This window comes from Silurus aristotelis (assembly GCF_946808225.1).
Source record: "Silurus aristotelis genome assembly, chromosome: 12".
Lineage (NCBI taxonomy): Eukaryota > Metazoa > Chordata > Actinopteri > Siluriformes > Siluridae > Silurus > Silurus aristotelis.
This window is the reverse complement of record NC_139585.1, coordinates 18,254,827-18,399,005: the sequence shown is the minus strand read 5'-3', so window position 1 is coordinate 18,399,005 and position 144,179 is coordinate 18,254,827. Positions and strand designations below refer to the sequence as shown.

The window sequence follows — 144,179 nt, the reverse complement described above, 5'->3', positions numbered from 1 at the left end:
ATTACAATGTTTAGGAGCTAAATGTGGGAATGCATTAGAGTGGCTTTATGGTCATATATTCTCGACCTTGTAAGAACTCCGCTGCATTCTGGACTAACTGTAGCTTGTTTATTAATGGTGCAGGACAACTACCTAGTAATGGATTACAATAGTCCAGTCTGGAGGTCATGAATGCATGGACAAGCTTCTCTGCATTAAATATAGACGTTTCTTAGCTTAGTAATATTTCTAAGGTGGAAGATAGCTGTTTTTGTAATGTAGGTGATGTGATTTTCAAAAGACAAGTTGCTGTCTAATTTAAATTGTTGCAGCTTCTGTGTACTGGTTTTTGGGCAGATGAGAAATATCTCTGTTTTATTGGAATTTAACAATAGAAAGTTATGTCATCCAATCTTTAAATTCTTTAACACTCAGGTCAATTGAGATTCATCTGGTTTTGATGAGATTATATAGTTGGGTATCATCGGCATAACAGTGGAAGCTAATCCTATACCTTTTAATACATTTTCCAAAGGAAGCATGTAAATTGTGAAAAGCAGGAGTCCTAAAACTGAACCTTGTGACACCCCATATTTAACTTGTATTAACCTGGATAGTTCTCCTTTTAAATCTACAAAATAGTAACGATCAGACAGGAAGGATTTAAATCAGCTTAATGCCTGTCCATGAATGCCGATGTAATTCTGTAAGCAATCCAAGGGAAAGTCATGATTTATAGTGTTGAATGCAGCATTAAAATCTAGTAAACCCAACAGAGAGATGTAGCCTTGTTCTGAAGCTAAAAACAGGTCATTTGTGATTTTAACAAGAGCAGTTTCTGTGCTAATTTAGTTTTTCTCCATTTTCTTTTTAAATGATTGGGTTAATCAATTAATTTAAATTATCCTTTTTATGCTAATTAAATATAAACAAACAAATAATTAATTATGAATTATTAAATTTTTATTAATAATTATTGATTGTTAATTATTAGTTTCTTTTTTTTTATTTCAGATGATGAAAAACCACAGCAGTTCAAGTAAAAAAAAACACCTTGATATTTAGGTGTATTTTTGAAACAACAGAGCATTCTTTGCCAAATAGGGGGCATATGAGTTCATATAAGTATGAGATCACTCATATAAGCATGCATGCTTTATTTCATTATATATCCATTTTGCTGACATTTCAATAGTACATTTACACAGAAACCTATGAACATAAAGGTATATACAGAAAAATTTTCTCCCTTGTCCAAATAGCACACCAACACCTAATATCTGCTCTCAGATGAATGCTGCATTGTATTATCACTGTATATAAGTGGCAGACACTAATCAGTTGGTACATTTGTTTAGAGCAGACTATATTTTGTTCAGCAAGATATAGTCACTCTTCCTACTCTCCATCATCTTTATATCTGTATGCTTCTGTACAAAAATTTTGTGCGTTTGTGGTTCATTCATTTAAATAAGAAAGCTTCTGTAAAACATCCTGTTATTGCTAAGTTGTCAGGACGGGGCCTTTCCATCAAGATGGCTTTATCACAGTCTGCATAGTGAGTCTCTTTGTGGTTTAAGCGTGCATAATAATAACCAAAAAAAATGTGTGATTTTTTTTTTATTATTACACATTAGCTACAGAAAGGAATGTGTTGGCAATTTGTCACCTTTATGTATCTTGAAAGACATCGGACATTAGGCAAATGTATGATGGGAGGAGGTTTTAGTATTTAGTCAATATATCTTCCATATACCTTCATCCAAGACCATTTTATGTCTCTTCTCTTCTCCTCTGAGCCTTGAGCAAACTAAATGATAGTCCCTTTGGACTCATAATGTTTGTGTGTTTGGACCGCTTCTCTCTGTTTATGTGTATACAGTGTGAGTGTGTGTGTGTATGTTTGCATGTGCAACAGGTTAAGAGACTTCTCTTGTACTCAGCTGTGACGTGAGGTCCATTTCCTCCGCAGGCTCTTTTCCTCAGGATGGACGCTTGTTCTGCATACTGGTGTGTGCTGCCAGCCCGCAATGACAAAAACATCCTCCCAGCCTGCTACCTGCCCCTGTGGCCTTGTTCCTCTACATACACATTCTCTTGTTTGCAGGAAAGCCAGGTTTCCTGTGTGACAGGGATCGGTGGGGGCCGGAGTCCATTTTCTGTCTTACACACTTAGTTTTGCATTTTTTTATCTCTATTTCAGTGCTTATATACTCAGGTGGGTTTTGATGATCAATTCCTAGTGAATGTTTACTAGGTTCATTCAGCAAAGCTTTTCCTTATGGTGAGTGAACAGAGACTCTGTTATAACTGTTTACTGCAGGTGCCTTATCCACAAAAATTTCTGACGGTCAGTCATAGGCAAGATTTATTAAGGTTTATTTTTGTAGTGATATGACATTGCTTTCTGATTGAATATACTAACCTATAATGTGTTTATTTTAGCATAACGTATTAAGGCTATCTTTTATATCTTTATCATGTTAGTAAAGTTGTTAGTTTTTTATATTTACATCTGATTTTTGAAAGCCTATGATTCAACAGTGTGTGTCTGATTCATGAATGGATCATGATGATACTAACTCTCTAAAAGGGTTTGTAATATTCTCTTGCTTATAACTGGCATGAAGCTAGTGTGTAGTTCAGTTTTGAGTTTACACTTGATATACATGAAGTTCTGAAAACTTTGGCTGAATGCATACCTTTGTATTTAGTTTGTCAACATGATTACATTTATTATGTCTTGCAAGTCAGAAAATTGTACAGTCCTAAATACTGCTTAAGCCATGGGGTTGAACTTAAATCTATCTATCTATCTATCTATCTATCTATCTATCTATCTATCTATCTATCTATCTATCTATCTATCTATCTATCTATCTGTCTGTCTGTCTGTCTGTCTGTCTGTCTGTCTGTCTGTCTGTCTGTCTGTCTGTCTGTCTGTCTGTCTCACTTTCTGTCCGGTTTATTTTTATTTTTTTTAATTTTTTTTATGCTTTAATAATGGCATGGTACAAGTAATGAAATGATGATTAATGCACTGATGTGTGAGTGTTGTGTTAAAATTACTGTATCCACTAATTCCCACACATGCTCATGATATCTCTAGAGGCTTCTGTGTAATCCAACCAATAATCTTCTCTTGATGGATCTATTACATTAACACTGTACAGAACCTTTGCTTGCCCTTAATGCTTTAATGGCATTGTCATCAGGCAGTTTGACCAAAGAAGTCCTGCCTTTGTATATCTAACTAATTTTATTCAAAAAGCTTTACACATTAGCAAAGAGTTTTTTTTTACTATTACAGTGCTGTAAGACTGTGGTCTCAGCTCTTCTGGGCTCAGTTACAACTTTGGCTATTTCTAGCTAACCAGCTGCGATGGAAGTATGCCAGCCGGACTCTTGGGTTTAGCCACGACATGGTCCTCAGTTTTATTTGTTCCTCAACTCAGACATCTATCATTCAGCACTCGGTGTGTACACACCCTCTTGAATTTGTAAGTATAGATTAGAACCCTTAAGATCACTAAATGCAAATCTCAAAGTACATATAAAAATTGTACTGAGTTTATTTAATTTTTCTCTCCTGATATCCCATAGAGATGAAATAAAATTGTTCATCGAAGCCCATATGCAAAATACAGTCACTTCTGCTATTATTTATCTTATTTATATTTCCAAGAACAGGTAGCCTGGAGCAGTACACAAAGGCACTGTAGCTCATTCTAATAGCATGTTTAAATCTTTAACATGCCACATGCCATTCAACAGTTGCAAGGGGCCAAAACACCACAATCCATTATATGATAGACTCAGACGAGGGCTGAAGCTGTTGTGTAATATGCAGTCACTCGCACTCCCCAGCACATGCTTTGCCAGAGATGGTCAACCTTAGCTCGTAGATCAGGTATCCTCTACCTCAGCAACAAGTCTTTTGGCACTTTTACCCAAGCAGAAAATAGAGAAGTGAGCACGGGGGCAATTTCCTGTCTTTCCTGTCTCCTTCATTTTGCCATCTAAAATAGATATAAAAGTGAATTGGCATCAGACAAGCATGATAAGAAAACTTCTGCAATGTGTATGTGGAGTATCAATACCATTTATCTATCATCTAAGATATCTGAAAATATAAAGTTGAAACATATAAGATAAAATTGTGATCTAATTTGTTAAACCTTTAAAAGGTTCTCTCATTAAATGTAATAGACAAGACAATCCGAGGTATTAAATAAGATTACAAATGTACTCAAGAAACTGAAACTCTACATAGCTTCGAGTTGTGACAGTTATAAAGGTTTTTTCTCATTTTGAATCAATGTGGTTATAATGTCTTTGAGAGTTTGACTACTACTAAATTTTTAAAGCTGGAATGCTTGACTAAAATTTGACTCTGGTTTAATATAATCCTCACTCTGATGCCTGATATGGCATATAACACATAAAAATGCTAATGAGTTAGGAGACAAAGCCAGCAGCAGTATACCTGACTCGCTCAGTGTGTTTTGGATTGAAATATAGTGTGCAACTGGAGTAGGGTGTGACCCAGTGTGCCAGTTGGGGTTTCCCTGAGCAGCCACTGGCCTGTCTATGGTCTTAAGGCATGTGCTGGACAGACTAGATCCTAACACCTGATCCTTCCTGCTTGACTATCAAACCTCATTTTTACAGTTCAGCTAATTAACATTCGTCATCTCATTTATCATAGATGAAAACTGCTGGTTGTGAGGGGTGGTGAAAAGGGAAATAGGGGAACTGAAGTTGAAACAGCTCTTTGTTGGCGCTGTCTCTGCCCATGTGAGTAAGATGTCTGCCAGACTTGCCTGGTCTTTTTAATGACCATGGTAACTCATCCTATCTGTAAACACAGCAGAGAAAAGGAAACACATAAAATTCCTCACAGCTGTCCAGCTCCCGTGGGGTCACAAAAAACAGGGCAAGCGCTGTGCTGGCCATCACTGACACTCCTTTACACTTCCAGTTATTCTGATGATTAATTATTGCAAAATATTTCACTAAATAGTTATGTTAAAATAAATAAAAAAACAATACAATACCTAAAAATGTAATTAATTTCTTTATATATATATATATATATATATATATATATATATATATATATATATATATATATATATATATATATATATATATATATATACACACATTTTATTTGTTTTGTATGGTATTTAGCATGTGTTTATTTTTTAGGTCTTTTTGAGACAGGATGTGGTGAAAGAAATTTTGTGCCCTGGACTGAGCTCTGAACTTAAACCAACAGAATTTATTTGGGATTAACCAAAACACAAAATAAGCACCAGTCCTTTTTGCCCAACAACACTAATGCTCTTGATGTTAAACTAAATCTGGAATAGAATGTTAAAAAGGTAATATGCATGCAATGGTTAGGTGTAAACAAAGTTCAGACCACATGACCACCTGATTACTTTATGGCCAAAAGTTTGTGGACACTTGACCATTAGATGTGTGTGTGTTTTGAACATCCTATTCAACATTTAGTCACCATTTGCTGTTATAATAACTTCCACTACTCTTTAAAGGTGTTTCTCTGGATTTTGAAGCTTAGTTATGGAGATTTCTGCTGATTTAGCCTCAAGGGTGTGGGTAAAGTCAGGTACTGATGTAGCTTGATGAGGCCTGGGGTGCAATCAGTGTTCCGATTTTCAGTAAGGTTTAAGTCAGAGCGCTATACCAGGCCACTCAAGCTCTTCAACCCAAGTTATACCATGTCCACAGCTCACTTTGTTCACACGGACAGTGTCATGCTGAAACAGGTTTGGGTGTCCTAGTTAGGAATTGTAGGGAAAATGTAATGCTAATGAATTCAGAGACATGTATACAATTCTGTGCCTTCAACTTTTTGGTAACAGTACACACACACACACATATATATATATATATATATATATATATATATATATATATATATATATATATATATATATATATATATATATATATATATAGTTGCTGAAGATATGATGTATTTGTATTGGAGAGTTAAATTGTGTTAAATGTTTAACATAATCAAAGACATCCTGCCAATGATGACATTGAAAGAACCATCTCCATAAGTATGTAAATTTGTTGATAAATAATCTAGTTTTATCAGGGCAAGTGCTTAGACATGTAAGCCATAGTACTGGGAAAAGCAGAAACGTATAGAGTGGAAGGAGCCTTGCTTGGATTCATTCTCAGAGGACAGTCATCCCCTTATTTAGACTGTTCAGACGTTCATTGGCAGAGTCTGTGCCAACTCAGCCTGATCTCATTTCTGAGTCCTAAGCCTGGGTGGCTTAGGGCTGAACATCAAAAGTACATAAACAGTTCACATTTGATGCTCTCTGCTTGCTCAGATTTACTGCTGGCATTTTTGAGTTTTTTTTATTTATTTATTTATTTTTTATGAAATGTAATAAATCAAAATATAAATCAAATTATTTATTTAAATAACCTCAAAGGTAAATGTACAATGTGTATTAAATGTGCAGTCAATGTTGGATATACTTTTAACTGTCCATACAGCTCTGACGTATAGGGTACCCTCTTGACGTTTCCAAAAAAGGTGTCAGTGGTTGAAGGGGATATCTTCGTTCTTGTCCCTATTCAGAATGCAGAGGGGCACCAGACGAGCAGAGCTGAGGTAGTGGTACACAGCTCTCAGCACCACTGGCTCTATTTTGCATGCTCAGAATAAGCCCAATAGCATCCAATTACACAGCTCTCATGGATTGTTTGGTGTCAACTGTTGGAGGGATATGATGATTCTGCTCGTCTAGTGTAAAAAGATATATCAAGGTTCCTGTCCACTTTTTGTGAGCATATTTTGTCTGTGTGCTCAATTTGTTGTGACAGCAGCTAAAACAGAATTAAAATAGCCAGGCTTTCCTTTTTTCGCTGCAAGTGTAAGAAGTTTGCTTTCAATGCTTCTAGCTTGCCTATGACATCCTCACATGATCCTGTGTCACTTATCTTGCGAATCCTTCTGGGATTGGTGCACTTGGAAACAGTATGCTGGTTTTTAACCTTATGCCACTGATGAGTTTAAATTAAAGCAAAGGAAGGATAGTGCACAGGATGGGAATCTTTGACATGTAAAAACAATCCATGAGAGTGGTGTAATTGGATAAGTTATGAAAGTGAGAATAGCATGTGTATGTTAGTGGAGAAGGCAGTACTATCTGAATCGTCACATTAAAGATTTGGCTTTGGTTTCATTCTCCTAAAAAGCCTAGTGAGGGAAGTGGGTAATGGAGAGACTAATATAGGTGTGTGTGCGTGTGTGTGCGTGTGTGTGCGTGTGTGTGCGTGTGTGTGCGTGTGTGTGTGTGTGTGTGTGTGTGTGTGTGTGTGTGTGTCTGTGTGTCTGTGTGTCTGTGTGTCTGTGTGTGTCTGTGTGTGTCTGTGTGCATTTGAGCTTTTAGTGGGATACATTCTAACCTCTAGGGGGTTAATATGCATTGGTAGGCCATGAGTATCAGGTGTAAGATGGGTTGTGAGATTCTTAGATTAAATAAAATTATGAACTAAACAGTAACAGAGTAACAGCAAGACAACATATTTACCTTTAACAAAGGTTTACCAACTTTTAACAACACATTACTTTATAATAATAATATTGTTAACAATAATAATCATTATTATTGTTATTATTGTTATTATTATGTAATTATTATTACTAATAATAATTAATAATAACAATGATTATGAATAATTATGGAATAATAATTCATGGAATAGTCATTAATGGTCAAAGCATTCACTGTTTGGACGATTGTTTATTGATTCCATATCTATGTTAAATTGAGATTGTCTTTATCTCGCTTTCTGTCTCTCTCTCTCTCTCTCTCTCTCTCTCTCTCTCTCTCTCTCTCTCTCTCTCTCTCTCTCTCTCTCAGCCCCGTTCCTTTTAGGGATAATTTGCCCGACTGTGTTTTTGCCCACTCTACAGAATATGCAGTGCTGCTAAGTCAAGTGGAAAAAGTGTCGAATGTCTGTCCATTCATCTTCATCAGGGCTCTTCTGTGAAACCAGACAGGAGCAAACCCAACTGCAAGGAAACACGAGCACCCTCTTCCTTCTCGCCATGTGCCTGAATGAGATACCATATGCATCTTTTTTCACTGTATATCTGCAAGTATTTGTGGGGTGTGTCTGTTTGAGTGTGTGCTAGCAATCAATGTATGAGCGGTCCACTGGGAACAATATCCTGGTGCTGATGAGTGTGACGAGGAAAACTCCAGCATCAGTGATTTTGTTGCCAGAGGAGCCTCCCAAACACTATGACCATCCTCTCAGTACGACTGCTGGATATTGTGCATATGAACCAAGACACGAGAGAGCGTTGTCCACTTCATCCGATATGGTCTGCATTAAACAGAGAGTGGAACAAATTTCTCAATCCGTGCTCAATCACTCCGTTTCTGATTCATTTGGCTGTAATCGGCACCCTTTTATCATGACCACTAGAGGGCACTACATATTGCTTAGGCAGTATTCTCAGTGGTGGACACAAGAGGGCATTGAAGTTCTCTACGAACCTGTACTCAGAACACTTAAAAATGTCTACTCATGTCAGTCTGGGATCCATCAAATTTGCGTCCAAAGAGTGATTTTGAATTGCAACGTGCATTGTCGATGGATTTGTCCTTGTTTACCATTTGCTTAACAATTTCTGGTGTTACCTTTTATCATTCAACCTCTATGAACATTGTCAGTAAGCCATCAGGCCATAGCTGCCCAGTGCATCTCATGGTGAGAAAGTTTCTGTGATGATTCAAGTAAACTCCAGACTCCATCAAAGTGTGCTGAGACCCAGTTTAGCCTTGAAACTGTATATTATAACTGAAACTTTGTTGATGCGAACATCCCATCTTATAGTTTAGTCCTTATAGTAATTTATCAAGTTGATTGTGTAGGACTTTGGTCTATAAACAAATATCCAACATCAGTAAATCAGTTAATCACAAAACCCAATAATTGGTAAATAGATAGCAGCAATAAAAAGTAATATATTAATAGCATTGTCTAAATGATAGAGATCAGTAAATAAATTCATTAACAAAAAAGATTAGGTATATGCATACACATAATGAAGGAGCAAATGGAGAAGCCATTGGAAAACAAATAACCAGGCAGATATTATAAGTGAAATGAAATAAATTTATTTATAATTTATTAAACATTATTTGACAGAACTTTTTTAGAGCAGTTGAAATATGAATTTGTACACAGATGCAAATTAACTGCACAACCTAATGAATCTTTAAAAGAAGTGGATATTGGACAGTGACTGACACCATAATTAAAATACTGCTAAAACAGATTTGATTCAATTTACCACTCATCCATAAAGCCCAGGTTTGTGTCCTTGGTTTTCTGTGAATAGCTTCTGCTTTCTGAGCTGTGAATCTTTCAGCTTCTTTTCTTGTTGGGAATTCATTACATATAATCCCATTTAAATACATTTTAATTGCAGGTTGGAGTTCCTGGGACCTGGTCCCATCTTTGGACTGAAATGGAACATCAGTGAAGTGACACTCAGTAATTACTGTGATTAAAATATATTATTTTATCTCTTGAAAGATCACTGGTCATTTATTTGACTAATGCTACATAGAATGATAATGAATTAATTAGAAAAATAATAAGAAATATAATGTAAATAATGTTCACCATTAGCTAGAATCTGATTTACAGCATAGACAGTTGAATTATTAACTAAAATGAATGATAATGAAAGAAAATCTACTGAGATTTGTAACTACATGTTTGAAGGTCTAAATAAAAAAGTAATGAATATATTTTTGTTTGTTTTTTAAAGTATAATTAAGTAACAAAAGTACAAATTCTTTAGTATTTTCCATGTTGTTTGTTGTGTGAGTTGCATAGTGTTGTGTGTAGCTGTTCACAGAAGGGCCTGATAAGATAAACTTAATCAGGAAGTATCAGTTATTTTGGACAGCATAAGCAAAATCACAAGTTAAGCAAGGATCCAGAGGTAGACTTAGACTTAGACTTAGCTGTGTGTAAGCAACATATCCAGTAAAACTAGTTTGTATAATAATAATTTTAGTCAACTGAGATTAACTTGTTTGTTAACTCTTGAGACTGTCACTGTTAAGAGCAGTTGTTTGGACCACTCCTTACAATTTCACTGTGTGTGTATACGTTTGCAGGGCGTGGGGAGTGAAGGGGTGGAAGCTAAAGACACCTGTTAGGCAAAGAGATGTTAATCCACAAGATAGAAGTGCCGGAGATTAGGCCTGCCCGCCCAAAAAGACACTCTGCTCACACACTGTTGAGGTGTGTGTGTGTGTGTGTGTGTGTGTGTGTGTGTGTGTGTGTGTGTGTGTGTGTGTGCACCAGACAATTGTCCACTCCTAATTTCTCAGTGAACAGGCAAAAAAAGATCTTCATTTGCTAGTACATGCTCTACTTTTATACAACCCCATACAAATGTTTAATAAAAACAGAATGCGATCATTTGCAAGTCTCATAAACCCACATTTTATTCAAAACAGAGTAGAAAACATCAAATGTGTAAACTGAGAAAATGTGCCACTTACTAACAAGCAAATTAAAGGTTTAATTTGATGCAGTCAACAAAAGCTGGAAAAGTAAGTGCTACTAAAAAGAAATGGCTGGAGGAACATTTTTCAACTAATTACGTTCATTTTCTCATTAGAGTATCTTAGAGAGGCAGACTCTTTTAGAAGTAAAGATGCAAAAATCTGTGTCTACAAATTGTGAAACAATTAAAAAAAATCATGTTCCTCAACATAAAGTTTTAAAGAATTTGAATATCTCATTGAAAGAATAATATTTAAAGATTCAGTAAATCTGGAGAAATCTGAACCCACTAGTAACAATGGCAAATAATATATTGCATGCTTGTTATCCTCTGGCCCTTAAGCAGCAGTGATTTAAAAACAGCCATGATTATTTAAAGGAAATCACTGCATGGGCTCAGAAACACCTCCAGAAATCATCGTCTGTGAACCCGTCATGGACAGAAAGTAAGCAAATGTAATTCGTTACTGTACTTAAGTATTTTTTACTTTACTTTACTGAACTATTTATATTTGGGGAGACTTCTTCTTCAACTTCACTACATTTCAAAGTTCAATATATTTTTACTCAAATACATTTTGTGAATTCAGTGGATAAAAACTTAACTGGTAAAGCACACAGAAAACCATCAATCAGGGTAAAGCTCACGCTATGATTTGAACTTTTTTTGATTGCCAGTTGTGGTACGTATCTACTTAGCACGAACATACAAGTCAGCATCAGTTCAACAGCAAGCAGAACATTTTGAGAGTAATAAATGATGGGAGAAACTCCTGACTCGAACTTGTCACAATACCCTTGGGCTTATTTGCACAATTTTTTTTTGAAGAAGTTAAAACAAAAGCTATTGGGCTCATAATAATATCATTCTATTAATAGATTAGTGATCACTGAGAGTAACATTAGAGTCTTGTGACAAAAATGATAATAGGAACATTATAGCCATTATAAATCATACTACTTTGGATACTACATTTGAAGGCAAATACTTTTGTACTTTTACTTAAGTAAAAGTTTTAAGGGAGCACTTTTACTTTTACTGGAGTAATATTTTTCCTAGTGTATCTCTACTTTTACTCAAGTACATTGTTTTTGTACTTTGTCCACCACTGCTGTAAACACAGTTTATCGTGTCATCCACAAATGCAAGTTTAAAGCTCTATTATGAAAAGAAGAAGCCATATGTGAACATGATCTAAGAAAACCACAATCTTCACTGGGCCTAAGCTCATTTGAAATGAAATGAAAACTGCTCTGTGGTCAGACAATTTAAAATTGAAATCTATGAATTAAAGACGAGAGGGACCATCCACCTTATCATCAGTGCTCAGTTCAAGAACCTGTCTCTCTGATGGTACAAGATAATACCTATAAAATGGACAGCTTTCACATCTGGAAAGGCACCATCAATGCTGAAAGGTATATATTTGTTTAAAAGCAACCCATAAAATATGGGTTTATTAGATTTGCAAATCATTGCATTCTGTTTTTATTTACATCTGACATGTACATCATAAATTTTTCCAACTTTTTGGGAAATGAGGTTGTAGACATGTGTATGTCTGTGTGTGTGTTGCTTCTCTGACTTCGTCACAGCACCAGTTGAGTCATCGTTTTGTATGCTGTCTGAGTCACGAATTTCAGGGTTGCCTAGTGACCATGGCAGGGAAAATGTTTCCTTTTGCGTAGTTGCTGATGCTTGGTACCAATATTTATTCAGGACCTGCTCTACGAGAGCAGGAGAAAATGATAAATTCTCTGTGACAGGATGAGTGTTCTTCCATTCAGAAAAATAAAAAGCTGACTGACTAGTTCTGTACTTTTCCGGCTTTTGATTCTTACTTAATCTGGTCCTTGGAGCTTAATGTAAGCAACTGTGTCCAGAAAAGCATTGCAGTCTCTCAAGAAGTCATTGTTTATTGATTAATAGTAGTTTAATAGTATTTACTTTGCTTTGATATCTTTCAGGTCTGGAAATTCGTTAAGCCTCTGCTAAGAGTCCTTAAGACAGAATGTACCTGTATTAGGCCTAATTAAACAAAAACAATGCAGGATTCATTATATGGTCATTGTTTTTGCACTAATGAGCACATCATATATTCTACATATTCAAACGTGTCCTATTTACAATTAGGTGGATTACTGTCCATGCATAAAAACCTGGGTATGACACTGGATACAATACCTCAAATATTTTTCACTTGATGTGACCCTTCATTGGTTTTGTTCAACCATATGTACATATAAATCTCAATCAACTCACTAAATGTAACCAGTTTTAGTAAAAAAATTTAAATTAAAGACAGCATATTGAACTCTATCAACCAATCTAACCAATGACCTAAAAGAAATTTTTTACATTTAATTGACACTCATTTTGCTACTTTTTAGATCTGCACCCAGCATATTAAACATGTATATATGACTATATATTTACACCTCGATTTATAAGGTCTACTGGTCACATTAAGTTTTATAATTTTTATAAGTCTTATAATTTATTTCAGCAGATGTTTCTTCTCATTTAACCATAACATATGCACAAGGTTTGTGCTGCTGTACAAAGTTTAAGATAATAATCTACAGCACATACCCACTGGGCTTCTGAATATTTTAAGTAAAAGTGGTAACTGGACGATTCATTGGTGTTCAAGATAAAAGCAGACGGACAGAGAGAAAGAGAAGAAAGAGAGAGAGAGAGAGAGAGAGAGAGAGAGAGAGAGAGAGAGAGAGAGAGAGAGAGAGAGAGAGAGAGAGAGAGAGAGAGAGAGAGAGAGAGAGAGAGAGAGAGAGATGCTTTAATGATTTTAGTTGATGCATTTCATGGTCATCCAGCTTAGGCCTGCTGACATAACAGGCCATTATTATTTTCCTCTCATTTGGGTACCTTCTAGCTCATGGAAAAAGTGACTTATCTGCCTCATCCACGATTTATGACAGTGCATGAGGCAGACGTTAATGCCTTGGTTCCTGGCTGATCTCTGGTCCACTGAGAGCACAAGAGGTGTAATGATGTCACAGGCAGTATGACATCAATAAGTGGCCAATGGAGCATCTGTTATCATCACTGGTCATAACAGTCCAGCAGATGTGAAGGGTTTGACTATATATGCACTCAGCGAAATGTTTTAAGTCAGTGGTTGTATTTTTTATTTTAGTGTTGCCCATTATGACATGTTTTAATTCAAATTGTAATAATTAGTTTTAACAGTAAAGCATAAACATGATTAAAAACCCATTTTGAACAGTCTCCGAGTTTGCCGTACACTTTTATCTGCTTGCCTACACTTCACTCTTAGGTGAAAAGTACAGGTGTAAGGCACACTTGTAGGAAGGACCAGTATTTGGTTAGCTATTTTTAGACTTGCCCTTGAAGCCAGCCAGCTGTATCCTTTTGCTCATGACAGAGGCATTTAAACTTTAATTATGTGTTGTTTTCCTAATTGAGTTATTGAATCATTGCTTGATGTGTTATCTTTGTGCTTAAGACAGAAATAGGTTTTACACAACATTTACTTTGCTTGCCAGAGACGCTGGAAAGTAACAAATGAAGCTGTGCCAATGAGTAACTTGTTTACAAGAGATTATGAGGGGTACTTGAGACTTACTCCTGCAAGCAGAGCAGGCAACTCAAAAACACTTTAGTATTCACACACAAAAGAAAATGCAGTTATGTAAAATCTTTGTTAGAGGATTGTGGAAGATTTGTGTTTGGTCTACATGTGCATGTTCTGTATGTCTATACCTGCCGAATGCATTAATTGCTGATAGAACTACTGCTTTTGAGCTGCTGCTGGAGCACTGTATCAGGACCAGTGCCACCTTGAATAAATCGTGTTCTTGCATAACACATTTCCATAGTCTCAGCAGCTAGACTAGGTTAGAATAAAACAGCAGACTAAGACTGGGAAGCCTTGGCACCCGTTTGTATGTTCAAACTGTGCACACCAAGGACATCTTTGCGTGTGTATGGTGAGTGTGTGTTCATGAGGAGGGGCAGGAGAACGCGACTGATAGCCCCTGAGAGCTCAGCAGGTGTGCACTACACATTTACCCCAGAAACATCCTTGAAAAGGTCCCTTTGCTACACCTAATGTTACACTCTTACTATTACGACCTTGTAAACACACTACAATTCAGCTACTAAGCTAAGCAAGTATAATGATCATCGTTATTTGAATTGCTTTGCTCTCGACTGAATTTCGAACGAGATTATGGTTTCTTCTAACGTTATCCAGTATCTGTGCATGTTATATTGTGTGAACTGTACCTTTCCTTTAAATATAACTTCAAACAAACTATGTTTGATTTATATCATGTTTGATTAAGCAGTTGAAGTGTATTAACTGGGTGGATCACAAACATCCAGTCTGACAGGTTTAAGAAAATAAGTTGTGCGTAAAAAGTTGTAAAAAGTAATAAGCCAAAAGACATTCACACAATGGCAATAAGCCATTCAAAAGAACTGGGCAGACTTCATAATGGGGCGGAATTGTGGTAGATAAGACTGTATATATATATATATATATATATATATATATATATATATATATATATATATATATATATATATATATATATATTTTTTTTTTTTTTTTTTTCTCCTTACAGACTTTGTCTAAACCCCCCCACCCCCCAACCAACACACACACACACACACACACACACACACACACACACACACACACACACACACACACACACCACCCGGGAAAAAATTTAATTTAATAATAAAAAATTATAATAATAACCACACACACACACACACACACACACACCCTTTATAATTTTGCCGAGTGCCGCAAAACATTCAAATTTATAACCGTTTCCTTGCGCTTTTGCGACACATGCGCGCCCCCCCATCCCCAGGGGCACTTCCCAAACCTCCCCTCGGTGAAACTAAAGTGCCAGCTGTGATACCTGTAATAATCAGGCACTGGGGACTATTTTATTACACTATTTAAGTGAATAGTGTGCGGTTTTGGAAGGTTCCGCAGATCTCTGCTCTTATTGGTGGAAGCAGTGCTACGTGGACATAAGACAGAAACAGGTATCCGCGCATGTGACCGTTATCACTTCAGTCGATTTTGGGAAAGCGGTGAGCGCGACAGGAGGCTCAGCTCCCTGTGAAACGCTGATGAGGGTCTGATGAGCTGATGAAGGGTCTCTTTATTTAATCCCTGTCTGTCATTTATCTCTCAGTGACTTTTGCATCAGTTGTAAATAATTCAGCTTTACGGTAAGATATCACTTTATTTCATCTAACTATCACTTTGTCAAATAAAATAAGAAAAAACGCTTATTCACAATGCAGTGACTGTATAACTGAATCTGTATTGCTAAAAACAAACTCCACACAGTTTTATAGTTTTTTCCACCTGACTGAGAATAAGATGCTCCACAGCTTCTTAGGTACAATGGTAGAAATTGTCTAATCATGGAGCTGAGGGAGAACTTGGCCATGACCATGTCCTTTATCACACTAAAGAAATTAAAAGCACAGTTCAAGCAAAATATCCGCCTTGAAATGTCCTACAGAATAATGTGTCCTGAATAACAAACTTTCAAAATAAGAACGAATAAACTGAAACCTTGTGAGGACTTCTCTCAGGCTGTGTGCTGCTGAAGGCAATTTCCTTGAAATGTCAACATTACCACCGAACAGTAAAACAGTCTATGTACAAATTTAACAACTTAAATTCTTTGTGCATTCATGGTTTAGTCTTCTTAACTCTGCATTTTCTTGTTTCTGAGTTGCTACATCTTTCGTACCATGATTGTTCATCCATGAGTGTTCTAGATTTAAGGATACACTTAAAGAGATGTACATCAGTGATCCATTGGCCCAGGTTGCACTTTAAATTATGCTTTAAATGTATGCTAAATTCATGTGTCCAGCTAAAAAATATATTCTAAAAGTTTGAATGATGTTATTGCGACGAAGTACACTTAGGTCCTACAAAGGTATGCTGTATCTACTAAACTGGCATCTTAGTGCAAAGCAAAAGTTTACCCTGTTTTTCTAGACAAAAATACATCACCGTTATTTAACACAACAGTTAACAGTCTTAAAATGAGAATATGACGACATCCAGGATAAGTTTAATATATATATATATATATACAGTACAGACCAAAAGTTTGGACACACCTTCTCATTCAAAGAGTTTTCTTTAATTTCATGACTATGAAAATTGTAGATTCACACTGAAGGCATCAAAACTATGAATTAACACATGTGGGATTATATACATAACAAAAAAGTGTGAAACAACTGAAAATATGTCATATTGTAGGTTCTTCAAAGTAGCCACCTTTTGCTTAGATTACTGCTTTGCACACTCTTGGCATTCTCTTGATGCCTACTTTGAAGAACCTGCAATATGACATATTTTCAGTTCACTTTTTTGTTATGTATATAATTCCACATGTGTTAATTCATAGTTTTGATGCCTTCAGTGTGACTACAATTTTCATAGTCATGAAAATAAAGAAAACTCTTTGAATGAGAAGGTGTGTCCAAACTTTTGGTCTGTACTGTATATTGTATAGTGTACTGTATAGTGTCTCATGGCTTGTAAAGCCGGTATAATTTTGTGTGTCACATTTGTATTGCTGGAATGACCCAAAAAGCATATTTTCTCTCACTCCAACATTGTTAATCACAGAGATGTGTTTTTTTTCACCTCAGGGCCTGCACGGTGGTGTGGGTGATTTAAACATGAAGTCTAAAGGAAAGAGTTCAAAGAGGAGACAGCACTCATGGGCTGAACAGGAGCATGCTGACCTGCAGCTGGATGTAGAGCCTGGCTCTAGTGAACATGAAGGATCTGAGGCCTCTCTCCCACTGGGGGCGTCGTGGCGGGAATCAGGCATCGAGGGCCGTGCCAGAACAAGGATGGCCACGCGCCGTCGCCGATGCCAACACAGCAGTGCCAAAGAGAGCAATGTGCGCAGGCTGGAGAGCAACGAAAGAGAGCGGCAGAGGATGCACAAACTGAACAATGCGTTTCAAGCCCTGCGGGAGGCCATTCCACACGTCCGAATGGACAAAAAGCTCTCCAAGATTGAGACTCTCACACTGGCCAAGAACTACATCAAAGCCTTGACTACCATCATCCTGGGCATGTCTGGGACCTGCCTGTCTGACATGGAAACTAAGCAGCTCCTGGACAGTGAGGGCCACAACGATCTGTCCAAGTACCTGGATCATATTCGTAGCCTCAGCCACAGCAGCTAACACCAGCTCTGCCCACTGTAGCATCCAGACCACTGAAAAGTGTTAGACTGTACAGTTCTCCCTGTAAGAGACACAGTGATGTTAATGAAGAACTCTCGGACTAAAGAGTTGGGCTCTGAGATGCTTACATAGTAATCAAATTCCAATTTTGGTTTGAAAGATTATTTTGTCTTCAATGCTGAGCTTTTTCCAATCACAATGTGGCATGATGAGGCAGATATACCCTAGTTCAAACATTTTACAAAGACCAAGTCATAAAAAAGAACTGTACATTAGAGAGTATATGATGACAGGCATACAGAACCTATGACCCTTTCCCACAATAATAGGGAATTACAGTGATGGAGAAGAAAACTTTAAAGAATAATTTAAAGTCACATTTATTGGAAGGGAACATGACATGCATACATTAACACGGGGGAGTGTTTTAATATACCTAACAACTTCACGTATTTTATTACACCATAATTTTAGCTTTTAACAGTTCACCGTTCCATATATTTCCAGAGTTCAAAATCTTCAAAGCCCATCACATATTTCAGTAAGGAATGTAAACAGAAATATGGTGCAAACTGTACAAACCTTTTCTATTTATCGACATTTTACCAGCGTTCACATTATTGTTTTATTTTTTGTGTCTCTATATTTAATGATTTTATTTATTCCTATCCACACATAATGCCCTAAAACCATGCTTTAAAGAGAAAGCCATATTTTACCCACACGCATAAAAGTCTCATCAAAATGACAATGATCATACTGTAGTACTAAACATAAAGAAAGAAAATAATTGATATTCTCCAAGATCTCATTTGTGCTGCCTTTAGAACAATACAGCTAGTTCAGTCCTCCGTCATTCATTGTGATAAAACATATCCTCTGAATTGTTAAAGCTTGGGTATTCCTGAGAAAAGAAAGAAAATTGTCGAAATGTTAATTATTGCACAAGTTTTGACACCACTATCGTGAGCTTACAGATAACAGCCAGCTGAATGTACAATGATTGTTTTTCATAGTAGCCAGCTCACACGTCCTCTTTAAGCTTCTCAAGAACAGGATCTTACTCCGGTTTTAATGTTAAGTGCTTAGTAGGAAAAATAATGCGTTGCCAGTAGTCAATGAACTTATGGTATACGTCTGAACTCTATCACCTTTTTTTTCTTCAAAGATTCTTTCCATGCTGGTAAAACGGCCTTGTCTGTGCTTTGCTTGTGATGTCTTTACCTTGTCTACGCCAAGCTCTGAACACACTGTATTATTTGCTAATAAAATCAAATAAAGAAACAAAACAACAACAAAAAAAGCAACATAGACTAAACACATGTAACCACAGACAAATAAATAAATAAATAAATAAAATACAATTAAGACCTACTATACAAAACAACTGTAAAAAGTCTATGGTTAAACATTTTTAGAAATATTCTAACCAATGTGATGACATGGGAACGCTTTCTTTTGGTATGAAGAAAGGATCCAATTAAGTGTGTCGATGCTGAGGGGTAAAGGCTTGAAAGACAGTCAGAAGCTTTTGAGCATAAGTGTCGATTCCACCACACATTAACTATAAGGCTAAAGGGGAAGGACGGGCTGCTACAGCAGGGCTACGGAGTACAAAAAGGGATGGAAAAGCAAATGGTTGCTAAATGGTGTTAACATCCCACGGTGTTGCCGTTCATTTCTGGCGTCTGCACGCCGCTGCTGTTCCTGCGGTCAGTCAGTGATGGCATGCGGATACGTGGTGCCTCCAAAGCATTGCCTCTCACTGTGATATAGTCCCAACCACCCTGTTGGGGACAGGAAGTTTGTAGTTTTCAGGCTTAATTTGCTAAACAATCGTACAATGAAGCACTGCACCACAGGCTTAAGATCACTTAAAGACACACCCACCCCGATTCCGTAATCCCACGACTGTCCTTTAGGTTCCAGTGGCTGAACCCCCAGCCTGCGGCAAACAGTACCACAGCTCAGACTGTGGCTGCCCTGCACCTTATCAGCAATGATCCACACCTGAAAACAGCAATGCTGGATTATGAGTGCTCAAAAAACATGATATCCAAATGGTTAAACCACTGTTATTCTATGTTTAAATTGATTGCTGCAAGTTGCAAGTCACTGCACTAGGAAGCTGCTACAGCTTTTCTACATTTACCAGTGACTGAATCTTAGATCACGTGCACTCTTGAAACTTCTCTCCCAGTGGTATTCACTACATTGTGCTTCTCTATATACTTTTGCATAGTGTCGCTGGACACATTAACATTTAATCACCAGTAGGGGTGTCCTCGACTGTCCTTTAAATCCCTGCTACTAGATGCTTCTCTGTCAGGCACGAATCATGGAAACTAAAACTTTATTCTCGCGAGTGAAAAATATTTATTTTATTATTTTATTTATTAAAAACACTATCATAATAGGCTGTTCTATGTAAAATCGTGACATTGAGCACCACCATGTAAACAAAATGGCATGATCTTTGTTTCATAACACCTCTGCAAAGATTCGACTGTGAGAGTGGTAGTCGAATCAGGCTCCTCCTATCAAAGCATCTAATCTTAAACTATTCGGGGTCACCCCTGGTCACCTGTGGTTGCTCATGTTGCCAGAAGTTGCCAGCTGTCTATAAAAATACATGATTTCGATTGCTTTGCAGCTACGGGTCACTGTATGTGTGAACGCAGCTTAAAATAGTAGTTTCTAAAGATTAGTACTATACATTTATACCACAATACGGCTGTTGAGTTCTTGATTGTGTAGGGGTGGTTCTGTAGCTGTGACAGTGGTTCTGACTAATTCAAAATAGTTTTTGAAATAAATGAAGGGAAAAGTCTCCAAGCTTGCATATCAGCATTGAACTGGTCAGCAATGTGTTACTACTGTATTATCTATGGTATAGCACATCTGTACAGCAGCAGCCAAGCAACATATGAACATGTGGCCATACTGTCCTGACATGTCAGAAATTTCCCTATTTTGATTAAACAATGATACTAGTAGCACCTGACCATAAGATTTCTTTGTATTTTGTGAACGTCCCATTCCACATTTAGTCCCCATTTACTGTTATAACTTCCACTTTTCTGAAAACATGTTTGACTAAATAAGTGTGGTTGTGGAGGTTATCTTCATTCAGCCACAAAAGCGTTAATAAAGTCAGTCGGCGTTAAAAAACATATCTTTGTGCACAGGATCGATCTCATGCTGGGAAAATTAATGCTACTGCATCCAAAGACATGCTACATACTTGTGCGCCTCCAACTTTGTAGTATCAGTCCGGGGAAGAACAACATATAGCTGGAAATATCAGCTGTCCCAATACTTTTGTCCATATAGTGTATGTGGTTTCTACATACCTGGTCGAGTGGCCCCACAGACACTTTGCGTACATTATTTGAGATGTGCTCCCATGATGAACCCTGAGGGTAGCTGGGTGTCACACCATGCCGATACCACAAGTTTCCTGCAGAGACAGAACCACACTTTATTATTACAGAAAATGACACAATATTAACCCATGGCTTGCTGTCATATCATGCATAATATGTCCAGCTTCGTAACAAATACACATGTGTGACAAATAAAAAAGATTCTGAGTCACAGCTAATGGTGATATTACCATTTTCATCCACTGCACAGACTGATGTCCTGCCCACCGACAGCTGTTTGAGTTTTTGTGTAGCTGGAGCGGGTATATGGTACCAGCAGTCTCCTGCAGAAAGAGAAAAAGTTTATACACAACAGTTTGCTGCTTACAGAACCTGGGGCATCACATTGAAGAGCCTCCTCTGAATAGATATTTTTAAATTCGACTTGCCCGAAAGTTAAAAAACGCACATCACTGAATGTTATATAAAAAATAAAGAAATGTATTTATATAATAAAGAAATGTATTATGACTTTTTTTAATTATTTTTTTTTTATTGGGTGCTGAAACCAGAACCAAATCATATTTCAGTTAAGACATACAGCCTTTCACGGATGAACTAGTTCTTTTCTATAATCTTTTGTCTGATGTCCCTTATAGAAACTGTGCAACATTTCCACATGGCTGACAGTTTCACTTTTGATCTGCTTCTCAAACCGTTTGCATGCATCTGTGCTGAGTGGAACAAACGTGCGAAGGAAGCAAAATCACTTTAATGACTATTCATATATTTCTAAAGAATTGAAGGACTATTTTCTTTCATTTTCTGTGCTTTTTCTATTTATATAAAAAAAGCATTGAAGATCAACAGTAAATCAGATTATTAATGGTCAGATCACACAATTATCTCCAGATTATTAATAGCAATTCCATTAGCTGTAATCTTTAAGGAAAGATTTTTTTAAACGCAGGTCTTTAACAGTGGCATTTGATAAGAGAAACAATGGCTTAATAGAATAAATTGTGTGACCTGCAGGGTTTTGAGAAGACACAGCTCCTCTGTAGAATGCCGAGCCATCTTTGGCAATAGCCCACACCTGATACACCCCTCCAATGGAGATGGACTTAAAAGGCTGGTCCGTTCCTACATGGAGCCATGATGTTCCCTAAAAACCCATTAAATATGACACAAAACATGTATTCATTCAGGCTGTGGACATTTTGTTACCATGATTGTATGCTATTTAAAAAATATAATTTAAAAAAAGAATATTGGATTTTAGAACAATGAAGTAAAAATGTGTGATTAAGTGTTAATAAATGATGTCATACAGCAGGTGTGAGTGAAGAGACCCCTAAACGACAAAGCACATCTCCCTTGTTGCTGATGGCCCACAAAGGCACCTGCTCCACTGCGGTTTTCGGGCCAGACGGCATAATTGTAACATCACTTAGGGGAATGGGTGGGACTTCCTGCCATGGCCCTGTTGTAGTGAGTTTACACTTCCTATACAAAAAAAACAAAACAAAAAAACACAGAAAAAGACCTGGATTGCTCAACTGATTGTCTGGTCATCACGAGGTTATCACAGCCCATGAACCAGACTCAGATGGCCACACTTTCTAGATGCCCATTGCTCCACTAATGAGAAAGACACAGTTAAGACTGTCCTCCAAGCATGTTTAGCTGCATTATGACAATGCGTGTGTAGCAGTTTTAAATATGCAGCAGATAGACATATTAATTAAGTCTCACCATCAACAAAATAATTCCTGCTGGGCACTAATGGCCAAAAATCGGTGATGAAAAAATGGTGGCATAAGTGGTTAAAAACAAATTCAGGGTCAGCATCTATTGTGTGTATTGTATACTGCTAAATACACTCCTAAATATACTCCTAAAATGAATGCATGTAATAAATGAATTGTTTTAACTTAAATAAATCATGACCTACAGTATATATTACAAAATTATATCTAGCTTAGGAATAGATGAGATAATATTTTTTAATAGTTGGGTCATGATATGAAGACTAATGAGTTTTAATTCAACACACATATATACGCATACACACACAAAAACTGGGAGGTAACAATACCTGGCCCAACGTCTGCGACGGACAAAGTCCTTCAAGGTTTTATGACTGTGGTATGACCTAACAAAACAAACAATGTTGTTAGCAAGAGCAGCGTGTGCGAATTTCGAGATCACATTACATTGCACAGATGTAATTTAATGAATATTTGCAAGCGTACGCTGGAAAATCTGCTGCATACTGCCAGCCCTCTCTGTCTGTTCCTCCAGTTACACCATAGTCGATGACCCAGTCTGACACCTGCCAAACAAACAGACATGCTACTAAGACCTTTACCTCTCATTATAATAAGACAAAGAATTACCCAAAGCTTTCTCAAACAAATACTACAAACAGATGTTATCAGAATAGGATTATAGGAAACTGATGGCTATTGAGTAGCATCCCACACCCATGTCCAATGAGGAGAGGGGGGTTTAGTGTTGGCCTTGGTACACTCTTGGAGGCCTGAAGCATCACTCCACATGTAGCGATCAGTAGGGAGCCCCCTGCAGGACATACACAAGAAGTAAAGTGAGTATATTCCAAATTTTTAAATCACCAAATGTGAGGGTTTGACATTTACTTGTTCGTGTAGCCAGTCACAGGATTCCAGCGCTGGTTCTCATAAATATACACACTCTTTACATCGGTCTGTGTGTAGATGTTGTCTGTGCTGCTAGCAAGGCCTGGACATGAAAGAAAATGTTAGTTAAATGAACAGATGATATGTCTGCAGTTTATAGATGCACCACATACATATTGTAAACAAAATAATAATTTAAAATGGTTGTTTACCCTGAAAGAAGCCTCCCCCATAGCCGCCCGTGTACACCCAAGCTGTGTGGTCATAGCCGATTCCCCACACCACTCCTAGACTGTTACACTCCACAACTCTCAGGTGTCCTCCAACTTGCCGCCAGAACCTGCCCATTAATGAAAACACTCTTAGTCCTTGAAACAATAAATACTGTAATTTTGCCAAACCATGAACAACAAAAAAAATACCTAAACCAATAATGAGTGATATATGAAGCTTAAACAATATTTTAATGTTTAAAATGCTCTCTGAAGTAACCTTGAAACTATCCAGCCAATAGGGATGCAGAAGCCAGTGCACTTAGTGCTGGTCCCAAGCCCAGATAAATGGGGAGGGTTGTGTTAGGAAGGGCATCCAGCCTAAAATTTACCAAATCAAATATGCGGATCACAAACATAAATTTCATACCAGATCGGTCGAGGCCCGGGTTACCAACGACCGCTAAAAGGTATTGATAGCCAACAGAGTACCGGTGGAAATTGGGCTACAGTTGGCTGAAGGAGGAGAAGAAAGAAAGACGTCTACAGAGACAGCAGGGAAAGGAGAAGTGGAGGAGGGTTTAAACTGTTCTATCATGGTGTGGATGAAAAGAGAAATGGTGTAGGGGTGATCCTGCAGGAACAATACATTAAGAGTGTAGTGGAGGTGAAGAGAGTTTCTGACAGGGTAATGAACATGAAGCTGGAAGTTGAAAAGGTGATCATAAATGTCATCAGTGCTTATGCTCCACAAGTTGGTTGTGAGATGGAAGAGAAGGAAAAATTCTGGAGTGAGTAGATGAAGTGGTAGATCTAGGAATGTGCCTAGGAATGAACGATTGGTGCAGACTTCAAAGGCCATGCTGGTGAAGGGAACAGAGATGATGAGGAGGTGATGGGTAGGTATGGCCTTAAGGAGAGGAATGTGGAAGGGCAGATGGTGGTAGGTTTTGCGAAAAGGATGAAAATGGCAGTTGTAAATACATATTTTAAGAAAAAGGAGGAGCTTACGGTGACGTATAAGAGTGGAGGATGGTGCACACAGGTGGATTACATTTTATGCAGGAGCATAAATCACAACATGAAGTTATGGGAAAGAGAATTGGAAGCCAGGCTGAGAGAAGAGGTGAATATCTGTGAGCAACAGTATGATTTCATGCTGCGAAAGAGCACAACAGATGAAATATTTTCTTTGAGGATGTTGATGGAGAAGTATAGGGAAGGTCAAAAAGAGTTGCATTGTGTGTTTGTGGATTTAGAGAAAGCGTACGACAGGGTGCCGAGAGAGGAGTTGTGGTATTGTAATAGGAAGTCAAGTGTGGCAGAGAAGTATGTGAGGGTGGTGCAGGACATGTTTGAGGACAGTGTGACAACAAGGAAGTGTGCAATAGGAACTACAGACTGGTTCAAAGTGGAGGTTAGATTGCATCAAGGATCAGCTCTGGGCCCTTTCCTGTTTGCAGTGGTTTAATTGAAGGTGTAATTGAAATGGTTTGGACATGTGCAGAGGAGGGACACGGAGTATGAAGAATGCTGAGGATGGAGCCATCAGGCAGGAGAAAAATGGAAAGGTCAAGGAGGTGGTTTATGAATGTGGTTAGGTAAGACATGCAGGTAGTTGGTTTGAAAGGGGCAGATGTAGAGGACAGGGTGGTATGGAGGCGGATGATCCACTGCGGCGACCCCTGATGGGAGCAGCCAAAAGAGAAGTAACATTGAAACCCTAGAACCAACTAAACTATATCATTCTGGACTGTGGATATTTGGGGTTCTTTTTCTGTCTTCCTCATATTCGACTGAGAATGATAAAATGTTCTTCCTGGAAAGAAAAAAAAAAATGCATGCCTGCACAAATCATTACTAAAGTTATAAAGTGTGGCAATCATTGAGCATTTACTTTGTGTATTACTGTGTTGTAATTAATTATAATTTGTATTCCTTATTCAAGGAATTATTCAAGAACAATTATTCAAGCCTTATTCAAGAACATTGAGCATGCAGTCCAGTGGACAGAGAATCGGCTCACATTTGGTCACAGGGTGTAGGATAAGGAGAGGCCTCCAACCCTGGTGTGGGTTCACTGACAAAAATGTCTCCTTTGCAGGTAGTAGACCAGATGGCTTGTTTGGAAGGTGGACCCTGGATGCCACGGGAATCACAGCAGGACATGTTGAGCAAGGCCAGCTAAGTGGAAACATAAATGTCACTCAAAACGCAGCCACAGATAATGCACATTAACACAATCTACTACCTATTATAGAATGCCTCCCTCAAACATCATTAAACAAGAAGCCATGTCAGGGTTAATTCAAGGTTTCACAACTCTATCTCTTTGAGAAGTGTAAAACTAAACATTTACCAACTATCGTATTCCTACCTCACTCACTCATTACACTAATAATATTGTGTTAAATTGCAATTACTGTTTTGTAAGCACAGGCTTTCCTTACCCAGTCGTACATCTCCAGCTCAGTGGCAGCTGCAAGGCGAATAGGCCACCTCTGCTTAGTCCTCTCCGGTGTGTAGATGGCAAATGTGTGCTTTGAGTCATTCAGCACGTGCACTAGGATGGTGACTTCGTTAATAAATGCATGTAGGTACTAGAAGAGGAGGTAAGAAACAGGACACTTGTTCTGAACTGCTGTTGTGCATTGCTATATTATAGAGTAGGCTACTTGTGCAGTGGATATTGGTATTGAACTAAAAAATCTCTGCCAGCCTGTGGAGATGACCATTAATGAGCCTGCATGTTCTATTTAATTTTATTATAATATTTGCGAGGAAATCACCTTCTTTTCATCATTAAAGGTGTAGTATATGAACAGGATGCCATCCTTGTTGCCCTCAGCTCCTGAGAATTGCTCCAATGCAAACTGCACATCCAGCCACTTATGAGGCTTCCAGTCCCTCCACCACTGCATGGATCCCTTTTTCACCCAAACAGACTGAAAGAAACGAAAGAGAAAGAGAAAATTGCAAAACTGAAAGAAATACAAGACACATTCAGCTTTTAGCTTCACTAATTCACATAGAGCAGCACCTGCTCAATGGCCTGTTCATAATGTCTGAAGTTTTCCATCTCTCTCTTGGACCTCTCGTTTAGCTGTTCAAAGATCTGCTTGCGCCAGGCTGCGGTCTGCGCCGGTGTGATGGAGAGGGTCATGGCCTGCACAGAGGAGGCTAGACCTGTATAGAGAGGATGTACATCTCTGGTAAACTTTCATAAACACCTACATTTAAAAAGAAATTATAAATAATGAGTGTTTTCTTTGCAGCAACTCTACATATTAAAGCCTATACAGGTATATATTTTGTGGGAAAACTTATGAATTTAGAACAAGGAAACATTGTAGTAGTTATAAATAATATGGGTTCAGAATAATAAGACAGGAATACAAAGATGTTAAGCAACTGTAACTGCGGAATAAGAGCCTCTTACTGGATGACTGATAGTTGTGTGCTATTCAGACACGTCACTTAATCTCCAAGAGGAAGGCCTTATTTGTCCCATGATACAACATTAGAAGATATCCAATGTCAAAATACAGGGTCAGAACTTATAATCACTGGGCTGTTACTGCTCCAACTGGCACTAATTTACATTAGCATGCAGTTAATGGCCTTGCCCATGTTTGAAGGACTCAACAGTGACATTTTGGTGGCCTTAGGGTTGCAATTCACAACTTACTTTATTGATCAGTAGTCTGAAGTTTGAACCGCTTACATATAAAACAAATACTGTTAAGGCTAAAAATATCTAAGACGAGAAGCTGACCTGTAGAGTTGAACCAAGGGATTTGGGTGTGGGAGTCAATAAAGCAGCCTCCACCACTAACCCAGGCCCACAGGGGGCGATCATCGGGTCCGTATGGCTCCTCAATGCCCAGATTGTAGGTGGCTACAGATGACAGGCTGCTGGTTTCAGCAGCATCCCCACCACTTCCCACGGTCAGGTGTGTCTGAGCCTCCTCCAGGTCCACGTTGCTCCATTGGGGATCCAGCTGTCCTAATTGGCTAGAAGAAAACAGCACATTCGTGGCAGCATTGTCCTTCCCATCTGTATCTCCCTCTGCACACTCCTCCTCAGGAATAGACGTAGCCTGCGTGAGTGTGCGCTGCCCAATTTGACCTTCACGATCAGACACCAGCTCTGAGATGAAACTGTCGCTGGTCACTTTGGGGATTCGTTTTTTAGTAGCCTGATCAGCCTCAGTGCAGGGCGTCACTACTTCTGCTGCTGCTGCTTTCTCTGTTTCAGAGTCCACATCACTCAGGATGGAGGCCTGAGCCTGCAGGCGCACCTCACCCCCAAAAAAACACCCAGCACTGCAAAAGACATTTGAAATTTTTTGTTTCAATATTTCCACAAGACAACTGACAATATAATCAATGCTAGACCATTACACACACACACACACACACACACACACACACACACACACACACACACACTAGCAGCACACAAAGACACTTCAAAGAGTCATTATCAGACAACACCAGCTGGTGTCCAGGGTTGTTGATTATTCATGTCGTATTTTGAAGGCCAGCCAATGAGAGCCACTACTAACACAAAGTGTGAGGACAGCTCCCCCAAGCTTTCGCCACTGGAATAACACCAGTCTGATGTCCTTCACTCACCTCTGCAGGCTGCTAGCACTAGCGCTGGAGTGAGAGCGCTCGGTGTCTCTGGGCATAGACAGAGGCTTCCAGGCTTTCCCACTCAGCTCACTGACAGTCACACCCTGGCGGAAATGCACCACCCGGTCCTCACAGCTAATACCCCAAACCTGCAACATGATCAGAAACATGTCATGGCCACCACATAAATACTGCACTGCTGCTCTTTGGTGCTTATAAGGTGATCAGAGCTTCTGATTTATATTATAACAAAAAGACAGGCACAATTAAAGTAATTACAGCCTGCAAGCTAAATGGGCCAAAAAGGAACATTACAGAAATAAATAATGCTGAAATATGCTTTTAAGTGTTTCATATACAGATGGTCCCTGAGTTACGATGGAGATCATAACTTGAAAATATGGTAAGTCGAGACCTGGCCTAACCTACTCAGGGGTCCTAAAGAATGGTGATCATTATGAGGTAGTATACTGTAATTTATTAATAATATTAAAAATTGCAGCATATAATTTAGCAAACGAGAGCAATTTATACTTCATAATGTATAAACTTTTAAACTTTATAGTATATATATATATACACATATATATACACATACACATGTGGCAAGGGGAACTTGCACAAGCGCAGGTTCCGGAGTGTAGGGCACAGCTGGACGCACTCTTTTTTAGGGTGACATGGATAAAAAGAAGAGAGACAAGCTAAACTTGGGCACTAAAACACCAAAAACACAGAAAAATAAAAAGGGGACTAAGACCAAGATAATTAAACTCTGTCGAATTTTGGTAAGAGTAATGCATCTCACAAGGCGGAAGATGAAGTATAGTCAACAAACTAATTTTGTGCAAATTGTTCATATTTTAAATTTTTTTTCGTATTGCTTTCATCATTGTAAGGTCAAAAACTTTTAAATCGAACCATCATAACTTAAGGACTTCCTGTATACAGAGCACCTAAAAAAAAATAAAACAAATAAAATGCATTTCTTTTAAATAAACAAAAGCAAATTGAATATTTTTGATTAATGTAAACTCATTTTTAATTATGATTAAAATTTTGATTAACAGATATTCACAAAACTATGCATTAAAAGTTTTCGTCTAATATCTAACCTGGTCATTGAGGCCCACATTAATCATCACCATCTCCCCAACCATCCCGATCCAGCCAGAGCCACACGGATTGTGGGAATTCACACCACGCCTAAACCAGACCTATTAGAAAATGGCAATAATCAACAATGTTACATGATGACAGCTGTAACAAGTGCAAGTTATAACAAGTGAATGAACAAAGCAGAAAGGGCTGTACAGCCAGTGACTCAGCTCCGATTCTTTACATACTTTACGATCTTTTGTCACAGCCCACACCACATTGACGCCAACTGCGACATGTATCGCTCCAAATTCCGGGCTTGGTGATTCCACTACTACCCATGTGGTGCCTAATAATGCAGAAATTATTTTTTACACAAATATGGCAAAAATACAATAAACTATACATTTATAACAGATGTCATTGTGATCAAAACAGTCCTATTAAACTGCATTAAATGTATGTTTGTACATATTAACTTGCCTGTAGGGCAGTCTCTACTAATGCCTTCTCTGACCAGGAACTGTCCCTCCCACAGCACCCCCCATAGAAGGTCAGCCGGCCCACAACTAATCTGCACCACCTCGCCTGGAGTCTGCACCTCTTCCCACACTGTGCCCTCAGGGTTAAAGTGGTTGATGCCATCCCGGAACCACACCTACACCAATACACAGTGACAGTGCACATAAGGCAAATTCATTGTATTGAATTAGTCTTATTTCATGTAATTAGAATTTTTTTTTTTTTTTTTTTACAAAAAATGCCTCATTATAAAAGTGTAAATACAGACCCTCCCCTGCAGAGAGACAGCCCAAAGAGAAATGCATCCTCTGGGCTCCTCTGTGATATCCCAACCACCGCAGCTTATATCATTGAATGGGTCTGGCAGAGATCCCATCTGCTCTGAAGGGATCTGGTGAAAAAAAAAGCAAGCCATAACGTCTGACAATCCAAATAAATGTTCAAACATTAAATCAAGGAATGAGTCTTAGTTACACACACCTTAGCCCAGGTGTCTTGTGACTTGTACCTCCTGTAACGTACCCACTGGCGGCGGCGTACGCACGAGTTCCACTTCTTGTCTTTAGTGTAAGTGGCCGGAAAATCAATAGCATATGTCCAACCCTGCAAATGTGCAATAAATAAGGCTACAGCTACAAGAGCATCAGCAGCTGATTGTGCACGTTCACTTACTTCTTTCTCCGTGGGCTCTCCTCCAAAATTCTCATCCACGTACCAGTCAGTCTCCCACTCCCAGTTCTCCGACAGAGGCTGGAAGCTGTCCAGTGGCTGATGCTGCAGCCCTGTCACATCACTCCACTGCCAGCGGTCACTCGGTAACAAGCGGTCTGAGAAACCGTCCACTGGGTTCCAGCGCTGCCACACACACCTCAAACAAATCAGATGACTTCCTGTGCACTCACTGTAAATGGTGCTTGTGCTGGTTGAGGTTTACCTGATTTTCATAGGTCTCCTCGCGGACGCGGATTGGCACCTCGCTGGCGTGAACGCACAGGTAGATGTTGTGATCACAGGCAATGCCCCAGCAACACTGGAGTGCAGCTGTGACTCGTTTGAACTCCAGCTGGGCATCGCGACACTGTTCCCACTGCTGACCTGCTGTCGAAAGGCTATAAACCCTCCCATACACATCTACAGCCCAAAGGAGGGTGCTCGGCATGGTGCACCCTGCAGCACATATACACAGCCAGCAAATTAGCACCACTTCCTGACTGGAGATGTTGGACTGTTACTGGCCTTTATGGCTCATTTGGCATCGGTTTAAATGTATGCCATTGATTTATAACGTAATTCTTCATTTTGCCTAATTAAATTTATTTAACTATTGTGTTGGTTTTAACATCAGCCTCTGTTCTGCTTTTCTCTTTCACTAACTATTAGGTTTCTATTAACAGCCAAAGAACATCTAGTCAAGTCAAGTTTATTTCTATAGCCCTTTTCACAGCATCTTTACAGAAATCAACAGTGAAGGTGAACGGTGTGCATTTATCCCTGATGAGCAGCCGTGGCGACTGTGGCAAGGAAAAACTCCTTTAGATGTTATGAGGAAGAAACCTTAAAAGGAACCAGACTCTAAAGGGGAACCCATCTGCATGGGGTGACATCAAGAGTTTGATCATAAATCTTTCAACAATACAGAACACTGGAGAGTGAGAACTAACATGAGTACTGGAGTATAAGATTATAAGTAAATGTTCTTTCTACAGTCTTTGGTATAAAACTAGGAGCTACTGAGCTCAACATTTGTGATCATCACAGATCCAGCACCAGCCTCTCCATGCCATAGCCTTTAAACACTCCAGGAGGTCCAATGTCAAAACTCCACACATGTAGTGGGATCCAATTGGCACTGGTACGTCCCTAGATGGTAGGGGATGTTTGCGAGTTCGGCATCTACTTCTTTAACAAAATCTACTTAAATGTTATTGGATGAAAGTTGCTCCTCAGACCCCCAGGTTATTAGCCTCTAAAAGTCATGACTGCCTCTGATCAAGCCACCAAAAGTCCAATCAATGAACCCTGAACAAAAAACAAGCCTCAGATCAGCTGATATGCAAATGGCATAAACAAACAAAAGATCTGATGGTCGAAATTTACATTCAGGAAAGCAATTCTAACCCTGACTTTCATTACATAAGCTCGTACGTGGTTTGTTTCTGTTTTGAAGCACTGGTAATACTGTGTATTGATCTCTGTGACAAGGGAGACCGTGATGAGGAAATGCAAGACAACAATGATCGTGAATTAATCATGAAATGTCAGTGTTTATACGGACTCAATGGCAGGACCTCATGTGAGACAATGCAACCTTCCTGGAAATCACAATGCACTAGGGAAGAGGCTAAGCAAGGATATAGCAAAACAAGATTGTAAGAAAGCGGATATTTAAAAAAAAATTCTTGTCCAGTTACAGCACTTTCAGTTGCAACACTGTTCTTATCTCACTTACCTCGATGTTATCGGACATAAGGCTTATCCGCTGGGATTATAAACAGATCACTAAACGCAACTGAATGAATGTAAACTGCTTCCAATTCACCAGCTATTTCCCACCTCTCACCACTAATCCCCAAACAGGAAGTAGTCAAATGTGTTGACATCGGCTGAATCTTAAATTGATCACTTCCCAATACATAGTGCACTAAACAGCGCGTAGAAAATATCCATTTAATGCCATAGGAAGTGCACTCATGCAGGGTTTAGGGAGCCACTTGGATCAGCTATGTTTTGAACCTGCTGTAGGCGGTAGAGGGCCGTTGCTACCAGTGAATTGCATAATTCAGCCAGCAGATGGTGGTAAAGCATTACACTGTCAAAAAACACTCGCTTGTCAGATCAGGAGATTGCACTGGTTTCAGGTAGAGACTAGAGGAGTTTCATTCAACTATTATTACTGTATTTCTAAATTCCTGGATTCTGTAACAAAATTGTATGATATATTTGAGCTTTACAGATGTTCCTGAACATTCTAGGCATTCTAAGTTTATGCTTATACTGATGTGTGATGATAGTAGTATGTGACGTCGATAAAATATCACTTTTATTTTATTTTTATATACAGTGAGGAAAATAAGTATTTGAACACCCTGCTAACAAGTTCTCCCACTTAGAAATCATGGAGAGGTCTAAAATTGTCATTGTAGGTGCATGTCCACTGTGAGAGACTTAATCTAAAAAAAAAAATCTAGAAATCACAATGTATGATTTATTTTTTACTATTTATTTGTATGATACAGCTGCAAATAAGTATTTGAACACCTGAGAAAGTCAATGTTAATATTTGGTACAGTAGCCTTTGTTTGCAATTACAGAGGTCAAACGTTTCCTGTAGTTTTTCACCAGGTTTGCACACACTGCAGGAGTGATTTTGGCCCACTCCTCCACACAGATCTTCTCTAGATCAGTCAGGTTTCTGTCGCTGAGAAACACGGAGTTTGAGCTCCCTCCAAAGATTCTCTATTGGGTTTAGGTCTGGAGACAGGCTAGGCCACGCCAGAACCTTGATATGCTTCTCACAGAGCCACTCCTTGGTTATCCTGGCTGTTATCCATCCAAATGGTCATTGGCAAACTTAAGACGTGCCTGGACATGTGCTGGTTTAAGCAGGGGAACCTTCCGTGCCATGCATGATTTTAAACCATGACGTCTTAGTGTATTACCAACAGTAACCTTGGAAACAAGGGGGTCCCAGCTCTTTTCTAGTCATTGACTAGCTCTTCCCGTCTAGTTCTGGGCTGATTTCTCACCTTCCTTAGGATCATTGAGACCCCACGAGGTGAGATCTTGCATGGAGCCCCAGTCCGAGGGAGATTGACAGTCATGTTTAGCTTCTTCCATTTTCTAATGATTGCTCCAACAGTGGACCTTTTTTCACCAAGCTGCTTGGCAATTTCCCCGTAGCCCTTTCCAGCCTTATGGAGGTGTACAATTTTGTCTCTAGTGTCTTTGGACAGCTCTTTGGTCTTGGCCATGTTAGTAGTTGGATTCTTACTGATTGTATGGGGTGGACAGGTGGTTATCCTGGCTGTGTTTTGGGTCATTGTCATGTTGGAAGACCCAGCCTCGACCCATCTTCAATGCTCTAACTGAGGGAAGGAGGTTGTTCCCCAAAATCTCGCAATACATTGCCCCGGTCATCCTCTCCTTAATACAGTGCAGTCGTCCTGTCCCATGTGCAGAAAAACACCCCCAAAGCATGATGCTACCACCCCTATGCTTCACAGTAGGGATGGTACTCATCATTCAAGCTGCTTGGCAATTTCCACGTAGCCCTTTCCAGCCTTGTGGAGGTGTACAATTTTGTCTCTAGTGTCTTTGGACAGCTCTTTGGTCTTGGCCATGTTAGTAGTTGGATTATTACTAATTGTATGGGGTGGACAGGTGACAGGTTTGAAGAATAATATTCATCCCTCCACTAAAACATAGAATCCATGCCATGTAATGAGGCTTTTCAAGAGGCCAAATACCTAACTAATAATACTTGCAGGCATGTAAATAAGTATTTAGCCAGTGACTGTATTTAGACAGTATTTGTCTCTGAATTTTCTCTGTATTTCACATTAAATTTTCTAAATGGATTAATAAAAATGTTATTGAATTGTAGACCGTCAGCTTTAATTCCTTAATTTTAAACAAAACATTGCATTTTGGTATTACAGCTTTTTTTTCTTTAAACATTTTTGACGAGCTCTAAATTTGACACATGACTCCCAAGTAGTTTATGGGCAGGTTTGGTCTGTTTCATTATGCCGTCCAAGAAGGTGTTGATGCAAGTAAAGGCGGCCATCGTTAAACTGGAAAAGCAAATCGGACGGTTTAGAGAAATAGCTGAAACTTCACAAGTGCATTCTTGAATAGAAGGAATGAACTGGTAAACTTAAGAAATACCACTGGAAAACAACTAAATGAAATGATTGTGAAATTCTTTTTTTGGTGAGAAAAACCCCATATAGCTTAGAGATATGTACATCATAGTCAAAATCTAAGATCAAGAGATGCACTCATGAATGTAAACAGAGAGGTATTATCCGAAAAAGCAAATCACTGGTAAAAGCACTTAAGAAGAGCTAGATTAAACTGCTAGAATACATTTAAAAAGCCTGATCAGTTCTGGATCTGGAAAAATCTTTGATCAAATGAAACCAATTTTAACTTGTCAGGATGAGAATATGGAGAATGTGGACACAAAACAATAGTCAGACAGGGTGGAGTCAACATAATGGGCATGAATAGACATGTATGGACAAAGACAAACCTTTAAGTAAAAGAAGGGAACTCATTCACCTGACCTCAACCCAATTGAGCATAATTTTCACATAATGAAGACAAAATTGACAATTGACAAAACATCATGAGAGAAAATATGTCGTCGTCTATGGGCCCCAGACTTCATACATTCAAGAGTATTAATAGTAGTACTGTTTGTATATAGAATAGGGTTTTTTAATTACTTTTGAGCTTGAGAAAACTGGGGAATATGTTTAAAAGAAGGCTACAGTTCCAAATGTTTAATGCAAAATCTTTGTTAAACCACTTGAACATCTGAAAATGTATACTTAACTCTCAAATATTTCATTTCAAATCCAATGTGGTGGTGCACAGAGGCAAAACTATTATTAAAAAAAAAAACAAAAAAAAAACTGCTGCTCAAAAACTTGACCAAAGAGATCTTTAGCATCATCATGATTAAGAGTTCTGTCATAAAATGGCTTTGTGCAACATGACCCCTGCACACAAATTAAAGTTGAGAAGCAGCCATATGAAAACCTATCTTTTATTTTAGTGCAGTTTGAAAGAAAATAGCACAATTAATCAACGATACAATACAGTAAAAAAGGTATCCCATTTATATTAAAACAGGAGTAAAATAAATCTAACAGCAATGATTAGACACGTCCCTAAATAAATGACATTTTGTTACATTAAGAATAAACATTAAAATAACTAGGCATCAAAGACGGAATCCATTTTTTTACAGTGTATACTGAGATATGCTGTTATTTTTCCTGGCACACAGACACCACCAGGAAAGATTTTCTTTAAAACTGGGAGAAATAAACCACCATGTTACATAAATGTGCTTTTATAGTTACCTCGTTCCAGCATGAAGACAGAACATACTACAATATATATATATATTTTATGCAACACAAATTTAAGAGGAACAGATTTTACCACCTATCATACAGAATATTGTATATTTCATCTAGCATTCTACATAAATCCTGATTTCTGCAGTTTACATATTCAAACTTGATCTTGATCAAGCAGTGGCTTCTAACAAATAAGGCTAGACAGGTAAACTAAGAACTGTCACGGTTTAACAGCTACAAAGACCAATATGGTCAAACAATGTGTTAACATGATAGAACATAAGAAAACACTTTTGGTTGTTGTATAAAGGAATTGAGTTAAACCTATATAACTGTAAAACCAACTCATCATTAATTAAAATCCATGCAGTTACACTTCAACTTGGGCTTAAACTTTAACATCAAAAACATTCATGATCAAGCCCTTTCAATTTCAAAATGAAACTCAAATCGGCATTAAGGCTCATGATGAACGGCGTTAGACGACTGGTGCCGATCTGTCGTTTGTAACTGTGGGCCGCAGCCTGACCGTGGCAAAGGGATTCCCACCTCTGAAAAGGAACAGATATCAGTCACGTAGCAAGCGGAAACTAATAGTTCAGTAGAAGCCACATTCTTAGTGCGTTACTCACCCGAGGAATGGAGGTTTTGATGTGCCGTTTGACAACGACACCTGTTAAATAAAAACATCAGAACTATTAGTGCTACTGGCAGTGTTTCAGTTGTAGTCCCTGGTTCAGTTCAGGCTAAACAAAGCTGTCCCGTTAGACTGGTTGGATTGGAATATCAGCTTATTGTTTTCTTGGTGCTGTACAAAACGACTGATGCCAGGCGGCATGACAATATTCCATGATCGCCACAAGTAAAGAATTGGAAAAATAAAACTGATTGGAATTGATGGTAAACTAATAGTTGCTTGACATTTTTTGATGGCTCAACTAGTTAAGAAGACTGACATCAGATATTAATACTAACAAATAGATGCAAGTGCTTCTACATACAAATAATACAAGTATAATGTGTTACCATCACAGAGACGTCCAGTCATGTATCTGATCTGATCTAATCAGCTCTAATGGAAGAGCTGTGCAGGCCAGCTAGCCCCCAGGACAGGTGTTGAGTAACCTTGCTTTAAAGCACACCGTGTCCATTATGTCCACTAGGGGGCACACTAATGCCATGGTTCCAGATTCTAGCCTTACCAGTTACCAAACAATCAACAATCCTGGCCAACTGGCAACATAGTGACTTTCTTAGACTTTCTTGCACCTTGCATCTCCAGCTTTATCCCGTTTCTCCCACAGCCAGGGAGTCAGGTTCTACAACTATCTTTCTGTACAGTACAGGGCCAGTCAGAAGAGTGCAACCATAGACACTTGGCAGAGTGATATAATGATGTTGATATGCTGGAATCTAACACTCAACTCTTTGTCCTTCCTCCTCCCGTTTGTGTGTGAAAACAAAACCAGGCAGGGAGCATTTTTCACATGTCTTTTTGGCAGCAATGCAAATTATTCCACATAACCGTCACGTTCCCCCCCGAATGAAGGTCATGCAAAGGTTTGTCTTTTCCTTTCCCAATTCTTTAATTTGATTACATTTAATTCTGTAATCTGGGAGCACAGGCTGACTCCTTTATGCTTGTTTTTTTAACAGCACTGTGCACCTGCAGCACAGACATCAGGTTTCAGGCTCATCCCCAGAGAGAAACTTGACCTGCTGGTGAGGGACAGTCCCCACAGTTTTTTGTTTAATATGCAGACCTCAGAGGACACTGTGCATTAAGGACTGAAAGAGCCTTGGCTTTAGACATTCCCTGCCTATTTTTTCTAAATCAGAAAAACTTAATAGAGAAAATATGGACTGGAATGTAGGTGTGGGTTATACCGTGTTCTGTGGTGAGGGGGTGGAGGGCTTCCTGGATGAGTCACCATAGTCAGGGGGAGGTAGAAACACAGGCTGCTCTTCGTCCTCGTCCTCTTCCTCTTCAGACCGCTTAGAGAGATCTACCACATTCATGCTGTGCAAGGGGGCATCCATATACATCAGACTGCATAAGAACAAAAAATCACTGATTTCTTTTAACCCAAATGTTTTGTCATACCAGTATTAAAATCATTATTTTATATATAACATATATAAAAACATCTGACTTATTTACAGAAAAAATAAAAACTTACAGGCTGGTGATTACGGGCTCACTGTATGGACGGCAATATGACGATGGAAACCAGCCTCTCCTGTAATAACAACCGCAATATCTCAAACATGATCTGACATTTATATTTGTAGACTTTTCATAAATCATGTTTGATAAATACAATTTATGGCTGCATAAAAAGAAAGCTGCAATCTTCCCATTATTATCGAGAACAAGCGAGCCACTGTAGAGGTGCGTTTCTGCCACCGGTGGGAAACATGCATTAAGACTCGGTTGCTTGGAAACTGTCTTGTGTAGAGAAAGTAAATCTTAACTTTGAACTAGACCACTTTAAACCTGCGTCATAATAGCAAGACACAGACATTTCATTTTTCCAAAAGGCAATGACAACATAATGACCTCTGGGAGAAAAAAGGTTCTCAAATTGTGACAAAGGGCAACTTTGACCATACTTGTGGTAGCCACAATGATCATTTCCACTTGTTTCTTTTTCAAAACAAGACTGGAAAATTAATTACACTCATGCCTTGATTGGGTAATGGCTTCTTCACCGGTGTCTTCCAAATAGTATTACAAAGTGGATTTTAATGTTAGAAATTAAACAAAACATTCTTAGCTTATCAGACAGAAGAAAAGCTACTGTACATGTGATTATAGTTTCTAAATGCCTTTTTTTATTCTTTCATCTCAATTCGATTTAATGTATGAAGCACTTCTAACAATGGAAATTGTCCCTAATCTCTATAGAAATAAAAACAGACTACATACATTCAGTTTTATTCCAGTGGCAATAAAAACCTCCAGAGATGGTATGAGGAAGAAACCTTGAGAGGAACCAGACTTAGATGGGAACCTTTTGCATTTCATTTTTAGTTTTCTATCACTGTTTGCTCATTTGCTTTCTTAAATACAATCTGCAGAGCCCGTATGAGTCAATAAAACTAATTGAAAATCATTGAATATCAACCAAAGTTCAAAGTGTCAAACAAAAACTTGAATAAAATGAAGTCACAAACTTATTTTTTGCAGGTCAAGCTTTTCAATTTATTCTGCCCAGGACTCCTAAATTCAATTCACACTGTCTGATTTACAAATGCAATTCACACTGCAAGTGATTTACAAATGCAATTCACAGTTCCTGTGACTCATAAATTCAACTCACTGCCAGGAATATAATTTATTTATTGTAGCCTTAAAAATCATTTCAATGCCTTCTCACTGATCAAGTAAATACATTGTACACATTAAGCAAGCCTGAATAAAGCTAATATGCTGGTTATAATGAGTCCATGAGCTTGTCTTTAAATTTGAAAATAAAAAGCTAAGATACTTAATTGTATCTTCTGTATTTTATCATTAATTTGTTTTATTGTATTTATGGCCAACACCATCTGTGCTCCATAATAAAGACATTTAGCTACTCAAACATGATTGTAAAACTAAGTCATGTATTAAAGTCAGTGGATCAACACATTCAATTTGTCTTTTGCATCTTTGGTGTCTTTGACATACCACACCAATTTCAGAAGTGCAAAATTGACAAACTGCAACCAGTCTTTCCACTTTTTTTTTTTTTTTTTGCCTTAAATGATCCTGCATAATGCATCCGAAGGGATACAACCATAAAACACTTGTTAAATATCAACTGCAGAAAAGAGAAAAAAAAAAAAAAAAAAACGCATTATACTGATCAAAAATATAATGCTGTATTTGGACTTACTGTCCATTTTTCTCCAGTTCCCCATAGAGCCAACCATCCTTCTCCTCCTGAATCAGTAAAGTGATGATTTCTCCATCGTCAAAGCTGAGTAAGGACTCATTGTTACCAGCTGTGTGTGGGAAAATGGTCTGCACTCGTGGCTTTTTCATCAAATTCATACCACTGGAAACAGATTCGGATCTGGACCTGCCGCTGCCATCAAGACTATCTTGGTCTGTTGATTTCAGATCACAAGACAGGCCTAAGTTCATTCTATTTAAAATCCTAACAACATGATCAAAGTATAACAAACCCATAACAATGCAACGGTAAGGCAAAGACAATAGGAGGGATGATGAGATCTTGCCTGAGTAAGGCTCTGGGGACACAGGGCTTCTGGGGATCTCTTGTGAGAACATATTTGCCAATGGACTAGTCTGGGCCTTCAGTGGTGGGGCTGGTGGAGGAATCATGGAGTCAGAATTCTGGAAGGAACAAAACAAATAGAAGATGAGGTTGAAGAACCTATAATTATATACATCAAATATTCCACAATATAAACTAAAGGCTCAAAAGCCTGCGACCATCACACCCATAAGTGGTTTCTCCCCACACTTTTGTCACAAAGTTATATACAATTGTATTGCGTGCACATGAAGACAAGGTTTGTGAAGTCTAGAGTGGAAGAATTAGACCTGCCTTTACAAAGCCCCCAAACAGTGAGGAAAATAAGTATTTGAACACCCTGCTATTTAACAAGTTCTCCCACTTAGAAATCATGGAGGGGTCTGAAATTGTCATCGTAGGTGCATGTCCGCTGTGAGAGACAATCTAAAGAAAAAAAATCCAGAAATCACAATATATGATTTTTTAACTATTTATTTGTATGATACAGCTGCAAATAAGTATTTGAACACCTGAGAAAGTCAATGTTAATATTTGGTACAGTAGCCTTTGTTTGCAATTACAGAGGTCAAACGTTTCCTGTAGTTTTTCACCAGGTTTACACACACTGCAGGAGGGATTTTGGCCCACTCCTCCACACAGATCTTCTCTAGATCAGTCAGGTTTCTGGCCTGTCGCTGAGAAACACGGAGTTTGAGCTCCCTCCAAAGATTCTCTATTGGGTTTAGGTCTGGAGACTGGCTAGGCCACACCAGAACCTTGATATGCTTCTTACAGAGCCACTCCTTGGTTATCCTGGCTGTGTGCTTCGGGTCATTGTCATGTTGGAAGACCCAGCCTCGACCAATCTTCAATGCTCTAACTGAGGGAAGGAGGTTGTTCCCCAAAATCTCGCAATACATGGCCCCGGTCATCCCGGGTCATCCTCTCTTAATACAGTGCAGTCGCCCTGTCCCATGTGCAGAAAAACACCCCCAAAGCATGATGCTACCACCCCCATGCTTTACAGTAGGGATGGTGTTCTTGGGATGGTACATCATTCTTTTTCCTCCAAACACGTTTAGTGAAATTATTATGACCCAAAAATTCTATTTTGGTCTCATCTGACCACATGACTTTCTCCCATGACTCCTCTGGATCATCCAAATGGTCATTGGCAAACTTAAGACATGCCTGGACATGTGCTGGTTTAAGCAGGGGAACCATTTTGTCTCTAGTGTCTTTGGACAGCTCTTTGGTCTTGGCCATGTTAGTAGTTGGATTCTTACTGATTGTATGTGGTGGACAGGTGTCTTTATGCAGCTAACGACCTCAAACAGGTGCATCTAATTTAGGATTATAAAATGTAGTGGAGGTGGACATTTTAAAGGCAGACTAACAGGTCTTTGACGGGTCAGAATTCTAGCTGATAGACAGGTGTTCAAATACTTATTTGCAGCTGTATCATACAAATAAATAGTTTAAAAATCATATATTGTGATTTCTGGATTTTTTTTTAGATTATGTCTCTCACAGTGGACATGCACCTGCGATGACAATTTCAGACCCCTCCATGATTTCTAAGTGGGAGAACTTGCAAAATAGCAGGGTGTTCAAATACTTATTTTCCTCACGGTATCTCAGCTCTGATGAAAACCTTTTGGATGAACTAGAGCATTATCATCAATGCTTTCCGAAGGTTACTGTAACAAATGGGGGACTAAATGAGGAATTAAATATTAAAAAACCGTGTTTTTCCTGGTTTCACAATCTTCAAGCCAAAAAACTGAGCCCCATAACAGACCAATTAAATTGCCGAACGGGTTTAAGGTGAACCAATGAAACTCTTTATATTAAATCAGATGCGCTCCCACTGAATCGGGCCGCACCACATCATAAATATCGATTAGGTTCCTCTGACGTTTGACCTGCCGCTCACTCGGACTGGCAACAGGAAAGGAGAATCATTCATCACGCTAAAAAAAAACAAAAAAAACCAAAAGGGCATGAAAAAAACGCACTTCACCTGTGTTCTGAGCTGCACGGCATCGGGAGAAAAGCTTCACCTATGGTGATTTTTAAACGCACGACGATGCCAAAAGATAAACTCTCGAGAGAAATTGTTGTGAAAGGAAGGAGGAAGACAGTGAACAATGACTTTCTTGGTAGGCTACTGTTTAGATACAAGCCGTGTAACAGACACTGTCTTTCGTTGAAGCCTGTGTAAAGTTCATTAGTTTCAGTGTAGACCTGCGTCTTACAGACAGGTGCAGCTTATTTATGTTAAAAATACAAATCTTTGTAAAATTCAGTGGGTGCGGCTTATATTTGGGTGCGCTTAATAGTCCAAAAATTATGGTACTTTAACAAATCAAGTATAAATCTAAAGAAGATCTGTAGTGCAGAGTGAATGGCAAAATTTTCACATACACTTTAGGACCAAAGCATGAACTTAGCAGAGTACAGTGCACAGGCTATAAGAATAAAACAACCCTAAAAAAAACAGAGCAATCAGGAAGAGCTTTTAAAAATATTATGTAATAATTATTATGTCAACAGAAGAAACAAGGAAACAAACTTTATCTAGGTTTATTGCTTGAAAGATCCACTTTACTCAGTAGGTTAGGCGGTGTTTTATTTAATAAACATAACTATCTTTATGATAAAATCCTGCTTAATTATTCTCCAACATTAAACCAGTACGCAGACTCACCCTGTCAAAATGCTCCTTAAGCGGTAAAGACTTTGGTGTGGAGATGGGAGTACGTATGCCCTCGATCATGGTTATTATAGTGTCTGGCACCTGGAGGGCATCACTGCATTTGCTTTGCCAGCTGAGCAGTTTCAAAGAGAGGATCTCCTTCGCCTGAGAATCATGACAAATGACAAAAGAACAGGTGCACAGAGGGTTTTAGTGGAAATGGGTGTATGACAACCACTTCTTCATAACTTCACATTCATCATGCTTAGATCTTTTGTCTAGTTTGCTTTGCTGTTTGTTTTTTTAAGGAACAAATAAATAAAACACTAGATAATATAAATGCTAGATCATATAAATAAATGACTGGAGGCTTTATTAATTGTGAGCATGCTGGATGTAATTGTGTATATGTGTGTGTATATATATATATATATATATATATATATATATATATATATATATATATATATATATATATATATATATATATAATATATATATATATATATATATATATAATATATATATATAAATATAAAATTATTATTATTATTACACACACACACGATTTCTTTTTTTTTGCATGTTTGTCACACTTTAATGTTTCAGATCATCAAACTAATTTAAATATTAGTAAAAGATAAGTTAACACAACATGCAGTTTTTAAATGAAGGTTTATTATTGAGGGAAAACAAAATCCAAAATTACATGGCTCTGTGTAAAAAAGTGTTTGCCCCTAAACCTAATAACTGGTTGGGCCACCCTTAGCAGCAACAACTGCAATCAAACGTTTGCGATAACTGGCTCCGAGTCTGTTACTGCGCTGTGGAGAAATTTTGGTCACTCATCTACGCATAATTGTTGTAATTCAGCCACATTGGAGGGTTTTCGAGCATGAACCGCCTTTTTAAGGTCATGCCACAGCATCTCAATAGGATTCAGGTCAGGACTTTGACTAGGCCACTCCAAAGTTTTCTTTGTCCATTTTGTTTTTCTTCAGCCATTCAGAGGTACACTTGCTGGTGTGTTTTGGATCAATGTTCTTTTTCTGAAATGCGGCGTTACTTTTTACATGAGACTTATTTGGACACACACATTCCAAAAAGTAAAACTTTTGTCTCGTCAGTCCACAGAGTATTTTCCCCAAAAGTCTTGGGGTTAATCAAGATGTTTTCTGGCAAAACTGAGACGAGCCTTTATGTTCTTTTTGCTCATCAAAGGTTTTTGACTTGGAACTCTGCCATGCAGACCATTTTTACCCAGTCTCTTTCTTACAGTGGAGTCATGAACACTGACCTTAACTGAGGCAAGTGAGACCTGCAGTTCTTTGGATGTTATTGTGGGGTCTTTTGTGACCTCTTGGATGAGTCGTCACTGTGCTCTTGGGGTAATTTTGGTCGGCCGGCCACACCTAGGAAGGTTCTCCACTGTTCCATATTTTTGCCATTTGTGAATAATGGCTCTCACTGTGGTTGGCTGGAGCCCCAAAGCTTTAGAAATGGCTTTATAACCTTTTCCAGACTGATAGATCTCAATTACTTTCTTATTTGTTTCCTAATTTCTTTGGATCTCGGCATGATGTATAGCTTTCAAGGTTATTTTGGTCTACTTCACTTTGTCAGGCAGGTCCTATTTAAGAGATTTCTTGATTGTGAACAGGTGTGGCAGTAATTAGGCCTGGGTGTGGCTACAGAAGTTAAACTCAGGTGTGATAAATTGCAGTTTTAACAGGAGGGGGGTACACTTATCTAAAATAATTTAGATATTATTAAAAGATAACACAAATTAACACAACATGCAGTTTTTAATAAAAACCTTCATTTAAAAACGGCATGTTGTGTTCATTTGTGTTATCTTTTACTAATATCTAAATTAGTTTGATGATCTGAAACATTAAAGTGTGAAACATGCAAAGATAAGAAATCAGGAAGGGGGCAAACACTTTCACACCACTGTTTGTGTGTGTGTGTGTGTGTGTGTCTCATTATATATATATATATATATATATATATATAAACTGTAATATCAGACTAGCAAAACATTAGGCTGGTGACCGTAATAAAACTACAATAATTTTCATAAAACATCACAGCTGTGGTTTGAGAAAGTGACAAAGTCAATATGAATCTTTCACATGCATAATTTGGTTACTTTGTCATGAAACTCTGCCATTTGATAGGAGAAGATACAGTGTTTTTCCACCAAGAAGCAGAACCTCCTCTTCTCCTCCAGCAAGGCCTCCCTGCATCCATCTGCTATAAACTGCTGCATGTCTGTCTGCCGTGAAGAAATCGTCTCCATGTACTAAACAACAAAATCAGTTTGACAAATTATTAAGAAACATTGCAAATATTTTGTTAGTCATACACTATTAGAATGTGGGGAAAGGAGTTTGTTTATGCAAACAAACAAGATAACCTATAATAGTGCCATTAACTTGGATAAGCATCAATATGTTTAACAAGTTGCATCTCTCAACCCCCCTACACCAACACAGTCATTATTCAGTAATGATGCATGCAGACAGAAGACATCCCACCACCCACTATGACTAACAGTAAACTTAGTAAAGATAAGTAGCAGATAAGAAGCAGAGCTCCACTGTTCACAGGATTTCCCTTCCTATTATCTCTCTGTGGCCGAGTTGTCATAGAGACTATGTGGGTGACTAGGTGTTGAATTCAGCCTCTTGTCACAACCTTTTACCTAATCTCTACATGAGGGAAACACATACTATTGACCTCTACTGATTCTTTGCGCTGATCAGCCAGAAATACATCTAACAGTCTGCTAATTATAATGGGGTGTGGGTTGCTTATGTCTAAACACTATTAATAATCCATCAGTCAAACCCAAAATAAACTTTTTCAGCCTTTTAGAACAGATGCCCTGAAGGTTGAAAGATTGTTATATACAATGAACCAACAAACTTTACTTGAATCTCCAGAGTTATATCTACTAAATATAGAAACAGTTTCTGCACTTCATACATTAAAAGTAAAAGCATTTTCCACAGTAGTCGAATCTCGTCAGCTGCTTCATTGACGTCATTTATGTTGCCTGAGGGCAGTCAGTGCTTCTTTACAGAACAAAACCACCCATGCCAGAGTTCCTGATGCAACATTGAAAGTCAAGAAAGAGTTGGGATTTTAAACATAACTAAAATGTTTTACATGGAGACACACCTCATCCAGATCTGAGTTCAGTGTCAAATTACTACATTCAATGAACACAATGACTTAAGCTCCATGCCATTCAACAGTATGACAAGTCCTGTACTATGAGTGGAGAACAAATTACGTAATAATATAATTATAATTAAAAGGAATAATAAGTAAAACATATCCAGACATATTCTGAATATAACTAATGTAAAAAAAAACCATGGCATTATAATTTGAATAAGAAATATATATCAAAGTGTTCACAAGAATAAAAGTTTGTCAGCTGCATAAGACATCAATAATTCCTTCTAGAAGATATAATGAAGATAAATTGACTGCCCAGGATCAAGAGAAAATAAATTCTGTGCTGATTAAAATCCAAACATAAAACATAAAAAAAAAAAAAAACAACAAAAAAAAAAAAACCCCAAAGAGAAGAAAGCTGACCTCATTTTCCTTGATGTCATACTTGCTGGAATGCTTTGCCTGGCTTTTTCGGCGGAGTTTCTTTAGATCTGCATGTGATTTGTCCAGAGTCTCTTGCCTGATTTTGTGTTCTGTCTGGTATCTTTTGAATGTGGCCTGAGATCAAATAAAAACACAGTATCAGCAAGGATGGTAATTGCTGGTACATTACTCAGAATTCAGCCACAGTATTTGTTTCATAATAAGATCTGAAACAGCATGTTGGAGCTCACGTCTGTTCCCATTAGACTGAATGAAACTTAATCACTGATTGTTGAGATGAATGACGGGATAAGTGTGTACTGGAATAAACCAGCTGCCTGAAATCAATCTTGTACGACGTCTTTCCACAAACGCCTTTTCAAAAGGTATTCTATATAGGCTAGAATTCAATAAAATTTTGTGTATATCTGTTAATGGATATTGATTCAAGGCAGCTTCACATCAAACTTTAACAACAACGATTTGTCCTTATAAAGTATCCCTAATGAGCAAGCCAGTGGCAACTGAGGCAAAACAAAAAAACCTCCGTGATTGTATGAGGAAGTAACCTGGAGAGCAACCAGTGACAATATCCATTCATTATAACTATTATGCCTTTATGGCAAACTGTTTAAATTAACAAAAGTTCAATTCCATCCTCATGGTTTAATGAGTTTAACCCTCTACAGAAACCTTGTGCATCTTTAGGCTGTTCACATGAAGCCTCCATCAGCAGCATAAACTGGTGTCCAGTTGAAGAGAACTTTATCCAGAAGTCGGGCATCAGGGTGGATCAGATAGGAAGTACAGGATCACTGGCATGCATGTTCGCTGATTTTCACTTTTAGGAAAGTATCTATTTTTTCCTATTATCTAGGTAACATTTAGTCAATCACCTTTAGGAGGGATTAATGAGATCTTGGGAAACACCATGCATGAGGTAGGAGCCAATCCACTTAATGACTGGTTTTCCAGTTTTCATGTACTTTCCAAAACATATGTAAAGGAAACCCACATAAGACACCAGGAGAGAAAGAAGGTCACACACACAATAAGTACCCCTAACTCTGTGCCACTGCTCTGCTCAGCAACATGACAAAACAATTCAGCTGTTTAATTACAGCTTCACTGAAGAATATACTTACATTCATGTATTTGACATCCATATCTGTTTTCTTCTCCAGTTCAGCAATGAGCTCTCTATGGAACCTTTTGAACTGATAAGATTAAAAGAAGCTGTCATGTGAAATTGCTGAACAGACACAACACTAACACAATAACTGTGCTGCATTCCACACAAATATATGTAACAAAAGGCATATCTGATCTGTGGTTAAATATTCGCAATGCATTGGAAAATATGTGTAGCCAAGATAATCTGATAACGTCTGCCTCTAAAAACCACTGAAAGTTTGTGGAATGTGGAATTATTTAAAAGCCCACAAATGAATCAAAGCCAATCAAAAAATAAATAAATAACTACAGTGACAAGGATCATTTGCAACAGTGGATGAATTCTAACTTTAAAAAATTTAGAATGATTGTATTTTGTGCAGTTTACAGAATGGCATGACCTTAAAAAAGATGAATAGTCTGTGACAAAAACTGGTTTCATAATGACTAGAGGATTGTGAAAAATCTGTGCACAGACCTTGACGTACACCATGTTATAGGTAACAGCAAAAACTTTCACAGAAACCCATTCAGTTATTGCTCACACAGTACTTTCTCTATTGAAGGAGAGAAATGAGTGAGGAAAAAGAGAAAAGACTGTTTCTAAAGAAAAAAAACCATGCTATTTTAAGTAAAATGTGATTTTCAGTGTTGTGTAAGTATGTAGGGGTCTGGGTGGCACAGCAGGCACCAAAGTCAATGGCACAGCAGGAGGGTAAAATTGAAAGAAGGCAAAAAAAAAAAAAAAAAAAAAAAAGAGAAGTAGATGTGTGTCAGTCATGCTTTCTTACAAACTCCTCCATCTCCATCTGAACCTTCTTGTGCGTTTCGGAAATCTCCACCAGGACCACCCCTGCAGACAACAATGTCAACTTAGTAGTGCAAATTAAGCTACATAAAATATTTGTATGTTACATCACTGTACTGAATCACTTTATTTTTAACTCATGATAATATTTTGCATCTACTGTTTCTTAAAAAATTACTTTTGTAGGGTTCAGTGAGGGTAATTTCAGCTTGTAAGCACTCTGGCATTACTCGTAATCTAAACCCCAAAGCAAACAAACAGAAGTAAAGGGGCTACATCATAGCATGCATTAGTGGATCTGTGCATAAACAGTGATGCTCTAAAACCAGCTATAACACTACCATGTAAAGGTCAGCACATTAACCTGTTAAAATGGGAAATTTTTTGTTTTCACTGCACAAACAGGCAAATCACAGATACAATTATCTTACAAAGCAACAAGCTCAGGTGCAGCTTTCTAGCATAAAATTCATACGGGAAATGGCAGATCTCAGAGCAAAAAGAAATAAGGGTGAAGACAAAAAGTTTAGAAAGTCAAACTATGAATTATTTCAAAGACTATTTTTCCACAGACCCTCAATCACCTATTAGATTGAGTCAAGAACACCTGCCTTTCCTTCAACACCTTGACTTGACTTGCTTTCATCTATTAATTATTGGATTTCAGGGAACTAGGCCTATGCCCAGTGACTAATAACCAAGTTAAAGCACTAGCAGCCTCCACTGCTGGAAAAAAAAATTGCCATGTACCAGAAAAAAAAAAAAAATTCTTCACAGTAAATAAGCTATGCTAGTTAAAAATGTTTGACAGAGAGGGAACATTGTATGGCATTATGGTACACTGATGATATGTCAGGATTGTACAAAATGCCTTTGTTATGTGAATATAAACATTATTTTACTTTTTGCACCAGTGTGTTTAAACAGTATAATAAAGCATGCCATGAAATTGTGTGCACATCAAGTTAAATAAGGTTTGCATTTATTAATCAATATTAACAAGTTTGTGAAAATAAGTAATATAGTTACTGCCACTGGTCCATCTTGTTTTTTTAGGTTAAATTATCAGCTCTATGGCATCATGTTGTCAGTAGATAAATACAGAAAAAAAATTACTATTTCTCTGAACCGCCTTTTAAAAAGATGGAATACATGCATAATGGTTCTTGTCAAAATAAGATGAAAAGCATCTCCTGCTCTCTGCTGTGTAATGTGTGTGCACTCCACTGTCGTGTGCCTGATTAGCATTCTCTCACTCCTGTCACTCACTGCCAGAAAGATAATGCAGCTCTACACTGGGCTAATCCAACACCCAGACTATTATTTCTGCCAGCCATGCACATCTATCCTCGAGGATGAGAGTACATCACAAGCTGGCATGCTCAAACACCCAATTTGCCTCTTCAGTTGATAAGAGTGTTTACTAGATGTTTTGAGGCAGGCAAGTAAAGAATGTCTGCATTTCACTACTGCAGCTGGACAACTCCCTCTCACTCGCTCGCTCTCTCTCTCTCTTTTTTATACATTCAAAAAAAACCATCAAGCAAATGCTCATTTCAAAAGAGGATCAATACAACAAAAAAAAAACCCAAAAACATACTGGTTTAGACCAGCCACGTGAGTAAACACTGTAATACCTCTGCATTGATGGCAGCAGGTGTTACTACTCGGAGCTCTGTCTATGTAAACACCATACAAATATCACGGTCAATATCTCTGTCTTCTGACGTTGACTAGTCTTAAACAGCAATCTATTCATTTAACAAAGAGAGACGTCTATTTAAAAACTATTTAATGCAGTATGTAATTGTACCGTATCATGTTTTCACTCTCTACTCCAGAACAGAACTTCAGAACTTCAAACAATGCGAAGAATTTCAGTGTAGCATATTTGCCACGTTTCTACCAGGAACTAGCAAAAGGGCTGATTGGGCACACATAAAGCTCTCCAACACTTATTTGTGCTAGATAAAAACCTGTTGAGCAACCATGGCCTTGAAAGAGCTAGAAAGTTCCAAGCAGTTGCTGTTCTTGTATTGTATATGTTCAAGGTTTTCAAACTGGCAGTTTAAAAAGTCTGCCAAAAATGTTTTTACCAGAACCTTCTTGCCCTTGTATTGATGAAGCTACAATAGCAGTGACACCATTCTGCTCGGTCAGCAAAAATTGCAAAAGTACAGGCTGAGAATCGAGCCAAAATTTTAACTCACATAATTCCTCCATCCACCCAAATGATCATGTTTATTTTTATCTTGGTCAGGATGGCTCCCGAAGACAATGCCAAGGTCTTTCTAGTTTAACGCTCAGTGAAGTCTCTGGACCCAAGGGCTCTAAGGTAAAGAAGCCCAGCTGAAAGGCAGCTGGACTTTCCGTGGGCAAGAGGATAGCTGTTTGTGATCCAAATCTACCCCAAAGGAAATTTGCTGTATTTCCATACCTTTGCACAATATGGAATGGGAGAGGGAAGTTCTGTGGTCTTTGAAAAGAAACAGGCTCACAGCAAAGCCGGCAAAGTGTAACTGAAAGGGTGGAGGTACAGTATCTGTTCTAGTTGGGCTTTGTCAATTTAGAAATCTTGTCAAGTTGGCATGTGTTTAACTTGACATTATAAGTAAAATAATGACATTATTATAACCTGCCTATGCCTGCAATACAAGACCCAGATGAGAGATTATTTTGGGCCTGGTGGAATATTATGAATGCAGGTGCAGCACAACTGAGAAGGAGTGCTTGGCTATTCATGTGGGTGGCTCTTACTCTGATACTACATTTAAACCATCCTCTCACTCTCAGTTCAGAGATTTTGGGATAAGTGGGAGGGCGAAGGGATGATGTCACACACCTGAACCTCATTACCTAACCAGTACTTATGTGTTTTTTTTTTTTTTTTTACCCTCTATCTTTTGAGTGCACTTAGCTGTGTGTAGAGGAGGGAATCTTCACAACCCACAGAGTAACTGTAACTATGTGCAAGTTGGGAAGTTTTCTTTAAACTGCCACCCCAACTGGCCTGACAAGAAATGAAGGCACTAGATTAATAAAGAAATAAAATATAGATATAAACAGCAATAAAATATTAAGCTGAGTCTGCCTATTTACTGTAAATATAGTATATCCTGGAATTCCCTTTATTGTCTAAACCATGCAGAAACCACTATTTATTATAGTACATGGCCTTTACTATCTGGATACAATAAGTGAAATCATGAAACTAACATTTCAGCATTAAATCACCTACTGAAATGTGTTCTCCAGTCTTTATGTGCACATTGCAACATGTACGTTCAATCTGCCGATATGTTTGGCTGAATGGGTGAGGGTTCAAAATCCTCTATTCTAAAACTGGCATCAGTCACCACTGTCATGAACTTCCACGTGGGTCTCTGACTGAATCGCCAAATTATAAACTAATGTAGTACAATCTAAATCCAGCATGATTGTAAGGAATATATATTTTCTTAAGGCTGATTGAATAAGTTATATAAGCCTCATTAGTCAGACCTCATCTAAACTCACTAAATAAGAAGCAGCAGATTATCAGTAAAAACTGGTGGAGTTTAGGTGCAGCACCACTGAGCAAAAGGGCTGTCAAGTGGGTAATGAAGTCGAGACGTGCTTTCACTCTCTGTTTCGGGGGATTTGGGGATAAGTGGAAAGGATAAGGACTGATGTGGCACACCTGAACCTTGTTATCCATGTGCTCCTTTTCTCCTAGTCTGTTGAGTGTAGTATGCGAGCCTCTACACCCCACTGAGCAACTGAGGCTTTGAGCAAACTGGAATGACAATTTGTTTCGCTTTTTAAATGCTGATGTCTTAGTCTTGGGGCATGGAAAAGGAAAATATTTTAAATTCATTTATTTTGGGTCTGAACATGCTCTGTTTTCCACACTTGATTAAATTAAATTTATTTGATGTACTCTGTACTCAGTGTATAGTGATTAATTTCCTCAACATGCTCTCTGAGTTATATAATATAATTTAACTTTTATACACAGGCTTCAATCTCTGGATAAATTACATAATAAAATTCATATTTAAAATTTTATAAGTACTCCTACTCTCTGCAGTTAAAACAATTATACAAAAAGCCAAATATGGTATATGCACATAAGCTGAAATATTTCATAATTGTCATCCGTTTTTAGACACAAAGCTGGTAAAAATCAAAGGAAAATATTTTCCACTTATAATGAATATGATAAGTCTGCAATAAAATTTTTTTTATAGATATATTCTTAGTTAACTTTCTTGTGCACAATTATACAATCAGAGAAAATAATGACTATTCAAGAAAAGAACATTTCTGGGAATCAAAATAAACTCTGACATTAGGGCTGCAACAACTATTCAATAAGATCTATAATAATCGCTAATTTAATTCATTGCCAACGAATGCAGTTATCGATTAGGTGGGCTACTCAAGTTACCGTTAGCGTGGCAGCAAGATAACACAGCCGATTGTAAAATGGCAGAAAGTACAGGGTCAGCCGACAGCAGGAAAAAGTCATGTCATGGTAGCATTTTATATTAAACGCAACAAAAATGATTGTAAAGTACCTGCAAGTAATGCAAAGTGGAGTTTGTGTGAAACTCATGACACATGAAAAAATAAAGCACACTAGTGTCATGGATGAAGGTGAAACATCAACATGGGAAGCAAAAACAGTATAATCCTCATCATGTTAAAATAGTATTGGTCAAATAATTGCTACTATAAACTGTGTTTGCTTACTTCAGGACAGTCGCTCGTGACATGGTGATGGATTCAATTAAAATGGTACGAACAAACAATCTAAAAGCAGCAAATAACAGCAGCAATAAACGATTAAATTTTTAGTGACTGCTAATGCATTTGTACAAAAATGCATATCTTTCTTTTTTTTCTACATTTCATTCTCTTTTATCTACTACAATTATCTTGTTTTCAAACGGGATTTACTGCAACTTTACTACGTTCAAATGCTTGTTTTCAATGTTTGTATATTTAATTTATGCATATATCATTTAATTATTATTCAAAATAAATGTTATATATTCTAGATGCTTATATCTTCACAACTAAACAAAATATATTTTTTTTTTAAACAAGAATTGTCAAAACCATGTTGTATTATATTTTATATAGATTTAAGCACATGTCAACTTGCCATCTGCAAATATCATTAAAAACAATAAAATGCTGATTTACACAAATTGCTTCACCTTACATACTCAAATTCTGTTTTGTTTTTTTGTTTTGTTTTTTTACCGAAAGAAACAACCCAGCATGAGTGTATTTGTTCAAGAAGAAATCCCCCATGCATTCCTCAATAAGAAGCCACTATAGGCTTTATTAAGTATCAAAATTAAAGATAGTTGAACTTAATGTGGCTTTTGCATTTCTTTATTTTTTAAATAACAAATTAGGGTTTTATATAGTTTTAATAAGCAAAAGATAAAAAAAAAAAAAAAAAAGTGAATTATTGAATCCAATTATTCAAAAAAATAATACCATAATTTCTGGACTATAAAGCACACCCATATATAAGAATTTGACAAATATTTATATTCTAAACATAAATAAGCTGCACCTGTCTATAAGCCGCATATATGCCTACACTGAAACTAATGAACTTTACACAGGCTTTAACAAAAGACTGTCTGTTACACGGTGTAACGGGTGAAATATGTTGTGGCTCCTTTAAGAGCAGAGCGGCATTTAGAGAATAGGCTGCCGCCGCATTTTTCTGGTATTACTGCATGTGTGCAGGACCGAGGAATATGTCCTTATTATTTTCTGATGCTCATTTCTAAGTTTCTTTGACTAAACCGTAACGCTGTTGCCAAGAAAAATAATAAAGCACGAGTTTTGGAAACCTGTCTGTGCTTATATGATTTCTGTTGTAACTGGAGTTAGTGAGCTCTCCCTTCACCCAGACTCAACGCGTTACAACGGCTTGTACCTAAACAGTAGCCTACCAAGAAAGTAATTGTTCACTGTCTTCCTCCTTCCTTTCACAACAATTTCTCTCGGGAGTTTTTCTTTTGGAATCGTCATCCATTTAAAAAAAAAAAGTTTTTCTCCCGATGCCGTGCAGCTCAGAACACAGAGGAGGTGCGTTTTTTCATTTCCGTTCGGGAATTTCATTGGTCTAATGTTATGGGGCTCAGTTTTTTTGGCTTAAAGTTTGTGAAACCAGGAAAAACCCAGGAAAAATTCATAAATAAGCTGCTTCGTTGTTTAAGCCTCGGGGTTCAAAACGTCGGAAAAAAGTAGCGGCTTATTGTCAGAAAAATACGGTATTCATCCGATTAAGCGATTATTAAAATAAATCACTAGTTGCAGTCCTACATGACATATTTAGAGTGAAAGAGAGAGAGAAAACGAGAGAGAGTGTGAGAGAGAGAGAGAGAGAGAGTGAAATCCATGATTACTTCTACTAAAGACTGTCCTTTAATGTTAACAACACTGACATTAAAAAGTTGTTAAAAGGTTTCGATTGTACCTGAAAGTAAATTTGCATGCACAGATACCCATTAAGAGATTTGAGTAATGGTCTGTTAAAATCATGTATTAATACCTACACAAAATTGATAAACTAACTCTCTTTAGAGACAGAGGGATGAGTCATAAGGTAGATCAGAGCCCCCCCAGAGTCTCATGCATTGTATCTAATCCTTTATACAGCACTCTGGTAAGTTTTATACACAAAACTACCAAATCTCAAGGGAAACATTTTGCACTCAAATTAATTATATAGTAACAGTCTTTAATTGAAATTTTTAGGATATATACTTTGTTAACTTTCTTGTGCACAAATTATATTATACAATAAGAGAAAATTACATGAATGGGTGAGTAACACTGTAGATGCAATTGCTTTTCATGCTTTTTCCCCCTCAAACCAAAGGTAAACTTTCCTGAAATACAGCAGTAAGTCTTTTAATTTAATCATTGATAAACCAGAATCATGTATAGAACCAAAAAAGTTGCTCCTGTCTAAAATAAATCTACACAGAAGAGGTTTTTTTTTCCCACAATTGCTTTGAAATATGATCAGGATGAACCACTTGGCAAAACTAAAACATTTTCTACCACAGTGAGACTTAAAATAAATAACCCACTCAACAGTGTCTGCAGTTTCCTGATATCAATTTTATTTATCCCAGTACTAAAGGCAACGTGTTGACAAACTGAGAAGTTGCTTTGTTATGGCAGATTCTTTGGGGATAATCCTGTTTGGGCAACTGTGTGAAATCAAGACATTTTATGTCAAATTTCCAGAATCAGAAACACCACCACTTAGCAAGCAAATATTCTCAACAAGAACTTATGAAACAAAAGTAGAGCAATACAGACCTGTTAAATCCCACAATAAAAATAATAAAACCTTAAATGAATAAATAAATAAAAAAATATTAATGATTGTTTTATGAACAGCAGCACTCACCAATCAGTTGTGTTGTCTTGTCCGTTAACAGAGGCTGTGTCTAAGATCTTAGCAATTACTTTTTACCCAAAATAACAAGCTGCTTCCGGATAAAAGGCTTAAAACTGACTGCAATTTGATACCTTCAAGAAAATGTGCTGTTCAGAGACAGCATTTGCAAATGACCAATAAAGACAAGTTTGCTTTGTAGAATTGAAGCGTTATATTTATATTAAGTTTGTAATCTTGAGTACCAGTGTAGATTTATTCATTGCTAGAGACTCAAAGCACTTTTGTACGTCGCTCTGGATAAGGGCATCTGCTAAATGCCGCAAATGTAAATGTAAAGAACTGTGTGAATACGGAGAAACCATTAGAGCCATGAACGTTTGGGCAGCGAAAGTGGAGGACCAAGCCATCTTATTAGCCCTTTAATTGGACAGCGTCTAAGAGACTTTCCTACACCAAATATTTATTTTCATTCAAATGCTAAAACTCTGGTGGTGAGGGGGAAAAAAAATAAATAAATAAAAATAAAAATAAATAAATTAAAAAAAATACACAGTACTGGAAGACCAGTATCTTTCTGTTCTAATACACCTGATTTAACTCACCATTTTATTACCAGGTCAATGATCCATGATGGAGCAGAAAAAGGATCTAACCGCCACAACTTGATTTGGACTCCATGTCTTTAAAGTAACACTATATCAGAGGTTAGGAATGTATTTTGTGAACCAACCACAACTTGGCTGTCTCAATTTCTGCGTCTCTAGCCACTTAAACAACACAATCCACAGAGCATTTTTGTGGCATCTGTCACATTCCAGTTCAACTGAGTGATCCAGACCTCTACACTTCCGGATTGACGGTAATGCACTGTCATAATAGCAATTAATCATGAACCGCCATTTGCAAAAACAAGTGTTGAGAGTTTAAAATGTACATGGGGCGGCTATTACATATACACACCCACATACATATACATATACACATACATATATATATATATATATATATATATATATATATATATATATATATATATATATATATATATATATACATAGAGAGAGAGAGACAGAGAGACAGAGAGACAGAGACAGAGACAGAGACAGAGAGAGAGAGAGAGAGTGTGTGTGTGTGTGTGTTAAATCCATTAATACATCTCCTAAAAGAATGTCCTTTGAATGTTAACAACCTTAACATTAAAAAGTTGTGGATTCGACTGTACCTGAAAGAAGATTTGCGGTCTGTTAAAATCATCTATTAATAACTACACCAAACTTATAAACTAACTCTTTTTAGAGACAGAGGGATGAGTCATGAGGTGGATCAGAGCTTTCTGAGGCAGATAAAGGAGACATCGATGGAGATTAAAACTGACTAAAGAGGTAACAAAGTGAGGTGGTCAGGCTCTCAGAGGGAAATGCTTTCTGCTACACTTTGCTCAACACTTCAGAGAATTCAGACTGTCTGAGAGTTGTTTAGAGTTGCCTGGCATGGACTCCAGGGTTGAACACTGTGCTTGAGGTTGGCAATAAACTACACTAGAAATCGGACATTCTGCAGGTGACCAAATCATTGTGACACCCAAACTCTGATACAGAGACCTGAATCAATCAATATATGGCCACGAGACTTTTTTTTTTCAACAACTTGAATCACACAGGATGAACCATTGCTGCTCTTTCAGCAAATCTACCTCGTGCTTATACATCAATGGCATGCTGAGATGAAACACAATTATTAGTCTGCTTAATGGATGTTATTAAATAACAGGCTGGTGCTGAAAGACCTGCCATTTTCACCCGAAATGAATGTGGCTGCTTAGTCACTGCCAACAAACAACCAGGACAATCTGTTCAAAACATTCTGACAGTAATATTCCAAACCAGCAACAGTGAATCATCTACATTAGGACATAATCGGCCTCTTCCTCAGCATCCCCAGCCTACTGACGCTGACCAACATACTCACCGAGCTCTCTGGAGACGGGTGACACAGCAGCAGTCTCTCCAATCTTTGAAACTGCATCGAAATACGTCTTTCCAGCAAGCGTCATTGCTGCAACAGGGAACTGGGTGTTCACTAAAGCTCAGGTTTAAATGCGATAATAATAGATCCTTACAGTATTTTCTCATAACCCAAAAAAAGAGCAAATGAAGATATTTACCGGTTACTGATTTCTCATAGTTCTTCCCCAGGTTTACAAGGTTACGCAGTCCTGGGTTGAATTGTTCCATCACATTCTGTAGAACAACACGGTAGAAAAAAACAAGCAAACTGCATCATCAAATGCTCAGTTCCTTCACAATGTAATAAAAAGATTACATTAATAGCAAAACCCAAATCTTTGGGTTCATATACGTGTTCTTTTTTTCTACAACAAACCCTATTTGTTGACAGTAGGTACATTTCTTAAATTAGGGTATTGATATTTGTTTATTGCTATAAAAACACTGGCCTTTACAATACTGAGTGCATGTACCGATAGGAGTCCTTCAAGCAATCTCGAAGGTTTTATTGCTTTTTGTGTGTGCGTTTTAAGTGTATTTCAATGAAAGTAAATGCATGTGGTCAAATCTTGCAAGCTAATAGAACTATATAGCTGAATAGCCACTAGATATTTCATACTGTATAGCTCTGGGAGGTAACAATTCACAATTTCAGACTAACACCACAACTATAAGTGTCAGGATTTGGCATGTGATAGCTTTGTGTTCCATAGCTATATTTACATACAAGCAAACCTCCCTGAAAGTCCAGGAGGGTTCAGTAACCCAGTAAATTATGCTGTCTTAAATATATCTTTTTGATCGAAATCTGAGAGACAAAAATGTAGGAATATGAAGCATTTGCCACTCAGACATGCAGACATATGCATATTTCCAGTGTTTTGTAAAATAGCTCACTCTGCTCTATTTTCATGATAAGAGCTTCTTCCAGACACACTAAAACATATTCCACATTCCACAAAACATAGTTATTTCAAAACGTTTTCATATGTCGATCAGTTTGTTACATAAACTAGACACACAAAAGATGTAAAAGCAATCGAGTACTGTGTTCTAATGACAAAGTTCAATTGTGAGTAACAGCTGTTTACATTTTGTAGTGTGTGTACACTACATGGACAAATGTATTGGGACACCTGACTTTTCCAGCCATCTCCTGTTCTTTTTAAAACTGTTAACACGATGTTGGATTAACATAATTCTATTGAAAGTCTTTGGATGCAGCAGCATTAAATTTCCCCTTAATTTGAACTAGGAGACTCAAACCTGTTCCAACATGACAATGCCCTGTGTACAAAGCAAGCTCCATGAAGATATGGTATCGATGAGTTAGAGTGGAAGATTTTGAGTGTCCTGCTCTAGAGCTCTGATCTCAGCCCTACTGAAAACCTTAGGGATGAATTGGTGCACTGACTGCACCCCAGGTTTCCTCACCCCAAAAGTGCCAGACTTCACGAACACCATTACTTCTGAATGAGCACAAATATTCACAAGCACACTCCAAAATCTAGTGGACCATCTTCCAAGAAGAGTGGAGGTTATTAAAACATCAGTAAAGGACTAAATGTGAATGGGGTATCCAAAAAGCACATACGCATCTTATGGTCAGGTGTCCACAAACTTTTTGCCCATAGATATTTGCTTTTCAAGGAGCAAAATCCTGTGATTCAGCAGACTAGCTGACAAGGTCCATTTTCAAATCCCAAGGCACACACCCATGGCATAACAATGAGGAGACAAGTATGCAACACACAAGATCATCAGATCAAACTGGTTTCCTTGTTTTAACCCAGAAACCTAAGTGAAAGAGAAAAAAGGGACATTTTCAAATCCCACTGAAGCAAATAACACGCAAGAATGGGAGAATAATAAGTACATTGTTGCCCTGAAAAAAACAACAACTTTTAGTTAATTTTAGCAAATAAATGTAACCTACACTAAATGTACGCCTACACCTGATTCGGTGCGTCTTATCTCAAGTCAATATTCCTCAGCAGGGAAATACAAACTACTGTTCCTAAATTCACACAGGGAAGCGTTTCCCGTCGTTCCACACACACATCCCCTGTGCAGATTTACCTTATAGGTGCTTTCAGTGAGCTTGTTCACGTCGTCCGGGTCTCGAGACATCTCGGCCGCCGATTAGATTCAAAGAAGAAAATATAATAACTGGTAGGAAAAATCACTTCGCTTAAACTTTTTTTTCCCCCAAAAAAGTCGGAAACTTCTCGCGTTCCTTCAGGTGGTAAATACGCACGTGCTTCCGAGGTGCGCCGCTTATAAATCCGCTCGCACGCGCGCAGAGATGCTAAACGAACACGGGCTGAGCGCGAGCGCCGGCGCAAGTCGCGTGTGAAGAGGTAGGCTCGTGACGTCACTCGCCTTTCTTTTTTTTTCGTGCGTGTGCAGCTCGCGCAGGTGAGCAGCTTTTAATTAATTTCCGCTGCGCTACAGAAATACTTTATTGCGCCGCGAGGAATTCTGGTTGTTGTTGTTGTTTTCCCCCTACAATTTCACGCACTGGAATAAATGTGGTCGTTCTCCTGGTCAACTTTTCTTCCCCAGGGTCCTCCTGCTCCCCTCTTTCACAGCGCCGTGGACAGTAATCATTCTAGCCGCCGCAATTCTTTTCATGCTTGTAATTCTTCTTTTAATGCTGAGCGACATTGCTTTTATAGAATGAAAAATGTCGCGGTCATGATGCAAAGCATTTGATCGAACATTAGCCAATGTAAAACCATATGTAAAACCATATTCATGGTGTAATAATCAAATAATTAATGATCAAAACAAATTCGTCCCTCACCTCATACCAATAAAAAGCACACGTAAATTGTGCTATTCGTTTGTATTTGGCGCCACCTAGTGGACATTGAGTGTATTGTTTCATACACCGTTTAGGAATAACATTATGACCACCTGCATAATATTTTGTTGGTCCCCCCCTTTGTTGTCAAAACAGTCCTGACCCATCGAGCATTAATAGCGTAAACTTTTTCAGCAATCTGAGCTACATGAGTTCGTCCACACGAATCAGCCTTTGCTCCCCACCTGCATCAATGAGCCTTGGCTGCCCATAACCCTGTCACGGGTTTACCACTGTTCCTTCCTTGGACCCTTTTTGATAGATACTGACCACTGCAGACCAGGAACACGCCACAAGAGCTGCAGTTTTGGAGATGCTCTGACCCAGTCATCTAGACATCACAATTTGGCCCTTGTCAAAATCGCTCAAATCCTTATGCTTGCCTATTTTTCCTTCTTCTAACACATCAACTTTGAAACAAAATGATCAGTTGCTGCCTAATAAATCCAACCCACTAACAAGTGCCATGATGAAGAGATAACTTCACCACTTTACTTCACCAGTCACAATGTTGTAATGTCATAATGTTACACCTGGTTGGTATACATGGTTTCAGAGTTTAACATTTATTTATTGCCAAGCAACAGTTTTGGTGATCATAAATAATAAACTAAACAATTATATGCACAAATAAATGCAACATGTGCAAGAAAATGTGCATTCATTTTGAGTGAAAAATTATCCAAGGAGTATGAGCAAATGTTTAAAATAAAATTACAGTTGAACTAAAACAAGCAGCAGAATTGATGTGCAGCAAAAATAAGAGTGCAGATTTAACAGGGTGGTAAACTTATGTGCAAAACTTCATAAAGATCAGTTCAGATTTGAAGAAGCAGAAAAATTGTTATGAGTTCTGTACTCTAATGGCAGGAGAAAATAAGATGTAAAATATAAAAGTTACAGACATAAATGTAAAATTCATACATTTATTCCTTTTCTTGATCTCAGGATTATCTGTAATCAGATATCATCTGGTTAGTGCACAACAATTGTTAGTTAGTTGGATTGTGGTGTATATGTTTAATGAAAAATGCTTCTGTATAATTGCTGTGCTGGTAATAGTTCACAAACAGCTCCCACAGTCACCCTTTTGTTACACAGTTACTGTTAATTATTTCAGAGGGCTGGATTTCCTGAGACAGAGACACTTAAAAGAGACACCTAAAAGGGCTTTCAGGATATTATTGGCCATCATGCTGCATTGAAGAACAAATGTCATTAATTTGATCAAGGTTATTATTATTATTATTATTATTATTATTATTATTATTGTTATTAACATTAGTAGTAGTTGTAGCAGCAGCGGTAATAGTAGTAGTATTCTTGAATTCACTTTGGTGAAGTATTGACAGGTCTTTACTGCAGTTGTATTTAGTTTCTTCTTTTTACTGTGGTATTTTTTGCCTTCAATTTTGCTTTAAAAATAACTCAAACCAGCAAAACACAGCTCAAATAAACTGATAATATAACAGAATTCCTCAGTCACATCAGCAATAACCGGTTCCACTGGTTGCTATACAAGCCCACACTAAAAGATGAGGTGATATGAGCACCTCTATCCCTCCTCCCTACTATTCTCTTACCCTCATTCTACAACAAGTTGATTTTTATCTTATCTGATGTTAGGACACAAATGCATGTAAACTCTAATAATCAGATTTTAAATACAAATAGTACAGATAACATTTAACTTTAGACTTTGCATTTGTAATTAAAATAATGAGGAAGTAACACACACCATGAAACATGCCATGAAACAGCAAGGATCCAAGTGTACATTTACCTTTAGTGCCTTATATAGGGGAAACCTAAAAAACAAAAAAAAAAAGGGGGGGGGGGGTAAATTCTACACAGTTTGAAATATTTGGGTGCAAATAGACAGGGGCAAAATCCTTATCCTGGACAAATCTGTAGACCTAACTGTATATTATATCTCATGATTTCACAAGTTTACTCTTTGGAAAGTATTTTGTCCACTAGAGGGTGAACTACACCAAATTAAATAAACAAGAAAGCATGTAACCTTCTCCATTAAAAAGAAACTGAGCCTCTGATTCATCAGACCTGATGATAAACAGTACATACAATATGCAGTCTTGATAGCCTCACAGCTTTTAATTAGTCTGTATCACACATGGAACATGATTTAATAAACATCTCAAAATTTTCTCTGCATTGACTGATATCTAAAAAAAAAAGAGAAGAAAAGAGAAAAGCAAAAATCAGATGAATCAGAGGCTTATTTTTGTTCATCTACGTCACTGTGTTCCATGTAGGAGTGTGTATTTGTGTGTGTGTGTGTGTGTGTGTGTGTGTGTGTGTGTGTGTGTGTGTGTGTGTGTCTTTCTGCTTTGTTTTTCAGTTTTGCTAATGGTCCCACTACCATGCCTTTTAGAAGTTCAGGTTTGAATAATATTTTTTTGGTACTGGTTATGAATTTATGTGTGATAAATTCAGTGGCTCATCAATGTGCTGTATTTAAAAATTTAGCAACTAAGAAATGTGCCTTATTTGAATATTGTGCAGAATATTGTCCAACATGATTTAGTCCTTGTCCATATTTGCAGTTGGTATGTAATATTTATTTGTTAGATTTTAACCTCAGAACAAAAGCATATGACGATGAAACCTGTATAAAGCACAATCGGAGAAACATGATCAGATCTGAATACATTTACATCACTCTCATGTCATGAGCATTTGCCTTGACAGTATTCACAAAAGTCGTATTAAGTTATATTTCTGTTCAATTACATTAAATCACAAAAGAAAGCTAAAACAGCAAAATTAAGGAATACCTATAAGATTAATTGTATATTTTCTAAAAAAAAAAACCTATATTATGTGAAATGTATTTGTACTTGTTAATTACAACACTGTTCTAAACTTTGAGCATTAATCATTTAGTGGGTACAGTATTTCATAGGCCCAATCAATTCAGGAGTGTTAGAGTCATGAACTTTGTCTTTGAGCTTGTCTTCCCAGCTAATCCTTGTAGTCACCTGTGTCATTGGACTGATCTCCTCACATCACAGCTATTCACAGTGTCTATTCATATGGTACATTTCAGTGAAATAGATGGTAAATTTTAAAGCAAGATGTTGAATATAGGTAAGCCACTCTACCAGCAAATCAAACTAACTGGTGTTTAACTACAAAATACAGACAAACATAAAATTGGCAAGTATGAAGTACTATGTTTTTTTTCTAAATTTATTTATATTTTCTCATTGGTAACCAGTAATATAAGCATTGGCACAACATTTCACAACCAAGGCCTTTCATACAATACAAGAGAATCATTAATCATTATATAAACATTAAACGAAAGCGCGACACCTGAACATAAACCACAAGATTCCCTTTTGATTTAATTTCATTTAATTTTGGATGCTCTATTGTACAAAATATGTCACAAAAATGTATGGCTGTGCTGATTTGTGACAATATTTTGCTACCTGGCAAAAATAAACAGAAAGCTAAATTGAGAATTCTTTACAACAGTGTGTCCACTTAATAATGCATTTACCGACTCAATAACAATATTCTATACATTGCAATTCTTGACATATGAATTAATAAAAAATGCAATATATTAAGTTCTCAAAAAAAAAAAAAAAATTCCAATCCAGAATAGCTTCTGCTAGTAGAGAAGCTTTCTGTTTGAAATGGTCTGCTAATAAACCAGTACATACTAAACACACTGATATGACACTGTTTACCATTAAGGCTACTGAAGCACACATTAATATTTTGTAACAGAAAATACAAAACCTATTTTAAAAAATACATACATAATACATATTGCATTATGAAACAAACAAACAAAAAAACAACACAATGCAGGAGTAGAAGTATCTGGGGCACCGTTTAGTTTATGTAAGTCTTCAATTGTTAAAAAGCTTGTCTTCACATAACTCAAGGTCTCCTTTAGAGGCACCGCCAAACACCTCGATGTTGCTGTCAACCCAGGCCACCACATTCCCAGGCATGTAGGAGGAACAGTTGGCCATGGTGCTGATGTCTACAGGTCGGAGAATTCGATCCCAGATGTTGAAGTGACTCAGTTCTCCGACAAAGGCCTGTGTGGCATCAAAGCGTCCTCCAACCATGTCCTGTAAAGGTCATAAACAACAGGCCTTGTTAAAACAAATACTTAATTTATTTAATTAAATAAGGAAATACAGAGAAGGGCTACAGGTACAGCTACAGGCACAAAACTATATGATAAAAACTTCATGCTAATGTAATTTTTTATTCCCTGTTTTTTCACTTTCATATTAAATTTGTAGAAAAGATGTACTGTGCATTAAAACTAGAAAAAGATGGTCATTTCTAGGACCTCTTGCGCCCTATGAGGTGAACTGCAATTGCAGCTGTAATTGTAGTAATTTCACATATATGACTGTAAACTTCATAACACTATACACATAATAAATGTTATTGTCATTCACACAAGAGTCCCTGAACCACCAGCCACAAAACAATTGATTATTTATCCACCAACATATTTCACAGGGGGAATAATGTGCTTTCGTTTGAGTTCCTGTGTCTTTGATTTGCCCATTACACATGCAAATGCTGTACATGATAAAAACCTTTTTATTTTGGTTTCATCTGCCCACAACATATGATGCAGTTGTAGTTGTAATATGTTTAGATGAAGTTTGTGAGATGTTCTCAGTAAGTGCTTCTCTTTATTTATTAAAACTTTTTTTTTTTTTTGCAAAAGTGTATGGTCTACATCAGGGGTCACCAACCTTTTTGAAACTGAGAGCTACTTCTTGGGTACCAATTATTGTGAAGGGCTACCAGTTTGATACACACAGCTTTCAGTTTGACCACGTTGGTGACCCCTGGTCTACATCATATAAATAGTCATTGCAGTAAATGTGGTGGAGGGTATAACTCTATATCTAACTGCCTAGTCACAATTCTGAAACCTATGCACAACTGGTTAACTAGCTTGTATCTCTAAAAGTCATAACACCAGCCAATTGCATTTTTTAAATGTGGCATTTGCTGTTGCTGCTCATGTGGCATCACATGTGGCTAACTGTATTTAATACTTTCATTTTAAAGGAGAAGATCATTGAAAGGTTTTTAAATTGTATATACATTTATTCTTTCAGGCTTTTCCTGCAACATCATTGCTACAATTCTCACCTGTTCCTGGCCCAGAATGAGGACTCCATCAGGTTTGATCGGGTGCCATGGGGCCAGGTTCTCTCCTGAGCCCAGTTTCTGGCCATCCTGGTATGTCTCCCAAAGTCCATCTCTGGTAGTCCAGGTAATGCAGATGTGGTGCCATCTTCCATCATTCAGAGACAGAGGTAACTGTGCCACCTCCAGTATTGAAGGGTGAGAAAATTCACATTGTGTGTGAATGTGAACAATAACTATGATTATATAAATATTATTATGTAAATGTTATTTTCAGCTATATACATTTTGCAAATATTTAGCAACTTATCATGCTTTCAGCTTAAGAAGACTGAAATGCTCCCACAGAAATAGCCTAAAATTTATATTTATATTTACCTTGTCATTGATGAGTAGCTCTATTGGATTGTTGCCCCATTCAATCAGCACAATTTCGTTAGCTTGCCCGGGGACACCATAAGAAAAAGGAGTCCCAATGCCAGGACTGGCACTGGATCTGAGCCACATGCACACGGTAAAGGCATACATTTCTGGCAGGCTCTTTTTCACCCGACCGAAAAGGTAGTTTGTGCGCAGGGGTAGGGAGAGTTTAAAATCCTCAGGGGACTTGAATCCTGTACCTGCTGTCAGAGAAGTGTGAATTAGTAATGGGTCACCTTCGGTAGGAAACATAGTTTTCTGTATAACAGCAAAATAGGCTTTAACTCTTCCAGTGCCATAGAATTACTATTTCCTGTCGGATACACATTCATAACTGCATAAATAAATAAACCATGATGTATTGGGAAAACTATGAATGGATTGACCTAATAAGTAATACATGGATGTATAAATGGTTATGAATACCTTTCTCCAAGTCAGAGAGTCTGTTAATGAGAGTGTTAAGAGTGTTTTCTGTTTGCTGGCGATGAACAGATGTCTCGTTAAACAGCTGTGACTTCTCTTCCTCCAACTCGTTGACTTTGTTGAGGAGCTGGTACTCTAGATCGCCCAGCCTACGTTGCAGGAGGTCTCGCAGCTCACTGGGAAATGGAGCACCAGAGAGGCTGGCTCGCATCTGCTGTTGCTGTGAACAAAAAAGATGACAGACAGTAGGGAAAAAAAATAATAATAAATAAATAAATATAAATAAATAAATATATATATATATATATATATATATATATATATATATATATATATATATATATATATATATATATATATGTTATGTTATGTTTCCTCATGCTGAGGAGCATGATACATAACGTTAACGTGTACAGAAACGTAAACCTGCAGATCAGGTTGAGAAAACACTGGTTTGTTGTGACAATGTATTTAACATTTTACTGAAACTGCAATTAATTTAAGTCCCTTGTTTAGACCAGAAGTATGAATGTTGGGGCTAATGAATTAAAACAAGGGTTTTATATGAATTGCCTCACAGACATGCACAAAAAATATATATTTCTCTTTATTCATTCGTTGTTTACTTTGGGCTGTAGGGTTGGACTAATTATTAATTTGCATTGTTCACTAATAACAGTGGTGTGAGAGATCACACAAGGTAAGGGATATAGATAGAACAAGATGGGGGATAATCCCTGTAAATCCTCACCGCCTACACTTAATTAGTAACATTAAAAAACTCTAAAATGACATATGTCCAATACAGTTGTAAATTATCTCGAGTGTGTAGGAAATGTATGATGCATTGGTACATAAATGTCAAATTGTAAACTCTGTGTGTGTGTGTGTGTGTGTGTGTGTGTGTGTGTGTGTGTGTGTGTGTGTGTGTGTGTGTGTGTAGATGTAATGATTTGGCATGGAATCAACCACAGTTGCAGTATATAGTGTATAAACTTGTGCGTAATGGTAGGTGTAATCTCTCTCACCTCGAGGTTCTGAAGCCTGTCCTTCAGACTCTGCATTGTCTTACCCAGCGCGTCCAAAGTTTCGTTTGGATCTCTCGGGACGTCGTCCATCGTGTCTTTACCGTCCTTCCACGACGAAGACTCATCCGAGGTGCTCTCACACTGGGACAGTTTGGATGTGAGCTCCTTGATGGCACCCAGCTGATGGGTGATCGTCTCTTGATGCTGGAGAACAGTCTCTCGGAGCTGCATCACCGTCTTCTTCAAGCCTTCAGCCTGAACACTGTGAAAAAACTCCCCCTGCACGGGGCAGCTCGGGTCTTGATCAGCCGGGATCACGGTGCACAAAAAGCGCGTCTCTTTGTCCTCCTGTCCGTGGACTGGTTTAAAGCATTTGATGGTGAAGACGCACATGAGTAACGCGAACATCCTCATTTTCGAAGATTATTATAAATGATATAATGATGATTATGATGATGATGATGGTGATGTCCAATTCAGAGCATTGGCGTGAACTTTTTACAGCTGCCTTTCATGCGCGAGCGCTATCATCAAAGTCATTATCTTACTGAACACCAGTTCAGCGCTGAAGTCGGTGTGTGTGATTCGTTTCTCAGTCCTGCACTCATACTAAGACTGCAAGACTAATGCTCCCACTTCAGCACCTGATAGGCTGGTAGTATTTACGTCTACGAATACGCGTAAAACAATGAACCAATCAAAGCAACCAATGAGTGACAGTCAATGTTGAGAACTTTACGAGAAATGCATGTGGCCTCTTTGATAACATACCATGGAAAAAAGTGTGGACGATGTCTTCTACATATTTTATTCATAATAAGGTAAAATATGTATCGTATTATATACTTAATCTTTTCTATCATGCCAAGTTTTCTTTTATATATATATATATATATATATATATATATATATATATATATATATATATATATATATATATATATATATATATATATATATATTTTTTTTTTTTTTTTTCCAGACATTGATCCTCTATGTTTTTTTTTATGTGGTTCTGAGGATGAATCTATTCTTCTCATCTCATACAGCTTTGTTTGGAAAGAGTTTTGACATCTAAGTTTGTGTATGCTCATCACATAGTTTCCTTTTGCCATACAAAGCAGTTCTGTTAGGTTACCACGATTTAGATACAAAGCAAAAAAAATACTATTTTTTTATGAGCTCGTTTTTAATACACAAATGAATATTTGTATGTGCAAAACCCTATTTCATTGTGCTTTGTTTGAAACTAACATATCCTACCAGGACATTCTCCCTCCAGCAACACCAAAGCCATTAAGATGTCACTGTGTCTTTTGGTTGATATTTTTATATTGTTATATATTTCTGATAACATGTAACTATATTTTTTTTTTTGGTAGGTTAGACCCTGCCAAAAGTGTTCCAAGGAAGAACCCTGCTGAACGGGTGGTGAACTGAGCAAACCTATAGACTCAGAGCTACTGTAGCACAAATTGCTTAATCTTTTTAAGTAAATGCTTATATAGTAGAAAGTTTCCAGAATGCAAAGTGCAGCACTGTTTGCGTGTGTTGGGCTGTGTATCTGCAGATTGGTCAAAGTGCTCATTAGCACATGAGAGGGCACATGAGCATTAGAAATGAACAATGGAACAGTGGAACAAGTTGTTCAAATCATTTACATTTTGTTTTTACATCAGTGTTTTATAATGAACACCTGTCTTCAACTTTTCATATCAACTGAACTTGTACAAACAATAGAATACTTTGCCAACTTTTAATTGTTTAATTTAAAATGCAAGCTTTGTTCAGCCTTCATTCATTGTCATTGGCATGAGCAAGATTACAAACAGTGTAATAGTCATTAAATGGTTTTAGAGAGAGTTTTGTCTCTGCCTAATGATGCACATATTCACTATAAAACAAAGTTTTGTGGACACCTAAACATGAGATTTAAATGTGCTTTTTTGAGAATCCTATTCCAGTTAGTGCCTGTTTGCTGTTATAATAACCACCAATCTTCTGGAAGGTGTTTCACTAGATTTAGGTTGTGAACAATTGTGCTCATTTAGCCACAAAGGCATTAATAAATAGAAGGCAAGTAACTATATCTCTATGGACGTCTCTCTGTGCACAGGGAAATATATATATATATATATATATATATATATATATATATATATATATATATATATATATATATATATATATATATATATATATATATATATATATATAAAACCAGTATTTGCTTTTAACACTGTCTGAATGTATCTAAGTATAGCTGAGTTATTTAGCGTGAATGATAGTTGACTAAAAGGCTGACAATGTGAGGTCAATTCTAAGATATATTTAACAAAAAAACTAAAGAGATTTCACTTCAATGAAAAATGGTTTGTTTCCTGAAAAACATCATGTCAGAAAAAGCCCAATTTGCAATGTTTGTGCTGCCCAACATTTTGCACTAAATTAACAGTTCAGCAATGAAATTACTTCACCTGTTGCTAGCAATGTATAACAGCATCAGGCCAGTTGTAACATTCTAATCTACTGATTTAATAGCTTATATCCTCTAATATAAACATGAAAGGGTTATTTTTGAATAAATAGTAATAAACTGCTACTTTTACAAGTGATAAATGTTACAATTTACCGCACTCTCCTCTATTAAATGTTTGCTTTAAGAGCTTTACACACACTTCCTTGAGCTAAACCCTGAACCAGCTTTAAAAAACATTTATAGTTAATTTAGACAAAATAATGTACTGTCATAGGATCCCCACCTGTGAAAGCTTAGCTGTATTTTGCAATACAATTATTTTACTATACACCATATAATACAAAACATAGTAGCATTTTATTCATATGAAAACATGCACAAGACTGAACAGCACTTTGTCTTCATTAATTTCAATTAAGTTTTCTGTTTGTCAATAGGAGTTTTATAGCAAATAAAATGTTCTTTATGAAGACAGATTTGTAATTTATGAAATAAATAAACATTTGTTTTAATTTGGCAATTACATCTTAAATATGAAATCTGATTTTGTAAAATGATTGTAGGGATTAAATGTGTTTGTGTTTATATTGTGTACTGTGTGTATAATGTGTGTATAAGTGTTTTAAAACATGCGCTGACCAAATGCATATCCATATTTTCAGAAGCAGATATGCTCTTTGCCATGTGCGTAAACAGTGTTGTAAGCAGGATAGTGACCCTGGCAGCGGCCACTGCAGTGAAAGGCGATGCCAGATGCAGTCTATGTTCCAGTAGTACACTGCTGAACTATCAAAATTCTCACACCTTTCACACCAGGCTCAGGATATTAGACACACAAACAAAATAAATCAAGGATCAGCTGCATGCATAGAACAACTTTTTGATGATATAAACGTAAATCACACCAAATGTGATCATCAGCCCAGAATTATAATATAAATAGAAGGTGGTGTTACACTGGGTAATACCAGAGTTCAAGCATGGCAAAGAAGTACTTTTTAAAAGGTCAAGCCTTCTAATCTTATTGTCAGCGTAAAACTTTTGACCACTGATGTCTGCAATATTGTGTAAGAGTCAGGGGTCAAATGAACTTATATTCGCAGTAGCAAATCTCAAAATCTGTAGCTTTAAACGTTTGAATAATGTCCAGACAAGATACTCCTTACTGTGTGTGTTCTGATGTATGAATATACAAATATATGTATGGTTAGACATATGCAAATCTTTTTTTAAATGAAAGGTGCCAAAAGTTGTTTTGGCAAAAGAATAATCATGCCCTAAAACCTACAAGCTTCTATTTGCTCTTGTTATACCTGTGATATTTACATAACTTATAATGGCAAATCCTATTGGCAAGTGATCATCTCTTCTTCTAGGGATCACACTATATATGTAAACAATCTATTACAAGGAATAAGTAAAAATATCTTACCTGGAAATCTGAGCAATCAGTTCCCAATCCTCCAATAGTTTTTACCCCTAGGGGGAATTACGACCTGATATTATTATTTTTTTTTTTAAGTGACCCAGTTTTCAGTAGAGTTGAATAGATCCTTTAATAGTATCATATGTTTGCTTTGTAAAATTAAAATAGATACAATATATCTCTCATACCTCTTCAAAGCTCTGAGAAAGGTTGCCATTCAGATAATAACACAACAGTGAAAGATGCAATATTCAGTCACAATATTCAGGAAATAAGATTTGTAATAATATCTCAGACACAGTGATAATTCTCAGATACTGTGTTGCTATTGGAAATGCACATTGGTGGAAGATTCTGTTTGTTCATGCTGTGAGTTTTCCCTGAGCTGATATAAAGATGAACTCTGTTATGTAGAAAAGGGGTTGTATAACACACTAACCAACTGTTATTAGCAGTCAATCTGTATTCACTCTTTATCTAGGTCAGTAACTTGCACAGTAATTCTGAATGAAACTAATTAAATATGAGAAAAGCTTTTAATGAGTTCCACTGCATCAATACAAAGTTTACATGAAGATCCATGCTATGATTTTGATTAAGATTAAGTTTATTTATTTATTTATTTATTTTTATTTTTTTATTTTTTTAGGACTACTGTTCGAATTAGATTTATAAACGCTATAACACATACAGTGAGGAAAATAAGTATTTGAACACCCTGCTATTTTGCAAGTTCTCCCACTTAGAAATCATGGAGGGGTCTAAAATTGTCATCGTAGGTGCATGTCCACTGTGAGAGACATAATCTAAAAAAAAATCCAGAAATCACAATGTATGATTTTTTAACTATTTATTTGTATGATACAGCTGCAAATAAGTATTTGAACACCTGAGAAAGTCAATGTTAATATTTGGTACAGTAGCCTTTGTTTGCAATTACAGAGGTCAAACGTTTCCTGTAGTTTTTCACCAGGTTTACACACACTGCAGGAGGGATTTTGGCCCACTCCTCCACACAGATCTTCTCTAGATCAGTCAGGTTTCTGGCCTGTCGCTGAGAAACACGGAGTTTGAGCTCCCTCCAAAGATTCTCTATTGGGTTTAGGTCTGGAGACTGGCTAGGCCACGCCAGAACCTTGATATGCTTCTTACAGAGCCACTCCTTGGTGATCCTGGCTGTGTGCTTCGGGTCATTGTCATGTTGGAAGACCCAGCCTCGACCCATCTTCAATGCTCTAACTGAGGGAAGGAGGTTGTTCCCCAAAATCTCGCAATACATGGCCCCGGTCATCCTCTCCTTAATACAGTGCAGTCGCCCTGTCCCATGTGCAGAAGAACACCCCCAAAGCATAATGCTACCACCCCTATGCTTCACAGTAGGGATGGTGTTCTTGGGATGGTACTCATCATTCAAGCTGCTTGGCAATTTCCTCGTAGCCCTTTCCAGCCTTGTGGAGGTGTACAATTTTGTCTCTAGTGTCTTTGGACAGCTCTTTGGTCTTAGCCATGTAAGTAGTTAGATTCTTACTGATTGTATGGGGTGGACAGGTGTCTTTATGCAGCTAACGACCTCAAACAGGTCTCTCACAGTGGACATGCACCTACGATTACAATTTCAGACCCCTCCATGATTTCTAAGTGGGAGAACTTGCAAAATAGCAGGGTGTTCAAATACTTATTTTCCTCACTGTATATTGTATTTTAAGTATTCCTTCCCTTTTTCAAAAACAACTTAAAATACCATTAAAAGAAACAGGTAATCTAATTATACATTGTAATGTGTTATAAAATATTGTGTTAAACAGGTGTCATTTGTGAGTCAGACTTTATAAAGATTTTCTCTTTTGTCATCTCATTTATTTTTTCAGAAATATCTAAAATATATTTACGTTTCTGAAATAACCATTTAGTTTTTGATTCATTAAATTGTATTAAACATATCGTGTTATTTTCAAAAGACAAATAAATCACAAATTCCTTTAGTTGTAATTCAGCTTTTTAAATGAAATAACATTTCAGGTGGTTATGGATCTCTACTTGATCAAACATCCAAGCAACATACAAGCAGGCCACAGATTATCTCTACATTGAGGCTCCGCCTGTTTGATCTGCTTTATCTGAATATATTGAGCTAATCTGTTTTGAAGTTTCATTCGCTGGGGGTCACAGGATGTCACCTCTCCTTTTATGTTGGCACAGCTCGACGCTGAAACCATTGAAATGATAATGCAACCTTTTCACCATCTGGATCATTTTATTGTGCTTCAGCATGGTTATTCTGATTGTGATCATATGACAAAGTTGGAAAATTACTTTATTAACCAGGTGGCTATTTTGTTTTTCATAATTATTTGCAATCATGATTTATTTATTGTATTATTCCTTTTTCCTCAGAAAGGCTGGGAGGCAATAGACATTGCAGGTGGTAGAATTTTAAGCAACATACCGGTGAGACTGTCTACTGTATATATTATTAGAATTGTTAGAAATATTTTGGAATATTAAGGTAGGGATCCTGATTAAAGCCTGATGAGTCTATAGTGTCAGGTGAGAAACAAATAGCAAACAAGAAAATTGTACTTGGGAAAATTATGGGTTTTGTGTCAATATTTTATTTAGTTAGATATAGGCCCACGAATGAACATTTTGGATGGTTGGTTGGCTAATGTACCCTTTTTCATTCCATTTTTAAAAGAACTAATTAGCAAATTCAACACACACAAACACACACACACACACACACACACACACACACACACACACACACACACACACACACACACACACACACACACACACACACACACACTGTGGGGTGGGAACATGAACCAGATGGAGTGAATGCTGCAACTCCAGAACTGACCAGTTCTGTGTTGCCCTGTTTTGTTGATTTAAAAGAAAAGAAAATGTAAGCATGGACTGAATAAATGTGAGCCTGGAGCTTGGCTAAAGTTCTGCCTGCCCCCTGAATCTTCCTTCACACTCTCACCCACTGGGATTCTTTAATCATCATTAATAAAAATCTGTAAGTCTGTTCCAAAAGCAGCCATGTAAGGCCATGCTATGACACTACTTTCTTTGTGTTCGATGTCTGTTTGTTAATACACTAATTCCAAATTGTTGTATTGGCTATGATAAGTGCTTGGATTTAATAAATTTTCTCAGTTTCAAATGACTTGGTTTCTACAATAGAGAATAAATATAATTTTTAAACAATGAATGTACACCTAAACAAAATGTCATTCAGATGTTCCTATATTTTAATCACTTGAAAAATGTATTTGCTCATGAGGTGAATTTGTTTATTACATCAGGAGATACATATCTGATCTATTGTCTCATATTCATCTTTGGATCTCAAACCCAGTAAGTCTTAAATTGTACAAAAAAGGCTAAATAATTGTTTCAATACTCTCTGGTGAGATATCGTTCAGACATGGGAAATAACAAATACTATTGTTACTGTACTGAAGTAGATTTTTTTTAGTATCAGTACTTCACTGCTTATTTTTCAGACAACTTTTTACTGTCACTCATTTAATTTTTGAACACATTTTTTACACTTGTCAGAGCCCATACTTCTTTACTCTAACATGACTGAAAAAGTGTAGTCACTACTTCAAAAACTTTAAAACATTAGTATCTGTACTTCTGATGTGTGTACTTTTGCCATCTCTGCTTTTGTTTGAGTACAATTATTACAATTCAGTAATACTTTAGTGTACAAAGTACAAATATTACAATAATACCTAAGTACAGCATTAAAGAACTCAAGTTTGTTGGCAGAAGAATCGTTTTCCGGTTGAAATATTTTTGGTGTCACAGCGCCCTCGTGTGGTAATATAATGTGTTACATCTAGACGGTACAATATAAAGAAAAGCAGTAAAAAAGAGCGACTATTAGAAGTTATAAGTGTTAGAGTCACTACCACGAATGAACAAAGGAGCATTCATTAATAAAGCATCAAGATGTCCAATTGGCATGATAAGAGAATGCCTCAGGCAGCCGAAGACAGACGGTGATGAGGTGAAAGAGAAATATTGTAGAAGATCAAGCCCCTCCATATGACTGGCAGAGAGAATGTTGCTGACATCATGAAATCCTACCAGTGGGTGGAAAAGGCTGGCCTGATGGACAGCACGGAATCTCTGATAATGGCAGCACAAGAACAGGCCTTAGGGCAGCTGACAGGGTGCAGGCTGTGCAAAGATGAAACAGTGACTGAAACGTGTATTACCAGGGTATAAATGCAAACTGAGCATCATCCACTTTGAGGCATAAACAAGTGGTTGGGATAGTGTTTAGAAACATTTGTGTTGAGTATGAGGTAGAAATCCCTAAGTCCCAACAGGACACACAACAAAGAAGTGGATAAGAACAGTAGAGAGAAAATCTTGTGGCATTACATATGTCTTGTGGGATAACAAGCAGCTGCTGGTGGTTAACAAGAAGCAGAATTTGGCAGTTGTGATAGATATGGCAATCCCAAATGACAGTAACTGCACTATGAAGGGGCAGGAGAAGTCTAAGGGACCAGGGAATTTGTCTGAACTTTGTCCAGCATGGAAGGTACAGTCTAAAGTGCTCACAGTGGTAATAGGTACCACAGTACTGCACAGAATTCTCAGACTTTTAGGCTTGAGGAAAACCTGAGTCTGAGGGAGAACACAACCTCCACTTATACACAAAGACACACTTTCCATCTTCCACCTCCTTCCGCTTCCTGTGAACTATCATCTCTCCTGACCTCAAGTTAGAGCTGAACATCAGATCTCAGATTGAAAAATTAAAAGCACACCAAATGATGGTGCACTTCTATTCCTCCATCATTGAGTCCATACTCACTTCCTCCATCAACGTCTGGTACACTGATGCCACTTCTAAAGACAAAGGCAGAGTGCAGCATGTTGCATACTTTGCTGAGTAGGTGATTAGCTGCAATCTGCCACTTTCACAGGACTTAGATAAGATCATGGCTGACCCCTCTTACCCTGAACAAACTATTTGAGTTACTCCCCTCTGAAAAGAGGCCGAGGTCCATCAGGAACAAAACATCACAGCACAAAAACAGTTTCTTTCTATCCACAACTGATCTCATAAACAATACCACTATTATCTCTTATCTGCCTCCATAAACACTTAACATTACAATGATGCAAACCCTATAATGTTATATCAAAACAAACAACCCGAGACTATTATAATTTTTTATTTTACTAGTTTTTATATATTGATAGCATTAGTGCACCATAACAAATTCCTTGTACATATAAACCATAGTACTTGGTGATTCTGATTCTGACATCTCAGAAGTTTTACCTGAAATCAGCTAGAACCCCCTTTCCACAATATGGGTTACTTCTTCATTATCGCCCCCATGTGGTCTTACTATATAATTACACCTATATTACAACAAGATCTTTCCTTTGTGTGAATTAAATTGTGTATGAAGGTGGATTATAGAGGTGATGAATTTCAGTGGTTTGTTTTTATTTAATTTAATAGTTAAATGTTTTTCAACGTGGCCCGAGCTCAGTATGTAAGGTAAATAAATAATATATTTTTTAAATAAATAAATATTTTTGAATTTTGGCATATGATTTGCCCAGTCTTTTAAATAGATATACATTTAGTAGCTCAGAAGCAGATTTTTTATTTTTACTAGAGAGCAAACTACATATAAATTATTTACCAGATTACATACAATGGAAATGGAAGACCATTACATTTGATGGTCTTCTCACTTTTATTCTAGTAGAATATCCTTCCGCCAAAGACTATATTCTCGTCTTGGGAAATGGCAAAAACATTGGATAAACGCGTAACTGGTTTCTATAAGTATCTGAAATGTTTGCAGGGGTATATATGGGGTATTTCGGTTTGATAAGGAATCGGAGATGTGTACTGTAATATTGATTCAGACGGCTGGCGGAGTGCAGGGTTCTTAAAAAAAATCCTCCGCCGTATTTGATTCAGCGGGAGCGGAAGTACAAATAAAACCGCTTCCGCTTTCTGGTCGCTGGTGAGTTCGCGGGTGCGCTTTCTTTCATTTATTTACATTGTATATTTATATACATGTAAGTTAGAATGCTGTAGCATGGCTTGTGGTTGTGTTTTTTTTTATTTAAAGATAAATGTACGGGTTTAAATAACAGTACATTTGGCGGAAGTGACACCGAACTGTGCACTCGTGAAACGGTGCGCGTGCTGTTCCCAGTGTAAAGCCTCGCGCGCGGCCGGGTTTACTCGATTTTCTAATCCTTTTTTTCGCATTTGTGCGGAATGATATCGAATCTAAACGCCCGTGTACCGCCTCTGTCTCTGTCTACCGAGCTCCACAACATGGTGAGACATGTCTCGTTCACCCCAGCAGCAGCATCAGCTCGGTGTTGTTAGCCTGCTTGTTAGCCTAGCTGCTCGCCCTGGGTATCCTGCAGCTTGGCGCGCGCGCAGTTAAAAAAAGTTGCCCAGGAGCATTTAATGCGCTTCGTGTGCAACTTATTTAAAGCATGCATTAAAACGCATTGGTGTTTGTGTGTTAAATGTGTGTATGATGGTTGTTGTGTGGTACACGGAAAAGCTCAGGTGTCTGCACTGCAGCCTGTTTGCGACACCGCCTTAATGCATCACGTGCATTGCTGGTGATCAGTAGTAGCCTCCTGGATTTATTGTAGTGTTTCGCATCAGTGACGTGGGTGTGATCGTGATCTACATGTCATTGCAGACAGGATGACTTTGAGCTGATTAATCCTGCACGCGCCGCTCCACCTCTGATTGAGCCGTACGCGCCACCGCCGTCGTCATGGCGTTCGTGGCCACGCCCAGCGCGACCGTGGTAGACCAGACCACCCTCATGAAGAAGTACCTGCAGTTCGTAGCAGCCCTCACTGACAACAACACGCGTGAGTAGATGCAACAGCATGTGTTTTATGACCGACTGCTTTGTGGGTCAGTCATCATTCCATGTCCTCTATACATACATGATCTGGACTGCAGGATCCTCCAATTCAATTAAGTTTGATTTGTATAGCGCTTTAACAGTGTACATTGTCCCAAAGCATCTTTACAGAGCTGTTATACAGTATATACTGAGATGGCATGACGAAATCTTGAGTGGATCCTTAAAGGTAAAACTATCCTCATCTGAGAAACACTGAATGTCCGTTCGTTCTTCGAATTTTCCTTCGAGTACATCAGGCACTTTCCAGAGTTGTTCTCTGTTATTTGGTCTTTAAAACTTATTTGGCAAAAATTTAAAAGTCAGAGTTGATAGTAAAGTAAAAGTTTCTATATTTGGCAGAGTTTTCCTGAACTACGAGTTCCTTCCCAGTATATGGAGTCATGTCAATTCAACATTGCTGTGGACAGCATCCGAAACGAAACAGAGTAGCAGTTCTAAACAAATGTGTGTATGTGGTGCCTGTGAATTCTGGTATTTTCGCTTTAGCTCAGCCAACATATAGATGCATTCTCTTGTAATTTCTGTAACATTGACTGTGCAGTGTATTTATTTGAGGAGGAAAACATGCACTATTCATCACTGTTATCTGGTTGTGTTGTTGCTCATTAAAGACCTGTGACACACACACACACACCCCTCTGAGCTCCTATTTAACACTTCTAAGGCAAACCAAATGTCAAGATGACTGTACTCCAAACATCTTGAAAAGCACACAGTGTATACCTTAAGCCAGTTGTTAGCAGTCAGTTTTTCAAATATGGTCATATTTCTTGTTTAAAGTGACAGTGTAAAAAGGTGAAGTGGTGTTTAATTGAGTTTTGATGGTGCTCTTGGCCTGGATGAGTGAACACCTGAATACCAAAATGCAAAAACCTGAATATTGCCAGACACTTCTCTGCCAGTTTGTTTGTACCTGATTATACGTTTTGGCAGTGAAAAACTGTTTGTAGAGTCTTAAAGGTTGTGCTGTTCTTGCTGTCACTTTCAGAGGATGAGACTAAGCTGAAAATGATGCAGGAAGTCAGTGAAAACTTCGAGGTGAGCTCTAAAGACAATCATAAACGTAGATCTTAGCATATGTTTGTGGTCACATTTTCCCCTTGTTTACCCCTAATTTTTATATTTTTAAATCTTTCATCTAGAACGTGACATCATCTCCACAGTACTCGACGTTTCTGGAGCACATCATCCCCCGCTTTCTTACATTTCTTCAGGATGGAGAGGTGCAGTTTCTCCAGGAGAAGCCCACCCAGGTGCTTTACGTTCCTGATTTTTTCCGTTAACATTTCCCTGCAAGTCCTTCATTGTTTTAGCACATTTGAGTTTCTTATTCAAATTTTTTCTTACAGCAATTAAGAAAACTGGTCCTCGAAATTATCCACCGCATCCCCACCAACGAGCATCTGCGAACTCATGTAAAAAACATCCTTTCTGTGATGTTTCGCTTTCTCGAGGTTAGTGCGATTTGTGGCATATCTCTGACGCAGTCACAGAATTTAATCATTTTAGTATGTGGTATAGAAGTCAAATCCGATGGGCAGTACTGTGTTCTGAATCTTTCTGCTTTTTTCATTCAGATTGAAAGTGAGGAAAATGTTCTCATCTGTCTGCGCATCATCATCGAACTGCATAAGCAGTTCAGACCTCCGATCTCTCAAGAGGTGAAAAACTGCCTCATCTCCAGCTGTATTATTTTCATAGCAATATTGCACAGTCAGAACAACTGTTAATTTTTCCCTTAACAGATTCATCATTTTCTGGACTTTGTGAAACAAATCTACAAAGATCTGCCAAAAGTAGTGGTATGTGATTGAAAATATAAAATTATGATTCGGCTGCACACTTACTTGCTTTTACTGCATATTTTGCTGGTTGGTTTGAGTGTATTTTAATATGATTAGCATTTATTCCACAGCACTACTGAATTCTGATGAATCACAAGGTGTTGATTGATTTCCTTTTTTGGAACAGCTAGTTTCTATGAGAATGGTTTCTATAGTAACAACATGCAAAGGGACTTGACTAACAGAGGCTCCACACGAACAGAAACGTGTGTAATTATGACGCTCTGAAAGAAGACATTTATTTAACATTTTCGAAAAGATTCTCAAGTATCTGTGATTTTGTAACAGTCAGAGGCAAATCTGTGTTTTTAGTCTTATTATTGTTGAGAAAAATCACTAAACATAAATGTAATTTGAAGTAAAACACTTTAGGATGCCATTTGGAGATCTGGGCCATTACTTGGCTGTTAATGTTACTGGAACATGTGGGTCATGTGTAACCTTATGCAACAAATTAATTTGTGAGGATTTATTTGTCTGTAATGGTGGAATAATATGGTATTCTTAAACTCAGTAGACTAATTGATGTGCACTGTAAACTGCGTCTCTGTGAATGTGACAATAATGCGTTGTGCCCATTGTACACATCATTGCACAGTCCTGACTCGTATTGCAATGATGTTTAAACTGTCCTCTGTTTCTTAGACAAGGTATTTCGAGAATCCTCAGGTGATAGCAGAGAACACAGTACCCTCTCCTGAGATGGTGGGCATGATCACATCAGTGCTGGTGAAGACTGCTCCTGAGCGGGAGGATAGCGAGACCCGGACGGTGGGTGACTTCAGAAGGCTGCATGTTACAACATAGTTTATTTTTATTTATTTTTGCACACATTAATATTTGAGACACAATGATGAGGGCGATGTGCTTTAGCCCAGCAAGTGGTTGGTGCGTGCGTGCGTGCGTGTGTGTGTGTGTGTGTGTGTATACTTTAAAGTACCACCACTCCAGGGTGCTGAAAGTAAAACTGATAAGATCTGAGTGTCTCTGCTGCTCTGACTGTGGCACTTAAGCTGAATGTACCATAATATGTCGATATATGTCCACCAGCCGTTTTATCACCCATCTTTGTGTTTTCTCTGACTGGCATTTTAGCCACAGCCACTAGAGGGTGTCATCAGCCTGTGATGTGACATTTTTCGTCAATTCTAAATGCTAACGGTCTTTAGTGACTGAATGAGAGATCCAGCGTCATCTACAGCTGTTTGATAATCCATTAACGTCCTTTCAAACACTCTGATCATTATGCCGCACGCGAGAGGGAAAGCGCGTTCAATTAATTACTCCTCGTGTCATATTTTATTAGTGACAGCTGGTGCGCCATTGAGCAGCAAAGCCCTGTGTTGTTTGAGTGATGTTGTCCCGCAGGGTGTGTCTCATTTGTCTTCTTTCTGTGCCACTGCAGCATACCATTATCCCCCGGGGGTCGCTGTCGCTCAAGGTCCTGGCTGAACTGCCAATCATTGTGGTGCTCATGTACCAGGTGAAGAAGACACATTATCAATTTATTTCTGACCAGAACTCTGTTTAGAAATGACCTGTACCCTAGTCAGTCCCTCACGATAAACTGTACATTCTGCTGACTTCTGTAGTTGTATTATTTATTTTGCAGCTCTACAAACTCAACATTCACAACGTGGTGTCTGAGTTTGTGCCGCTGATCATGAACACCATCATGCTGCAGGTGTCCTCTCAAGCACGGTCAGTTTCTTCATTTTTTTTGTCCAATGAACTTATTAGGAGAATTCTGGGCCCATAATATATTTGTTATTGTCGCAATTTATAGCAATTATATGTTTTATTCTTTAATATACTGCAAATGTAGCAGGAATATAGTAGTAGTTTTTCCAGATAAAGCTATTGCTGTGCTGTGTTAAAAATGTCTAACATCACAGGCTATAACATATGATGTACAGTAATATCAAGTTGATCAAATTCAGAGTTGTCCCTATCTCTAATCATTACAGGCAACACAAACTGTATAATAAAGAGCTATATGCAGATTTCATTGCTGCTCAAATCAAGACCCTGTCCTTTTTGGCCTACATCATCCGCATCTATCAGGTACTTTGCCTATCAGAGTTTGCTCTCTCTCTAGTAACATTGACTTAATTCATGTACAAAATTATTTTAGTGTGATTACTGATTTGGGGGGGGTGTGTCTGTGTGTGCGTACGCAAATGGTCAGGATCAGGTTGGGAAGTATTCTCAGCAGATGGTGAAAGGGATGCTGCAGCTGCTGTCTAACTGTCCTCCTGAGACGGCTCACTTGCGCAAAGAGCTTCTGATCGCTGCGAAGCACATCCTCACCACAGACCTGCGCAGCCGTAAGCCTCCCCTCCGTACACTATATTACATCATAACCAGTTCCCACATTGCTTACACACTTACAGTAATATTTTTATTATTTGGGAAACCAAGTATGTTGAATATTAAAAATTGTGATTAAATGCGAAAACATTTGGCAAAGTACATGTCGTATTGTGATGCTAATGATCTGAATTTATTTGGGACTAATATCCTATGAAGACTTTATTGAAATACAGATGTGATGGAGCTGCATTGTTTTAAGACTTCTGCAGTGTTTTCTTTGAGCTTTGCTTTCCAGTCAATAGCAGTTGAGAAGGCAACCTAATACACTCTGCTAAATCATTAGTCCTGTAGAGAATAAATGAATCAATGAGAAGCTTTGACTACAAAGACACAGCATTGATGGCTTGTGGTTCAGGGGCTGTTTGCCCTTTCTGTAATGCTGAGAGGTTCTGCTGATATCTGATGGACTATTTATCTTGCAGAATTCATTCCATGCATGGACAAGCTCTTCGATGAGTCGATACTCATCGGCTCTGGCTACACAGCGAGGGAGACTCTGCGGTAAGAGCATCCTTTGATACCCCATTCCTCGCGTGCCTTGGACAGGTGTTAATTAATGTGACACCAGTCAGCTTGACTGCATCATTGTGTCCTGTTAGAGATGCTGGAACAGATTTCCAGAGTGTGCTGAAATGTTAGTGGGGTTGGCAGTGGTACTGTGCCATCTTTATTATGCTTTTCACACTGCGCACTCTGCCATTTGACTGATAAATCTGTTCAGAGGAGAAAATGCAATGATCAAAAAATGTGAAAATGACTAGTTAATGATGCATTGCTGATTTGCAAAAACCCAGTGGACTAAAAAGTCCCAAGTTCCTTTCTGAGTGCGAGCCTGTCAGAAACTCTTTTTGTTGTCCATCACTCAGACACCAAGTGTCACACACCTGCCAGCATAGCTTCCACTCACAACAATCCGCAAAGCCTTCAGCTGGCTTATTTGGATCTGTCAAAATGATTAGAGTTGTGTTTTCATGGATTCTGTATAAATGTTTCTTTTCTTTTTTTTTTTTTAAATAAATAGTTTACCCAACCTGTGTATTATAATTATTATAATAATAATATAAGGATATAAATGTGTACTTACAGTATTTATTTATTTTACCAGACCCCTGGCCTATAGCACGCTTGCAGACCTGGTACACCACGTCAGGCAGAACTTGCCTCTAACAGACCTCTCGCTGGCAGTACAACTGTTTGCTAAGAACATTGATGATGAGTCCTTGCCCAGCAGCATTCAGACCATGTCCTGCAAGCTGCTGCTCAACCTGGTGGACTGCATCCGCTCCAAAAGTGAACAGGAGAACGGCAATGGCAGAGATATCCTTATGAGGATGCTGGAGGTGAGGCAGGATTTGTACCTGGGCGAGCTAGTGGCGGACTTACTCAAATTTTGTAGTTGAACTGCTTTGCTATTAGGAAAGAAATAGCGCAGACAGTACATCCATACACAACGTTTCTGTAGAAGATTCTCTGTTGCAGCTCATTGGGCTCGAGAGTATCTACAAGGTTAGAGATATTACTTCAGGAAGGATTTTTATACACTTACCAGTAAAGTAATTACATGGTTTGTTAAAAAAAAAAAGTAAAGAATAAATTAACCAGCAAGTGAACAGAAAGTTCTAAGAAAAGTTTTAAGGATCTAAGCAACTTTAACAAGGTCAGAGCATCTTGTGGGCTGATGTTCTGGAAAGGTGTTAATTGAATTTTTTATTGGTCAAATTGCAGTCATATTCATTTTCAGGATCTCTGGTTTTATCTGTGTGGATCCATGTGTTCTATATTTATATATTTGCTTAAATTTCAATTTTCTTATATCCAACAGGTATTTGTGTTGAAATTCCACACCATTGCACGCTATCAGCTCGTTTCCATCTTCAAAAAATGCAAGCCCCAATCGGAGATGGGTGTAGTGGATCCAGGAGCTTTACCCGGTGTCCCGGCCACTCCAACATCCACCACACCAGCCTTACCACCACCTGCACCTCCCACTCCAGTCCCCCTGGCACCACCTTCTGCCACGCCTTTTGACAGAGCAGGGGAAAAAGAGGACAAGCAAACATTTCAGGTTTCTGACTGCCGCAGCCTGGTGAAGACCCTCGTGTGTGGGGTGAAGACCATCACATGGGGTATCACCTCCTGCAAAGCTCCGGGCGGTAGGAGTTTTACTCTTGTCATCCATCACATATTTCTCTTGCCATTGACAACTACTTAGCAGTCTTTCTGTGATTGACATTAGGTTGACATTGTCACACGATGAATCATTCATCCTATTGATTTTTTTTTAATAAAGAGAAGGAATTTATTTTCAGCATTGCTAAATATTATATCGTGTATAATCTTCATAAATATTTTTTGCAGAAGCCCAGTTTATTCCCAACAAGCAACTTCAACCTAAAGAGACTCAGATCTACATCAAGCTGGTTAAATATGCCATGCAGGCTTTGGATATTTACCAGGTATGACTGTCCCCTGTTTATTGTACAGTCTAGGCTGTTATGGACATCCACTGCACTGGTCTTATTACTTATGCACTATGACTTTTACACTATGAGAGAGTAGAATGATCAAATTGTTTGGTAAAAATTTTTTTCTGCACTTATGACTGAGGCACAGAGTGTTAATGCCGATAATGAAGTCCTACAGCTTATCACAGAGACGACCCCCTCCCCTTTTGGCTAGGTACAGATTGCCAACAACGGGCAGACATACATTCGTGTAGCCAACTGTCAGACTGTCCGCATGAAGGAGGAGAAGGAAGTCCTGGAGCATTTTGCTGGAGTCTTTACCATGATGAACCCTCTCACCTTTAAAGAGATCTTCCAAACCACTGTGCCATACATGGTCGAACGGATCTCCAAAAACTACGCCTTGCAGGTAAGTGTACTTGCTCAGGATGGGAGAGTGTTCTATTCTTAGAATATGGCCTATTTGTCCTAACATGGAGAGATGCTTTTTTGTTCCCCCTTGTAATGCAATTTGACTAAACTTATGATGACACTAGCAAGTGCCAAACTGAGAGGTGCCTGTTAATTTTATGTGAATGCAAATAGAAATAAAAAAACATGTAAAGCTCCTCTCACTGATTTTTAAAAGTGTTTAATTAGTTAGTTAAAACTAACTATTGCTACTAATATTTTCCTCAGAATATTTGCTCACAAACCGTGTAAATTCAGAGCTTTTTCTTTTTTTCTTTTTAGATTGTGGCAAACTCGTTCCTGGCAAACCTGTCAACCTCTGCCCTGTTTGCCACGATCCTGGTGGAGTACCTTTTGGAGCGGCTCCCTGAGATGGGTTCCAATGTGGAGTTGTCAAACCTCTACCTCAAACTATTCAAACTTGTGTTTGGCTCCGTTTCTCTCTTCGCTGCAGAGAACGAGCAGATGCTCAAGGTCAGAAACTATAACCTTTGTCCTTGTAATCTGTTTAAAACTAAGAAGGTTCAGGCTTGGAGAGGTCTAGCTGGGTTAGAAAGTGGCTTGTTACAGTGGCATGTGTCAAGGGGTGGAACATATTAAGTGGCAAGTGAACTCAAAGTTGATGTTGGAAGCAGGAAAAATGGGCAAAGGTAAGAATGTGAACAACTCGGATATGGTCCAGGTAGTGAAGGTTGGATGACTGGGTCAGGGTGTTTGTTTAGTATGGTTTTAAAATGATTTAGTTCTTTATTGGTCAAACTGGAGTCATATTCATTCCCTCAGGTTTCACTCTGCTTGTTGGAATAATTTTTCTGTGTTTTATTTCAAATTTGCTAAAATTCCTTTTTTTCTAATGTCCAGCTGTTTTGAACTAAGATAGCTGGGTTGGAAAATGGCTTTTGATGGCTCACATACTCCTAACTATGACAACAGCCGTGCCGTTGATCGCGTCTGTGCTAGCAGCCTCGCTACATTAATTCTAATGCGTTCTGTCAGCTGCTCAGATGAGAAATGACACTTGTGCCTCGGATTGACAGCAAGGACTCGAGTGAAGGTCATTGTGAAATAATGGTGCAGAGAGGGAGAAGCTCCAGTCTTCATTTCTCTGACCCGTAGCTCCAGGTTTATTGAGAGCATGATATGATATTCAGAATTATTAATTGACTTGGTGTCTCTTGTCACATTTCAGTATGACAACTGTAATTCATCCTTCAGCTTTTTAGTGCTACATGACATCCTCATACTTTATGTGGCCTCCACAGAAAAAAGTTCAAATGTATTGATTGTCCTAGTTTTAATGCTCTGTGCAGTCACAGGATATTTTATAAAAAAAAATATAGAATCCTGGTTAAAGGTTGTATATCTTTTGATTCCTGCAAAAGTAACACAAAGTAATATTTGACATTTTTCCACATGTTTTCTCCTGTGTGCAGCCTCATCTCCATAAGATTGTGAACAGCTCCATGGAACTTGCCCAGTCAGCCAAAGAGCCATACAACTACTTCCTTTTGCTTAGGGCTCTGTTCCGTTCTATTGGCGGAGGAAGCCATGACCTGCTGTATCAGGAGTTCCTGCCTCTTCTACCCAACCTGCTGCAGGGTAAACAAACACTGCTGTTTATTATGTTATCCTGTTTACTACTGTGATGCACTATGCATTTTGGGAATGATTAGGATGGGTAATGTTTTTACATTCTATCAGCACGGTACTAATACCGATACTGCTCATTGATACGAGTATTTATCCATACTGTTATCAATACTAATTTCTATAATTTGGTGTGAGGGGGTGGGGTGTTGAAATGAAAATTTCAAGTTGTTTTATAATGCTGAACTTTCAGTGCTGCAGTTACAAATGCCTCTGAGCAAACAGAAAAAGGCACAGAGAGTGCAATTTTTTAAGAAAAGGGTCTTTTCTGAGCATACTGTAGCACACCATATTTGAACAGAATGTAATAGAGAATTCAGGCAACTCTAGCAATTGGGCAAACTTATCTATTGCCTGCTTGACTGTACCGTAGTGAAGGGCAATAAATCTTTCATTGTAAATTTAGAGGCAGCCCTATGACACTGCCGTTTTATCAGGGGTCATCTTCCCACATATTGCTATGGTGAATGGGCTTCTCCTGTGTCTCTGAGCCTGTGGCTCTGTCTCATTCCTCACTGACGGTTAAACCCTTTCTAGCCTAGCGTTTCCCGTGGGGTTTTTCGTATTTAGATTTACATTTTAAAACCAATGTGGTGTCCCAAAAGACTACTAGTACTAATAATGAATAGTGCGTTCAATTGAGGCTGAGGCAGGGAAGTTGCATTTGGAGCTGGGAGACGACGGAGGCATGAGTTCAATGGGGTTTTTTTTGTTTGTTTTTTTTTGCAAATGTTTTCGTTATATTGCTGGTGTTGCCTCCTTTTGTTCACTATTACACTATTGTATATATTGCATCTGACACTGGAGTCGCTTAGTTTTGTAACGTGAGCCCACACTTTTATACGTTTCAACACTGCCACTATGACCGATTGTCTGCACACAAACACACACCGCACATGCATATAGATATTACACATTCGTCTAGCAAACGTTAGTCATGTGATGACATTATTCAGAAACAGAAAATGATAATTGGCAGCTACTAATTTACCATTAACCTTGACGTATACAGAGATGAACCAACGCAAGTATCAAAAACGGTATAATTTCCTCTAAAGCCAGATATATGTTTTAAGTTTGTTCAGTATTTGCATCTTTGCTGGCCATGTGTAATGCTTTGAAAAAATTTTTTTCTTAGGCTTGAACATGCTGCAGAGTGGCCTCCATAAGCAGCATATGAAGGATCTGTTTGTGGAGTTGTGTCTGACCGTGCCTGTGAGGCTGAGCTCTTTGCTTCCCTACCTGCCCATGCTCATGGACCCTCTGGTGTCTGCACTCAATGGCTCCCAGACATTGGTAAGCCAGGGCCTGCGCACTCTTGAGCTCTGCGTGGACAACCTGCAGCCAGACTTCCTGTACGACCATATCCAGCCTGTTCGTGCTGAGCTCATGCAGGTACAGCCTTTTACCTTTATGCTTTAGACTTTGAGGATATTTATTTTAAAACCTGAGTTTTTCTGGGTTGTATCCAGGCCCTTTGGCGAACTTTGAGGAATCCAGCAGAGACCATTTCACATGTAGCCTACCGGGTTTTGGGCAAGTTTGGTGGAAGCAACAGGAAGATGCTGAAGGAGTCTCAGAGGTTGCAGTATGTGGTGACTGAGGTGCAGGGCCCCAGCATTAAGTCGGAGTTCACCGACTGCAAAGCCTCTATTCAGCTGCCCATGGAGAAGGTATTTGCTTTTCTTGTTTTTCATAGCTAACCTCTGTGAAATCTTGCTTGTTGTGAAATGAAAAAGTTAATTGAATAAGTGTGATCAGAGAACAGAATTTTTTCAAATGGTAGTTCATCTGTTTGATAAATGTTTCCTGATTGGTCTGAATCTACGCTGTATTCAGAACCAGTATGGCAGTGCTGCAGCTTTTGTATAGTAGATGCATAAGCTATGTTAGCAAAGTCCACTTCCTGTTGCATTTCACTGTGAACTCCAAGGCTACGAGGGTGGGAACAGAGACAGGATTTTCATTGTATAATGAATCCTTGTCAAAGAGAAGCGTGTGTGAGAGTAGACGTGTCTTCCCCAGGTAATTAAAGAGATCATCAGGCTGTAAGCAGCTCTTGGTCCCCGTCCCTCTGCTCCTCCCCCTCCTTAATCAATCTCACTGTGCCGCGCAGACGGGATTATTTGCACCAGCTAATGGCTCTTCCTGCTGCTTGCCGCTACTTGGGAAAACACAAACTGTCATTTTTGTAATTGCCTTCGTGCCTCCAAGATGGATGCCTCCCGCCATTACGCTGGCGCAGCTTAATTTCATTTGCATACGACTTGCAGTTGTGGGGAGAAGCAGCTGCTCTTCAGCGCAGCCTGAAGCTCGCGTCTGCCGGGCTCCATAACTTTCAATATTCCCCACAGGACCAACAACAACCACCTACAGTAAAGCCCTCTTCTCCAGCACTCTTCTTGAGTGTTTTGGTAACTTTTGATTCTGAGAACGTCAGTAGAGAAATTGTCATTGTGATCAACTTCAGTGTTTTTACTCACCTGAACTACACAATTAGAAATGAGAGCTAACAGGTGCGCTCTCGCCGAAGTTCACTTACAGCCGACTTGATTAATCTCCCCCATTTTCACTCACCTTGGAGCTTCTGCCTGTATTTGTCTTTTGTCCAATCATGAGAACTTTAAGTTTTATATTTCAGACACACACTGCAGTTTCTTATTTTTGTCTGCCATATACTATAATGCATGTCGAATGCTGAATCAACTTAATTCACTCCTGGGAAGTTAGTTACTGACAGATAAAATTCGCTGTGTTTTTATTTTATTTATTTTATTTATTTATAGCTACGCCTTTCAGGATTTGTATGTGAGCTTAGGAGTGACTGTCATAAATGTGTGAGAGCAGGAAAGTCCCTCCTGAATAGAACCTCACCTCAGTTGAATTCCTATTTTTTTTTTTCCCCTTCATTTTTTTAGTGTGAACCTGGTCACTTTGTTCACCTTTGATGAAACTAAAGGGTTTCAAGAAGCTTTAAATAGCATGGTTCACAATTTTCTATCGAACACCCCCCCCCCCCCCCCCCGTGTCACAGAAAGCAGCTGTCATATGTCTTTATGACAGTGGCATGAAACCATTGGGGCGCTGCTAACTGATTTGTCCATAAGTCCGAATATTTATCTCCTCGCCATCAATAAAGTTCGCCTGTCCATAATGGACTGGAGTTTTTCAGGAATATCCACAGGTGTATGCTTTAGATCAGCGGTCCCCAACCTTTTTTGCGCCACGGAATGGATTTAGACAGAATTTTCACGGGCCGGCCTTTAAGGTGTGGTTGATAAATACAACAAAATAAAATTATACGACCGGCATAAAAACTTTTCTAAATATAATAATAAACATGAATCCAGTTTTTTTGTTCATTTTGCTAGTTTGGGGGTTTAATTTTAGCGGTTATGTATTATGTTACCGGCTCTAGCAGCCCCTTTTTAGAAGGTAGCGGTTGTAGGTGAGACATGTGTCCGAAGCATCATGACATGCATCAAGAGTGAGTCATAGACAGATGTGGCAGAGAGAATCCAGTAATTTTCCAAAATAAAACATCGTTCAGAATCAGATAATAAATAAAACGGAAATAATGTAAGTTATGTATTCTTTCTGTGCGGCCTGGTACCAATTGACCCACGGACCAGTGCCGGCCTGGGAGTAGGGGACCACTGCTTTAGATAACTGTCAGGCTTTAAGCAACCTAATTTGAACTGTTTTCCAGGCGATCGAGACTGCTCTGGACTGCCTGAAAAGTGCCAACACGGAGCCGTATTACAGGCGTCAGGCTTGGGAGGTCATTAAATGCTTCCTGGTGGCCATGACCAGCCTGGAGGATAACAAACATGCTCTATACCAGCTTCTCGCCCATCCCAAGTAAGAGTCACTTATCATTCACACAACCCTTAAATATTTTCATCACAAATAAGCAGCGTGTTACAAAGTTCGGTTTGCAAAAGAATCACTCGGGGTGCGACATGAGCACAGTCGGCTTCTGTATTGTCCTCGCCCCACGTGCACTGCATTAAAAAGGACTAATTACTCAGACAGATCGAGCGGCTGTGCATAGAGGGTAGCTGGGTCACATTACCCAAGCATTGAACTCTGCGCTGTGGCTAATTGACTTTCCTTTCTGTCTGTTTACCTCAAAAGCCTGCTGCCTATGCCCCCTTGCAGAGATAATGAAGTGTGTCAGTTTTGAAGGGGGAAGAGCAGCCTCCGCTGTCAGATGTCTTGATTCATGACGTCCTCTCTTTCCGCATTTTTACCGTGGCAGTCTGCTTCTGGTCAAAGTGAAAAGCGCCTTTTCAGAATGCAGCATGCTCACTTAATATCTCAAATGCCAGCCCGGATAATGGAGTCCCATTCAAGTGGCAGCGATATGAATTTGAATTGATCCGCCACTCCCTCCCCCTGCTAGCCAGCACCTCGGCTCTGTCTAGGCCAAAGCCAAAGTCTTTTAAATAGCGATAATGAAATGGCACAATCCATCACTGCTGCTACTGGCATTTGGCCTTATAGAATACAAGCTCAGGCATGGATAAAACAGCCGCTCAATCATGGTGTTCCTATCAGCGGGGGTAAATAATGAAACATCCAACCAAATGCCAGTCAAATACAAAACAAAAGCTCCCAAAGGATTGAGCTGTTGATGTATAAATACCTTTTTGTCATTGACTAATCAACTGCGATTCCCTGAGATGAGATTTTAATGCAGACCTAAAGGGAAATATCTATTTTTCTTTCCTTACCACCTCTCACACACACACTTTAGGTTCTAATTAATTACTGTCATACATGAATGAATGAAGTTGTGCCGAATGTTGAATTTCGGCTGCGGTGATCAATCTTGACTAGCAAACTCTTATGGATTACTAAATTCCTGTTAAAGGTACAGTGGTCCCCCGGTTATCGAACATTCCGGTTAGCGAACGGTTTTCCGAACGAAATTTCGGTCCTGTGAATGAACAAAGTTCCAGTTATCGAACGCCACCCACGCTGCCCAACCCAGCGCGAGGGGAAGAAACTGCTTCCGCTTCAAGCCATCGCTGAGTAAGCATCTATCGCAACTTCTGTTTGTGAACAATATTAGTGATATTTAGCGGTAAGAACAGTAATCATTTTGTTTCTTACTCTTGTAAAGTTGTTAATTTATACTTTTACCGAGCCAACACAAAATACCCGCAGAGATCGGGATAATCCGGCAAAAGGCAGTCCATAAATAATATCCACAGTGCTTTACGGAGAAAGCCCGATTGCGATGAGCTCAATGTGGGCGGGGCACGCATGAGCGAAGGAAAAGGGCATTTCCTGAAGCACCATGACAGCCACCGTAGGGGGCGTGGCAGGGGGGATTCCTGACTATTAATACGGCTAAAAACAGGAAAAAAAAAATTAATTATTGGGTATTGGTGGAGTTCGGGAACGGATTAATTGGTTTTCCATTATTTCTTATTGAAAAATAATTAGGTCCGGTTTTCGAACATATCGGATTTCGAACGGTTTTAAGGGACGAATTAAGTTCGATAACCGGGGGACCACTGTACTTATGTTTTTATATATTTTTTTCTTCTCTTAATCTGAGAAGTATTCATATTTAAACATTAATACTAATGTATTAGCTGTTTTAAACTAGTAATTGCGCTTTTACTAAACAATGTGGAGCAGTGTGATATACGTAGTGAAATGTCCCAATGCACTAATAAGAAATATAGATGCACCTGAAATGCCACTCAACCATTGGTGGACTGGAACTAACTGCAGTGTCTACAGTGTTATAATGAAAATGTAATGACTCTTGTGTAATTCCATCAATGTACATTTTAATATTACAGCTCAAGGTTTTATAGCATACATTTCGAAATGTTCGTCTTTAATAAATGTGGTGTCAGAATGATGGACAGCAAGAAAAGCTACTCAACTGTTGATTTATTCATTTCTTTTTTTTCCCTTTCTGTTTATTAGTTGCTTTATCATGAGCAGGCTGGATGTGTAGATCCTGATCTGATCGGAGGGTTTTGAGTTTAAAGTAGATAAAGTTGAAATCTGTAGAGTGGAAATGTAATTATTGTCATGAATGGTGTACTCATTTCTTCTTCTTTCAGCTTTACAGAGAAATGGATCCCCAATGTAATTATTTCTCACCGGTACAAGGCCCAGGACACACCTGCACGCAGGACATTTGAACAGGCCCTGACCGGCGCCTTCATGTCTGCGGTCATTAAAGATCTGCGTCCCAGCGCTCTGCCTTTCGTTGCCAGTCTCATCCGCCATTACACCATGGTGGCTGTAGCTCAGCAGTGTGGTATGACTGATGTTCCTTTAAGCAGTTTGCCATTATTTTTTGTTTTTACTTCACAATCTAGACTCTTGTTTATTTTACATTTGAGGTCTGCAACTAATGGTCACTATAAAGAATGCACAATTTATTTTTTTTTCATGTGTAATAGGTCCTTTCCTGCTGCCATGTTACCAGCTAGGTAGTCAGCCTAGTACTGCCATGTTCCACAGTGAGGAGAATGGCTCTAAAGGAATGGATCCCCTGGTGCTGATTGATGCCATAGCCATCTGCATGGCGTATGAGGAGAAGGAGCTGTGCAAGATCGGCGAAGTGGCATTGGCTGTCATTTTTGATGTCGCTAGCATTATCTTAGGATCTAAAGAGAGGGTGAGTCTTTCCTTTTCAGCACACATCATCTTGACTCTATTCATGCTAAACGCCTGCTGATCTTCAACAAGACATGTTTCTGATTTAGGCTTTGAGTTTAATTGTAGTATTTGTCTTTTGCCAGGCGTGCCAGCTGCCACTCTTTTCCTACATCGTAGAACGTCTGTGTGCGTGCTGCTATGAGCAGGCTTGGTATGCCAAGCTCGGTGGAGTGGTGTCTATAAAGTTCCTCATGGAGAGGTTACCACTTATTTGGGTGTTGCAGAACCAACTGACCTTCCTCAAGGCTCTCTTGTTTGTCATGATGGACCTCACGGGGGAGGTAGGAACACAGTGTTGCACTTCAGTGTTTCTTTGCTTGAAGCTTTTGCAATAGGACAGTATGTTTTCATGTAGAATCTTGTACAACTGGAGGCAGCATCTTTGCTATGCCTGGAAGTCTACTGTTTTAGCAGTCGTACCTGGTGTACAGTCGTACTGTATACAATTTAATAAATACTTGGGCTGCGGGTGGATTTAAAAATTCTTAATCACAAATTCAAAATGAATAATTGTATGATGAATCGGTGGCACTAGGAAGTTTTAGTGTCGATTACACAACAGCACTATTGAATTATCGAATGGGTCAGATTGATTTTCAGTATCAGTGCCCTGACACAGCAAGTAGTGCTTGCTGCAATTCAAAGGTTTGTCTAAATGTGCTCCGTCTAATATGCTATCTTCTCTATTCTAACAGGTAATTCACACGGACTGGAACATTAGTTTCTGTAAATGATCTAAGCTTATCATTCTGTGACTGTATTTAGTTGCTTTAACATAAGTGCAAACAGAAAACATGTTTTGTGGCTGTTCCAGGGCATACGTTGTAACTATTCATAGATTTCTGTAGTGTGGAAAAATATACCTATACTGCTAATAAGAAAAGTAACTGAAATGTGTTTTCATTTATCTGTACCAGTAACATTACTGACTTTTTGCTGTTGTTTGTTGCAGGTATCTAACGGTGCAGTGGCCATGGCGAAAACCACGCTGGAGCAGCTGCTAGTGCGCTGTGCCACTCCACTGAAGGAAGAAGAGAAGACTGAGGATTTGCTTAGCGCACAGGACAAGTCCTTTCACATGGTGACCCACGACCTGGTGCGTGAGGTCACCTCCCCCAACTCCACTGTGCGCAAGCAGGCCATGCACTCACTGCAGGTTCTGGCCCAGGTTACAGGCAAGAGCATCACCATCATCATGGAGCCTCACAAAGAGGTGTGTTTGAGCTGTGTATCATCAGAGCTGTAAATGATTACTATTATTCACGTTGTCTTTGATTTTGTCCACACTGATGGATGTGTATAACCCTGATTGAAACACAACTGAAGTATGAATTCCAACACACGTCGCGAAAAACATTCGATTGTGCATTACGAAGCCTCCAGATGCTTTCTGTTGATAATAAAAGCAATAAACCTAACCAAAGACAAATGGGGCTTCTCACAACTTTTTGTTACAAATAGAACCCCATAAATCATTGCATGCCTTCACATTTAATCTAGAAAAAGTTAAGAAGGATGTTTGTTTGTTATCAGGTTCTTCAGGACATGGTTCCTCCAAAGAAGCACCTTCTTCGTCACCAGCCTGCCAATGCTCAGATAGGGCTGATGGAAGGGAACACGTTCTGCACCACACTGCAGCCTCGCCTCTTTACCATGGATCTCAGTGTCGTCGAGCACAAAGTCTTCTACTCTGAGGTAAGATCTCTGCACTCGTACGCTATACGGTGTTGGAAATCACTCACACATACTGAGTGTAGCCAATCAAGCCTGCTATTAATCAAACCTCTGTCTCAGGAAATTCTGCAGTAACCTAAAAGCATTGTAATGTAACCTTACCTAGCGTTAATACACTGGTTGTGAAAAACGAAAAAGAACGGCTAATTGCTAAGTCGTTTTTTTTTTAGTTGTGAAGATCTCACACAATTTAGTGAAGGGTTAGATGTTGCAATTTTTTTAATACTTTTTTGTTTGTGATTTGCAGTTGTTGAATCTGTGTGAGGCTGAAGATGCAGCACTTATGAAGCTTCCCTGCTATAAAAGTCTGCCTTCTCTGGTTCCTTTGCGCATCGCTGCACTCAGTAAGCATTTTAATTCCCGCTAACGAATTTAAATTGTATTTGAGTAAAGAGCCACTGCTTATAATATGTGGTGAAGCCTGAAAAACTGTCACTAAGCTATAGCAATTGATAATGAGGTGCCTACTGTTAGTCAAGCTTGTAGATCTATAAATTGTTTGCATATTTTTTTATCAAAATTTATCAACATTCACCAGTGTTTTAGGTCACATCAGGTGTTACAAAAGAGCTGCGAACTTCCTGTGAACATCAATATGCTTTTTGCATAAGCTGGTTTATTTATTTTTTTTGTGTTTGTTTGTTTCATTGCTTATTCAGATGCTTTGGCAGCATGTAACTACCTGCCTCAGTCTAGGGAGAAGATTATTGCGGCGCTCTTCAAGGCCCTGAACTCTACAAACAGTGAGCTGCAGGAGGCTGGGGAGGCCTGCATGAGAAAGGTCAGCTCCCACACAACACCGGTCTTCTTTTATTTTCCTTTCTCTGCATCTCTCCCTGCCGTGCTGCCACTAATGAGTTCTGCCTGAGACAATCAATACAGGATGGAGTGAGGCAGGCGGTGAGGAAAATGAATGTAGCTGTGATGCATCATCTTGCTGTGGAAGACTGGCCTGGGCTTTATTAGAGTGGCCTTTCCACTGCTAATGGAGATACACAGGGCTTTGAATTTTTCTTCCCCACTGTTGACAGAAGACTGAAAGGCATCGTGCTGTTTTTGTGCAGCATGATACTGCTGTGGATGAAGTCGCATGTTTTCTTTTAGGAAGTCTGAGTAATGAGCTATATTGTTGCCATGACGTTATATTGTAACACGTCAGTTAAATCGGCGTTAATATACCTGATGCATTGGATTTTTTTTTTTTTTTTTTTTTATGTAATAGTTTGCTATTGAAGTGTTCATGGATCCATTTCACAGGCTTTTACTTTGCATTTTTTTATTTACATTTCTGTTTGTTCTAATACATTATTAGTAAAATAATACATTTTTTGTCTGTCTGGGTATATAAACAGGCTCACCAGTAAGAGAATTAAGAACCCTCTACTTACATTTTGAAAATAAATGTTATGTTTGGCACATGCATTTAACCCGTGCTCTTCCTAGTGACGTGTCTTACCTCAGCGCTGTAATTATAATGCACGCCATCATCTGCTGCGGTACACACGGTGGCTAAGGTGTGGTCTGACTAACAACAGAATGATATTTACTAGGCGCATTAATTAAGTGTAAATAATTGACACTATCAGAACTCCGATACCCAGCTGACACCTTCAGAAAAAACTTACCTTAAATGAATTAATGTCTCATTGTGTGGCTTCATGTTCCTTCCCCCTTCACAGTTCTTGGAGGGAGCCACTATTGAAGTGGATCAGATCCACACTCACATGCGGCCTCTGTTGATGATGCTGGGAGATTATCGCAGTTTGACTCTAAATGTGGTCAACAGATTGACCTCAGTCACGAGACTCTTCCCCAATTCCTTCAATGACAAGTTCTGTGACCAGATGATGGTAAGTTACAAGCACACATTTCAGATAAATATAGCTAGTCATTTATCACTCTATTTGTTACATATTTTTAAATGCCAAAATGGTAATATAGTATCTGTGTAATGTTATTGGCTTTGTTTCTCTTAGCAACATTTGAGGAAATGGATGGAGGTGGTGGTGCTTACTCATAAAGGAGGCCAGCGCAGCGACGGCAGTGTAAGTGTGAGAGTTTCCTTTTGTTTGCATTATCGTTCAGCAGGGCTGAGTGGGCTTATTGCTGGGAGTCGGAGTCAGTGCTGACTCTTGGTGTCTTTATTGTGACCTTCACATTTTTTAAAATGCAGAAATTTCTCTGAGTGAGTGATTTTCTGTTTTTGCTCACGCTGCTGTAGTCAGCATTGTAGCACTGTTCTAGCAGTGCTGTGTTTTATGAGTATGGTAGCAGAATCCTAAGGTGTCTGCACCGTGGTCTGCCCCAGAACCGCTCACCGCTCAAATATGAGGTTCGAGTGGCTATATTACAATCAATGATTAATTAGGCGCCAGTCTCCCATGGGTCGGCTTGCTAACAAGCCTCCGAGCACTGTATCCTTGTTATCTGGTGGGTGGATAACCTTGTCGAGGAAAGAAAAGGTGAGAAGATGGAACCTTATAGATAACTGACGTTCTTTGTGGCGCTTGTTTTTGCACCCACTATGTCCAAGCATATTGTAATTACATGCAAATTGGCCCTTTGTACCTGTAACTCATGATCAGCAATACTGATGAGGCGGGGTCAGCCAGAAGCAGGGGCAAGGCTTAGGATGCTGAGCTGAGAGACGTGAAACAGCGCTCGTGTTTTTTAAAACTTCTTCACCTTGTCTTTAAAATGTCAAGTGACAGTTTAGAAGTTTTAATAAGTACAATGTTTAGACCTTATGTCTGTCAGTCTACACTTCACAACCAGCCCACACCATTCACTTGGTTGACACGTCGCATCTCTTTATCACATTTCTTTTTTTGCACCTCATTCACCACTCCATCATTAATGTTCTTCACTGCTGTCCTGTCACTCACTGCTTTGCTGATCGTGTGTCCGTTATTTTCTTGTTCTGGAGCAGCCTGCTATGGAGGGTGTGGAGGTGAGATGGTGGTGTGTTGAGAGGCGTTCTTCCTGTGCTCGTGCTTCTTTTTCTCTCTGTGCTGATGGAGTGCTCTGTAACCGTCTCTGTGGTGTCGTGTTTGATTTCTGAGTATCATTTTTGTCTTGTGTTTGTCTCTTTCAAGTCTAGACTTTGTTCAGTAGACTATTCGAGCAACTTATTGCTGATTATAAGTAGTATATGTGCAAATATGTACAGAACTGATATTTACCTGCTGGTTTTACATATTGCATAACAATTGATCTTCTGAAAGTGCCCGAGGTACTTTAAAGTATCAAGCTTTTTGAAATTTAAGCACCAGCATGTCTGGAAAAAAGCCACCTTTTTATTTTTTTGTTTTTTTTTAAATACACTTTCTTCCCAGACTATTGCTTGCACAATTCTCTAGGTCAGCAAGCATCATCTCTTCAGTGAACTGTCCTTAACAGTCCAGGAATCTTAATTTGGAAACACCATTTTTTTATAGTCCTCCTTAACCGTATTCAACTTGAAAAAACTTAAAAAGCCCTACTTTTTGGTCCTGAAGATTTTCCTAGTATTTCTTGCTGTTTGTAGTATGTACCATGGGTCATAAAATTAGTGTATCAATTACTAATGCAGTGATGTTTTCCGTTCTCATTTGCTTTTTGTAGGAGATGAAGATCTGCTCAGCTATCATAAACCTCTTTCACCTGATCCCGGCTGCTCCTCAGACTCTGGTCAAACCCCTGCTGGAGGTAGTGATGAAGACTGAGCGTGCCATGCTAATTGAGGTGAAAAGGCTGGTTATTTAGCCAAATTTTTACAATCATTATTCCATTGTGTTTTGTCTTACTGGTTATCAGGCATGTGAACCTTTTTGCGTGTCTTTGTCTGTTAAGGCGGGCAGTCCTTTCCGAGAGCCGCTCATCAAGTTTTTGACACGTCACCCCTCCCAGACAGTTGAACTGTTCATGATGGAGGCCACGCTCAATGATCCACAGTGGAGTCGCATGTTCATGGTAAACATTTTTTTGTTTTGTTTTGCTTTTGAGCACTTATTTACTTTACAAAGTGTTCAATGTTTTTCTGCCTTAATAAATTTTATTTCAGAGTTTCTTGAAGCACAAAGATGCCAAGCCCCTGCGAGATGTGTTAGCCTCGAACCCAAACCGCTTTGTCCCCCTGCTAGTTCCTGCAGGTACTCCGGGTACAGTACGACCTGGTTCACCCTCCACCAGCACGGCTCGCCTAGACCTGCAGTTCCAAGCCATTAAGGTGAACAAAAGCCTTGTTTTTTGTTTTTTTTTCGTCATCCCATGTAAATTTGAAGAGTGTCTGTTTGATGCAAGACTGCAGTATAAGTATTTTTCTGTCTTAGATCATAAGCATCATAGTGAAGAATGATGAAGGCTGGCTGGCAGGACAACACTCTCTGGTCAGCCAATTAAGGCGTGTCTGGGTCAGTGAGGCCTTCCAGGAGCGCCACCGTAAAGACAACATGGCTGCGACTAACTGGAAGGAACCCAAGTTGCTGGCTTACTGCCTGCTCAGCTATTGCAAGTATGACCAAGACATTCGACTTTTTATCCAATCACATGGCTGTGCACTAACCAGTATGATTATATTATAAGAATTCATATTTGATTGTTGACTGTGAGGGTATTTTTGCTTCATCAGACGTAACTATTCTGAGATCGAGCTGCTGTTCCAGCTCCTGCGGGCCTTCACTGGCCGCTTCCTGTGCAACATGACCTTCTTGAAGGAGTACATGGAGGATGAGATTCCAAAGAACTACAGCATTGCACACAAGCGAGCGCTCTTCTTCCGCTTTGTCGAATTCAATGACCCGCAGTTTAACGATGAGCTCAAAGCCAAGGTGACCCACTTCTGAATGATGTATAAAGATGCTGTAATTGGGAGATAAAAAAAAACTTAAGTCAGTAAGATTGTTAGTTAAGTATCATACAAATTGGATCCAATATCAAAAATCTCAGGTCAGATATTCTCCAAGGTATAAAGCATGCCTTTGCTATGTAACAAACTACTTTCTGACTTTACTTTGCTGTGACCCTTTTCGCTATTAGATGAGCCTTATTTGAGGGTGTGACCGATTTTATGACATAAATCAGTGTTCCCAAGCATTACAAACACTAGCTATATACTTAATTAGAGGCGAAAGGGCTGAGGTATGAACTCGGAACGTGCTCGCACCATGCAAGCTGGGCATTGGGCGCATAATCCTGTGTTTAAAAGGCCCTGCTGAATATACATGTACTGCAGCAGGTAGGAAGCTTTTATCACAGACAAACTCAGATTATATAGCTTTACGCAAAGTTGCTACTTTTGCTTTTACATTGTTAAGCAGATTTACTCTAAAATTGACATGTATTTGATAAATTTTCCTTTCCCTTTTGCAAACACAGCCTCTTTTCATGATTTCTGGTGGTTTAGCCATCACCGCACTTCTACAGCCTCGCATACTGTAACCATTTTTTACCTCCTGCAGCTAAAAGTGCACGCAGAGAGGTTTCTGATAGTTGACGCAGCAACACGTTTTAACACAATGCTTGTTTTGAGTGGTATTCTCCATGGGTTTTGTGGTGGATGTGTAGGGGGGATGTCTGTGTTTAGAGGCTGTGTGCTGCCATAATAGATAGTGTGTAATGGAGTCTGCGCTGCGCCATCACTCATGCTAACGGCGTAGGGGCTCATTAAGGCGGGGGATAATGAAGGCACACCTGCAGCCCTGCGGCCTGCCTGATACCAGCACCGTAGTACGTGCCATCATTTATTTTACACACATGCTAACACAACAAAAACACACACGCAGCGGCCACTATCAAACAACACAGTGCAGCTAGCAGACACAGGCAGTTTTGTTGTCTCACCTGCAGAGACAGACAAAGCCGGGTTTGCCCACTGGTCTGAAATACCCTGGGGGACAAGCAGACATGATTATTGATCACTTTCTCTAATGGGATGCATCTCAGCTCAAGTGGTGTTGCCAGATGCTTTTCTGTAAGGGCTTAATGAGCTCGAGCTGAGGGAGAGCCCAGCAACGTGAGAGATTAGCTATAGCATTAGAGTTTTCAAAATGTTTTATACAGAATATTTATGTAGGTGGGTGTAACTATAGGTATTTTGAGAGCAGTGATATCAGTAGCTTATAAAGGTTATGTTTTTTACTATTATTAGGAACTGGAAATATATAAGCACAAATATTTTCAATTTTTAGGGCTGTCAAAATTAACACAATAATAATGCAAATTAAATTTTAATGGCAATGCCTGTTTGGCCATTTTCATTAAAAATAGAAATAAATAAATATAAAAAAGGCGACCTTCAACACAACACACATTTATTCACAACATTCTTTCTTTATCCAGATATTACCGTATTTTCCGGACTATAAGCCGCTACATTTTTCCCACGCTTTGAACCCCACAGCTCAAACAACAAAGCGGCTAATATATGGATTTTTCCTGGGTTTTTCCTGGTTTTACAAGCTTAAAGCCAAAAAAACTGAGCCCCATAACATTAAACCAATAAAATTGCCGAACGGGTTCAGGTGAACCAATGAAATTATTTATATTAAATTGGATACACTCCCACTGAATCGGGCCACACCACATCATAAATATGGATGAGGTTCCTCTGACGTTTGACCTGCCGCTCACTCGGACTGTCGACAGGTAATGCGAATCATTCGTCACGCTGAAAACAACCGGGCATTAAAAAAAAACACTCTTCACCTGTGTTCTGAGCTACCGATGGTGATTTTTAAATGCACGACGATGCCAAAAGATAAAGAAATTGTTGTGAAAGGAAGGAGACAGACAGTAAACATTAACTTTCTTGGTAGACTACTGTTTAGATACAAGCCGTGTAACACACTGTCTTTTGTTAATACCTGTGTAAAGTTCATTAGTTTCAGTGTAGGCACCTGCGGCTTATAGACAGGTGCGGCTTATTTATGTTCAAAATAAAAATTTTTTGTCAAATTCAGTGGGTGCGGCTTATATATGGGTAAGCTTAATAGTCCGGAAATTACGGTAATAAAAGTCTAAAACTGCTGAAAACAGTTTACTGATGCACCAAGATACACACATCCGGCAATTAAAACCATCCGTGTGGAAACATGGCAAAAGGTTATTTTGGTGTCCTGATGATTTACGTAATTTAAAACATAATTCCTTTTTTGCAATAATATTTAGTTTCATGCTCTATTTTGAGTATGGTTTCACTAATAAACATACATTTGCATAAAGCATCCATATTTGTCCATGGCCATAATGATTAGAGTATAACATTTTTTTTTTTAAAGGTACATTTTAGAACAAATAAAAATGTGCGATTAAGTTGCAGTTAATCACGAGTTAACCCATGACAATCGTGTGAGTAATCGCTATTAACAGTGATTGACAGCCCTGATCATTTTACTTCATTTATAAAATTTCTTAATTGCAATCAAATCATGATTATAAGCTACTAATATCACTGTAGCAGTTTTTTTTATTCTTGAAATAGCTTTGTGTATAACACTTTTTCGACTTAAAGCTATTTTATAAATACACACACACACACACACACACACACAAATCCAGAACTACAACTAGGTATTTTGGCTTGTTTTATCGGGTTACTTTTTTTTTTTTTTTACTTAATTTTCATCTCATGCCCCTATTGTGCAATTGTGTGTACAATTACACACTGAATAGCTTTTCTACATTTATAATTCTCCTTTGTGGAATTTGCCACAGGGAACCACAAACACAGTCTAATGACATTATCGTAATGTGCTCTCATGTCACTGTGATTAATATCACAGAGCTGGAGAATGAACTGCCACCCATGATTCAAAATCATCAGAGCTGCCACCCGGCAGCACAATTTCTGTGAAAGCAATAAATTATAGCACATTCTTGACAACTTGGTCACTCCTGCGGCCTAGGCTCAGCATTCTTTATCTTAATCTGTGTCTTAATCACTATCTTAAAGTGTTTTTGATCTGTTAATTATAATGGATGCTTTGTTTATTTGCATCTCTGTGACTTTTGAATTTAAGGTCTTGCAGCACATCCTGCACCCAGCCTTTCTGTACAGCTTTGAGAAAGGGGAAGGTGAGCAGCTCCTGGGCCCCCCTAACCCAGAGGGAGACAACCCCGAGAGCATCACTAGTGTTTTCATCACCAAGGTAACATTGTAGGCTTCCACATCAATGCTGTCATTCGTTTTTGACTGGGGCTAATTTTAGTCTGAAAGAAATATCACAACCTTGTTAAAGGTCATCGTGTTTGTGGTGTTTCGAATCCGATTATAGCCAAGACAAAATGCTGGGGGACAATGGCCTCCATTTGTTTCACACTTAAATTGATTATCTCTTCCTCAGTCTGGCATTAACCGTGGCAAGGAGCTTGGCCTATCAGTTACTCTTTTAGTCTGATCCTTTTCTTGCCACCTCAAAACTCTATTTGCTCACTGTAATAGCATTTTTTTTAGACGGATAAAATATAAGGCCATTTCCTTCAAACTGTTCTGTAGGTGCTGGATCCAGAGAAGCAATCTGACCTCTTGGACTCTCTAAGGATCAACCTGCTGCAGTTCTCCACACTGCTGGTGGAACATGCACCCCACCACATCCATGACAACAACAAGAGCAGGAACAGCAAACTGAGGCGACTCATGACCTTTGCCTGGCCCTGTCTGCTTCCTAAAGCCTGTGTAGACCCGGCCTGCAAATACAGTGGTCATCTGCTCCTGGCTCACATCATCGCCAAATTTGCCATTCACAAAAAGATCGTTTTGCAGGTTAGAAATTTAGGAGCAAATTTTATTTGCCTGTATTTTTATTTTTTATTTCAGTACCAATATGAACTGTTATCTCGATCCATATATCCACAAATGTTTTGTTTTCAGGTGTTTCACAGTCTGTTGAAGGCTCACACTATGGAGGCTCGTGCCATTGTGCGGCAGGCCATGGCTATTCTCACTCCAGCTGTACCCGCCCGCATGGAGGATGGACATCAGATGCTCACTCACTGGACTCGCAAGATCATCGTGGAGGAGGGCCACACTGTGCCTCAGCTGGTCCATATACTGCACCTCATTGTGCAGCACTTCAGGGTAAGAGTCAGGTTTAATTTATACAACTCATATTGTACATATGGATACTGATTTTAAGGTTATAAACAGATGCAGACATTTTGCTGTTGTTGTTGACCCTGTGTTTGTTTGTGGTCAGGTTTATTACCCCGTGAGGCATCACCTTGTGCAGCACATGATCAGCGCCATGCAGCGACTCGGCTTCACCCCCAGTGTCACGATCGAGCAAAGAAAGCTGGCTGTTGACCTGGCTGAGGTTGTCATTAAATGGGAGCTTCAGCGGATCAAAGATCAGCAGGTCAGGCACATTTTGAATATTTAGGTTAATTTGACTTAAATGTCAGCACATACATTTTAAAGTACTTTATTTCCCTGAAGTGCAACCCATTTTGTGAATTATATGTTTTGGTTGGCAGCCGGAGTCAGAAGCAGATGCAGCTGCAGGTGGTGAGGGCACAAGCTCTGGAGCACTGAAGCGAGGAGCATCTGTGGACTCCGCTCAAGATGTGAAGAGGTTCCGCACAGCTACCGGTTCAGTGGGCACGGTAAAGAAACCTTAAACCCAGCAACAGTTTGGGGTCACAATGGCAGTCCTGTTTCTCTCTGTGTGTTTAAAGTGGCATGTTTGAACACAGAGTCTCGTATTCTTCTCAGGTGTTTGGCCGCAGTCAGTCATTACCTGGCACTGAGGCGCTGCTTACCAAACCTGTAGAGAAGCAGCACACAGACACCGTGGTCAACTTCCTCATCCGCATTGCTTGCCAGGTAAATAAACCACCCTGTCCTATGCTTCAGTTGTGAACAGAAGGAATAAAGTCAGGTGTATGTAGAAGAGATCATTTTCTTGTGAGCCATTTTGCATTTTAACATTTTGTACTCAACAGTATGTTAATCGTTTCATGTTTTTAGGTGAATGACAGCACTAGTGTAGCGGGCTCTCCTGGTGAACTGCTCTCCCGCCGCTGTGTGAATTTGATGAAGATGGCCCTAAGGCCAGACATGTGGCCCCGTGCTGAGCTCAAACTGCAGTGGTTTGACAAGCTGCTCATGACTGTGGTGAGTACCTGTGTAAGCTATTAATCTTGGTTTTAGGTGATGAGGAATTTATTCTTTTAAATTAGAATGGAGTTCTTAGATCTCAGCTATGTTTCTGAGCTTATTAAATATTTAGCTCTTGTTACGTTTTTCTGCCCATTTTTGACTTGATCAAAACGTTCTCCTCGTCTTGTCCCATTTCCCCCTTATTCTTTTCATTGCCTTTCCAAAACAGTTTTGATGTGAGCCAAATCGATATCCTCGGGCTGATGACTGATTTCTCACACTCTGGAGCTCAGCACTGTGACTAATTCTGTTGTCATCTAGGAGACTGGGTCTCAATTAGGCAGTCTATCCACTTTTTCAGGGTGTGATCTGTTTCCCTTACTTCCTCCAGCTCACTCACATTTTTTGTGCTCGTTCCACCTTTCTCTCACTCGCCTTCTCTTTCTCCTTGCCTTTGGAATGGCCTTCCTGTCTTGCAAACACACCGCCCTATTGATTCTTTTCAGGAGCAGACACACGTGCCCTTCTCCAGCCTTGTGTGTTTGATTGAAACGACAAAAATGGGGCCTTATTCCCCAGGTTGCAATAAAATGACAGTGCAGTCTGTTTAGACTTTGTGTAATTGTAGATTTTGACATTTGCTTGTCTTGAATACCAGGAAACATTTTGTTTTTCTGTCGAGGTTTAGCAGTTTGTCTCTAGTAACCAGATTTCTGGTTTAGTTTAGCAGATCATGTGTTGACCTGCAAGTCCACCCAAATTTTTTAAACACTGTGATAAACACATTCTGATAAAGACTTTAGATTGAATGTATTTTTTTTTTAAGGAAAATGTATATATGTTAATGAACATGTATCCATTTTAAAAACCTTTTTTTTTTTTTTCTCTCCCCCATTTACTTCCTATGAGAAACCTCCTTATAGGGCTCAGCCCTCTACTCACACCAGATATTATTTCATGGTATAAACATCATTTGTTTTTATTCTGCTTAATAATAACCTGGGGTGTGTTTGCTATATATGCAAACTAAAAAGGGGTTTGTGTATGTATTATTGTGCTTCTACGAAGCCATCAAGTCTTGTTTTTACAAACTCTTTTCTTTGAGTAATTTTTACTGTTATTTCATCTGCCCTTATACAGACAGATTTAAGCAAGGTTATCAGTTTGTACTGGCCTTGCTCCATGTAAGACAGTCCTTCATTATTTCTCTCACAAAGACACTTGTTGTTATGGCTTTGTGCAAGGTCTCATAAGGAAGTAGACTCTATGCCCAGCCCTATTATTGCCATAAATGAAGTGTACCACAAATCTGATTTCTATCATGGACATGCATCTGTGTTGGGCAGCTCACTGTATATTTACCTTTGTGTCTCTGAGAGAACAATCTAAGGCTTATCTTGCCCTCTTTACATCATAACTTGATATGCTGTGCTTTCAGTCTGTTAAACGTACTTCATTTATGAGCAATGTTTCAATTTTGTTTTCTACTGGATATACGACACTTTAAAGCATGTTGTTATTAGATTTTATCTCAGATGATGTGCTTCTTTTTCTCTTGTATAGGAACAACCCAACCAGGCCAACTTTTCAAACATCTGCACAGGGCTGGAGATCCTGAGCTTCCTGCTGACCGTGCTGCAGTCTCCAGCCATTCTGGCCCACTTCAAACCTCTGCAGAGAGGCATTGCAGCCTGCATGACCTGCGGCAACACCAAAGTTCTCCGAGCGGTACACTCTCTGCTCTCCAGACTCATGAGCATCTTCCCCACTGAGCCCAGTGAGTTAAAGAGCCAAAACCCTGCTTGTGGGACAGCTGTATTTATTTTTAAGTGCATAATGTAATGTTAAAAAGAATATACAACTATGTTTTCACTTCCAATAACAAAGACTTCTCTATTATGATTTGTATGGTGGTCAGGATTGGTACCAAAAGGTATGACAGAAAAATGCCAATCTTGTATTTCAACAACATTTATGTTCGAAGTAGGTAGTGGCGAGTGCACAAGATAGTTGCTGGCCCTCTAAAGCAGAAGTTAAACAACTTTTGTTTGTACTGTGGATTGTTTCTGTTATAATTATAGTGCTTTCATGGCTCAGCTCCACCAAACGTACATAAAACATTGCCTTTCCAATGCTAGTGAGTATTTTTTTTTAATAAAGTATTAATAGCGAATTTTGTTTTCTGCAAATATTAGCGCAGCTAAATATAGTGCTGATAACTTTTCAGGCATAGTCTCAGACATCCTTATTAATTAATCCGACTGGAATTGCTTCTATATCTGCAATGGTTTATGCTAATTTAAACAAACTCATGGTGTCATGCTCTATTAACATTTTAATATAACACAGGATTTTGTTTGTCACGTCTTTCACTATCAAGTCACCACCTGATCCAAAGAAATGCTGGAGTTATGTAATAAGACAAATACACACTTGCAATCTCTCTCTCTTTCTCACTCACGCTCTCTCTCTCGCTCTCGTGCTCTCATATTTGGGAAGAATACTGGTAGCCTTTGTTTTTTTCAGGTTTGCATTTGTTACCAAGACGTTGCACCATCATGTATGCTGAAAAAGCACTTTTAGTGACAAAAGATACCCTTGAGCAAAAGCTTGAAAGTATTTGTACATTTATTTTGACCTGAATATGGGTGGATCTTTTTTTCCTGAAACTACATGATGAGTGAAAGTAATGTAAAGCTTGTGCTGTGGACTTCAATCAGTAGGTCTCATATACATGAGACATTTTGGAGTGTATCTGTTGGAAAACATTATTTTAACAAACTCCTTGTTTTATTTTATCCTTATTGTTTCTAATAGCTAATTTTATTTGCCTCTCTTCCCAGGTACCTCTTCGGTGGCCTCCAAATATGAGGAGTTGGAGTGTTTGTACGCAGCTGTAGGAAAAGTCATTTATGAGGGTCTTACCAATTATGAGAAGGCCACCAGCGCCAACCCCACTCAACTGTTTGGTAAGATGCGTCTCAAGACTGTTTAATGCCGGTAGTGGCAATAATAATTAAATGTTTTTCACATTGTCTACTTTCACATTACAAGAATACTGTATCCTGTCACAGGAAATCCTTTTGAAGCCAATTTCTCAAATTACATAAAGCAGGATGTTTCTTAATTCCCACAAACACACAATAGGTGATAAAACAGTATTGGATTACATCCTATCATTAGTGGTATTTGATCCTGGCCCAAAATGGGCACTGCTGGTCAATAAATACCTCCTGATTGTCCCCTGCTAGAGGCATACAGTTACACATGCACCACTGATATGATGTATGTGTCTCGCCCAGGGTGACTTTTTACATTTGTCTTAGCTCCCCAGAGTCTCAGCCCAAAAAAAGCATAGCTTATCCTCTCATCCCCACCTCAGCTGCGATCTCAGTCAGATTTCTTTAAAATGACCTTGTAATTCATTGAGTATGAGACAAGATGTCAGCAGAATGGCGTGCAATAGGAGAGACCGCATACCCATGAAAAGTCAACTTAACCCTTATCTTTTACTCCCTTTCTCTCCCGATCTACTTATAGGAACTCTGATGATATTAAAATCAGCCTGCAGCTACAACTCCAGCTATATCGACCGCCTCATTTCTGTCTTCATGCGCTCGCTTCAGAAGATGGTACGGGAGCACCTGAGCCCACAGACCAGCCCTGGAGCTACAGAGACCAGCGCAGGTGAGCCACCACACAATGCTGAATTAATTTCGATTAGCTACTGTCGCAGAGATGGTGCATTAAGGTGATATGATATAGCTTGCCATGGCCAAATTAAACGAAAATGTACTTTGAGTGCTGGCCTCTTTTTGTCAACATGCCACCTGCTTGTCTTGTTTCTGTTCCTGTGTCGCTCACACACACACACACACACACACACACACACACACACACACACACACACACACACACAAGCAAACATTCCTATGATTAGTCTCCTTCGTCCCTGCTTTGTTCTGATGCTAAGTCACAGTATCTGCTATAGAAAACCGATTTTTTTTACTCTATCATATGTATGCCATTTGCACGGTGGGATAAAATCACCTATACATACTTAAATCATTTGACATTTGATATGTCAAGGTCTTTATTACAGAGCAAGTCAGTGTATCCTGTGGTGTCTGCATTTGACCACTGGGTGCTGCAGAAGGACCAGTATAACCATAGCTATGAGAGACCAGTCAATTTTCTGAATACAGAAACATCTGCTAGAAAATCCCTCACCTTTTCCAATGGCTTAGCAACACCAATCCACCCTCTTTGCTCAAACCTCCCCAAAGTGCTATCCCAGACATGGATCGTGTACTTTAAGACATACAGACAGGCTCGTGAACACATGCACACGCTTCCAGCTGTCACTCATAGTCACTCTGCAGCATCACTGTGGCAGTTGTGCCAAAGCCATGTGCACACAGCATGAGTCTACACAGAGCTTCAAATCAGCAATCTGCAGCTAGCACAATCCCCATCTCCCCACTGCTACAGCTGATCAGCACTCACACTTAACCACTCACAAATCAACCAGAAAATGCATTCAGATTCAAACTTTCCTTAGCTGCAGTTCTTTATGCTAAAATGGAGTCTTTCTGGTGGCAGGATGTTAAGGGATCTCTTTTTCATCCTTTGACAGTTGGGGTCTGGATGACTTTGTCAAGCTGAGAGTAAAATGAGCCACTATGTAAAAGAGGGCCATGCCATGACTTGTAAACGGCTTCTTTTGCCAAATATGCTCTAGTTCTTCTGATTCAGTTCACTAATATTTTGACCTCTGCTGATCTCTATTTGTGTTCTTGTGTTTCAGTCACGAGTGAACTGGTCATGCTGAGTCTGGATCTGGTGAAGACTAGGCTGTCCGTGATGAACATGGAGATGAGGAAGAACTTCATTCAGGTCATTCTCACCTCCCTGATTGAGAAATCACCTGACCCGAAGGTCCTCCGTGCTGTGGTGAAGATTGTGGAGGAGTGGGTGAAGAATAATTCCCCCATGGCGTCCAACCAGGTAGATAATTTAAAGTCTGTACATTTAAAAAAAAAAAGGGGGAAGTCTGGGTCAGGTTGGTAATTAGGTGTAAGCAATTCCTGCTGTGACCCCATGCTTAAATTGATTGTATGCACCAGAGTATTCAGTGCTTCTGTAACGCTCCCATAGCTTTGTTCAGTGGGCAGTGTGCCCTGGCTGGATGTCTACACCCAGGTGTTCTCTCAGTTAGCCTGAGGCAACAGAACTGACACTGAAAGAAACTAGCTGAGCGAAGGTTCTGTGCACAGCCCTCCTGGTAGAATAGAGATAAATGGACTGTATCAATCTGCTCATCATGTGCCTGTCTGCTTTTTCCTCTGTTTTTGCTTTTTTCTGTACTCTCTGTACCTGTCTTTCTCACTCATCTCATTTTCTTTTGGCTCAGATGCCTAATCTTCGAGAGAAGTCCATTCTGTTGGTGAAAATGATGACCTACATTGAGAAGCGGTTTCCTGATGACCTTGAATTAAACGCCCAGTTCCTGGACCTCGTTAATTACGTCTACAGGTAATTGAACCAATTAATCATAGGTTGTGTATTGCCATGGCTACAAGGCCACAGCTGATTCATGGGGTGCAGGGCCAGTTTGGACGCCTGAGGGGCTTGATGAGGCCTTGCTGTTCAAAAGCCAGGTAGCATGAAGGAGTCCTAGTGCAGACCCTGATTCAACATTGATGCCACTGAAACCAGTGTTTTGTTTTCTGCTTCAGTCTCAAGTTTTAAAAAATACTTTTCCAAACATATGAATTCTCTGACGGCGTCCTCTATTCACGGTTCTTCAGGGATGAGAGTTTGTCGGGGAGTGACATCACATCAAAACTGGAGCCCGCCTTCCTGTCAGGGCTACGTTGCGCTCAGCCGCTGATCAGAGCGAAGTTCTTTGAGGTTTTTGATGCCTCCATGAAGCGCCGTGTCTACGAGAGGCTCCTTTACATCTGTTGTTCCCAGAACTGGGAGGCCATGGGCAGTCACTTCTGGATTAAACAGTGCATTGAGGTAAAGAGCAAGGACACACAATGAAAATCATTTAATTATAGTCGTTTTCTCAAACCTGCTCCTGGAATACTATAGCAGTCCATGTTTTGGTGGTTTTCCTTTCTATAACTCAGCTGGGAAACTCTGGGTCAAGATGGACAATTATCTGATTTGGGGAATCTGGAGAATTGGGGGCAAGAAAAACACCAATTTATGCAGGGTGGCCAGAATGGAGAAGTGGAGGTATTAAAACAGGTTTCCCTATACTGAAAAAAATGAAAAGACAACAGCGATCTAAGGGCAGCTGTTAAAACTTACAAGATGCAGTCCTGTTGTCTACATTTAAAACTACTAAAACAGTAAAATTGTGGCAAAAGACTAAATCTAGTGCATCATTCCATCCAACTTGTGGTATCCATTTGAGGTCTGGCACTAATCTGGTAACTCATAAATACAGATTCCTTTCTTTATTCTGTCCTTTAATTTTTCAAGTATTTTCATCTCTAAATGGACGAGTTATTCAAATGTACTTCATTTGCAAATAGTATTTGACAAGAATTTATGAAAACCCAAACACTGTTCAAAGCATCAAATGAAGCTTTTTTTTCTGTAGTAGCAGGGGGACAAATAAAGTGATATAATGCCAGTTTTTAAGAACGGCTAGGAGAAACCCAATCTAAACAGCGCAATATACAGAAATCTGTATGGTCTGTCTAACTTCAGTTTAATCTTTGGCAAACAGTTTTTCAGAGTGTTAAGTGATTGCCAGCAGTCTCACATCTCTGACTTTGAGGCTAGCGGTGAGGGCTGTAGCTCATATGTTAAAAACAATCCGTCATCTCTGCTTCAATCAATGTGGCTGCTTGCTGGTAAATTATTAATGCCTCCCTACACACTGTAGTGGCATGTACAGAATCACCTGCTGTGCTGGAGCGGAACTGCGTGGTGGTCGTTCATGCCCTCTAGGCCTCTGTCAGCATAGAAATCTGCGACAGCTGCAGCTGTGTGCAACAGATCAGAAGTCAAACCTGTGTTGTGCAGTTATCAATAAGCAAGGCCAAGGTGCAGACCTAAATAGGGATTGATTATTCCCCAACCCCAGGAGGGGACAACATTTACAATAGAGGCTGGCATCAAACGTCAGTGACCGAGACCTCTGCTCTGTGTTCCTCAGCTGCTGTTGGCTGTGTGTGAGAAGGGTACCATCATAGGCACTAGTTGCCAGGGCTCCATGCTGCCTTCCATCACCAATGTCATCAACCTGGCCGACAGCCACGACCGCGCCGCCTTCGCCATGGCCACTCATATCAAACAGGAGCCACGTGAGAGGGAAAACAGCGAGACCAAAGAGGAGGTTAGTGTTGCATTATTTAGATTTTTTTTTTTTTCCCCCTATTTTTTTAATCTGTTTATCTTCTCATCTGTATGCATTTCCTGGTCCCAAAGTTATCAAGACAAAGAAACTAATATTACTAAAGTCACGTTTTAAAGTTGCTTCATTAATTAAACTTGTGCCTTGTCCTTGTATCTAGGATGTGGAGATCGACATTGAGTTGGCACCCGGGGATCAGACCAGCCTGTCGAAGACCAAGGAGCAGGCCGAGCGCGACGCCGGCAACCAGCTGCACATGCTCACCAATCGCCATGACAAGTTCCTGGATTCCCTTCGAGAGGTCAAGGTGAGTGGCCGCCTCAGCATATGTTACTCGGGTATTCATGACTCAAGCTGCTCAGTGCAGAACACACAATTACTTTTTTCTTTTTTTTTTTTTTCCCTCCATGGAAAACAAGACGGATTATCTGCAGACAGAAATAATAAGAGCTCTGTGCTGTATAAATGGTATCATGAAGCCTCGAAAGGTGCTTCAGGTTAAGATGTGCTCTTTTGTGCTCAGGGGCTGGGGAGATTAAACTCCTGACCTGTCACGATTTGCCAGAAGAGCAGCTGACAGAGATGTTTGCATATGTTTATAATGACTCCCAATTATTTCCACCTTGAACCTTAAGCTTAATATTTTTTTTTTTATCCATTACCTCTTAGAATGAGAACTATATTTTTGCCTGTAAAGTTAACACATGATACAAATAACTGAATTGTGTGTGTTTCATAGACTGGAGCGTTGCTGAATGCACTCGTGCAGCTCTGTCACATCTCCACACCATTGGCTGAGAAGACATGGGTGCAACTTTTCCCTCGTCTCTGGAAGATCCTGTCAGACCGTCAGCAGCATGTGAGTTCCACTGTCCTCTCCTGTACACCCGTTCTCAGCTACAGCCGTGCATTAAAAAAAAAAAACTTTCAATACTCATCTCTGCTAAAAATAGCCCAATGGCAAATTTTTCTCTGACCTTAAGAACAGTTAGTGTTTCAGCCCTCATATTGCAACACTACCTGTTCTGCAAGCTAAATGCCTTTATAGTGTCAGAGGTCATGTGTCATCTCTCACACCAGTCCAATCAGTAGGCTCATAGGAAACCGGCACTTTGACTCTTTGCCCTCTTCAATATAAGTTACACAGGCAGGCCATGGTAATGAGAGAAATTCATGCATTTATGCAAATATCAGGAATTTAATGGGCCAGATGTCTTAAGCATTAAGATTCTAATTAAATAGCTTTGATTTGTGATAATGGGTGCTATGACTCTTTGCATTTCCAAAAAATTGTAATTAAGTACTTTATGGCTTGGATTTGGCAAGTAAGAACTGATTCGGGGTACATAATGCAAGATCTCTCATGTGGATATGATCTGATAGTCATTTACATTTTTATCCCACATGCCATTTTTCATGCTAAAAATTCATTGAAATATATTCCAGGTATGTATTGCAGAGAGAATTGTGCTATTAAGCTATTTGATATGCTCACTCCCAAAGCTGAATAATCTCCTTTTTTTTATATTCTATATTCTATGAATTCTGAAAGTGCTCTTGTGCCCCTGGCTCTGTTGCAGGCCCTGTCTGGGGAGGTGGGCCCATTCTTGTGCAGTGGCAGTCACCAGGCTCAGAGAGACTGCCAGCCCAGTGCACTAAACTGCTTTGTGGAGGCCATGTCGCAGTGTGTTCCTCCCATCCCCATCAGGCCCTGTGTGCTCAAGTACCTAGGCAAGACACACAATCTGTGGCTCCGCTCTACCCTCATGCTGGAACAGCAGGCCTTCGAGAAAGGACTCAGCCTTCACATCAAACCCAAACAGAGCACCGAGTTTTATGAGCAGGAGAGCATCACGCCCCCTCAACAGGTAAATGTTGTCTGTGTGGCAGGCTACCAGGTGAAGAGCTGATGCATTGCTTTAAAAACCTAAACAGACTTACAAACACTTTAATCTGAATTTACCCATGTCCACAATTGTTTTTATGTAACATATAAATGAATATGAAGAACATTTTCCAATCTTTTAAATACGTGCTTGATCTGGTTCAGTTCTGTCCCACAGCTTCTAAGTGTGTGTTTGTTTGTGTCTCTTAGGAGATCCTGGACTCGCTGGCAGAGCTGTACTCCCTGCTGCAGGAAGAGGACATGTGGGCGGGGCTGTGGCAGAAGCGCTGCAAGTTCCCGGAGACGAGCACAGCCATTGCCTATGAGCAGCATGGCTTCTTCGAGCAGGTGGATGAACACTGTCTACCCTAAACTGTAACCCCCCCCCCCACCACCACCACCCCCCCCACACACACACACACACACCCCCAACTCTGCACAATTTCATGTTAGATTTGTCAGCGTTAACTGCTGTTTTCTTCCCACCAGGCACAAGAGAGTTATGAGAAAGCCATGGAGAAAGCCCGAAAAGAGCATGAGAGGACCAACACATCTCCTGCCATCTTTCCTGAGTACCAGCTATGGGAGGATCACTGGATCCGGTAGGTTCCGTGTTTTCTTTTTTTTTTTTTTTTTTTTTTTTTTTTTTTTTAAACATTGGAAGCCGACCTGTCTTAACTGCACAGCCAAACACTCCCTCAAAACTTGGCTCAAGATGACAGGCTTCTCTCTAAAAGCCACGCTGGATTTTGTAATCCATCCAAAACTTAATTTATGGAATCCTGCATACGTGGGGTTACTTTGCTGTGAGGCATTTATTCAGAGATGGTTTAACTGTGAACTTTTTTTTTTTCTCGCCTCCACACCCTCTCCACTCCAGCTGCTCTAAGGAACTGAACCAGTGGGAGGCGCTGACTGAATACGGCCAGTCTAAAGGTCACACCAACCCATACCTGGTGCTGGAGTGTGCTTGGAGAGTTTCCAACTGGGCTGCCATGAAGGAGGCACTGGTGCAGGTAAACCCAGTTTAACACCCCACTGTGTGCCCACAGCTGTCTATCAACTCCTACACTTCCCCATGATTGACTAGACAGCAGGGATACAACCCCAAAATTACACACCCATAATCATTATTAAAAGACCGGTCTGAATATCTGGAGAACACTGATAGGTGGTGTGTGGTAAACAGGAAGCTGTTGTTTACAACGTATCAGAAATGTAGCCTCACTGTTGGTGGTTTAGTTTATGACCCTGTCTTTTAAAGTCAGGAGAAAAAGGACATGATGCCACTTGACACATTATAAATACTCTTGCTTCTGTTCAAGGAGACTGGGAATGAATCCACAAAGGTTTCTGTTCTAAGGTGACACCTAATTAAATTGTCCAGCACTGTCAGCCCACTTCTCCTGCCTTCTTCCTTCATTCGCTATGCACCTAATATTTACGGATACATGCTTGAATAATTGCGCAAACATCTGCTGGGAAGAGATTTGTTTTCCCTGTGCCAGGGTGGAGTATGCTGGCGTAGCTTTTGCATATAGGAAGCTGGAATATTCCAGCTTTCAATTAAAGCATGGACAATCTGGCAAATGCTGCTGCAGGGATATTCATCAAAATATCGAACAGGGGAAATGTGCGGTGACCCAGAGCTGTAATTCACCCCAATCTAATCAGCAGTGCTGTACAGCTGAATGTCAACAACTTTTTGTTCTCCTATTTTGCTGACATAGTTACTAATAATTTTTTTTTGCAGCATTTAACATTGGCCTATATCTTTATATAAATAACTTTGATGGTTATTTTTTACCCCACCATGACACAGTGCTGATTTTTGTTGAGGTGTGTGGTCGGGATGGGAAATAGTTCGTATAAAATGTACAACAAAAGAATAAAATAATTTGAGTTGAGGTCATCTTAATATACAATGAATGCCTACAGTTAAGATACATCGGTCAGTCTCACAATAACAAAATATGTTGTACCACACATTTGTTTATATCATGAGCATTAGTGTAAAAAAATTATAAGGTAAAATCTTCATAATCCATAATAATACTATAATTTGATTAAATACCCCCAATGCACTTAGTGTATGTTTGTGTTTTATGTTTATATAATATATTATATATATATAGACACACACCTATATATGTATATGGATTATATGCTCAGTGCATTATATAGAAATATTAAAAAATATATTTTAATAATTAAGATTCGACTGAAATTTTAAGTCGACTGCATGTCTGTGTGTGTCAGGTGGAACTGAGCTGTCCTAAGGAGATGGCATGGAAGGTGAACATGCACCGCGGGTACTTGGCCATCTGTCACCCAGAGGAACAGCAACTCAACTTTATTGAGCGCTTGGTGGAGATGGCCAGCAGCCTGGCCATCAGAGAGTGGCGGAGACTGCCTCACATCGTTTCTCATGTCCACACTCCACTGCTACAGGTCAGAATCCTCTCACATACTTCTCTGCTAGCAGGCGCTCTTGTACACAATATAGTATGTGGATTATTGTTGTCGTTGTTGCATCAATTAACATATATACAAGTTCCATGCATCGCCCTTGTTTACAAATATCACTTTTTCTATCAGTTCAGAATAACGCCTCAGACTCATTTTACCCCATGAAGTAACAGGAAAGCTGTTATGTTGATTGCTCTTAGTATTGAATGCCAAACAATGCTTCTAACCTCTGATCTGCACATCTGCTTTGTGTATTTCACATAATTTTCTTCCTACTGTTTTGACACATTTTGTTTAGTTGGTAATACCGACTGTCTCCTGTGGTTATGGCTTCTTAAATCATTGCGAATGACCATGTGTGTTTCCTGGATTATTGGGTCTGAGAATAGGTGTGTTGTATTAGTATTCAGTGTGTGCAACAGCTTCTTGAGTGGCAAACGTGTAATCAGACAGTGCACACAATAGGAAAGGTGTTGTGTGGCTGTAGATTACTTTTGCCATTCTATGTGTTTTCAGTAGATGCACACGGCTAGCTTTACTGCCACTGGGTAGAGCTTGTGAAACAGATCAATGATTAAACAAATATAAAAAATTAAAATGTTAGTTTAATGTTTATTTTAAAATTTTAATGAGTATGGTTTTTGGTGAATCTGTACTGTTTCAGAAATTAATATAAATGAATGTGTAAGAGTAGGCCAATTTGCATTACGGTCTCATTAACAAGCTTGGTGTTCGATTTCGGCAAATAATATTTGAGCCAGAAATACTTCAATAGAACTGATTTTATGTGGATCCTCTGTTTTTGTGAGTGTGTGGGGTGGAATAATGCCATAGTCGTTCTCAGCAGACGATTCTCCCTGGTCAGGTCAGTTTACGGTGGGAGTTCCAGAAAATTTAGTTTACTGCTATAGTACTGCATGAGGTACCACAGAGGGGGAGAAAACACCTTCCTTATCAAATAAAAGCGATTAAAAGTGATTGGGTGGGCAGGCAGGTGGGCGGGCATCGTGTGTGTGTGTGTGTGTGTGTGTGTGTGTGTGTGTGTGTGTGTGTGTGTGTGTGTGTGTGTGTGTGTGTGTGTGTGTGTGTGTGTGTGTGTGTGTGTGTGTGTGTGTGTGTGTGTGTGTGTGTGTGTGTGTGTGTGTGTGTGTGTGTGTGTGTGTGTGTGTGTGTGTGTGTGTGTGTGTGGGGGGGGGGAGGGAGGGAGGGAGGGAGGGTAAAGCACCAAGTTTGAAATGGCAGTAATTACTTTCCCCTCCTCATCAGATAGCGTTTGATTAAATACCTGTGAGAAAATTACATTTACATGATGAATGGGCAGTTGGAATGAAGAGTATAATGTGGCATTAGCTGATATTAACTGATAATTGTGAAAAATATTGTATTTTTCTCATTTGTTTTGTTTCAAGAGCTTTGATTTGCTCCACAAAAACGATCATTTTGAGTGCATTCAACCTTTTTTTTTTTTTTTTCTTCTCCTTGTGAGTAATCTGTGTACTTCTGGTAATTCACAATGAGTTGTTATGTGATAAATCACCAGGCCCATGTGACCATTCTACTAGCCATTCTATGATTTAATCATGGAACAATGCAGCATACAGACACAATAATCATAAAGTTTTTAAATAAGCATTTTAGCATGTGTAGGGGATGGTATTCATTTACTGATTACATTACATCACTGCATGGTTTTTTTTTCTTCCCTGAATTGCTCAGCAAATGTAATGTCTGTTCATATTTCTTGTTTTGTCTGAAATGGGCTGTTTACAGAAAGGCAGGAGCACATTGTGTGACTTACAGTCTCTCTCGTCTTTTGGAATAAATGATTTAGAAGATACTTTTATCCACCTTTTTTGCCCACCCACATCAGGAGTCAAACTTTTTCTTCTCCAATAAGGTTCATAAGCCTGCAATATAGCTGCAGTAATGCATTTGAGATTGCTGTGTGCAGGACAGTGTGAGGTACCTGCCTTAAGTTTAGCTAGGCAGAAGTAAAAGATTCATTTACAAAATGGAAAAATGCATTTGATTTTGAAATCATCAGTTGCATCAGATTTATATCATTATTTTTTAAGAAGTGACCACTGTTGGGGTTTCAGCTGTCTTTCTTTCCATTTCTTACACACAGGCTGCCCAACAGATTATTGAACTCCAGGAAGCCGCTCAGATCAACATGGGTCTTCAGCCAGCCAACCTGGGCCGCAACACCAGCCTGCATGACATGAAAACTGTAGTAAAGACGTGGAGGAACCGGCTCCCCATCGTCTCTGATGATCTCTCCCACTGGAGCAGCATTTTCATGTGGCGTCAACACCACTATCAGGGTAAAATGGGCTATTTGACCTGATGTGTCCCACTTGAACTCTTCAGATAATGTGCCTTTGTATTTTAAAATGAACTAAGATTGGGTTTTATTTTGCTTTTCTGACACATCCCTGTAATTTCTGAATCTGTCTGCAGCCATCGTGTCCGCTTATGAGAGTAACACCCAGCATGATCCCAACACCAACAATGCCATGCTGGGCGTGCACGCGTCAGCCTCTGCCATCATCCAGTATGGCAAGATCGCACGCAAGCAGGGACTTGTCAACGTGGCATTGGACATCCTGAGCCGCATCCACACCATCCCTACTGTGCCCATTGTTGACTGCTTTCAGAAAATCAGGCAGCAGGTGAAATGCTACCTGCAGCTGGCAGGAGTGATGGGCAAGAACGAGTGTATGCAGGTGAGGGAGACACTCATTACTCTCAATCATTTATCAAGGGGAAGAAATTTAGTACATAGATTTTGATGCATTTTGTAGGGAGTATAGCAATTTGCCTTATGAGTCTAAATAGTAACAAATTGACCAATTGATTGAAACTTGATGGAAACATCAACTGGTAAAATAGTTACATGATAGTCAATTATTCCTCATGGGGATGAATCGAGGAACCAGTTGTGTAAACAGAGAAATGTTGACTACACCACCCCCTACCTTTTTAATGTTATCAGCTCACATTTGTTCGAAATTGAATTATAGAACCCCTTTTCCATTTCTTCTTACACCTCTTTTATTGGATCTGTTCCTACCTTGCACGTTTGCTTTTAACAAAATAATTCTACTCTCCATTACTCGGAGAAGGACTAACATTGTGCTGCTGTCAGTCACGAGCAGTGTAAGAAACGGCCCCGGCATCCTCTTAAGCCTGATTAATGGTGCTGCTCCACTCTCCTTTCTTTCATTACTCTGCCTCAGTCTCAGCCTCTGCCTGATCTCAGCTGATGGCACCTGCAGTGTTCTTATGAGTAGCTCCTGTCTTTTCCTAGTACTTAGACTTTACCCCTGAAATCTCAGCAGGTGCCATTATCTTGGATCTTTTGTCATTTTATAGAGTTGCTAGTAGTTTGGCTCTTTTAGAGGGAATTTCATCAACCTATAGGGGAATTGATTGAGGTGTTTTTTTTTTTTCTCTTGTATGTTCTTTTTCAGGACCTAAGACATTACTTAGGTCTTTTTTGTTAGATTGAGGTTTTTTTTTTTTTTCATTTAAAACTAGAACTTGGGGTTCTACTTTGTTCCTTGATTTGCACAGTATGTGTTTGGCTTACAGTATCTCCACTGAAAAGTGTTATGGAAAAATACAAACGTTAAAAGTATGTGTTACTGGTAGTGCACTGCATCTTGTTTGTGTATTATAGCTTATTTTTCTACTGCACTTGCACCTTTTCACTCACTCCTGATGTCTCGGTATACATGTAACAGTATTGCAGGCTTGAATAGATTAGGGATGTAATCATAAATCTACAGTATGGGCTACAGAGAAAAGAGACCCATCCATTATTATAGAAATGGCTTTTCTAATAAAAAGGAAATGAATAGAAAATGAAGCAATATGAATTGGGAATGAATTTATATTTTTGTCCCCTTTTCTTTCTCTTATTCAGGGGCTTGAGGTAATTGAGTCTACCAACCTCAAGTACTTTACCAAGGAGATGACCGCAGAGTTCTACGCACTCAAAGGCATGTTCCTAGCCCAGATCAATAAGTAAGTGTGATTTCCCGTCTTTGAAGTGTCTCTGTCCTTGGCTAGTCGTCTCCCTTCTTTTCTTTGTAGCGATATCGAGCGTTTTATTTCCCCTCCTTTTTTTCTCTTCACACTTAATGCTGGTTTAGACTGACATTAAAGAAATGGGATGATTGTCTGTGAGACAGCGTTGGTCATTAAGAGCGCAGACATTTTAAAATTAACATTCTTTGACAAGGCGGATAAACAGCTGTGTGTTTCTTTTCCCCCGTTAATGATCACTTCTAAACCATTAGGCCAATAATGAGGTCAAGGCAATCGTTAGCAGCCAATATGAGTGGATGATGACTAATTAACCTCACATCCTGCATTCACGGATGGAGATAATGGCTATGGGCTCTCGTACAATGATTGACGCCACTGGTCAAACTCATATTGAGTGACATTTTCTGATTTTGCTCACTGTTGAAGCCTCAGTTTAGAGGTTCACAAAAACGAAGCATGTTGAGAAAGCGTAGAGACCGCTCTCTCGAAGAAAAGCGTAGAGACCGCCAAACCTGTTCCAGTCCTTCATCCCATCTGTTAGCAAAGGGGGTCATCAAGATCCACTAAACACTTTAATCACAGGCCCACTCTTGTTTATACCTTTAACTCTGGGACGTGCTTGTCCAATCAACGATTGCTCTGCATCAGACACTTTAAATGGTAATTACAGTGATTGAACATAATCATGTACTTATAACAGACCCAATCATTCATGGGAAGCTTATTAAATTACACTGATTTTAAAAGCTGAAACAAAATAAAAAAGCTGTTAGGACTGTTTTATGTGCTTTTAATATAGTGTAACAATTAACAATAATAACAATTGTTTAGTATACATAGTACACTAAAGAAGTGGCATTAATTTGATATTCAGCCTCGCAAAAAAAGCAGAAAAAGCGCTGAATATAACATGGAATATAACGAGTAAAATTCAAAAAATAAATCCACCACAAAACTACTCTTATGAATAATTTTTTTTTTTATAATAAAAACACATTTTATTTTAAACTGATTTCCCTTCTTTACATTTTCATTTTAGCACTTCACTGCTTAAAATGTATATTCAAGCAAATGAAATCTCTTGCATATAGGCAAGTTTGTTAAAGCTGTTATGAATGATGCAGATGAAAACATTTCATGGTTTAAATGTTCTTTTTTTTGTTGGCAGATCACTGTTACTTATAGAAATAAATAAATATATTAATTAGTACAAAATGTATTCCTATGTAGTCATACAGATGCATACAGTCTGAGATCACATGCTGGAAATAAACTTTTATTATTTAATAATACTACTATTATGGTATTTTCATGTTATTGTAAGTAAGGTTTAAGGTGTTGCACAATTTTTAGGAATTTCTTTTTCAATCTAATCAGATATTTGATACTGAACATGTTTACAGAGGGTCAGATTTTTCTATGTTTCTTATCTCTTATACTGAACCATATGTTCAGGTGACTAAAATGGAGCATCAGGTTTGACACACACTTGTGAGGTATGTGTGTGTGCTCAAGTGCGCACGGATATTAAAGCAAAAATAAATTAGATTTTCACAAACTTTTCACAAGATGATAGTCTTATTTGTAATTAATATCCTACCTTTTTTATTATTTAAAAGAATGTCATACAGAAGCACTTTCTTTCTGGGCCATTGTTTGGTTTCGTGTCTCACACTCATCGCTGTAATACTGAATCTTTCTGGGCTTTCATGACCACATCGGCTCTCATCTCTTGTGACAATGCCCTTTTCAGGGTGATGGTGACAGGGTGGAGGGCAGTGCTGAATCGCAACGGCTTATTAAATACACAGCGCTGTATAATTAACTCTGTAGCAATTTGTAAAATCTCCGGGATCAGCAAAACTTTTCCTAGCCTCAGCAGTGCTTAATGTAATCATTGCATGTTCACTCTCTGCAAATATTAACAGGGGATTTGATAAAGAAATGGTCCTGTCAGACGAAGGATTTAAACACTTGACTGGGCAAAGGAATAGCCACACACTCTGTACCCAACTCAGGAGTGCAAGTCTGTGTGTGTCTGTGTGTGTCTGTGTGTGTCTGTGTGTGTCTGTGTGTGTCTGTGTGTGTCTGTGTGTGTCTGTGTGTGTCTGTGTGTGTCTGTGTGTGTCTGTGTGTGTCTGTGTGTGTCTGTGTGTGTCTGTGTGTGTCTGTGTGTGTCTGTGTGTGTCTGTGTGTGTCTGTGTGTGTCTGTGTGTGTCTGTGTGTGTCTGTGTGTGTCTGTGTGTGTGTGGATGCACATAGTGAATGTCCAAAACGAAGTAAATGCTTCAGTGAATGTGGACTCCCCTGGTTCCCATCGCAATCAAGCTCAATCCTGTTGCATGCCACATGCTCATTATACGTTCTTCTTATAAGTGGTTGCCCTGGGAAACATTTCACATTGGTCCATACTTGGAGACGTTGGTGTGTGGGATGGTAATGGCTGAGGCTTTAAGCCACGCTGCTAAGTTCCCTGTCAACTGTTTTTAGCTCCTTATAAAGTCGTTTTATGAGCTCAGCTACTGGTCTGTTCTAAAAGCAGCTCTATAACCAGCTTGAGGAAAGCATAATCACAGATGAAAGGCTCTTGGAGGTGCAGAGTGGCTGATGAAAGAAAAGATTGGACTCCAGCTAATATTGGTGAAATTCAAGTTGTCCTGTCAAGATTGACCAAACACATAGTTTCCCTTTATACATCCAAATCATAGATCTTTCCATGTGATATTGAATTTATTGCCACACATCTGCAGTTTTAGCTGTTTTTGCCATAACTATGTATATGATTCTTACCCATTTTTCTGCATCGAGTTATTAACTCATTTGTATTGATTCTTTTATCACATCTATACAAGGAATTGTATATGCAAAGACTTCCATCACATGGGCTCACTGGAAAGGCTTTTGATCTTCCCCCAGAAATTGATTTCTTTTTACTCTCTTCATATCTGCAGATCTGAGGAAGCCAATAAAGCCTTCTCAGCAGCTGTGCAGATGCATGATGTCCTAGTGAAGGCTTGGGCCATGTGGGGCGATTACTTGGAGAACATCTTTGTGAAAGACCGTCAGTTACACCTGGGTGTGTCGGCGATCACGTGCTACCTCCACGCTTGCCGGCATCAGAACGAGAGCAAGTCGCGCAAGTACCTGGCCAAGGTAAGGTCCTATCCATTCTTTACAGCAGCCTTCAGCTAGATGGCCCTAAATGAGGGCTGTGGGGGATAAGTATAGCCCATTTAAGGCATCTTCCAGCTAGCTAATGTTCTAGTGCGGACTGCTGAACAGAATCACAACGAGGTTGTCTGATTGCCTGTTTCTGTTGGTTTTCTGCTACATGGATAAATGCTCACTCTCAATTTAGACACCTAGAGCTGCACCCTAAAAAACCCTTTAACAATTACTGCCACCCCTGCAGGGCCCTGGTCAGATCCCCCACCACCATCTTAGAGGTTAAGAGCTTAATTCCACCCCTGTCAGTCCAATCTAAGCAGCTCTGTGTAGCCTGAACCCCCCTTCTCTTCACCACCACACAGAGATGCCTGCTTCATTCAATCAATAAACACTCTGTGATCTGCTAGCAGCAGGTCAGGAGGAGAAAGGCCACTTTCCTATTTATATAAGCAGCATTCCCTTTTCCATCAGTCTGGAACCTCTATATTGACCATCAGCTATAAGGTCTGGGTGCTTTTAACACAGCAGGCATTGTAGCAATGATCTGATAAATTAATTTATGTATTTCTTTTGATGCGTGTTACTTTTTAAGTGGTACACACGAGTAATCAATATGTTGATGCTGCAGGGTACTATGTGGTACATTGTAGATGGTATTGAGTCAAACCTTTTGTTTATGTAAATGAAAACCTTGCTTCAGTTACTTTCAGAAAGCTGGTTCTCTATTCAAGTAAGTGAAATCAAATCTGCTCTACTGCTAATTGGAAATTTTTTAATATCAGTTCTGGACGTTTTATGAAACAAAAAGAAGCTGGTATACATCATGCTTGTCAGCTCAAACTCAATTCTAAATTTCAGTAAACAAAAGCAGCCCTTTATTATATTAATCCAGTAGCATTAAAGGTGGCAGTCAGACCTAAACCATGGATAATGTGTGCAATTATATTATTAGAGCTGATGTTTTGTTTTGTATGAACATTGCACACATGGTGCTGTGCTCTCGGGTGCACTCTCGCTCCAGTTGCTTGTGGGTATTTATTTTTTTCCGGTGGGCTGACGCACCGGGAGGGTATTTGATTATGTTAGAGAGTACTAACATCCAATTGTGTACTACACACAGCCACTGGTGCAGTTTAGAGATGATAAATGAGAATAGATGGCCAGTGATTATCAGTAATTACCCACAAGCTGTGTGGCCTTGGTGGCCCATCGTGGAGTTAATGTCTCCATCAGTGTCTCCAGGGATTGAGCCTCACCTGCCATCAACCCCCACCCCACCGCCCCAATTCACCACTTCCAGAAGCTTCTAACAAGCAAGCGGAGTGTGATGGCGATGATATGATTTCACAAACCATTAAGCCCGTTTTGTATGGCTGAGCGGGTGTTTAATTCACTTGAGTGACGATTGCTCATTTGGATCATGATATGGACAAGATCAGACCAGTGTTGTGTGCATGAGTCTGATTTACTGAGATGTATGAACATGTAAATGGGTTTTCATTAGACAGAAGTTAGTTCCTCACTTATAATACATTTACGTTGCCAAGATCTCGAGATTGTAAGTGGTGGTGTTTCATGTTTCCGGAAACGATGTTATCGACATTGAGAATTTTTTTTCATAGGTATTGTGGCTGTTGAGTTTTGATGATAAGAACACACTGGCAGATGCTGTGGATAAGTATTGCATTGGAGTGCCGCCCATCCAGTGGCTCGCTTGGATCCCTCAACTCCTCACCTGCCTGGTAGGCTCTGAAGGCAAGCCTCTTCTCAACCTCATCAGCCAGGTGTGTACCTCCATTATGCTTTATTACAGTGCTGATGTGGTCCAGGGTGCATTTGTATTGTTTTTTTTGGCAGACGCAGGCAAGAGCTTTTCATGGCACAAGAGATGTGTACTGGTGTGTTGTCAAATTGTCTACCACTGTGCAGCTGCACGTCAGTAAACTAATCAGAATCTGTAAATTTAGTTTATCAATTATATTTTACTGCCTTCCCTTCACCTCTTTAATTATTTATGCAGCGCTTTATTTCTGAGTTGATATCAAACACCCAGGACCTGCAGGAGCAAAGCAAATTAAATGAAGGCCTAATTTCCCTTGCTTGATGGAGTTTTATTTGTGAGCCTTTTAAAAGCAGCTTCACTTCAAAGAGCATGCAGCGGCTCCAGGGGCCATTCGGACTGCAACAGAGCGAGCAATCGGAGCTTTTAACTTAAACTTTAAACCCCTCTCTCTCTTCGTTCCCTCCTCTCTTTAGATGTTTAGAATGCAGCTGGGCCTCTGTTCTTTTCTTGTGCGTATATGCAAGTGCAAGCCCTCTTAATCTCCCAATTTCACCCCAAATGCTCCCCCTGCATTCAAGATGCTTTGCTGGGAGATTAAGGCTACTTAAACCAATAATCACCAAGTAAAATAGAGATGTCCGCATACTGCAGTCTCAACTAACAGAGTTGTCAAGGCTAGTCCAGCCATGCCGCGTTCTCTGTGCTGGAGGACGTTTTGAGTTTGATCTGAAGCGCAGTCACTGCCTGATGCTGATTGAAGAGTGAGTGCAGAATCTCTCCGCATTGTGAAGTGAAGTCTCCAGTGAATGGAGCTCCTTAATCTCAGGCGCTGAATTATTTAGCCTCACTTCAGTTGGCGGGACGTTTTTAAAACGTTTGCTGAAAAATTGATGAAGGTGAGCTATGAAGTGTTCACAGATGAAAGAGAAGCAAAGGGAACCCAACACCTTGCTGTACACTCGCAGAGCATATACACGGTTTTTTAATATAACAAGCAGTTTCTCCGATTATCGGAGTGTTCTTTCCTGCTTCTTCCTTTTGAATTTTTTATGTGCTACTTATCAACCTTTTAAAGGCAGGTCTTCTCTGTACTTATTGGTTATTTTCATATAAAAGCCATTCCAGGCACAAAGGTGTCTTTTTACACCTAGCTAGCACTCGCCCTGCGGTCTGCTTCATTGCGGATCCGGTGTCCACTCTAATGGCTGTTTGTCCAGGAGAGACATGAGTACTAGAGGGGCTGCTGGTGAAGAAGCACTCATCCTGTTGGCTGCACTCTCACCGTAACAGACCAGCCAACATTAAATCCGTGTTCATACACCATCACACTGTCTGTCAGCTATTGGTGCCATATGAGTTGAGGTTCCCTGAAGGTGCTTTGAAGCAGCACAAAGTACATGTGATCTGAGGAGGCACTTTTTTTTTTCTTTCTAATTCTCCTCCTTTAAACCCTTGTACTTAGTGGCAGGAATAAGGTGTTCCCACAAGCAAGTGGAAAATGCTGATGATCATCAAGGTGTGAAATAAAATTGTTTCATGACCTTGAGCTCTGATTACACACAGATATTGTTCTTAGCCGCTCTAGTGTAAATGGCTGAGTAGGGTTTTGATGAATAGGCTTTGCTCTCTAAGCGCACTTTGAGTTCTGTTCAAGGGCACTGCAGATCTTAAAGGGAGAGAGGGCCTGTCCAGACATGACGAGCTTTTACAAAATGTCATATTGAGCCATGGTTTTAATCTGCCCTTGATGTTTGTCCATTTTTATTGCTTCTCCTTGCTGCGGTTTCATTTTCAAAATCCCATGCTATCGCACAGCAGTTTGAAGACATGTCAACAACGTGCTACTCCAGCACCGTCTCTGCAGGGACCATCTTAAGTGTAATCTGTGCCTGTGTCTTTCAGGTGGGACGTGTCTATCCTCAGGCTGTGTACTTTCCCATCCGAACTCTATATCTGACACTGAAGATCGAGCAGCGGGAGCGCTACAAGAGCGGTGAGTTAGATTTTCAGTAGCTTTCTTGCATTAACAGTAAAATGACCTGGTAAATGTATAAACTCTATATTACTGCACCATTATTTATGCTCATAGTAGTTAAATGGAAAGTGAAGGGTCCAAGTAAAATAGTCATTTGGTTCCTGCATTCATAATAACTGCCTGGGACCATTCAATTTACACTACACTAGCTCTCTTTTAACATATAATATTTTACTTCATGAATGTTTATAGTAATTTGTGTGTATATGCTATTACTGATTTTGTACTTGCTTGTGCATGTCTCCTTAGACTCTGGACAGCAGCAGCCAAGCTCAGTGGGAGCTCAGAGCCACTCTGCATCAGATCCAGGCCCAATCCGGGCCACAGCACCCATGTGGCGCTGCAGCCGCATCATGCACATGCAGCGAGAGCTGCACCCCACACTGCTCTCATCTCTGGAGGGCATTGTGGACCAGATGGTGTGGTTCCGAGAGAACTGGCACGAGGAGGTAGGCTACACCACCAATTGTGCCATGCGTTTGGTCTCAAGACAGCTTGATGGCTGTGTTGGGTTGAGTGTGGATATATGATTGATTCATGGTGCACACAATTAATTTTTATTATTATTTATTTTTTTTAACATGTAATAGTTGGAAATAAGACCACAGAGCTTTTAAGCACTGGACATATTTTATTTATATTCATTTATAATAAACAGGGGGCCGTTTTATTTTTAGGTTCCTGTGTATTAACATTTCTATTAAAAAAAAAAACCCAAAAAACATTGGTGCAGAAAAAGAATCCATAATGGGTGCTGTGTTCTGTGTAAACTGTTGTTATTCCTCTTACACAAAAAAGATTTGCCAATCATTATTTTTAACTATAAATTGTTTATTTATTAAAGAATGACCTGTTATGCTTTTTTTCTGATTTACAGAACCAGTTCATTATACAAGTTATAAACAGGCATTCTATAAACTATATACAGAGGCTTACTGGCCTCTGTTTTTCCTCTCAGTAATAATGTAATGAGCATAACACGTAACTGAAAGGCTTTTATCCTGCCTGCTCTGCCATGAAGGAAAACTTAGTGTTACAAAGCACTGACAACTGAGACTTCTTCATTAAATAACATTTTTTTATGAAGAAAAATTTCATGTAAATACATTTTTAAAAATAACACGCATCCATCACTGGCTCCTGAAAATATATTAAGTATTAAACAAAAACATAGAAAAACTTTAGAATTTTTTTTTTATTATGGTTAAAACTACAATCAGAGCAGTTTCTTTTTTAAAAGAAAATTCTATAACTATAATATAACTTCATATTAGGGATTTCTGCAGCACTGCAGTATCAATGCCTTAAACACTTGTCTCTACCTAGGTGTCTTCAGAGGCTTTATAGTTGTGCAGATGAAAGCTGACACAGGCATTGAAGCAGGACTCAGTGAGGCTGAAAAGTGGTTTTGCAGTGCTGGGGAGGTTTTTGCTCTCATGCTAATTGGGTTGTGGTGAGCAGGGAGGTGTGATTGATGGCTGTGGAGAGCGAGAGGGACTGGGCACTGGGAGATGGGCAGCCCAAGACAGCAGCAGATGCACTGATGTGCTGAGGGATGATGGAAAGCGACTGTGAACACATTGTCCTGAGGGACAGTCCTTCTGGCACACTGGGTGAAGGAGGGGGAGTATCAGATGAGGGAAAAGTGTAATTTTTTTTATTATTTTTTTTAACAAAAGGTAGAAATAGTGAAGAAGGTTGTCTAAGGTTTGTTTTGCACTAAAATAGACCACGCTTCTGGGTAGTGAGGAAGGGAAGTACATCACAATTGGATTATTTACAGGTTCTCCTTTTCACAGCCTGCTCTCATCCACAGGTACTGCGGCAGCTACAGCAAGGCTTGGCTAAGTGCCATTCGGTGGCGTTTGAGAAGAGTGGTGCAGTGTCAGATGCTAAGATTACACCACACACACTAAACTTTGTGAAGAAACTGGTGAGCACATTTGGAGTGGGCTTGGAGAACGTCTCCAATGTCTCCACCATGTTCTCCAGTGCTGCCTCTGAGTCTCTGGCTCGCCGAGCTCAGGCTACTGCCCAGGACCCTGTGTTCCAGAAGATGAAAGGCCAGTTTACCACAGGTCAGCGCGTGCACACACAGACACACACACACACAGACAGACACACACACACATATATATATATATATACACACACACACACACGCACATGGACTCAAAATTTCTTACCTTTTGCAATAACGTATATGGCTCAGAAAAGTTCCAAAAGCATGCACTAATCTTATACTCCGGTTTCCACAAACTTTTAGCAATAAAGTTTATGGAAGAAACATAGTGTTAATTATCAGCTTCACTTGTTTAATTTTCGGTATTTTCTTTCTGAAAACGGTCTATTTATGAAATCATGGTGTAAGGTACTGTATATATGTTTTAAAAAAACAAGGCTTGCGCTATGTGACTGCAGGGAAACTGTAACACTAATAGGCTATTGATTGCATTTTCTTCTTGGACTGAGCACTATATATGGATATGTATGTACTGATATACAGTATAATACAGGGCCAATCGGTTGTGGTGGGATATCAGGACTGCAGTTTGATTTTTTATTTTTTTTTATTTTTACATCTGGACCACAAAAGAGCTTCTGTGCTGCATGCGTGGCTAAGGAGATAATTGTAGCTATGAACCATATGATTATATTTATAAGGTGTGGCAGGATGAGTGTAGAACGCTGGGTGTGTTCAGTAACCGTTTGATTATGTAGCCATTAATTCAGCATGTTTCGTCATTTAGTGTTGCACATGAGGGCACTGAGATCCCCTTCTCACACACACACACACACACACACACACACACACACACACAAACACACACACACAAAAGCATAATGCCAATGAAACTGTTCACATTTTACAAATTAGTAAAACAAACTCCTAGTGAAGTGAGTGATCACTTATTTGTAGAAAATATAAAATATTCCTACATTTATCTTACAATTGCTAAAAGGTAGAAGACCCCCCCTCTCTCTCTCTCTTTCTCTCTCTCTCTCTCTCTCTCTCTCTCTCTCTCGTATGTATGTATGTATGTATGTATGTATGACAAGCATGGTAAGAAATGTGTGAAGTGTCCTGATAAACACCCCTATAACCTCAAAAGTCTTCCCATTTTGAGAATAAGGCTCACATGTCTCCTGTTTTCAGACCTTTGGATTTGTGGAAACTACAGCAAAAGCAGAGTGCTTGTGTGTGTGTGTGCGCGTTTGTGCACTCATGGGTATCCTAGGGGACTATAAGAGGGTGTGAAGCAGATGTGGTGGTGCCAGCTGTTTCTCTGTAGTCAGGCAGTGTAACATAACTTTCTCTCACCAATCTACAGCAAAAGTGAGATGGAGGATAGTAAATATAATTTTATTCATTAGAGTACATACTCTTACACCACACAATTTGCCAGTCAAAGCCCATTTAATCTGATCATAAGCAAACCATTTGCTTTATTTCCACTGTCCAGCTGTAATAGCTGCATGTCTGACGCATTTAAACTTTTCCTCATTTCTTCCTTTCGAATCATCTTGTCTTCTCTGTTCACCAGACCAATACATCATATGCTGATGAAAAAGAAATCTGGCCTCTGCTGCTTTTTGAGTTTCCTCTTCACCTACATTGTGGGGGAAAGTAGGGTTGCATTGACTTGAGTGGTCTGACTGATGAAATTTAAAGCAGAGAGCTTGTGCACACAGGGAGGTGTAGGCACCACACTCTGGGCCGATTTCTAGCACTTGGCCACTTCTGCACTCTAGCTGTTATTGCGGTGGAGAACTTCTTGCTTTAATGCTTTGGTGTCCACAGGTTAGAGAGCATGGTGTTTGCTTCTATGATGTTGTGAGCAATACCCTCAAGAGCAGAGCAGATCTGGGGGCACTTTCTGTGCTTCGTGCTGTGTCTATATGCACTCACACATACACACTCTGTAGTAAGCCTCTCGAGAGCAGCATGTTTATCAGCAAACAACTTGCTCTGCCCACACAGTATAAATTGCGCCTTACTAAAGAGACTTCCTACAAGTGCTTCTGAGAATCATAGTCCACCAAGTTATCATTAGATCTTTCTTTTTTTTTTCATTTATGATAACAATTATCTCAGATTTTTCTAAAGTAAGCATATTTTTTACATTTGTTCTTTTCTGGTTACAGAGCCCAGGCTGCAAAAGAAAAACAAACATTGGTTCCCTTTCCATTCAGAAAGCTCATTTTCTGCACTGACAATCATGTGTTCTAACCTAGAGAGCCCTTATGGGATTGAAAAAAACAAGAGAGCTCATTTGTTTCAGTCCATCACAGAGCATCATACACACTCTCACACCTATAGCAATTTAGATTGGTCAGTGCATAGTCTTTTTTGGGGAGTTGAAAAGACACTTAAGCATGTGGATTACTCTTACACACAGACTGGATGTTTATGTTCCAGCTATGAGCCTGGAACTGTGAAGAACTTAAAAATCCGACCTATAATATTTACCAGGGAAAACATAAGCAAGACATCACCATAGTTTTAGTTATAAAATCTATAAGGTGTGTTATACTGGCTTTTTTTGTTTTTAGTGGGTGTTAAAATAGTTTTTGATCTTGCTTATGAAATTATTTTTCCACTCAGAATGTCACACAGAACGCTGACATTATTACACATCATGAAGGCAGTCAGCATACTTTAAGTGGTCCATCAGTATGCATAAGGCATGTTTCCCTCGCTTTACTCCGAGCTGACTGACAGCTCAATGTGACAGGCTTTGAATCATATGCACTTCAGTCAAATATTTAAAGACGTGGGAAGGATGTGAGGATTGTCACATCATGGTGAATTGTTGACACCCGCCCTTGTTTTAAAGCTCAAGTTAAATGGCAAGGCCATTTTCTGCTTTGTTTTACAGTAGGTAAGGAGTAGCATTATGAAAGCAAAACGGGTTTTTTTTATTTTATTTTTTGGTAAAGTTGTGCTCTGAGGTTGTCTCCAAAATTAGGAACTTGCCTTGTGCACCTTTTGTGCCTTCTCTCTCAACCAATGCCATTTAAAACTTTAACTGAGCATGTAATCGCTTTGCTTCCCCTCTCCACACCCTGCTGATGTCATCTTGCCTCACAAGAGGAACATGGGAGAGTGTACAGCACAGCACTTCTTATTCCTGATTCCCAGATAACACATCTCTCTCTCTCTTTCCCCTTTTCTCAACTGTCTCCATTCCTCTTCTGGCTACTCATTTTTCCCCACGAACAATCATGTCTCCTTCCTCTTATCATTGTCTTTGTCGTTCTGTCATGTCTCCGTTTGCTGGTGCAGATTTCGACTTCAGTGTCCCCGGCTCCATGAAGCTACACAATCTCATCTCTAAACTAAAGAAATGGATCAAGATTTTAGAAGCCAAGACCAAACAGCTGCCCAAGTTCTTTTTGATTGAGGAGAAATGCCGTTTCCTTAGCAACTTCTCGGCCCAGACGGCTGAAGTGGAGATCCCAGGAGAATTCCTCATGCCCAAGCCCACACACTATTACATCAAGATAGCGAGGTAAGAAAAATGTATACCATACACACACACACACACTTGCCTACCTACTCATGTGGAAAGGTGTTTTGACACACTTATTTTTTATTTTTTTTTTGCTGCAGCTGTAAAAATGTCCCATGCAATGATTAACTCATGCGGTGGTGATCTCATCTCCAGGTTCATGCCCAGGGTGGAGATTGTACAGAAACACAACACCGCTGCTCGCCGCCTCTACATACGTGGGCACAACGGCAAGATTTACCCATACCTAGTGATGAATGATGCCTGTCTGACAGAATCACGCAGAGAGGAGCGTGTATTGCAGCTCCTACGCCTACTCAACCCCTGCCTGGAGAAGAGGAAGGAGACCACCAAGAGACACCTCTTTTTTACAGGTTCAGTCCTCATCTTTCATCATAATATATTTTAATTTCAGGCAACTTTAATAAAGATCTGATGAATTGAAAATATAATTCTGAGGTAAGTTGTTGGGGGTTGTGTATTGAGAGGTTGATCTAAAAAAATTTACAGGGATTCACTTTTCCAAAATATATTAATTAATAAGCTGAGCTGCAAGTACATCCTGACCGTAAGATACACAAGTGCTTTTTGAGCATTTTCAGTCCCCATTTGCAGTTATAATAACCTTTATTGAGCTCATTCAGTCACAAGGGTGTTAGTAAAGTCAGGCACTTCTGTAGGGTGAGGAGGACTGAGGTGCAGAGTTTTAATTCATCCCCAAGTTGTCCAATAGGTTTGAGGTCAGAGCTCTGTAGCAGGCCACTCAAGACCTTCCACTTTAAGCCATGTAAACCATATCTTCATGGAGCTTGCTTTGTGCACAGAGGCATTGTCCTGCTAGTTCGCCCAAACGGAAAATTTTATTCTATTGCATTAATTATCATCTTATACAATTGTGTGCCTCCAGTTTTTTGTGGTAACAGTTTGGGGAAGAACCATATACGGCTGGAAAAGTCAGGCGTCAAAGTGTGTTTGTCCGTATAGTGTATATTAGATCTCAATTTGCGGCTGGCAGTTGTGGCCTGTATATTTTGAACCTGCTGTTCAGATATCAGCTAAATGGCCTAGTTGCTGCCAGTTCAATCAGCAGTAGAGTGTGATATTGCAGTGAAAATAATGTAGGACGAGGCTACAAAGGCTCAACCTCTCTGTCTTGCTGCTGCTACGACAAGCAGAAGGAATAAGAAATGAATTTGCCCGTCTCTTGATAGCGTTAGATGGAGCACAATGAAAATAATGTTCTTAGTTTAGATGTCAAGGACGACTTACACTAAGTTTTTTTTATATTTGTAATATTCATGTGGAGATTTTTTATTTTTTTTGCCTTTGTTTGAGTTGCCTTTCTTTACTCCTAATTATCAGGTCACTTGTCTTTATAAGCAAATAGAATATTTGCAGCATGAATTTGCAGCGTATTAGTCGTTTCCTTCAGCCCATGCTCAGAGCTTGTGGGCGTTTTCCCGAGAGTTCTCTCCTCACAGGTGTTTTCTCCCAGGCTCTCTCAGCCGTGGATTGCTTTTGTTTAAAAATGATATGACTGGGGAATTGCAGTCTCAGTTCACTCACTGTGTAAATGGAACGATTGTATCGACAGTGGCGCGTCGGTGGAAATATTTAGAAGATGGTTAATGGATGAGCTTAGGTTTCTTCATAGTCTAGGGTTCTACAGGATGTTTAATATGTGGCCATACTTGCTAATGCAGTGTGCTGTTTTTTTTTTGTGTGTGTAATTCATTTTAAGACTTATAGCCTAATGCTGCCTAATTTGAAATTGAGCCTTATTTCTTCTAAGCCGGGTTTTTGTCTGGCTCCATTAAATGTGATTGTGTTGTGCCGTGTTTGTGCAGTGCCCAGGGTGGTGGCTGTGTCTCCTCAGATGCGCTTGGTGGAGGATAATCCTTCATCCCTCTCACTGGTGGAGATCTACAAACAGCGCTGTGCTAAGAAAGGTATCGAGCATGACAACCCCATCTCCCGCTACTACGACAGATTAGCTACGGTACAGGCCAGAGGAACACAGGCCAGCCATCAGGTAAAACACATCTGTTACACTTAAGCTTTAAACGTATTCACTCTGTGCACTGTGTAAGTGTTTACTCAAGTGTGTGTCTGTGTGTGTCTGCATGCGCCTGCGCGTGTGTTTTGTGTAGTTTTAATCTAGTAGAACTGTCTAGAGTTGAACAAACTCCATTGTTTACTCAACAATATTTAAATTTTCCACTTTGTCATCCAGGGATAAGTAACTGAATTTAATTTGTATGTTTTAGTTAATTCTTGTTTTTCTTTTATTCTTTTTTCTTTTAACAAGTTGATTACTAAAGTTCCCATTTGTATATTTATTGTCAAATATAATGGTCCTCCATCTCTAAGTATATATGTATATTTAACTTAACTATGTATAGATAGTAATACTGTCAATTATTTATACATAAATGAAAATAAAATACAGCCTCAAATACCTTTTAATCAAACTGAATAAAAGTAAAAGATTCCCACAGATTTTTATTTATTTAAATGCACAATCATTAATTTATTCTGAGATCATCACCTTAAAAAATTTCAATTAAGAATTTCTGACTTACGGGTCAATGTGTTTGTTTAAAAAAAAAAAAATAAAGCAATAGTTTTTTTCTAGTGGGAGTTGTCGAAGAAATGATTCTTACCTGAACTCGTCTGTGTGTGTGCAGGTGTTGCGGGACATTCTGAAGGAAGTACAGGGCAACATGGTACCTCGCAGCATGCTGAAGGAATGGGCTCTGCACACTTTCCCCAACGCTACAGACTATTGGACCTTCCGCAAGATGTTCACTATCCAGCTGGCACTTATCGGCCTGGCTGAGTTCATGCTGCACCTCAACCGCCTTAACCCTGAGATGCTGCAGATTGCCCAGGTAACAAATATTCGGCTGCACAGTTACAGCCACAGAAGTGGTTTAGATTTACTGATCAATATAAAGCACTGTAACATCACTAGATTTGGTTCGAAAAGTCTATCGCTGTATAGCTGCACTTTTTAGTCATTAATGATTATGGATACACACAGTCCAGTCAGACTCAATCAGCTCTAGTGATCCATTTGAGATGTTTGACTCCAATAAGGCTGTGGTGCTGCATGCTGTGTGGACAATCACGCAGCAGATAAAGTACTGACACATCCGAGCATGTTAATGCTGAGAGTCGGTTTGCTCCTTGGATGTGAAGAGTGTTTCAGATGGCCTGATTATCTGGTCACTCTCCAGCTGTCAGGCTTGATTCAGTTTTAAAAAGGCTGAGTGTAGAAGATTTGGCTCTGCATCCTTACCGCACTGAGGCACAGAGCACTTTCGAAAGTCTTTATTAGAAATGATTGCTAAACAGATGTTCCATTGTCTGATCCTAATCTGCTTTCTCGTGACACGCAGAAGAGCAGGCAGCTAAGCGACACTATCACTGCGTGCTCCTTTCTCTAGATCTTATTAGGCGCAAGGAGATTACAGCGCAAGCCTGCGGTCACAAAACTATTGTTTATTACCTTAAGGAGAGATTTTGCTTATTGATTGCTGGGGTTAGCCTGTGAACCTTTTTTGCAAACTTTGATCGTCTTGAGCATTTTTCTTTTAGGAGTAAACTGTTCTTACATTAGATATGCATGCCAACTTGGTCCCTCATGGCCTACTGTGACAAAATTTTGACTAAAATTAGAAACGCAGGATTGGATGTAAGGCAGTAAAACTTCCTTTCTATAATGAGTGTTGTAAATTTTCTGAATTGTTTCAACTGGATTTGTGTCTATAGATACTGGTTTAAAGCTTCTACTATGGTACAAATTTTATAAGTGCAGTAGTTTGCATAAGTATTCACCCCCTGTGAACTTATCCAACAGAAACAGACTTAATTGGGATTATAACAACAATTATTTTGAGTATCCAGTGTAGTTTGCCCCTTGTTTATTGGTCCTTGTTGGTTAACCCAGTATCTTCATTTTCTTTGAGAAGCAGGAATGTTCTGAAGATGATAGGGATTTCCTTGCATTTTTACATCATTTTTATAATTTTTATTTTTTTAACAGGACACAGGGAAACTTAATGTCTCTTACTTCCGCTTTGACATCAATGATGCCACTGGGGATCTGGATGCCAATCGACCTGTTCCCTTCCGCCTGACACCCAACATCTCAGAGTTCCTAACCACCATTGGTGTTTCTGGCCCTCTCACAGCCTCCATGATCGCTGTTGCTCGCTGCTTTGCCCAGCCAAACTTTAAGGTAGTACTCTCTCGCAGCTAAAGCCTAAAACTAAATGTTAAAAGGTAAACTAATATACGACAAAGCAGTGACTTTAAATGATATATTTGCTAATCCTCCATCCTCTTTATATATCTACTCCTTTAGGTGGATGGTATTCTGAAAGCTGTACTGAGAGATGAGATCATTGCCTGGCACAAAAAGACCCAAGAGGACACCTCAATGCCCCTGTCTGCTGCTGGACAACCGGAGAACATGGACAGCCAGCAGCTCGTGTCACTTGTCCAGAAGGCTGTGACCGCCATCATGGCTCGCCTGCACAGCCTGGCTCAGTTTGAAGGAGGAGAGAGTAAAGTGAATACTCTAGTGGCAGCTGCTAACAGTCTGGACAACTTGTGTCGCATGGACCCGGCCTGGCACCCATGGCTATAGAAATGTTGACTCACTCCTGTAACTCTGAGTGAGGAGGAAACATCACTGTGAACCAGTTTAGTTGACTGATCACGTTAAATGTGTTTTTGCAGCACTGGGATTTACTAAGCATGTAGGACTTTATGATGGCTATGATGAAATAATGTACAAACTGTAATTGGAGGGAAAAAATGAGCTGTCATGTCAGATGAGCTTTATTGTGATGATTGTTATTGCGCTCAATAGAGGGCTTCAGGCTGAGTGTTTCCCACAGCCATTAAAACTGCTTTGTACTTAAGCTGATAAAAAGCTGCTGTTCACCTGATGTGCTTAGCAACATGTATTTGTTGCGATATCCATGGTTTTTAGCATAAGATTTCCAGCAAACAGAACAGCCATGCGAAAAAGTGTTTTCTTAGCCTGTGACAGCATTAAAATTGTCCCAAAAGATATAATTCTTCATGATTTACCAGTCTCAGGTCTACAGGTTTATTCTTTTCGATCTGCCAGTAAGCTACTTGTTAAACAATGCTCAGCTTTATTATAGCAATTGGTTTGTGATTTAGGATTCATATTATCAAATTAATGGCCTTGTATTTTGTTGTGTATATTCCCCACTGTACTGTTTATTTTTCTACCTTTTGTTGTTAATCCTGCTGTTATTTTATTTGGTGGCAATTTCCAGTGTCTGCACTACTGTCATACCCCCAAATCCTCACTTCTGCTGTTTTCTCTCCTATTCTGGAGAAAGTGTATACTATTCTGACACGGCAAAGCACATTTTCCTGATAAATAAGCAATAGCGATAAGACCATACTTTTTTTTATTTTATTTTATCAATCCAAATGGACAAAAAATATTATCAGTTATAAAAAGCTGTACAGAAAGCTAAGTATGAAGCTGCCTTTTAGCTACGTTCACGTTCTCGGTCCTCCTGATGTGTTTGTCACTGATAGGCTTAATTTCAAGTTTGTACATGTCCCTGCATTTTCTAATGGTACATACATTGTACCAATCTAAGGACTGTTACTGTAAAATGTAAATAAGCATTTTGTTTTAATAAAATGCTCTTTTTAGAAAAAACAGAAGGAGAGTTGCTGCCACTGGTTTGGATGTGTGAGCTGTTTGTGAATGATGGACACTTGCTAAAGTTAGTTATAGATTTACAGTATCTCACAAAAGTGAGTCCACCTATCACATTCTGTAAACCTTTTACTATATCTTCTGAAGGGACAACATTATAGAAATGAAACTTGAATATATTTTTAGAGAAGTCAGTGTGCTGCTTGTATAGCAGTATAGCTTTACTGTCCTCCGAAAAGAACTCAACATACAGCCATTATTTTCAAAATAGCTGGCAACAAAAGTGAGTGCACCCTAAGAGATAACAACTGTATATCGCTTAACCATGAAAAGCCACATGTCCTGTTCATTTCTTTTTATACAAATTTGTGTATCTTGTATTCAAGCAGTTAATATTTGGTGCTTTGAGTACAATTCCTTCATACTGACCACTAACTGTTAAACATGGCACCTCATGGAAAATAAATCTCGGAGGATTTGAAAATTATAATTTTTGCTCTTCACAAAGATGACTGGCTATAAGGGCCGAACGACAGTTATTCAACATAACGACCCCAAACACACCGCCATGAGGAATGTCTCCAGACCTGAAACCGTATTGAGCACCTGTGGGACATCTTCAAGCTGAAAGTGGAGAAGCACTGTGTGTCTTAATATCCAGCAGCTCTGTGATGTCGTCATTGAGGAGTGGAAGAGGATCCCAGCAACAACTTGTGCAGCTCTGGTAAAATTCCATGACCAGGAGGATTAAGGCAGTGCTAGATAACAATGGCGCTCACACAAAATATTGACACTTTGGACACAGGTTGCATGTTTACTTAGGGTGTACTGACTTGTTGCCAGTTATTTAAAATGGCTGTATGTTGTTCTTTTCAGATGACAGTAAATCTGTACTGCTATACAAGCTGCACATTGACTAGTTATATAAATATGAAATAATATTTGTTTCTTTTCTCTAGTATTGTCCCCTGAGAAGATATAATATGATTGTTGCTGAAATGTGGGGGTGGACTCACTTTCTGTTAGATACTATATATATTTCACACACAAATATTATACGCATGTTCTGACACTTATTGTTGCTTATTTTTATAAAGTGCCAATGGCAATAATTTTATAAGAAAAATGTATAGTTTATTAACTGACATTTTACAGTGAATTGTACAGCAGTCCTTGTGCCCATCCATGCTTGCTCCCACATGGTCCTACCACTCATCCCTGACCTTAACTGCCCTTGGCTGCACAACATCATCTGTGTAGTCCTGAATACAAACAAATAATTGCTAGCAAAGTCCTTGAACGTGCTAAAAGTACAATTTGAAATGTCAGGGTGAACTCTAACTGTAAGCTGAAGGAATATCTCTTGCATTGTGGAAGTACACAGAGATTTAGAGTAAAGTACAAATAAGTGTCCAGTTCTTAAGTCTCCAAAAACTACTCTGCTTGTACATCATACTGGCTTTTTTCTGCCTCGCCCTGATCTGTTAACACCAATGCACCCTTTAAAGCCATTAACCTTTAGAATTAGTATGAAAATGCCCTCATCCCTAAAGCTTCAACACACCAAAGTTCTTTCAAATCTAGTCTGGATAAAACAGCATGGTTTCCATGTGCCAACACCTCAATCATCTCAGCTCATTTTTATTGGATGTTAGATCTGCTACAGCACTAGCATGTGCAGGGCTGTGGCTTTTTAGGTTTTCATATGGGGAAACCCACCACAATCTTACATAAGAAAGCCCCTGCACACAATCAGACCAAAGCAACTTGTCAAATAAAATGTCAGATTTAGCTTCCTGCAGCTTATTTATAGCCACGCTTGCTTTCCTTTAAATGGCTGCAGGTGGATTGAGGACGAAGAGGGGAAGGGCGTGGGGAGAGATACGACGGTTTGGATACCTCTCCCTGGCCTGTAGATGTCTAGACTGATAGAGGACGGCGATGAGGAGGCTGATTGATGGAAGCCCTCAGGGAGAGTGGGCCCTGTGATTGGCACACATGCCGAGCACCAAAGGAAGAATCCTTCACTCTGTCTGAGACTCTGTCAAGAGCAAACACACCCTTCATGATATCATCTGTCTGCAGCCTACAATTATATAGAAGGGTTTTAATTCATTCTAATGAAAAAGCTTTTCAGGGTGATGGAAAGTGATTTGGCGTGAAGGATTACAGGTCTAGTACTTAATGGGCTGAATTAAGTGCAGTTTTCAAGTATAGCATTTTTCTAAAGGAAAGTCATGGCACATGGAAATGATTAAAAAAAATCTTATGTGGAGAATGTTGAAAGTGATGCATGATGACTCTAATAACTTCTACATAGTCACGTTGGCCAGTTTAATAGAAGCAATCTGTCAATCATGTGGGAACAGAGCAATCCATAAAATCATGCAGATACAGGTTAGGAGCGTCATGTTAATGTTTCAAATGGTGAAAAAGGGATCACTGTTGATATGGGGGGATCCATTGAGGCTTTAATCATGGTAAGGTTGCAGGCTGATTTGAGTTTTTCCAAAACTCCCAGATATCTAAAGGTTACATAGTGAAATCAGATGGAGAATTAACAAATATTTATTGAGCAGCAGTTCTGCAGGCTGAAATGCCTTGTTGATGAGAGATCAGATCGGCCAGACTTGGTTCAAACTGACAGGAAGTCATGGATAACTGCACGAATGAGCAGATGTTTCTGTTAAAGAGGCTCATGAGAGTGCTTTCATAAAGACATCAAATTTGATATTACATTGAGATTACACCTGGTTTTTATTTGGATGCAATACTTTACAGTGTATAGTATGAAATTCAAACCTTTTGTGATAATGAGCATTTTGGCTGTGATGTATATTCAGGTGCATCTCAAAAAATTAGAATATCATAAAAAATAAAAAAAAACACCTATTTGGATTTAATTAGTGTGACACCACAAGTCTCCAATATTTAACTTTTTCACAATATTCTAATTTCTGAGATACTGAATTTTGGGTTTTTATTAACTGTAAGCCATAATCATCAAAATGAAAAGAAATAAACACTTGAAATATATCAGTCTGTGTGTGACGAATCTATATAATATACAGTACAAGTTTTACTTTTTGTATTGAATTACTAAAATGAATACACTTTTTAATGATATTTGAATTTATAGGGATACATGTACCTGTATTTATATTTTCCTGCCTTTAAGAATATCAATTTGACAAAAGTTATTCCAATGCCATAAGTGAAATGTCAGTTATATTTTCAGTTAATAATATTTTTGTTATTTACGTCACATGACCATAATGTGAAGCCAAGTTTTAAATAAGTTATGTCAGCGGTCATGAAGGCCTTATGTAAATGCCATAAAGCTCTGTGTACATGACCATTAGACAAACACAATAGCACATAGTGACCTTTTTGTAGGTAGAATTGTTTATCAAAATTATAGAAGTATTCAGAGAGCCAAGTAATCTTATATTCATTCAGATGATGATGATGTATATTTAACCAGGGGTCTTATTTTACAAACAAACTAAAATTAGACATAGTATAGAATTTTATAATAATAATTTGCCCTTTTTTATTAAGAGGCTTTGCACCCACTGAAGTTTTTTTTTTTTTTTAAATAAAAACTAGATTCCATCTGACAATTTTAAGATATAATATCTCACTGATTTTCACTACTGTAACAACAATTTGAAAATCACAGAACCTGGCTATGCTTCATGGACCTCATATTGACAGCCATTGAATTAGAATACAGTTTTTTTACCTCCAACAAATTGCACAAGTTTA

General features: G+C 39.1%; 5 protein-coding genes and 1 long non-coding RNA gene across 12 annotated transcripts; 2 read left to right on the top strand and 4 right to left on the bottom strand.

The window, feature by feature from the left end:
- Nucleotides 1–15,462: 15,462 nt before the first annotated feature.
- bhlha15 (basic helix-loop-helix family, member a15) lies at nt 15,463–19,115 on the top strand. Its single transcript, XM_083555669.1, has 2 exons — nt 15,463–15,811; nt 17,264–19,115. The coding sequence occupies exon 2, from the start codon at nt 17,294–17,296 to the stop codon at nt 17,810–17,812; it is 519 nt and encodes a 172-aa protein (XP_083411795.1). The 5' UTR covers nt 15,463–15,811; nt 17,264–17,293; the 3' UTR covers nt 17,813–19,115.
- tecpr1a (tectonin beta-propeller repeat containing 1a) lies at nt 18,177–33,010 on the bottom strand. 2 transcript variants are annotated; one of them, XM_083555637.1, is made up of 25 exons: nt 32,202–33,010; nt 31,239–31,709; nt 30,977–31,159; nt 30,785–30,907; nt 30,573–30,695; nt 30,266–30,440; nt 30,031–30,131; nt 29,800–29,901; nt 28,688–28,836; nt 27,825–28,375; nt 27,090–27,235; nt 26,839–26,994; nt 26,500–26,649; nt 26,076–26,233; nt 24,050–24,177; nt 23,838–23,940; nt 23,664–23,760; nt 23,433–23,512; nt 23,276–23,332; nt 22,509–22,683; nt 22,207–22,342; nt 21,429–21,521; nt 21,166–21,272; nt 19,703–19,822; nt 18,177–19,599 (listed from the first exon to the last, which is right to left on the bottom strand). In XM_083555637.1, exons 2-25 carry the CDS (start codon nt 31,461–31,463, stop codon nt 19,465–19,467), a joined length of 3,573 nt encoding a protein of 1,190 aa, XP_083411763.1. In that variant the 5' UTR covers nt 31,464–31,709; nt 32,202–33,010; the 3' UTR covers nt 18,177–19,464. The 2 variants fall into 2 exon arrangements, with proteins under 2 accessions (XP_083411763.1, XP_083411762.1); XM_083555636.1 differs by having other exon boundaries at nt 31,239–31,471; nt 32,754–33,009.
- A 3,053-nt stretch (nt 33,011–36,063) lies between these two features.
- On the bottom strand, nt 36,064–60,922 carry baiap2l1a (BAR/IMD domain containing adaptor protein 2 like 1a). The gene is made up of 14 exons (XM_083555651.1): nt 60,443–60,922; nt 58,522–58,597; nt 58,326–58,412; nt 48,918–48,979; nt 48,099–48,170; nt 46,954–47,088; nt 45,494–45,646; nt 43,354–43,506; nt 40,624–40,741; nt 40,278–40,491; nt 38,577–38,636; nt 38,284–38,416; nt 37,029–37,069; nt 36,064–36,947 (listed from the first exon to the last, which is right to left on the bottom strand). The coding sequence occupies exons 1-14, from the start codon at nt 60,491–60,493 to the stop codon at nt 36,875–36,877; spliced, it is 1,428 nt and encodes a 475-aa protein (XP_083411777.1). The 5' UTR covers nt 60,494–60,922; the 3' UTR covers nt 36,064–36,874.
- A 2,867-nt stretch (nt 60,923–63,789) lies between these two features.
- nptx2b (neuronal pentraxin IIb) lies at nt 63,790–69,018 on the bottom strand. 2 transcript variants are annotated; one of them, XM_083555653.1, is made up of 5 exons: nt 68,267–69,016; nt 67,239–67,458; nt 66,771–67,015; nt 66,396–66,575; nt 63,790–65,344 (listed from the first exon to the last, which is right to left on the bottom strand). In XM_083555653.1, the coding sequence occupies exons 1-5, from the start codon at nt 68,678–68,680 to the stop codon at nt 65,117–65,119; spliced, it is 1,287 nt and encodes a 428-aa protein (XP_083411779.1). In that variant the 5' UTR covers nt 68,681–69,016; the 3' UTR covers nt 63,790–65,116. The 2 variants fall into 2 exon arrangements, with proteins under 2 accessions (XP_083411779.1, XP_083411780.1); XM_083555654.1 differs by having other exon boundaries at nt 64,407–65,344; nt 66,771–67,012; nt 68,267–69,018.
- A 9,029-nt stretch (nt 69,019–78,047) lies between these two features.
- On the top strand, nt 78,048–140,411 carry trrap (transformation/transcription domain-associated protein). Of its 5 annotated transcripts, none has more exons than XM_083555630.1 (71): nt 78,048–78,194; nt 78,897–79,074; nt 80,122–80,171; nt 80,276–80,386; nt 80,483–80,587; nt 80,711–80,794; nt 80,879–80,935; nt 81,623–81,748; nt 82,383–82,460; nt 82,590–82,678; nt 82,945–83,041; nt 83,166–83,304; nt 83,773–83,851; nt 84,456–84,690; nt 85,173–85,503; nt 85,709–85,806; nt 86,030–86,224; nt 86,548–86,739; nt 87,699–87,864; nt 89,051–89,307; nt 89,385–89,585; nt 91,622–91,773; nt 94,002–94,201; nt 94,347–94,564; nt 94,689–94,886; nt 95,558–95,818; nt 96,139–96,300; nt 96,587–96,683; nt 96,999–97,120; nt 98,019–98,189; nt 98,316–98,384; nt 99,943–100,062; nt 100,171–100,290; nt 100,382–100,546; nt 100,650–100,831; nt 100,949–101,147; nt 104,337–104,465; nt 104,813–105,079; nt 105,188–105,394; nt 105,513–105,671; nt 105,790–105,918; nt 106,028–106,138; nt 106,283–106,429; nt 107,978–108,191; nt 109,258–109,383; nt 109,955–110,101; nt 111,222–111,421; nt 111,828–111,949; nt 112,225–112,438; nt 113,592–113,771; nt 113,950–114,096; nt 114,529–114,648; nt 115,370–115,657; nt 115,885–116,022; nt 116,164–116,276; nt 116,555–116,690; nt 117,934–118,125; nt 120,272–120,467; nt 120,604–120,869; nt 122,072–122,172; nt 125,148–125,349; nt 126,987–127,148; nt 129,050–129,140; nt 129,432–129,631; nt 130,999–131,260; nt 134,470–134,695; nt 134,852–135,069; nt 136,543–136,727; nt 137,383–137,586; nt 138,744–138,938; nt 139,065–140,411. In XM_083555630.1, exons 2-71 carry the CDS (start codon nt 78,975–78,977, stop codon nt 139,347–139,349), a joined length of 11,505 nt encoding a protein of 3,834 aa, XP_083411756.1. In that variant the 5' UTR covers nt 78,048–78,194; nt 78,897–78,974; the 3' UTR covers nt 139,350–140,411. The 5 variants fall into 5 exon arrangements, with proteins under 5 accessions (XP_083411756.1, XP_083411759.1, XP_083411758.1 ...); XM_083555633.1 differs by having other exon boundaries at nt 78,155–78,206; XM_083555632.1 differs by lacking the exon at nt 78,048–78,194 and adding an exon at nt 78,199–78,249.
- On the bottom strand, nt 131,577–134,461 carry LOC310734063. The gene is made up of 2 exons (XR_014535959.1): nt 132,002–134,461; nt 131,577–131,962 (listed from the first exon to the last, which is right to left on the bottom strand). It is a non-coding gene; the product is annotated as an uncharacterized lncRNA (long non-coding RNA).
- Nucleotides 140,412–144,179: the final 3,768 nt, after the last annotated feature.

Excerpts from the sequence above, each read along its gene's own strand:
- bhlha15 (XM_083555669.1), top strand. The coding sequence starts at position 17,294 with ATGAAGTCTAAAGGAAAGAGTTCAAAGAGGAGACAGCACTCATGGGCT.
- tecpr1a (XM_083555637.1), bottom strand. The coding sequence starts at position 31,463 with ATGCCGAGCACCCTCCTTTGGGCTGTAGATGTGTATGGGAGGGTTTAT. Across the intron at positions 26,995-27,089 it reads ATGAACAGGCCATTGAGCAG|TCTGTTTGGGTGAAAAAGGG; the intron begins GTGCTGCTCTAT and ends CGTTTCTTTCAG. Across the intron at positions 23,333-23,432 it reads TATGCAGCAGATTTTCCAGC|GTCATACCACAGTCATAAAA; the intron begins GTACGCTTGCAA and ends TTGTTTTGTTAG.
- baiap2l1a (XM_083555651.1), bottom strand. The coding sequence starts at position 60,493 with ATGTCTCGAGACCCGGACGACGTGAACAAGCTCACTGAAAGCACCTAT. Across the intron at positions 58,598-60,442 it reads TCACTGAAAGCACCTATAAG|AATGTGATGGAACAATTCAA; the intron begins GTAAATCTGCAC and ends GTTGTTCTACAG. Across the intron at positions 38,637-40,277 it reads GAACTGGAGAAAAATGGACA|GAGAGGCTGGTTTCCATCGT; the intron begins GTAAGTCCAAAT and ends TTGTTATTACAG.
- nptx2b (XM_083555653.1), bottom strand. The coding sequence starts at position 68,680 with ATGAGGATGTTCGCGTTACTCATGTGCGTCTTCACCATCAAATGCTTT. Across the intron at positions 67,459-68,266 it reads ACAGGCTTCAGAACCTCGAG|CAACAGCAGATGCGAGCCAG; the intron begins GTGAGAGAGATT and ends TTTTGTTCACAG. Across the intron at positions 67,016-67,238 it reads ACTCTCTGACTTGGAGAAAG|CAGGTACAGGATTCAAGTCC; the intron begins GTATTCATAACC and ends CTTCTCTGACAG.
- trrap (XM_083555630.1), top strand. The coding sequence starts at position 78,975 with ATGGCGTTCGTGGCCACGCCCAGCGCGACCGTGGTAGACCAGACCACC. Across the intron at positions 94,202-94,346 it reads GGCTGTAGCTCAGCAGTGTG|GTCCTTTCCTGCTGCCATGT; the intron begins GTATGACTGATG and ends CATGTGTAATAG. Across the intron at positions 94,887-95,557 it reads TGATGGACCTCACGGGGGAG|GTATCTAACGGTGCAGTGGC; the intron begins GTAGGAACACAG and ends TGTTTGTTGCAG.